This window comes from Ranitomeya variabilis, chromosome 1 (genome assembly GCF_051348905.1).
Source record: "Ranitomeya variabilis isolate aRanVar5 chromosome 1, aRanVar5.hap1, whole genome shotgun sequence".
NCBI classification, from domain to species: Eukaryota; Metazoa; Chordata; class Amphibia; order Anura; family Dendrobatidae; genus Ranitomeya; species Ranitomeya variabilis.
In genome coordinates, this window is record NC_135232.1 from 1,103,428,204 (window position 1) to 1,103,572,382 (window position 144,179).

Below are 144,179 nucleotides of genomic sequence, written 5' to 3' on the forward strand. Positions count from 1 at the left end.
GTCTTCTGGGTAATTTCACAATGCATCTCTGGGAACGGAAGCTGGTGGCAGGCGCGAACGCATCGTCGGACAACGAAAGGTGAGAATAGCAGGTTTTTTGTTTTTTGATTATTTTTAACGTTAGATCTTTTTACTATTGATGCTGCATAGGCAGCATCAATAGTAAAAAGTTGGGGACACACAGGGTTAATTGCAGCGTTAACGGAGTGCATTACCCGCGGCATAACGCGGTCCGTTAACGCTGGCATTAACCCTGTGTGAGCGGTGACTGGACGGGAGTATGGAGCGGGCGCTGGGCAATGTTTTTTTACTTACTGCCACCTGAAGTAGACGGCTACCTGCCGTTGAAACGCGTTGTGAATAAAGACTTTATAGTATCTATTTTTATCCCTGTGGCCTCTGTCATCAGAGCTCCCTCCACACCGCTTTATTTTATCTGACTTTACAAAAATAGAATTAGACTTACCGGAAATTCCGTTTCTAGGAACCCTCCAAGACAGCACCATAGGAGGATACTCCCCGCCCTAATAGGGACAGGAAACACAAAGAGGTCAAATAATCCCACCCCACTTCCTCTCTCCAGTGTTTTTATAAAGGACTACACAGTATGAATGCTTCAATATTTATTTACATCCCCAAATGAAACAACAAATAATAGTGAGGGATTACCCCTGCTATCGTGATGGTTTCCTAGAAATGGAATTACTAGTAAGTCTAATTCTATTTTCTCTAGTCACATTCCACGACTGCACCATAGGAAGAATGCCAAATAATCATTTTTAGGGGGGGGACAATGGCCTGGAGAGCCTTCCTTCCAAAGGCCAAATCGGTATTAGACATTAAATCAAGTCTATAATGTTTTAAAAAAGTATGGACCGAGGTGGCAGCTCTGCAGATGTGCTCGATGGAGGCGCTTGCCCTCTCAGCCCATGAGACTGACATAGATCTGGTGGACTGTGCAGCAAATGTCTCTGGAGGTACCATTCCTTGGTTTCCGTATGCTTCACAAATTGCCTTTTTAATCCAATTTGCAATCATGCTTTTTTGAAGCTTTCTTTCCTTTATGTTTCCCAAAAGTGCTGTATGAAGACATTCTGGCCCTTCCTCCGGAGTCTTGACCCTTGAAGGTAGTGAAGGACTGTTCTTCGTACATCTAGAGTACGGAACTACTTTTCTTTAGCTTTGGACGGGTTTTGACAAAAAGAAGGCAGTAACATTTCTTGGGACCTATGGAACTCCGAGGAGACCTTAGGCAAAAAAGATGGATCTAGGTGGAAAATAATTCTGTCCTCTAAAGTTCATAAATATGGTTCTCGGATTGAAAGGGCCTGTAGTTCACCTATCCCTCTCGCTGTTGTGATGGCCACCAGGAAAGCTGCTTTCCAAGACAAATTATCCAAGTTTATAATCTCTATAGGTTCAAACGGAGGTATTGTGAGGCCTTTGAGAACCATGTTCAGATCCCAGGCTGGGACCAAATTAGGAATTCTAGGTTGTAGACAAGAAGCTGCAATCATAAATCTTCTCACTCAGCGATGGTCAGCTAGGATCTGATCAAAGTACGAGCTGAGGGCTGCAACTCGGACTTTAAAAATGCTAGTCTTTAGTCCTTTCTCCAGCCTGCTTTGTAAAAAATCTAGGATTTGTACCATATTTGGATGTAACACATTCGGTGGGTTGGATCTGTACCAGGATATGAAGGTTTTCCATATTTTGTTGTAAATGGAATTAGTCACTGGCTTCCTTGCAGTGTTTTTTCCACCTTATCCGAGAGACCTCTAGTCTTTAGAATGATGGATTCAGAAGCCAGATCACAAGTTGGAAGGCTTGAGGATCTGCGTGACAAATTGGTCCCTGGTGGAGAAGGTTGCTGGTTGGTGGGAGAACCAGCGGGCTATCTACCTTTAAATTGTTCAAAGAGCCAAACCAGCTTCTTTTAGGCCAGGGGTGGGGAACCTCAGGCCCCAGGGCCATTTACGGCCCTCGATGACCTTTTATCAGGCTCCCGAGCAAATTCTCATGGACCGCATCCTTGGGCATTGAGGTGTATTTTGATTATGACCAGCTCATTAATTTCTTCTTGCTCTGTTAGCACACACACGCAGTGTTCACTACTGAACACTGAAGGGCACGCAATGAAAGATTATGTCCTGAAACCAGTGCCAGAGTCAGGATGTACTTTGTTGGCGGAGTTTGTACGGCCCCCGAAGGATGGTATAAATATCGAAATGGCCCTTGGCAGAAAAAAGATTCCCCACCCATTTTAGGCCAATGAGGTGCTACTAGAATAGTGATTGTCTTGTCCCTCCTGATTTTCTGCAACATCCTTGGCAGGAGAGGATTTGGAGGAAAAGCATATGCCAACTTGAAGTTACAATGGTGGGCTAAAGCATCCACGGCTATGCATGCATCGTTCGGGTCTAGAGAGAAGTATTTGCTTACTTTTGTATTCAGACGGGTAGCAAACAGGTCTACCTCCAGGAGACATCATTTTTCTGTTAACCCCTGAAAGACCACCACCTAGGCTCCATTCTCCTGGGTGTATCTTTTTCCTGCTGAGGAACTCTGCTTGCACTTTGGCAGACCCCTTTAGATGGAATGCAGACAGGGAGAACACGTGTCGTTCCGCCCAAGCAAAGATCCTGGTTGAAATTACCTTCAGGCTGTCGTGTCTTGTGCTCCATTAGTGTCGCAGATGCACCACTGTGGTCATATTATATTATAATATTATTAATATTATACATATGAATATATTTTTATATGAGTCCCTTTTACCAAGTCTACTGCCGCTTTTAGTGCTTGTTCTACTGCCTGTTATTCCCTGAAGTTGGAAGAATGAAGGCTGACATCTTGGGACCATATCCCCTGGAATGTGGCATGGGAGACCGTGGCTCCCCATCCTTTTCCACTGGCGTCTGTTGCGACGGTTCGGATTTTGATCCAAAGCCACTCCCATGACCAAATTCTTTGGTTTGAGCCACCAGCTGAGGGAGGCTTTTACTCAACCTGGTAGGTGAATAGTCTTACTCAAGGACCCCTGGGCACCGTCTGAGCAAGATAGAATGTGGGACTGCAAACATTTTGTGTGGGCCTGGACCCAAGCTACCGCTGGAATTCAGGAGGTCATGGACCCTAGAGCTGACATTGTGGACCTGAGAGATACTTTTCTTTGATCCTGCAAGGCTGTTATTTTGGACCATATCAGTATCTGTTTCTCTTTTGGCAGATGAGACATCTCGTCTTGCGAGTCCAACATTATTCCCAAGAAGATTCTCCTGGTGGATGCTACCAGGTTGGATTTTTGATAATTTATTAACCATTCTAAAGATGTTAGAAGATGCAGAACTTCCTGAATTTGGCACTCGAGGACAACTTCTGTTTGACCTATGTGGCGCTCCAGGGTCCTGGTCGTCACAGTAGCATTGCTTTCCTTACGGGTAGAGTGATGTTACGCTTGAAGGCAAGAAGGGATACCTGTAACTAGGTACCACAAACATGCAACACATTCATACTCCAGGCCACCAGGGGGAGCTTTTGATCCCACTTGCTAGGTGACTCCCCATATATATATAACTGGTAGTCTGTAGGGAAAGTGAGTCAGTTTTCCAGAGGGTTCCTGCCAGGAACGAGACAGGAGCCATCTGAGGGAGGCAAAGGTTTTACGGAGCTGTGCAGCCCTAGTGCAGCAGTTCCTGGAAAGAGACATTCAGAAAGCCGAATTGATTGCAGAGAACGTGCAGGAGAGCAAAGCACAGGAGTGGATATCAGAGGGAGACCAGCCCCGAGCAGGCTGCCTCCTTCTGAGGCGCAGGACCAGTAGCCAGAACACCGAGGATCATAAGGCACTCTATGACTTACATCAGAGACCGGCAGGACAGCTAAACTTTACGTTACCTGTCCGACCTAACACCCAAGAGACACGGTGGCACCCCTAAGAGGCTGGGGCATGCTAGAGTCCCTATAAACAGCCTCAAGCCACCAGTCATACGGGTTATGTCCTATCCTACCCAGAGGACAGAGAGAGAGACAACATCTGTGAGGACCTTATGTGAGCTTTTAGCAGTAGGGAACTACAATACTACAGCGCTAAAGGAAGGCTTTTGATTTCCACCTGGGTAAGGGGACTCCTAACTTGCCTTCAAGCCGGCCAGATCCTGCCTGCCCTGTGATCTGGTGCTCTGGACTGCGGATGCTGAAGTGTTCAGTAAACCAAGGCAAAGAGACTGCAAACCTGTGTCCTCCTTCTTTACTGCACTCCTCACCATCTTCCATCTACACACCGGGAGTCCTGGGGATATACTTCACCTGTGGGAAGTTATACCATCTAGCTGCCATAACATCACCCCAGAGGACCAGTTAAAGCAGCGTCAGTCCCCACTGACCGAATACCACAGGTGGCATCACGAACACAAACTTTATTCCCTTTAAAGACCTTTCCCCCCTTTTACATGGGTGTCCAGGGCCACGGACCGGGTCGCCACCGTGACATCCCCCTGTGAACCGCAGGACCCGGTACCGAGCACCCCGCTGCCCTGGCAGGGAGATCCACCTACGAGTAGCAGGTCGTCTAGGTAAGGCACGATACAGATATTTCTGTTCCGGATAGCCGCTATCACCTCTGCCATTATTTTGGTGTAGAAGAAATGCTGAACAGGAGGGTATTGAATTAATCTTTATGTGCCTGCCGTCTCAGATATCTTCGATACGTTGGGTGAATGGGGATGTGATAATAAGCATGCTGAAGGTCTATAGTCGCCATTACGAAGTCTTTGGCTACCATTGGAACGGTGCTTTCTAACGATTCCATCTTGAACCTCCTGTACTTTATGTGCATATTTAGAGGTTTTAAATTTATTATCATCCTGTGTGTTCCATTTGTTTTTTTATTAGGAACACGACCGAATAATGTCCTGTTCTGCACTGTTTTTGGAGCTGAGGATACCACCCTGCTGGAGAGTAATTTTTGGAGACGAGTCGTTAAGGCGCTTCATAATTCCTGAGATGGCAGGGAGGTTACTCTCAATATCTGTGGAGGATTGGAGGAGAACTCGATCTTTACCCTGGTTTGGACTGATTGTCTCACCCATTGATTGGAGGTAAGAAGATGCCACTGGGGAGGAACCCAGAGATGCGACCCCTAGTGATTCGACGTCATTGTCTATCTTGAAGTTATCTCTGGGAGAGTAAGATGTTTCTGCCTCTACCTCCCTTTGGATAGCTCCAGCGTTCGGTCTTCCCCTTTCCCCTTTATGAGGATGGCTGATTCTGAGGGGGACGAAAGGACCGCTTCTTGGTCACTTTGTGTTTAGGCAGTACTTTCTTTTGCCTTTTCCAATGATTTGTCCCGGGCTTGCCTGAATACATATTCCCCTTTGAAGGGGATAGAGCAAAGTTTGACCTTTGAAACAATGTCTCCGCTCCATAACTTCAGCCACACTGCTCTTCTGGCCGAATTCAACAATATCGAAGCTCTGGCTTCCATTTTTACCGGAAGCATCGGCCAGGAACCCTGTGGCTTTCTATAAGAGAGGTATAGTCCTCAATAGCTCTTCTCTTGAAGTACCCATGTTGATGTGTTCTTCCAGCTGATTTAGCCACCGGAACATTTACCTGGCAACACATGTAGATCCAACATTCGCATCCAACAAAGCCGCAGATGCTTACCATGATTTCTTTAGCAGGCTGTCTTGCGATCCATAGGGTCTTGTAATTGGGAGGAATCCTCAAAGGGCAAGGTTGTCTTTTTTGCTCCCTTTGCCACTTGAATATCCACTTTTGGTACCTCCGTTAAGTATCTGGATATGTTCTCCTCCAGTGGGAATCTTTCATTCAGCTTTGTAGGTGATACCAAGCACTTTTCTGGTAGTTCCCACTTATCCAGTATCAACTTTTGGATACTCTATCGGAAACAACTTTTTCTGAGATCTTAGACCCCCCAAACATTTCATTCTGAACAACTTCTTCCTTCCCCATATTCATAGTGGTTCTCACCACCATCAGAAGTTCTTCTGATGCAAAATAATATTTTTTATTCTTTCGGGACTGATCCTCTTTAACCTTTAACAATTTTGTCTGTGTTATCCTGACACAGGTGTTTCTTGCATGAAGAAGGTAACTTTTTAAGACAGATGGCAAACTTGTCTTTTCTTTTTGGAGCAGGATCCTTGTCTCCCTGAAAAGAGGAGAGAAGGGACCATAAGTATAACCCCTAAGGACATTCCTGCTCCAAAGATAAAGAGACACCAAGCCAGGCACTTACTGGGTTTGGGACAGCGCTGGGTTCTACAGATGCAGAGCAAGAAGAACGACCATCCTCCATCACAGCAAAGGTCCTACCTTGAGGTGTCTTCCATCTGGGCTCCTTATAAAGGGGGCCAAGATCTCAGTGTGTCATCCTGATGGGATGACCCTCCCCCTCTCCGTCTCTTTGGAAATTGCCCCCAGGTGCGGACTGTGTATCGGCATTATGACTCCAGCAAGCGCACGTATACGCACAAGTGCATCTTCTGGCTGTGCATTCCATCGTGGAACGCAACCGGAATTGACACCACCAGACCGCGACTTCGTGTCACATCACTTCCGTCACCGCCTGACACGTGCGAACGGAAGAGAGAGAAGGAGGAGAGCCGGGGAGATCTGAGAGGACCCCGGCTCCTGCCACCCTGCTTTGCCCGGAGGCGCAGGAAGGGCGGAAAAGGTCCCGAGTCCGGGGGAGACGGGAGTAGCTTCAGGAGGGGAAGGCCGGAGTGATCACCTCAGCTGCCCTGCTTGCACAGGTAATCTACGCTGCCCCTGTCACCGGCCATAGAGCACCGCAGGAGGACCTCCTCGTGCCCCATAGGGACAGGAAAAAACACTGGGGAGAGGAAGTGGGTTGGGGTTGTTTGACCTCTTCATGTTTCCTGTCCCTATATTAGGGTGAGGAGTATCCTGAGTATCCTTCTATGGTGCTGTCGTGGAGGGTGATTAGAGAAATATAGTGGTTTATTGACCCATCATGTCAGGGTGATGTTTCCTTCCAAGTGTGGAAGGCTTGAAAAAGTTTTACACTTGGTACGAAACATCTCCCTGTCATGATTGGTCAATAAACTACTATACTTTGGACTTTTGGAGTGCTGCCTTCATTTTTTTTTTATATATATTGAGGTTTGGTTTTGCCTGTTAGGCTTTGCACCCGCTTATAATCTTTTGCCTTGCTAGTGCTGCACCTACAAGTGCTTCTCACTAAATTAGGGACCGTTTTTTTCTTTGCAGGTGTTTTTTGTTAATTATTCTAATTTGCTGAGCTAGTGACTTTTGGGTTTTCATTGGCTGTAAGCCATAATCATCAACATTAACAGAAATAAACACTTGAAATACATCACTCTGTAATGACTCTAATATAGGAGTATCACTTTTTGTATTGAAGATTAACTTTTTGAAGACATTCTAATTTTGTAAGAAGCACTTGTATATCTCGCTATTTGTCAGTAATTGGAACAGCACCAATATGTTGTAGAACAAAAAGGGTGAAAAGTGAAAATCCAGTCACAAAATAGAAAATGAAAAAAAGACGCAGCACTCCGAACTAAGCAAATAGGCTATTAAAGGTCCCTTTTTTCTTTTTTGATTATTTTGGAGTGCTGCTTCTTTTTCATTTTTGTATCTATCTCATGAGCCTCTCCTGAGTGAGGCTCCAGTCCATGGTCCAGTCCTGTCCAGCCTGTTCTCCAGCTGCTAGCCAGTCCTTCAGGAAGAGGAGGGTCACATCTATCTCCCATGAGTGGTTCTCCTGGATGAGGTTGCTTCCTAGAGGTGTCCCCCTAGAGCAAGGCAGTGCCTTGAGTAGTGCCTGCCTGCCTGCTGCTGTCTCTCCCCAGCAGGCACCAGCCCTCTCCACCAGCAGAGCCCAGTGCCTGCTGTCTGCCTTCCATGTGCAGACCCTGCCTCTGCCCCCAGGATTGTTGCCTCCTCTGATTGCACATTTCCTCCTCATCTGCTGCTGCTGCTGTAGGTAACAATAGGGTCCTTGTGTCTTTCTAGCCAGACACCGCACTGCTGCATTTTATATGATCAGCTGCAGCAGCAGCAACAGCCAGAGCCTCATCATCCATCCATCCATCATCCCAGCGAGAGGAGGGCACTAGGGCTGCAGCATGGCAGCAGAGAGGAAGAGAAACTGGAATAAAGAAGATGACCTCCCTGTCTATCTGGCCAGACCCGGCACCACTGCCCAGACCCCAAGGGTGAAGTATGGGGGCATGTTTGCTTCTGTAGAAGGCGCCTATGAGAACAAGACTATAGATTTCGATGCCTACAGTGTGGGCAAGAAGGGGACCCGCACCCCGAGGAGCAGCAGCCGGGCGGACCTGGACGGGGACACTTTCAGCGAGACAGCCAGCGATGTGAGCGAGATCTCCGGCTCCGTCATCAGCTCCCCCGGAGAAAGGGACGAGCGGACCCCAGGCATTGAGATCAAGTACTCGGGTGGGAAGGAGCTGCTGCAGGGGCAGGACAATGGCAAGGTACAGTCTGCGGAGAGGGAGAGGCTGGGGGGCTGCACCAGCAGCAGTGGGGGCTGGGATGGGGACCTGCACATTGGCCTCGGGGTGCGGGGACAGTCGCTAAGGTTCATTGGCTGTTCTTGTTGAACCATTAACCCTTCTGCAATATTTTGCTTCTAAACCGAAGATACATTGTAAGCAGAACATTGTGCATTACTGTGCCCAAGAGCTAGCAATCCTGTCCCAGGGTCTGATGTGTTCTCAAGGTCATAATGAATTACTATGGAATTGTCCTTTTATTGTTACCTGTGATCATTGTGTTACATGTATGTACGTCCTATCTATCAATAATCTCTCTATTATCTATCCATCATCTATCTATCTATTATCTATCATCTATCTTTCATCTATCTATTATCTATCTATCTATCGTCTATCTATCTATTATCTATCTATCATCTATCTATCATCTATCTATTATCTATTATGTATCTATTATATATATATATATATTATCTATCTTTTATGTATCTATTATCTATCTATCATCTATATAATATGTATCTTTTATCTATCTATCATATCTATCTTGTATCTATTATCTATCCAGCTATCTATCTGTCTATCATCTACTGTATCTACTTTCTATTATCTATCTGTTATATCGATCTATCTATTATCTATCTATCTATCATCTATCTATTATCTATATATTATCTATATATTATGTATCTTTTATCTATCTATGTTATATCTATCTTGTATCTATTATCTATCCAGCTATCTGTCTATCATCTACTGTATCTACTCTCTATTATCTATCTGTTCTATCTATCTATCTATTATCTATCTATCTATCATCTACTGTATCTACTTTCTATTATCTATCTGTTATATCTATCTATTATCTATCTTTCTATATGATCATCTAAGACTCAGACATACATGCACAGGAATGGACTGCATTAATATGTTTTATAATTAGCTGCATGGTTCTGGTATTACCCAATATAACACCATATTTAATTCTAGGATCAGTGTGGCCCCATATTGCACATTGCCTATGAGAAGCAGGGCCTGGTGCAGGAAGGAAATATTGCGTTGACTGTACATGTTCCAGCATTGACGTTAGGTACTAATTGATAGTATGGATTGTATCCGTCAATATTTAAGCAGTGGTTGTGTCTTTATCCCTATATCACCATGTCATGGCGTTCTGGAAGAAGTAATGGTGTTCTCATACTTTGCTGTTGTGTAACAAAGAGAAGGGGTGCAGAATCTGGGAGGCCTCCAGACCTCGGCTCTCGGTGCTGCCTTCTGTCCCACCACATTCACTTTGCATTTTAATGTCCTTCAGCGTGCCAATGTAAGACCGGCTGACATTCATAGGAAAACCAGTCTGGGCTGGGAGGAGTGCAATGTTGTTCATGTTAACCACTTCCTACCTATTAAAAGTTTTGACCTTTTTATTAATTATTTTTAAAGCTTATTATTTTAGTGTTGTAGCCCAAGGGAAATATTTTGGCAGTGTCTGCCCTTAGACTAATCCATAGTGATTACGGTAATGACACGCAATGGCCGGTTCTTACCGCAACTGCAGTACTGGATCATTGAGGCTTGCAGGTAAAAACTGCACAACTGGGTGGTTTTCGGCAGAAATTATGATCTCCAATAGTTTTAGGTGCATTTAAGAGATCACTTTGAGCAGATATTGAGGATTCTTCCATCGACTACATAGCTTTCAAACAACTCAGTGTAGCTCTTAACTTTTTGTCCTTGGTGACAAAGAATTCTTCTTCTAAGGACAAATTATTGTTAGTTGTGGCCATCCTCCCTAAGTTGGCCCGTCATAGTGGTAAATAATCGGGGATAAAGTTGGTGAATCCAGTCCTATGGCCCCTTAGGAGCTCCTTAGTCATGTTTTCAAGGTTACTGGGATACATATCGCTTGATACATATTATTTTGGAGACCTATTTATTGCATTTAATATGTCAAAGTCCAGTAAGAGTGTAAATTTTCCCTTCCATGAACTTTGCTTTTAAGACATAGACGTGTTAGAAGTTGTCCATAATACCCAATACATTGAGACCCCATCTCTGTTACTAAGACAAAGCTGTTACACCTTTGCCCTCCGTTGGCTCGTTTGCCCTCCGTTGGCTCGTTTGCCCTCCGTTGGCTCATTTGCCCTCCATTGGCTCGTTTGCCCTCCATTGGCTTGTTTACTCTCCGTTGGCTCGTTTGCCCTCCTTTGGCTTATTTGCCCTACGTTGGATCGTTTACTCTCCTTTGGCTTGTTTGCCCTCTGTTGGCTCGTTTGCCCTCTGTTGGCTTGTTTGCCCTACCTTGGCTCGTTTACTCTCCATTGGCTCGTTTGCCCTACGTTGGCTCGTTTACTCTCCATTGGCTCGTTTACCCTCTGTTGGCTCGTTTGCCCTCTGTTGGCTTGTTTGCCCTCCGTTGGCTTTTTTGCCCTACGTTGGCTCATTTGCCCTACGTTGGCTTGTTTGCCCTCCGTTGGCTCGTTTGCCCTCCGTTGGCTCTTTTGCCCTCCGAAGGCTCGTTTGCCATACATTGGCCATGCTCTAAAAAGGAAAAGACCAACTAAGATAATAGACTACACATTGGTCAATCTTGAAGACCTATATGGGCCCATATGGCACTGCATTTTACAAAGGCTTGTCTTTCTGTGGAATGGTCGGTATCAATCCATAAAAATAGAAACTTTTTTTGTCTGGCATCTGTTATAAAAAAAAAATATATACTTCAATGATTTTTTCACAAGGGTGTCCGAGTAGGTTATTGTGATTTTTTAAATTATTGATTCACTTTGGTTGAGTATCCATAAGAAATGTTGCTGTCTGTAATTTTTGGCTAAACCTAAAAAGGAGGTTGGCAACGTTGATGGACTTCCGTCGAAGAGAACTTCTGGTATGTCTCATATATCAGCAGTTCTTCAAAACTTTATTTTTCATGTGATTGTACTTGTTGATGTTTTTGGTTGTTACTGTGATTCTGATTCTGAAGAAAATGACTATCTCTTTTCGACTCCAATGTTGTCTCAAAACCAAGATCTCAGGAATGTCAATGGATGAATGTGTGTATGCTTACATATACATTGCTCTGGCTAGTCTATATGTCAGCACCATCCATGCAATGCGGACTCTGAGATCTAGTCTTGAGGACCACATTGAGGTTTATGGTAGTTCTTTCTAGTGGTGAAACCGATAACGGCATTGACGCCACTAGTACTTTTAGTGCTGAAGCTGGTAATGGCTTTTTCTAAACTCACAAAGAACCTACTCAGAAAACCAGACACATTTCTTATCTCATGAATGGTTTTCTTGAGTGGATTATTGCTGAATGCCAGAGACCACAGCTGTGAATGTAGGATGTTCTCAGTCTCGGTAAGGACCATCTATGCAAAAACGATTGACTGTACTCCATTAACGAACAGTGGACAGTTCTCTCTATTACATCTATACTATGGACAAAAGTATTGGTAAGTCTCGAAATTACACGTATAGGAGCTTTAATACAACCTATTCTAAATCCATAGTCAGTAATATGGGGTTGGTCTGACCTTTTGCAGCTATAACAGTATCCAATCTTCTGAGAAGGCTTTCAACAAAGATTTTGGAAGTGCTTGTGGAAGTTTTTGACCATTCATCTAGAAGAGCATGTGTTGGGTCAGACGCTTATGTTGAGTGAGACAGCCAGGTTCACAGTCTCCATTCTAACTCATCCCAAAGGGGTTGGATGGAATGAGATCAGGGATTGTGCAGCCGGTCATGTTCTTCCACACCAAGTTTTCCCTACAATGTCTTTATGCACCTTGCTTTGTGCACTGGTGAACAGTTATGGGTAACAGGAAGGGGCTTTGCCCAAATTGTTCCCACAAAGTTGGAAACATACAGTTGTGCAAAATATCTTGTATGCTGAAACATTAAGATTTCCTTTCACTGGAACTAAGGGGCTGAGGCTGACTCCTGAAACACAAGCCTATAGCATTATCCCTCCTCTGTCAAACTTTACAGTTGGCACAATGCAATCAGTCGGGTAATGTTCTCCTTGCCTTCAACAAACCCAAACTTGTCCATTAGGCACTGGGTAGAAAAGCATCATCCATTACTCTTCACAACACGTTTCTAATGCTCCAAAGTCCAGCAGCGGTGTATTTTACACCACTTCATCCAGTGTTTGGCAATGTAGGGCTGCATTCAGCCGCATGGTCATGGAAACCCATGTCATGAAGTTCCTGGAAGGGCACAGTTTTGTGCTGATGCCAATACCATGGAAGTCTGGAGTCAGCAGAACGTTGGTGACTTTTATACCATTTGCTCCTCAGCACTCTGACACCGCTCTGTAACCTTACGTGGTCTCCACTTTGTGGTTGAGTTGGTATGGTTCAAAAACGCTTTGCTCGAGCGACTCGGAGGTCTTTTGAGTGCAAGTCTATGAAAGCCTCGTTCTGGCTCTCATGTGACCATCGTTACTACTGACTTCCAGGCAGTCTAAAGTTGCAGTCACAAGATATAGCCGTGGGACTGGAGCTGTGCCAATAATAGCTGAAAACAACAGCGGGTCAGGTTTTTGTCAGGGACCTCCACTTAGAGACACCACTCCATTGCTGAAAAAAAAGGCTTGAGTGGAGCGTTAATGCCATGGGCTTCATTTACCAAAGCTGTATAGCAGAAAAACTACATTTTTGTTGTTTGTAGCAACCAATCACAGCCCAGCTTACATCTTTTAAGATGCTGCAAAAATCAAACCACGAGAAATAATTTCAGAACCTTTTACACCTTTAATGTCACCCATAATTTGTACAATTCAATTGAAAAATGAACTGATGTCTATTTTTGGTGGAAAAAGAAAAGAACTAAAATAATGTGGTTGCATAAATATTAAATATGCACACCATTAAACTAATACTTTTTAGAAGAAACCATTGAATTTATGACAGCATCCAGTCTTTTTGGATAGGAGTTTACCAGCATGGCACATCTAGAATTAGCAATCTTTGCCCAATCTTTCTTCCAGTAGCACTCCAAATTTGTCAAATTCCGAGGGCACCTCCTATAAACAGCGCCCTCTTCAGGTCAACCTACAGATTTTCAGATGGACTAAGGGTACCGTCTCACTATACGATTTACCAACGATCACGACCTACGATACGACCTGGCCGTGATCGTTGGTAAGTCGTTGTATGGTCGCTGGGGAGCTGTCACACAGACCGCTCTCCAGCGACCAACGATGCCGAGGTTCGCTGGTAACCAGGGTAAACATCGGGTTACTAAGCGCAGGGCCGCGCTTAGTAACCCGATGTTTACCCTGGTTACCAGCGTAAAAGTAAAAAAAAAAAAAACGTACATACTCACCATCTGATGTCCGTCAGGTCCCTTGCCGTCCGCTTCCCGCTCTGACTGAGCGCCGCCGTACAGTGAGAGCACAGCACAGCAGTGACGTCACTGCTGTGATCTGCTCTCACTTTCCGGCCGGCAGACAGTCAGAGCGGGAAGCGGACGGCAAGGGACCTGACGGACATCAGATGGTGAGTATGTACTGTTTGTTTTTTTTTTACTTTTACGCTGGTAACCAGGGTAAACATCGGGTTACTAAGCGCAGCCCTGCGCTTGGTTACCCGATGTTTACCCTGGTTACAAGCGAACGCATCGCTGGATCGCTGTCACACACAACGATCCAGCGATGACAGCGGGAGATCCAGCGACGAAAGAAAGTTTCAAACGATCTGCTACGACGTACGATTCTCAGCAGGGTCCCTGATCGCTGCTGCGTGTCAGACACTGCGAGATCGTAACGATATCGCTAGAACGTCACGAATCGTGCCGTCGTAGTGATAAAAATGCCACTGTGTGACGGTACCCTTAGGTCCAGGGTCTGGCTGGGCCATTTCAAAACTCTAACCTTCTCGTGAAGATATTCTTTTGTTGATTTGGAGGTACAGTTGTGTGAAAAAGTGTTTGCCCCCTTCCTCATTTGCTATTCTTTTGCATGTTTGTCACACGTAAATGTTTCAGATCACCAAACAAATTTATATATTAAAAAAGATAACAGAAGTAAACACAATATGCAGTCTTCAAATGAAGGTTTTTATTAAGGGAAAAAGAAATCCAAAGCTACAAGGCCCTGTGTAAAAAAAAAAAGTGATTCCGACCTTAAAAAAAAAACATAAATTAACTGTAGTTAATTGGGAAACTAGGTTCAAATTCCCTAGCCGAACTCAGACCTGATTACTGCCTTACCTGTTCTTATTCAAGAAATCACTTACAAAGGACCAGCCTGACAAAGTGAAGTAGATCAAAAGGTGCTGAAAAGCTAGACGTCATGCTGTGATCCAAAGAAATTCTGGAACTAATGAGAAACACAGTAATTGAGATCTATCAGTGAGGAAAAAGTTATAAAGCCATTTGGCACTCCAGCGAACCACAGTGAGAGTCATTATCCACAAATGCTAAATAAGGGGAACAGTGGTGAACCTTCTCAGGAGTGTCCGGTCTACCAAAATTACCCCAGGAACGCAGCAATAACTCATCCATGAGGTCACAAAGGACCCCTCAACAACATTCAAAGAACTACAGGCCTCACTTTCCTCAGTTAAGGTTCATGACTTCACCATGAACAGGGCAAAAATGGCCTGCATGGCAGAGTTTCAAGACGAAAACCACTGCTGTGCAATAAGAACATAAAGGCTCATCTGAGTTTTGCCAGAAAACATGATGATCCCCAAGACATTTGAGAGAATACTCTGTGGACTGACAAGACAAAATTTAAACTTTTTGTAAGGTTTATGTCCCATTACATCTGGCGTAGAAGTAAAACAGTATTTCAGAAAAGGAACATCATACCAACAGTAAAATATGGTGGTGGTCTGGGGCTGTTTTGCTGCTTCTGGTCCTGGAAAGCTTGCTGTGGTAAATGGAACAATGAATTCTGCTGTCTACCAAAAAATCCAGAAGGAGAATGTCCATCCATCTGTTCATGACCTTAGGCTGAAGCGCACTTGGGTTATGCAGTAGGACAATGATCCAAAACACACCAGCAAGTCCACCTCTGAATGGTTTAAGAAAAGCAAAATTAAGACTTTAGAGTTCGAGAGTTAGAGAGCAGAGTTCGCATCTCGGCTTCAGAAAAATGGCCGCCGCAATCTCCATCTGCGCAGGCGTGGCAGCCCGCGGCCATTTTCCTGAAGCCCCGGGCAGCAGAGCGCTCCAACTGCGCACGCGCGGCCACAAGAAGATGGCCGCCCCCACCGATCACCAGGGATATAGCGCAGATCGCGCTCTTTTTCGTCACCTGCGCAGTCGCAAACCACTACGCCACCAACGGAAACCTAAGCAAGATCTGGAGGAAGAAACAGCTTTGTCACCACGCCCATCAGACCAGACCAGCATGATTGACAAGCGAAAACGGCGACTTTGGTAAGTAATTTCGGCAGCTTAGGTGGGGAATCAGGGTAGAAAAAAAACACTTTTGTAAAGCACAGCTCATGCCCTATGTAGCGGTATTTTTATCTCCGAGTGAAAATCCGGGGTGACAGGTTCCCTTTAAAATAGTGGTTCATGCTTGGAAACCCTCCATTGTGGCTCAATTACAACAATTCTGCAAATATGAGTGAGCCAAAATTCCTCCAGAGCATTGTAAACACTCATTGCCAGTTATCGTAAACACTTGATTGCAGTTGCTAAGGGTGGCACAACCAGTTATTAGGTTTAGGGGCAAAGACTTTTTCACACCAGGGACCTGTAGGTTTGGGTTTCTTTTTCCCTTAATAATAAAGACCTTCACTTAACCCCTTCACCCCGAAGCCTGTTTTCACCTTCCTGACCAGGCCAATTTTTTCAATTCTGACCACTTCCGCTTTTTGAGGTCATAACTCTGGAACGATTCAATAGATCCTACTGATTCTGAGTGTTTTTTTTAATGACAGTGCACTTCATGATAGTGGTAAAAACTTTTTGCTATGACATACTTTTATTTGTGAAAAAATCTGAAATTTTGTGAAAATGTTGAAAATTTTGCAATTTTAAAACTTTTCATTTTTATGCCCTTATATCGGAGAGTCATGTCACAAAATAGTTAATAAATAACATTTCCCACATGTCTGCCTTACATGAGCACAATTTTTGAAAACATTTTTTGTTAGGAAGTTATAAGGGTTAGAAGTTGACTAGTGATTTCTCATTTTAACAACAAAATTTACAAAACCATTTTTCTTTAGGGACCACATCAGATTTGAAGTCACTTTGAGCGGTCTATATGAATACCAAAAATACCATTCTAATAACTGCACCCCTCAAGGTGCTCAAAACCACATTCACAAAGTTTATTAACCCTTCAGGTGCTTCACATGAATTAATGGAATGTGGAAAGAAAAAATTAACATTTAACTTTTTTTCACAAAAAAAATTCATTTAGACCTATTTTATTTTTACTTTCTCAAGGGTAACAGGAGAAAATAGACAATATAATTTATTGTGCAATTTCTCCTGAGCATGCCAATACCCCATACAGTGGGGAAAAAAGTATTTGTTTCTACCAAACAGTTCTACTTTGGTTTCATCAGACCATATCACATTCTCCCAATACTCTTGATAATCCAAATGCTCTCTAGCAAACTTCAGACGGGCCCGGACATTTACTGGCTTAAGCAGGGGGACACGTCTGGCACTGCCAGATCTGAGTCCCTGGCGGTGTAGTGTGTTAGTGATGGTAGCCATTTTTACAGTGGTCTCTGCTCTACCGCTCTATGCAAGTCATTCACTGGGTCCCCCAGTGTGGTTCTGGGATTTTTGCTCATCGTTCTTGTGATCATTTTGACCCCACAGGGTGAGATCTTGCGTGGAGCTCCAGATCGAGGGAGATTATCAGTGGTCTTGTATGTCTTCCATTTTCTTATTATTGTTCCCACAGTTGATTGAGTTTGAGGGTTCTGTGCAGGATCTTAGTTGCTCCCAGCATTGTGCTTTTCTGGACAGAGAGCTCAGATGTTGCTCCTGAGATCTCTTTTAGCCATTTTCCCAACTTAGGGTCACTGCTCCAAGTGCTCCTATCGCCACTGTTGCGTTCACGTTCCACGTCTTCTCCAATTCTCCTTTGAGACCCTGGGATTTCTCCAGCTTTTCATATTCCTTCTTTCTGATATTGCTGTCACTTGGCACTGCCACATCTATTATCATTGCTGTCTTCTGATCCTTGTCTACTATCACAATGTCTGGTTGGTTAGCCAACACGTGCTTATCCGTCTGGATCTTGAAGTCCCACAGGATTTTTGCACTTTCATTCTGCACCACTTTTTCTGGGGTCTCCCACCTGGTCTTAGGGGGTCTTAGCCCATATTCTGTGCAGATGTTCCTGTATACAATTCCCGCTACTTGGTTGTGGCGTTCGGTGTACGCTGTTCCTGCTTGCATTTTGCATCCTGCCACTATGTGTCAAACTGTTTCTGAGGTTTCTTTGCATAGACTATGTGTACATGCATACATACATAATAAGAATAGATACTGAGAATTACACCATTTATACAGGACAGGAGAAGTATACACAGCTTCACAATATATACTACAATCTATTATATACACAGCTCCATATTACAATGGGGAAAAAAGTATTTAGTCAGCCACCAATTATGCAACCTAAAAAAATGAGAGGCCTGTAATTGACATCATACGTAGACCACAACAACAGTATGAGAGTCAACATGAGAAAACAAATCCAGAAAAACACCTTGTGTGGTTTGGCAAAATTTATTTTTCAAATTATGGTGGAAAATAAGTATTTGGTCACCTAAAAACATGCAAGATTCTGGCTCTCACAGACCTGTAACTTCTTCTTTAAGAGACTCCTCTGTCCTCCGCTCATTACCTGTAGTAATGGAACCTATTTAAACTTGTTATCAGTATAAAAGACACCTGTCCACAACCTCAAACAGTCACACTCTAAACTCCACTATGGTGAAGACCAAAGAGCTGTCGAAGGACACCAGACACAAAATTGTAGCCCTGCACCAGGCTGGGAAGATTGAATTGGCTGTAGCCAATGACAGGTCGACTTGGCCTTTTGTTTTGGATCATTGTCACGTTGGAACGACCAAGTACGTCCCATATGCAGCTTCCGGGCTGATGAGTGCAAATTTGCCACCAGTATTCGCTGATAGCGTGCTGCATTCATCTTTCCTTCAACTTTGACCAAGTTTCCTGTGTCTTTGTAGCTTACACATCCCCAAAACATCAGCGATCCACCTCCGTGCTTAACAGTAGGAATGATGTTCCTTTCTCTCCATCTCTAACGGTTTTGTTTGTGGCCAAAAAGTTACCTTGTTCCAGAAGTTTTGAGGTTTGTCTCTGTGCTGTTTTGCATATTGTAGGTGAGATACTTTGTGGCATTTGCACAGTAATGGCTTTCTTCTGTCAAGTCGCCATGCAGCCCATTTTTCTTCAAATGCCTCCTTTTTGTGCATCTTGAAACAGCCACACCGCTAGTTTTCAGAGAGTCCTGTATTTCAGCTGACGTAATTTGTGAGTTTTTCTTTGCATCCCAAACAATTTTCCTGTCAGTTGTGGATGACATTTTTGTTGGTCTACCTGACCATGGTTTTGTTTTTACAGAGCCCCTGATTTTCCATTTGTTAATCACAGTTTGAACGCTGCTGACTGGCATTATCAATTCCTTGGATATCTTTTTGTATCCCTTTCTTGTTTTATACAGTTCAACTACCTTTTCCCATAGATCCAATTCTTTTGCTTTCCCCATGACTCACAATCCAGAAACGTCAGTGGCTGGATTAAAGATGCAAGAGTCTGTCTGGATCCTAGAAACTCACTCAGCTTTTATGCACACACACTGATTACAAGCAAACAGATCACAGGTGAGTTGTTACCTTTAGTAGCCATTCAAACCCATTTGTATCAACTTCTGTGCATGTTATCAGGCCAAAATCACCAAGGTTATACACATGGGAAGAAGGAATCAATATCACTATTACACAGTGAACGGGAAACCACTGGGTAAATCTGACTTGGAGAAGGACTTGGGAATCCTAGTTATTGATAAACTTACCTGGAGCAGCCAGTGCCATTCAGCGGCTGCCAAGGCAAACAGGATCATGGGGTGTATTAAAAGAGGTCTGGATACACATGATCAGCATGATGAGAGCATTATACTGCCTCTGTACAAATCTCTGGTCAGACCGCAAATGGAGTACTGTGTACTGTTTTGGTCATCGGTGCTCAGGAAGCATATAATGGAACTAGAGCCGCACACAAATAAGTCTGTATCTGCTGCATATCTGCCAACAATGTCCACCACATTGTATTCTGTGACTGTCATAAGAGTCTCCAGTTCATTCATTTTGCTTGCTAGACATCTTGAATTTGCCAGCAGACATTTAATATTATTAGCACATTTGTTACTCCTACTCAGCTCCCAATTTTCCTTGCATATCCTAGCCCCCCTAAATCCTTATTTACCCCTACAGTCTCCCTCTCTCTGTGTACTCTATCCCCTTATTAGCACAACTACACCCTCTTCCCCCAGATCCCAGTTTAAAAGCTCCTCTATCCATCTTACCATTTTTTCCCCAAGCACAGCTGCACCCTCCCCATTTAGGTGCAGCCCGTCCTTACCGTAGAGCTTGTAGCCGACAGAGAAGTCGGCCCAGTTCTCCTTGAACCCAAACCCTTCCTTCCTGCACCAGTTTCTAAGCCACTTATTTATCCCCTTAAGTTCCCGCTGCCTATCCAGTGACACTCGTGGCACTGGCAGCATTTCTGAAAACACCTCCTTGGCTCCTTGGAGGTCCTGACCTTCACATTCTCTTATAGTTCCCTGTAATCAGTCTTCAGGACCTTCCACCTCCCTCTAACTTTGTCATTGGTACCGATATGTGCCATGACCTCTGGGTTTTCCCCATCCCCACCCAACAATCTGTCTATCTGATCCGCAATATGTTGAGCCCGAGCATCCGGCAGACAGCACACTGATCAGCATTCACGGTCTCGGGGGCAGATGACCCTGTCTGTCCACCTAATTATAAAGTCCCCTACCACTAACATCTGTCTGGCCTTTGCTGCACTCCTATTTCCCTCCATCCTACAGCAGTCGTTTTCCTAGTTTCTAGGAGCAACATCCTGCAGCGATTCAAGTCCTGGGCTTGCATTCCTAATATTATCCAAACAGGCATATTTACTAGGTTGTGCTAGATCAGGACTGGGCTCCCTGGCACTTTTCTCCCTACCCCTTCTTGTAACATTTACCCAGCTGCTTACTTAACTGTCCTGATCTTCCCCATGTCCACACTCCTCCATATCACTAGCACCAGCCAGTGCAAGCTCAGTGAGCTCTAAACTCCTCTCCAGGGTTGCAATGCTACTGAGTGTTGCAAGCCGCACATTTAGATCCATTACCTGGGCTTCCAAACATGTAACTTGCTTGCATCGAGTGCACATGTATTCACCCTCAAACTGCTGTTCAAGGCATGCAAACATCTCATGCCTGGTGGCATTGTCCATGGAGCACATATTCAATGGGGATAACCGTACAGATAAAAACAGAAAATAAAGAAAACAATTGAAGCTAGTAAGGAAAACGCCAAGCTATGCTCTTGTGTTAAACTATGAAATTGCTTTTAACTATGGACTTATCTGCAGCCACAGACTTAATGACAGCCCTCACTTCGCTCAGTGGCCCTAGCTTAGAGTCTGTGGAACTTGTAGTCCACTCAGCAGCACAGGTGTTTTCTCAGCAAATTGGAATACTTGATAACACCTGCTTGACAAAATGATATTAAAATCCGAAATGTTGGCGTAATGAAATGTATGTTCAGTAAATGCATTCAATACTTTGTCGGGGCTCTTTTTGCATCAATTACTGCAACAATGCAGCGTGGTATGGAGGCGATCAGCCTGTGCCACTGCTGAGGTGTTATGGAAGCAAAAGTTGCTTTGATAGCAGCCTTCAGTTCATCTGCATTGTTGGGTCTGGTGTCTCTCATCTTCCTCTTAAGATGGGGTTAAGGTCAGGCGAGCTTGCTGGCTAATCAAGCACAGTGATACTGTTGTTTGTAAACCAGGTATTGGTACTTTTGGCAGTGTGGACAGGTGCCAAGTCCTGCTGGAGAATGACATTTCCATCTCCAAAAAAATTGTCGGTAGAGGGAAGCATCAAGTGCTCTAAAATATCCTGGTAAACAGCTGCGCTGACTTTGATCTTGATAAAACTCAGTGGACCTACACCAGCAGATGAAATGGCTCCTCAAACCATCACTGATTGTGAAAACATCACACTAGACCTCCAGCAGCTTGGATTGTGGCCTCTCCACTCTTCCTCCAGACTCTGGGACCTTGATTTCCAAATGAAATGTAAAATTTACTTTCATCTGAAAACAACACCTTGGACCAGTGACAACAGTCCAGTTCTTCTCCTTGGCCCAGGTAAGACGCTTCTGGCATCTATTGGTCATGAGTGACCTGACACAAGGAATGCGACACTTGTAGCCGATGTCCTGGATACGTCTGTGTGTGGTGGCTCTTGAAGCAATGACTCCAGCAGCACTTTACTCCTTGTGAATCTTCCCCAAATTTTTCAATGGCCTTTTCTTAACAATCCTTTCAAGGCTGCGGTTATCCCGGTTGCTTGTGCACCTTTTTCTACCACACTTTTTCCTTCCTCTCAACTTTCCATTAATATGCTTAGATGCAGCACTCTGTGAACAGCCAGCTTCTTTAGCAATGACCTTTTGTGGTTTACCCTCCTTGTGGAGTGTGTCAATGACCGCCTTCTGGACATATGTCAACTCAGCAGTCTTCCCCATGATTGTGGAGCTACTGAAACAGGCTAAGGGACCTTTTTAAATGCTTAGGAAGCCTTTGCAGGTGTTTTTTGTTAATTATTCTAAATTACTGAGATAATGACTTTTGGGTTTTCATTGGCTGTAAGCCATAATCATCAACATTAACAGAAATAAACACTTGAGATAGATCACTCTGTTTTAATGACTCTATATAATATATTGTTTTTTTGTTCAGTTTTTTGTATTGAAAAACTGAAATAAATTAACTATTTCATGGTATTCTAATTTTGGGAATTTAAAAAAAAATATTTTTACACTTTTTAATAACTTTTTTTTGAAGGACCCCGCAGCCATCTTGCGGCTGGGGGTCACCATGGAGACCATCAGCACAACATGATCACATCGCGTTGTGCTGATGGGAGGAGACAGCGGCATTGGAGGGGTTAATCACTCACGATCGTTGGTAGCACTGATTGTGGGCGTTGCTGAAGAGTGTCAGCGCTCACATAGAGTTGACGCCTGCATCTGATCGCTGCAGCGTTCAGTGTGAGCCAGTGCAGTCGCGGCTCCATACATGTACTACGTTTTGTGAGACTGCACCTCCGGCAGCATGTCGGAATAAAGTTAAAAACTGCATTTTGAATTTATTTGTGTTATCTTTGTCTAATATTTCAATTTATTTAGTGATCTGAAGCATTTAAGTGTGACAAACATTCAAAAGAATAGGAAATCAGGTAGGGGGCAAACACTTTTTCACACAACTAAAAGGTAAAATTCCTCTTCATCTTTAACTTTTCAGCAAATGCCTGAAGGCTTTGATATAAAATTGACTGATATTTGTTACCATCTATCTTGACTAAAGCCTCAATCCCAGCCGCTGAAAAACAGCATCAAAATATCGCTGCCTCCACCATGCTTCATTGTGGGTACGGTGATCTTTTGGTGATGTGCAGTGTCGGCTTTGCGCCAAACATAACTTTTGAAATTTTGGCCAAAACGTTCAACCTTGATCTCATCAGACCCTAACATGTTTTCTCATATGGTTTTGGCAGACTTCATGTAGGTTTAGCAAAACAGTCGGACTTCGATGATTTTCTTTAAAAGAAAGTTTCTGTCTTGCCACCTTACCCCACAGGCCAGATATGTGAAGAATACTAGAAATTGCTGCCACATGCAGTATGGAGTCAGTACTTGGCAGAAATTCTTGCAGCCGTAGGCCTCTTGAGAGTTTCCTGCACCAATTTTCTTGTCTTTTCGTCAGTTTTTTCAGGGACGTCCAGTTCTATGCAATGTCACTGTTGTGCCAAATTTAACCATGGTATATCAAATGCCTTGGACATTTTTTTATACTGTTCTCCTTACTAAAAACTTATATTATCGGGATCCGCTGTTTGTTGTAAAATGCAATTTTATATGAAGTTGATCAGAATTAATGTATGGTGGCATGTAAAAGTTTGGGCACCCCTGGTTAAAATTCTCCGACAGGCCTAAAGTTAAAGATGACACATTTCCTTTGTATTTTAGGCAAAAAAACAACAAAACAAAAATTATATGTGTATATATATACTGTATATATATATATATATATATATATATATATATATATATATATATATATATATATTTATTTATTTATTTATATATATATATATATATATATATATATATATATATATATATATATATATATATATATATATATATATATATATATATATATATATATACACAGTTGTGCTCAAAAGAAGTTTACATACCCCGACATAATTTTTGTTTTCTTGGCCTTTTTTCAGAGTATATGAAGGACAACACCTAAACGTTTTCTCCACTCATGGTTAGTGGTTAGGTGAAGCCATTTATTGTCAAACTACTGTGTTTTCTTTTTTTAAATCATAATGACAACCCAAAACATCCAAATGACCCTGATCAAAAGTTCACATACCTCATTTCTTGATACCGTGTATTGCCCCCTCTAACATCAATGAAAGCTTGAAGTCTTTTGTGTCAGCTGTGGGTGAGGTTCTTTATTTTCTCAGATGGGTAAAGCTATCCACCCTTCTTGGCAAAAAGCCTCCAGTTCCTGTAAATTTCTAGGCTGTCTTGCATGAACTGTGTGCATGAGATCTCCTGAGGATGGCTCAATGATATTGAGGTCAGGAGACTGAGATGGCCACTCCAGAACCTTCACTTTGTTCTGCTGTAGCCAATGACAGGTCGACTTGGTCTTGTGTTTTGGATCGTTGTCATGTTGGAACCTATCACTAGGACCAAACGAGGCGATACTGACATAAGATATGGACTGGAATGTGCCGAAAAGTTCATCTTCTGTTGGAATTTTTATTTTTTTGCTCAGGCCCGGAGTGACGGCTGTGCTGCGTCTGATTAGGGGGGAAAGACCCGCCCCAGGGACGATTTCACGGTATGAGGGGGCACATTTTATAAGTATTTATTTCAGCGTGTGCAGGGAGCATAACTAAAAGAGCCACCTTGTCAGAATGCAGCATTAGTGCTGCACAAGGTGGCTCTTTTATTTGCAAACGCCTGAGGGGGGTGACAGGTTCCCTTTAACGACCAGAGGTATTTTTGGTTTGCATTTTCATCTTTTGCTTCTCTTCTTCCCAGAGCCATAACTTTTTTATTTTTTGGTTAAAATGGCCATGTGAGGGCTTATTTTTTTGCGGGACGAGATGTACTTTTTAGCAACACCATTGGTTTTACCATGTCGCGTACTAGAAAACGGGGGAAAAATCCAAGTGCTGTGAAATTGCAAAAAAAGTGCAATCTCACACTTGTTTTTTGTTTGGCTTTTTTACTAGGTTCACTAAATGCTAAAACTGACCTACCATTATCATTACTCAGGTCATTATGAGTTCACAGACACCAAACATGTCTAGGTTCTTTTTTATCTAAGTGGTTAAACAAAATGCCAAACTTTGTTAAAAATAAATAAATAAAAAAGTGTGCCATTTTCCGATACCCTTAGCGTCTCCATTTGTTGTGATCTCGGGTTGGGTGAGGGCTTGTTTTTTGTGCGCCGAGCTGACATTTTTAATGATACCATTTTGGTGCAGATACGATCTTTTGATCACCCGTTATTACATTTTAATGCAATGTCACAGTGACCAAAAGAACGTAATTCTGGCGTTGTGACTTTTTTTTTCTAGCTACGCCATTTAGCAATCAGCTTAATCCTTTTTTTAATGATAGATCGGGCGATTCGGAATGCGGCGATACCAAATATGTGTATGTTTGATTTTTTTTTTAAATTGTTTTATTTTGAATGGGGCGAAAGGGGGGTGATTTGAACATTTATATTTTGTTTATTTTTTTTAATACCGTATATACTCGAGTATAAGCCGACCCGAGTATAAGCCGACCCCCCCAATTTTGCCACAAAAAACTGGGAAAACTTATTGACTCGAGTATAAGCCTAGGGTGGAAAATGCAGCAGCTACCGGTGAATTTCAAAAATAAAAATAGATGCTCCATACCGTTCATTATGGCCCCATAGATGCTCCACATAAAGCTGTGCCATATATAATGCTCTGCACCGTTCATTATGGCCCCATAGCTGTGCCATATAGTGCTCTACACCGTTCATTATTGCCCCATAGCTGTGCCATATAGTGCTCTGCACCATTATTGCCCCATAGCTGTGCCATATAGTGCTCTGCACCATTATTGCCCCATAGCTGTGCCATATAGTGCTCTGCACCGTCCATTATTGCCCCATAGCTGTGCTGCTGCTGCAATAAAAATAATAAAACACATACTCACCTCTCTTGCTTGCAGCTCCTCAGCGTCCCGTCCCGGCATCTCTCCGCACTGACTGATCAGGCAGAGGGCGGCGCGCACACTATATGCGTCATCGCACCCTCTGACCTGCACAGTCAGTGCAGAGAGACGCCGGGAAGATGGCGCGGCGCCCGGCGTGTGGAACGAGGACAGGTGAATATGTCATACCTGCTCCCGGCGTCCCGCTCCTTCCCCCGGACAGCTGGTCTTCGGTGCCGCAGCCTCTTCCTCTGTCAGCGGTCACCGGCACCGCTGATTAGAGAAATGAATTATGCGGCTCCGCCCCTATGGGAGGTGGAGCAGCCTATTAATTTCTCTAATGAGCGGTCCCACGTGACCGCTGAACAGGGGAAGAGCTGCTGCACCCGGAGACCGTGGGACTGGCAGGGGGAGCGTCAGGATCGCCGGGACTAGGTAAGTATGCCTCAGCGCCCTCTCCCCCTCACCCGCCGACCGTGACTCGAGTATAAGCCGAGGGGGCACTTTCAGCCCAAAAATTTGGGCTGAAAATCTCGGCTTATACTCGAGTATATACGGTATATTTTTTAAAACATTTTTTTTTTACTTTTGGCACGCTTCAATAATCTCTATGGGAGACTAGAAGCTGCCATAACTAGTGATGGGTGAGCACTAAAATGCTCGGGTGCTCGTTGCTCGGGTCGGGCAAATTGGAATACTCGGGTACTCGACCCGAGCAACGAGCCCAATGTAAGTCTATGGGAAACCTGAGTATTTTTACCGTGATCCCTGTGGGGGTCTTTTTAAGGCCTAAAAATATTTTCAATACAAATGGATTAATTTTGAGAAAACTTATATGTGATCAGTATGCCTGAAAAGCAAGTATTTGGAGACCACAGATAGACCAGGCGTCTGACTGAGATAGCAGACTGTTTCAATATGTGGCCTGTATTTTTTTTTATTTTTTGAACCACAAAATACTGTATAGCCCAAGGGTAGCAGACAAAAAAGTGGTATGTATGCCTGAAAAGCAAGGATTTGGAAACCACAGATAGACCGGGCATCTGATGGAGATAACAGACTGATTCAATATGTAGCCTGTATTTTTTTTTTTTTTTTGAACCACAAAATACTGTATACACCAAGGGTAGCAGACCAAAATGTGGAATGTATGCCTGAAAAGCAAGGATTTCGACACCACAGATAGACCACGCGTCTGACTGAGATAACAGACTGTTTCAATATGTGGCCTGTATTTTTTAAAAATTTTGAACCACAAAATACTGTATAGACCAAAGGTAGCAGAGAAAAAAAACTGGAATGTATGCCTGAAAAGCAAGGATTTGGACACCACAGATAGACCAGGCATCGGACGGAAATAACAGACTTATCAAAATGTGGCCTTGAGTTTTTTTGGCCCACCAAAATTGTGTCAATAAGTAGTGATAAATATAAGAACTGTAGCTAAATATTTTTGGCCCAGCTACAGATTTTTTTGGTCAGCAAAATGGTGTCCAAAAATGTTGTAAGACACTCCAAAAAATACTATAGTACCGAAAAAAAAGGCCAGAATTTTCTGCGCACTCACAACTGATGCCTGGGACAAAAAATGTTTTTTTAAAATTGTTCCCTTTTGACGCTCTTGTATTGAAATGACCAGGCTCTGGACTGCAGTGTGACCAAGCAAATAAATGTAGAAAAAAGGGGGCTATGGATTGCTTTGTAATAAAATTAACAGGTATAAGGTGCAAAGAAAAAAAAAAACCTAGCCACGGATACCTGCAGCTACGCATATATAAAATACGCAGCAGCAGACAGTAATGGAGCCTTTTGATGTATGCAGTGAGATCTATATACTCACATTCAGTGCCTGCAGGCCTTGCACTGATGTGGATATGCGCACATAGACTCCCCTGCCTACCTAGCGCTGCAATCTATGTACCCCCGAATTAGCCCTAAAAACGACTGTTGGTTTATCAGGATTTGTGGATTGAACAATAGTAGACCCACACTAACTAATACAAGTAAGATTCTGACCCTATCTCAGCAGCACCTCTCCCTACACTAGCTGAGTCCGGAGCAGAATGCGGCGAGCAGGGCAGCGCCTGGTCTCTTATAGACCTGATGACGCTGCGGCCAGCCAATCACTGTAATATCACAACAAAGATGGCTGCGGTATTACAGTGCAAGGCAGACAATCCCTGCATGTTGATTGGCGCTCTAAAAAACGCCAAAATTAAAAGGAGAACCGAGCTACCGCCAAGTAATCCCTGAAATGCTCGGTGCTCGCCGAGTACACCAATCACAGTGATACTCGGGCGAGTACCGAGTAGTGGCGAGCACGTTCGCTCATCACTAGCCATAACTCGATTGGCTCAGCTACATATAGGTGATTATCAGATCGCCTATATGTAGCTGAATTACACACTTGCAATGAGCGCCGACCACTGGGCGGCGCTCACAGCAAGCCGGCAGTGACAACCATAGAGATCCAAGAGACCTCTGGTTGTCATGCCAACCCACCGGTGACCTGCGATGGTCACCGGTGGACGGATTTCCGGTGCGATTGCCGGAAGCACTTGTTAAATGTCGGTCATTTTGAGAGCAGCATTTCAAAAGAAACACAGCGACAAGAAAACGATAATAATTAAATAGGGGCGGGAGACGCTTCAGTGTAGAAATCTTCAGTCAGAAGGCTCCCGGTCCACAAAGCCGTGGATTAAATAGATGCCTGCTTCCCGCCTAAACTGGCAACAGCCAATCATTGTCCTGCTGCCAAAATCTGCCTGGGCATGTGACATACCAAAGAATCATCCAGAAGGATAGTACCAAAGTCTAAAATAACCTTTTAAAGGGGGTCGGGGGTGAAAAAGGAAAGTATAAATGGAATGTACCAAATACTAAAATTAATACCATTACATTTAATGAAGGCAAAATTATCCCAAGTGCCCCCTTTGATGATGCATTATGGGGGCTCATACTCTGTGTGACTGTAGACTTATGAATCCCCCTAGCACACGCACTGTGTTCTATAGATATTCGCCAGTTTCAGAGCCGGGACCGGCAGATATGTACTCTTTTATTTACATATTCTTTTTCAGGGCCCGTCTAGTGGGCGTGGCCTCACTTCATACACTTGTGTTGAGTAAGGCCGCGCCCCGACTAGAGACGCGGCTGCTCAGTGGGGCAAGTGTATGGTAGCAAGGCTGCGCCCACTGGCCAGGAGTATGTATAACTCATACATACCCTCCGATCCCGGCTCAGAAACCAGCGAATCCCCACAGTGCGTGCGCTGGGGGATTCATAAGTCTGCAGTTACACAAAGTGACTGCAGACCTATCGACTTGGACTAGAGAAGTCCGTTAATGTAGCTAGCCGAGGGCATAGGGACAAGTACTACTTTCAATTGTATGACCACTGCTCCGCTACTCTCGTCTTGGAGGCTGCAGGTTGAGTTAGGCCTGCGGCATACAGGACAGCTGCTTCACACACAGTGCATACAAATGGGTCAACACACTTTGCTACTACCAAACTGCAAAGAAAGGGGAGTCTGTGGTGATTTAGGGTTAAATCATTATAACTTTTTTGATGTAGACGGTGTATTTTTAGTTTTCCAGGAGGCACTCGGGGGCATTGTTACTATTTAGTGGACATTGGAGCCCATGTAGACAGTGTATCAGGGGGTCTCTCCCAGAATACAGCGGGTGAGGACAAAGAACACCATCAGTTTGTCAAGGAACTACTTTTTATTAAAAATGGAACCGGAGATACCCCAAAAATGCAAGAAAGATATAGTCATATTCCACACACACACACCTAGTCCGGGTCGGCTTGGACCCCGGCGCTGCACAACTGGTAGGCCCAGGATGTTCTGTGGTTCCGCCTGATGCGCTAACCAGGAGTTAACCAAGGGCAAAGGTGTAATTAGGTGGGTGCAAGAGGCGGCCCCTCCAGTGGTGCAGCGCAGAGATCCACAAATATAGCAATCCTCTAAGATCACAATTCTGTTAGGCTATATGAATACAAATTTCCTCCTAATGTGATGAGTATTTAGCTCTGGTTATACAGTTCTACTAGCAACCAATATTTCTAGCTCAGAATCTATGTTTAGCGTCAAACTCTCTCTAAGTCTGCATGCAAGCTCCCTTCGAGATCCCTTTAATGGGGCCTGATCTCAGGAGTTACATGGTGGTCAGTGATGAGATTGGCTGATTGTCGGTTCGGTCGTTTAGCTGGGAGGCTGAGGAGTGGATCTTGGACTTGTCACTTGGAGCGTGTTATTAGACTGATAGGTTAGCAGGAGGTCCTCCATGTTACAGCAGATGCCTTGGGGGGAATTCAACTCTGCATCCAACCATAGTCGTCCCCCCAAAGTAATTCTTTCTCTCTAACAGGAGTCACAGGAACAGGTAGACGTTTCTCCGGTGCTCTGGTCAGTTTCTGGAATACAACGAACTCTGAGCTCCATGGATGCCAATGGATAGTCCTACTCTAGTGAGCTCTCTGCGCCTCAAACTGAAAAACAACATGAGGTCGGCAATAGAGTGAGATTCAGGAGGCAACAGTGACCTATTGTGGCTGGAGTCTGATACTACTGCAATGTCTATTCATTACCATTCTCACACATGTGGGCATTATTACTTTTTGGGGGGCACTACTTGTTAATGGGGCCCTCAGGTATTATTGCTTGTCAAAGGAGTTCTCAAGTGGACATTGTTACCTTTTTTTAGGAAGTAGTATTAACTTTTAGCTGCTGCTCTGGAGGGCTATTATGTTTTTTAGGAGTTAGTACTTTTTAAGGAGGCACTCAGGGCATTATTACTGTTCCACTTAAGGGTAAAGCATAGAGGGCTCATCATTACTTGTTGAGGCGGGACTCCTGGCATTATTGCTTGCTAATGGAGAACGTTGGGAATTAGTAACTGTGTTGGATGCACTTAATTGGCACTATTACTTTCTTTCAAAATCAGTAGGTTATGATTATGTTTGAAAGAAATATAGCCGCCTTCCTCTGGCGTCTACTAAATGTTTGGGTAAAAGAGATGCATAGGACTTCTAAGACCTACCTAGTTGCCCATTTGGGGCCAAGATCTTCTGGTGGTGGCCCTGGGCGTAACACAGCTGTAGCTAGATAGCTGTACGCTGTAAGCAGGATAACACCGCAGTAGAGTTTCTCCTAGGTGGGCTACTTGTACTAGAACTAATAGGTAAATTTTTTGCAGCAAATCCAGGCAAAGGTGCAGAGAAATTGCAAGACAAATCAGCAATAAATAGAGCAGATTTTATTAGCTGATTTGACTATGGAAACAGATATATAAACCCCCCCACTATCCCTGCCTCCCCTGGCACTTCGGTTGCAGTGCTTCCTTGGTCACCCCTGGCGGTCTCTGTTATGGGGCTGCTACAGGCTGTGATTGGCTTCTGCTGTCACTGACTGGGTGGCAGGATAATGAGACCAGCATAGGACTAGACTAGTGCAAGCTTATTTTATGAATGTCTGTATCTGCTGATTTTGCTTTGGATCCATAGAAAATTCACAGCAAATTCTGCAAAAATTGGGTTTTGCAGAATTTGACTTTGCAAATCCACAACTGAAATTACTATACAGTGTATTTGTCAGTACATGCCAGGTCAATTTCTGCCACCTCCCTCCCCCCCCCAAAAAAAAAAATTAAGCAGTATATACTGTACATGTAATTTGTTTAAATCACATCCACATTGCATCTGCTATATTTCTATGTGAATTTTTCATCCTAAAGAAAAATTTACAACAATGGGGCATATTTGTCAAAATTGTCTAATTCTAATGCGCCACATAAACTCTATTCTTGGCTCCAGCAAAAAAAATAACACGCTGTATACTTTTTTGAACTCTGGAACCTATGGGTGACATTGAGAATTCTTGCAGATGCAGGGCTAATACACACTTTATGAGTAATCCAGTTTTACTAAGCATGTCACGGTTGAGTACCATATCTCCAAGGAAATCTTCACAGCAGTATTCCCTCCAAGGCAAATGTAAAAAGCAATCTAACCTCTAATTTGACTCAGCACTTACCCAAGCAGGCTAACACCACGGTATTGTCTCCTGGGCATGCTCAGCAGCGCTTTTCTATTATAGACAGGCTGACCCTGCACTTATTTCTCTGTTGTATTGGTTTATACAGCACTAATTTCTCCCATGCAAGCCGGACAGCAGTAGTGTCGTTCCTACGCAGGCCTGGTGAAAAAAGCACAGTTGGCCCTATCTTTAACCTTTTACATTAATGGCCTCTCTTTAGTATAGGTCATCTACGTCTGATCGGTGGTGGCAGGACTCGTGGCACCCCCGCCGATCAGCGTTTCCGGTTCTGGCGGAAGCCTGAAGTCCTCAGTTGTGGAGCTGCACGCTACTGCTCTGTCAAAAGTACAGTGGCCACGACCGGGTACTGTACATCTGACCCCTATTCAAATCAATAGATGGCGGATTTGTACTACCCGACCACGGCCACTATACCGTTGACAGAGGTGTGCTGTGCAGTTCCACAATGGAGCACTGCCATTGCTAATAACAGGTGATCTGCTTGGGGTGCCGGGTTAGACTCCTACCGATCAGATATTGATGTCCAATCCTAATAATGGGTAATGTAAAAGTCATGAACAACCCCTTTACCTTTTAGGCCAGGGACTCTCAACCCTTATATGCTTCTAAGCTGGTGAACGTTAGTCAGAAGAACCCTGCTGATGTTTGTTTTCCTATTGAAGATAACCCTTCTACATCTACCATAGTGTCAGCTATGAGTGACCACGAGCCTCCACACCAATGCTTGCCGGGTGGCATGTTCTTCCCTCGCTCTCACTCTCTCTCATAGTATACGACATGGACAGGTTTAAAGACAACTTTCCCTAATACTCGGTTGCAGGACCTCTGGCAACAGAGATGGACTTCAGACATTTTTCTATTCATCTTTGAGGTTCTTCGATAATATTCTTGAATATTTGGGGGGCTTCCTTTTTCCAAAGATAGATTTGCGCTTTTCAAAGATTTTACAATCAGGACTCATTGCTTCCTTTTCTTCCTTCCTAACCAATCTTGTGTACTTTGGGATGTCTGCTTCGGGTAAATATCCTGCTACGTGACTTGATTTTTTTTTTTATTGGATTGGTTCTGCAGTCTGCAGCATGTGGTATACTTTGATATTATAATTTCAGATGTTTCCAACTCAGCCTGGAATTCTTTGATGTTATACTTGGTTTCTTGGCCAAATTTTGGACTAATTTTCATAGGTTTGACTCTTCAATTTTCATCTCTCTACCAGCACCGTTGGGAAACCTACTGAATGAGAACTATGACTTGGAGCAATTCGGGTAAAATAATAGTCGAGCAGGCACCTTGTGGCTTAATTCCAAGTATGGCACTGATGATGGTGAACCCAACGGTGATGGGCCTCCAAAGATATAGTATTCTTCACCTATTCAGTGGATAATTGACAGGTTCTTCTGGCTGGAGTAACCCTCTAATGGTAATTTTAAATGAACAGATTGCTCCAGTGTTGCACCACCACTGGGAAGTTTGTTTTGAGGTTGAACAATGAAGTGAAGAAATATACAGTAAGTCTAGAACTCCTGAGATCAAACCTGCCTGACCAAAAGTGAGCAATACGGTAATCTTTCGCTAACTATTCATAAGCTAGAAATATGAGAAAAGCTATAGCGTCACTCTGCATCGTCGTCTTGTGCCCACATTTCTTTATTTCACTGCTATGCTTTTCCTTCTTTTTCAACATATTCGTAAAGAACTAATGTTATTATGAGAATGAATCCCAGTAGAAAGATAAAGATAGATTTCACATTTTTAATATCACTTACACTCCATCTGCTTAAACTAAGAAAGTGGTCATTAATGATTAATCCATTGTTCCGAAAGTGCCTGTTTGTTTAGAAATACAATAGCTGCTGTTGTCACTAAAGTCAATAATATAATATATGTCAATTTAATGTATTGTGCCAAAGTTACCATAATGATAGTAATGAGTGTAACTGTTATTTCAGGAGAACTTTAGCCCCTTCCACCTCCAACATCCATAGATGTTTATGAGCAGCAACTGTCATCTGTTTCAGTAACGTGAACACCTGTATTCACTGAAGATAGGTTATACCCATGAAGTGAGAGTGAAAGATCAATGCAGGAGGAGAAACATTCTGATTTCTTTGATAAGATATATTGCAAAGCAGCTTATATTCATGTGAACCACATTCTGTAATAATATCCCTCATCCTAGCCCCCTTCCTGGTATAATGTCCCCCATCCTGTGCCCCTTCCTGTTATAATGTCCTCAATCCCGGGCTTCTTCCTGGTATAATGTCCAACATCCTGGTATAATGTCTCCCATTATTTTCCCCTCCCAGTATAAAGTCCATCATCCTGGGCCCCTTCCTTGTTTAATGTCCCCTGTACTGGGCCCCTTACTATAAATATAAGCCGTGGCGTTGGCTTCAACAGGAGAATTAGCTTAACAGTGGTGGCAAACCTATGGCACAGATGCTAGAGGGGCATTCGGAACCCTCACTATGGGAATGCAGCCCCACTGCCTCTTGCGATGTCTGCACCAGCCCCACTGTCTCCTGTGATGTCCGTGCCAGCCCCGCTGTCTCCTGTGATGTCCTTGCCAATCCAACTACCTCTTGCGATGTCCACACCAGACCAACTGCAACATGCCCGCTGCCTTGGAGTCATCCTTGATTCCGAGCTTTCATTCACCCCCCACATCCGATCACTGGCTCGCTCTTCTTATCTGCATCTCAAAAACATTTCCAGAATTCGCCCTTTTCTTACTTTCGACTCTGCAAAAACTCTTACTGTCTCACTTATTCATTCTCGTCTGGACTATTGTAACTCTCTACTAATTGGCCTACCTTTTACCAGACTCTCCCCGCTCCAATCTGTCCTGAATGCTGCTGCCAGGATCATATTCCTCGCCAACCGTTACACCGATGCCTCTACCTTGTGCCAGTCATTACACTGGCTACCCATCCAATCCAGAATCCAGTACAAAACTACTACCCTCATCCACAAAGCACTCCATGGCTCAGCACCACCCTACATCTCCTCTCTGGTCTCAGTCTACCAACCTACCCGTGCCCTCCGCTCTGCTAATGACCTCAGGTTAGCATCCTCAATAATCAGAACCTCCCACTCCCGTCTCCAAGACTTTACACGTGCTGCGCCGATTCTTTGGAATGCACTACCTAGGTTAATACAATTAATCCCCAATCCCCACAGTTTTAAGCGTGCACTAAAAACTCATTTGTTCAGATTGGCCTACCGCCTCAACGCATTAACCTAATTATCCCTGTGTGGCCTATTAATAAAAAACAACAACATAATCACGTTCCTCCATCATGTTCTCATACACTTTATGCAGTTAATAGCCTCTGTGTCTGTACTGTTACATACTTAGGCAGTTAACTGGTTCATGCAGCTTTACATGAACACCCGAGCCTTACACTATGGCTGGTCCAAATAACTAAAGCAATTGTTACCATCCACCTCTTGTGTCTCCCCTTTTCCTCATAGATTGTAAGCTTGCGAGCAGCAGGGCCCTCATTCCTCCTGGTATCTGTTTTGAACTGTGATTTCTGTTATGCTGTAATGTCTGTTGTCTGTATAAGTCCCCTCTATAAGTTGTAAAGCGCTGCGGAATATGTTGGCGCTATATAAATAAAATTATTATTATTATTATTATTATTATTAACTGCCTCTTGCGATGTCCGCGCCAGCCCAACTTGCTCTTGCGATGTCCGCGCCAACCCAACTGCCTCTTGCAATGTCTGCACCAGCCCAATTGCCTCTTGTGATGTCTGCTCCAGCCCAACTGCCTCCTGCGATGTATGCACATCCCAACTGCCTCTTGATGTCCACAGCAAGCCAACTGTCTCTTGAGATGTCCGCACCAGCCCAACTGCCTCTTGCAATGTCTGCACCAGCCCAACTGCCTCTTGTGATGTCTGCTTCAGCCCAACTGCCTCCTGCGATGTTTGCACCAGCCCAACTGCCTCTTGCAATGTCCGCACTAGACCCGCTACTTTTTGTGATGTCTGCGCCAGCCCAACTGCTTCTTGCGATGTCCGCGCCAGCCCAATTGCCTCCTGCGATGTATGCACATCCCAACTGCCTCTTGATGTCCACAGCAAGCCAACTGTCTCTTGAGATGTCCGCACCAGCCCAACTGCTTCATGCGATGTTCGCGCCAGCCCAGCTGCCTCTTGCGATGTTCGCGCCATCCCAACTGCCTCTTGCGATGTCTGCACCAGCCCCGCTGTCCCCTGCGATGTCCGCGCCAGCCCCGCTGTCTCTTGACATTCCGTACATTATATTTTTTATGTTATATGTTGGGTGTACAACCTCAGTATAATGGATAGACTAAAGGATCAACCTGGCTACTAGGTTAATGGAGGAATGAACCAGTTTGTAGTAAGCTATGGATATCAAAGTGGACATGGATATCATTAGGAACAAGGCTCATTTTGACAGGTCATGCTACTGGACTTGATAATATCGCATAGAGCAGAAGACCCTGAGCTGGGGCATATATAGATTTGATTCAATAATTTATATAAACCACTGTTGAAATGTATCTTGGAAAAAGCATGAGAGCCCTAATGCATAGAAAAAACTTGTGTCCTACGGACCCACCCAACACACATTGAGAAAGCCTTAGTCCTGTTGACCCACTCATCTGGATAGAAAGACGCTGTGAATCCTGCTAACCCCTCCAAGATAGAGAGAACCTTTGAGTCCTATGATGCAGTCCACACACACAGACATGCTTACCCCCAGTGTCAGATTGGAGAACCTTGGGCCCACCAGAGAAAATCATTCTTGGGGCCCACTATGTAGCTTCATAGAAATAAATACGAGACCACCAATTGTGTGGTAAAACGCGCTAATATCAGAGTATACTATAAGGCAAAGAGCCGAAACGTGCGTTGGGGAGGACGCCATCCAGGAGCCAGGGATCTGCAGACACACTGTGACACACTGTGAGTGATTATCCACGTTGCTATTTATTTTTTCTCCTACATTTTGAGTATTCACTCCTTTGTACTTTAACACTCACTATATTGTTTTTACCCTGTGAATCATTAGTTGTTTTTTTATCGGTTGATTTTTGTACACATGATTGTTCCACAGAGTACACTTTTACTTTTATATTGATAGTTGTGTTCACCTTTTATTAGGGCACAGGGTACAGGGTAACAATCCCCTATATGATTACCTTTTTATGTATTTGTGCCTACACAATTGTAACTGTGATCCCTCTCTAGTCTATATGACTTCACAATTTTGTGCTCTATTCAGCTATATTCTTAGTATATTTCCTCCTGGGTACGCGTCCTTGTTTTTCTATGTATGTTCTTATACCATTTAAATTAAGGCATTGTGGCCTATAATTCGTATCTGCATTGGTTTTCCCCCTTTTTTAATGCTTTTAACTCAAATTTTACATTAATAAAGATTATATTATTTTGGACTTCTGGTCGGTTTTGTGGTGCTTTGTTTTGGTTTCTATTGATAATTTTCCGACTGTCCATCTTGTCTAGACTTGTCCGGCTTATCAGTAGTTATCATTACTTAAAAATTGAGTTTACATCTATTGACATGACTATTATTTCATTACTACTGTGAGCACTCCTTTGTTTTTATCTACTGATCATCTTAATTATGGAGCAATGGTTGGGGTAGCCCCCTCTTAGAATATGAAGTAGTCCCCTCATAGAATATAATGTAGCCCCCTCATAGAATATACAGTAGCCCTCTCATAGAATATAATGTAGCCCCCTCTTAGAATATATAGTAGCCCCCTCATAGAATATACAGTAGCCCTCTCATAGAATATAATGTAGCCTCCCTCATGGAATATAATGCAGACCCCCTCATAGAATATAATGTAGCCCCCTCTTAGAATATAAAGTAGCCCCCTCATAGAATATAATGTAGCCCCCTCATAGAATATACAGTAGCCCTCTCATAGAATATAATATAGTCTCCCTTATGGAATATAATGCAGACCCCCTCATAGAATATAATGAAGCCCCCCTCTTAGAATATAATGCAGCCCCCCTTATAGGGTATAATGCAGCCCCCCCACAGAATATAATGCAGCCCTCTCATAGGGTATAATGCAGCCCTCCTCATAGTATAATGCAGCCCCTCCACAGAATATAATGTAGCCCCCTCAGAGTATAATGCAGCCCCCGATAGAATATATTGTAGTCACCTCCCTTCATATAGTATAATGTTGCCCCCCAGAATATAATATAGCCCACTGAGAGAATAATGCAGCCCCCACACAGAATATAATGCAGCCCCCCGCAGAATATAATGTAGCCCATCATAAAGTATAATGCAGCCCCTCATATAGTATAACACAGCCCCCCTCGTATAGTATAATGCAGCCTCTCTCATAGGGTATAATGCAGCCCCCCTCATAGGGTATTATGCAGCCCCCCACCTTCATCATTGTTCTCCCCCTCCACCCCATCATTGTTCTCACCACCTTCATCATTGCCTTCTCACTCACCACCCCTATCATTGCCATTTCCACCACCTCCATTATTGCTTTCTCCCCCACTACCCCATCATTGCCCATTCCACAACTACCATCATTGTCCTTTCCACCACAGCCATCATTGCCTTCTCCCATACCACCCCATCATTGCCCTTTCCACCACCTCTATCACTGGTTTCTCCCCCACCACTCCCATTATTGCCCTCTCCATGATTGCCTCCCCCCACCACCATCATTGTCCTTTCCACCACAACCATCATTGCCTTCCCCCCAGCACCCTTTCATTGCCCATTCCACCACTCCATCATTGCCTCCTCCCTCACCACCCCATCGTCCTTTCCACCACCACCAACATTGCCTTCTCCCCCACCACCCCATCACTGCTCTCTCCATCACCCACATCATTGCCCCCTCCAATACACGCACACAGCACAACTGTCACACACACACAGCATCGCACCACTGACACACACACACAGCACCGCACCACTCTCACTCCCACACACACACATACACAGAGCTGCACCACTCTCACTCACACACACACACAGCACCGCACTACTCCTGCAGTCGCACATACACAGCAATGCACCGCTCACGCACGCACACCCACAGACACACAGCACCACTCACCTCTCCGCATGGTTCCCGCAGCCGCAGCACATCCCGGCAGCATGTTCGTTGCCGGCAGCTTTGTCGGTTGTAGCTAGAATGTATGGGCTCCTTCCAGGTCCTGACTTCAGCCCATACATTCTAGCTGTCTCCCGGAAATTACATCATGCCTGGAATCAGCCCATACATTCTAGCGTCTACCCTGCAGGCAGTGTTAGCCTCAGCCTGCTAACACTGCCCGCTATTAAAGTAAAATGAATATTTACTCCTCTCCATGCCCATAGGGGCGTGGGTAAGTGTGAATATTAATTTCTCCTTAGCAGCGCAGACAGGCTCCTGTCTCCAACTGCTGCTCCGTTGGCACCGGTGGGCCAGTCCGACCCTGCTCTCTCACACACAAAGAGCCTGTGAGTCCTGCTGATCTAGCCCAAACACATAGTGAGAACCTGTGAGTCCTGCTGATCCAGCCCACACACACAGCCTGTGAGTCCTGCTGATCCAGCCCTCACACATAGAGAGAACCTGTGAGTCCTGCTAACCACGCCTACACACAGAGCATGTGAGTCCTGCTGATGCCGACCACACACACAGAGAGCCTGCGAGTCCTGCTGACCATACTCATCTGGATAGAGACATCCCATGAGTCACCCAGTCCACACAAATAGAAAGAGCTTATGAATCCAGCTAACCACACCCATCTGCATAGAGAGCGCTTTGAGTCCCACTGATCCCGCCCACACACACACAGAGCATGGGAGTCATGATATCCCTGGGCAAATCTACACAGAGAGAGCCTTTAAGTCCTGCTGACCCTGCACACCCATTCCTTCTGTGTGAGTTTGTATACCTGTAGATCGGTCTAACTCCTGGCTGCATTTGATCAACTTTTTACATGAAAATACAGAAACTAATTAAAGTAAATTGTGAAATTTTTAGGACAGCGTTTGGGCCTAAATTTTAGCACAAATTGCAACATTTCATTGTTCTAGCAGCCTAAGCTTCATTTTTTTGTTTTACGCCATTTATCACATCATTTTTTAGTAGATGTGCTACAGCCTAAAAGTAACAAGAAAAGGAGGAGGCGTCTATAACCTTTTGGTCATACTAAATCCAAGACTCCGAGGCACTGGGGAAAATGGGGATAAAACATAACCTTTATTTCATCCTTAGAAATCACATGGTGAAGTACAATGGATGGAATAAAGGTTTGGTTTCATCTCCATTTTCCCTGGGGCCTCCAAATCTTGGATTTTCTATGGTCTGACCGAGTCAGCGCGGAGCCGCCGGTGGTGCATGATAAAGACTCTTGGACTTTTGGCCATACTAACAGCTTCTCTTTAATAAATATGGAGTGGCAGAATTGAGCCACCATATTACACCAATTTTTTCAAATTCCACCAGTGTTTTTTCCTATTTTTTTTTTATGTAATGTGACGTGTAATATGGCAGAGGAGCCTGTGCACACTGATGCAGTAATAACCTGCGTAGCGTGCAGCTCCCAGTAAATAGGCCACTGCAGATGGAGGGATAAGAGGCCAGCAGCAGTCACTGCCCCCTGTCATTGGCAGCTGCTTAGTGAGAGCTTCCTGGGCTGAGCTTAGAGAAGGTGCAGTGATGCCCTGCCGCCTCTAGGAGGAGCTGTGAGCGATCTCCAGGGCAGGCTCTGCCTTGCATCACTGCAGCTGATAAGAGGGGGCACATATAATATATTTATTTTTAAATAACTCTATTTTTTTCTGTACAGGGAACTTCCAGTAATTTTTATTTGTAACTTTTTCATTGCAAGATAAATCATGTCTTACCAGGGGAAGAAGAGCATTCCTCACATCACGGTAAGGAGCTGGTGGTGGTGGGGGGAGCGCAGATTTCAGCACCAGGCGCTGTCCCTTTGTTAGTGATGCTGCTGGCTGCATGCATGCATTGCTGATCAGTGCACAGGATGAATGGGGGGATAGTGATCAGGAAGGGGGGAGTCCTCTGCCTTTATTATGTGTTTTATATAGGTTACATTCTCTTCTTTCCCCAGCTGGGTCTGATTATAGGCACCCCCCACCCCAGATCCATAAATAATGTCTGTGCTCGGGGGGCTTGGGAGGATTTAGTAGCTTTGTGTTGTATTCTGGTGCAAATCTGTGATCACCGGGGTGGGAGCAGTGTCTGGGCTGTGCATGCAGAATTAGGGGGTATTGCCCTTTAAGAAGATATAGGTAGTAAGGGAATTATTATTCCTCTCCACGTTCTGCATGTGCCGGGCTGGATCTGAATATAGGGGGATTTGTACTATGCAGATGGCACAGATCTGACCCCGCGTATTCTGCGCTCAGTCTCGCAGACATAATAGCAGTGTTATAAAAATAGTCCCTGTGATTATAGAGACATAAGAGCCGGCGCCATGACAGACAACACCCCCACATGTACGCCTGGCACCAGCTCATGCAGAGCTATTGAGGTAGGGGATCAATGGTGGTGTGGACAATGGCTGCTCCGCCGTCCTGCTCTCCTGATGAATAGGCTGCCTGTCCCTTTAATACAAGTCACTGTGACTACCGGCGACATACAGGACACACCATCAGTCCTGGGCTATCACACAGCAGCGCAGACCTCAGGAAGGGGTCCAGACTGATGGCATCAGGGGCACCGGTGCGCGGGGTCCGATCACAAGTGGTAATGTCATTGCCATAAAGACTAAGAAATCACATTGTGGTGAGATCAGCTTCATGAATTACCTCACAAATGGAATCACATGGCACGCCCGAAGAATTGTGTGTAATTTAGCTCATTTATTTATTTTTAATTGGAGGGGAATCGGCGACAGCCAGTAATGTGTGTGAGAGATTGTAGGACAGGTTATACATCTATCTATCTATCTATCTATCTATCTATCTATCTATCTATCTATCTATTATCTATCTCTGTATCTCTGTATCTATCTATCTATCTATCCATCTATCCATCTATCTCTGTATCTATCTATCTATCTATCTATCTATCTATCTATCTATTATCTATCTATCTATCTATCTTCTATCTATCTATCTATCAATCATCTATCTATCTATCTATTATCTATCTATCTATCTATCTATCTATCTATTATCTATCTATCTATCAATCATCTATCATCTATCTATCTCTGTATCTATCTATTTTCTATCTATCTGTTCTCTATCTATCATCTATCTATCTGTCATCTATCTATTATCTATCTATCTCATCTATCTATCTATCTATCTCTCTATCTATATCTATTATCTATCTATATATCATCTATCTATTATCTATCTATCTATCCATTATCTATCTATCTTTCCATTATCTATCTATCCATTGTCTATCTATTATCTATCTATTGTCTATCTATCATCTAGGCTTGAGAAAGGTCCACATCCTGGACTGAAACATCGCACATGGGCCAATAAACCACATTTACTTTTTCTATTGGAGTGCTGCCTTCATTTTTCTGGATAATAGCATGAGGTTTGGTATATACCTGGAAGGATTTTTTGCACCCTTTGTTTTCTTTTGGTGCTGCTTTTTGTTTTCTTTTTCTTTATCATCTATCAATCTATTATCTATCTATTGTCTATCTATCTGTTATCTGTCTATCTATTATCTATATACAGTATATAATCGTCTAAGGTCCACTTCTGTCTGTTTGTCTGTCACGGAAATCCCGTGTCGCTGATTGATCGCGCCCAGCCGGCCACGACCAATCAGCGACAGGCACAGTCTGGCCGCGAATTGGCCCCTCCATACTCCCCTCCAGTCAGCGCCCACATAGCATTTTAGCAGTCCGTTAACACTGTCATTAATCCTGTTACCGGGCGCATCGCCAACGCATGCCATACTGGACATGCACTAGCGATGTGCCGTCATTCTGTGACAGACCCGGAAACGCTGCCTGCAGCATTTCCGGGTCCGTCGCCGCTTTTTGACAAGTGTGACCAACTTTTTACTATTGATGCTGCTTATGCAGCATCAATAGTAAAAACATATAATGTTAAAAATAATAAAAAATAAAAAAAATCATGATATTCTCACCTTCCGGCATCCCTGGCAGCTTTTCCCGCTCCTCGCAATGCTCCGGTCCCAGTAATGCTTTGCGGTATGACTCCAGATGACAGCGACAGGCGCAGTCACGGGCTGGCCGGTCACGACCAATCAGCGACATTGGCGCGGGATTTAAATCACGTTTCACTGACCAATCAGCGACATGCACAGTCCGGCCGCGAATTGGCGCGGGATTTAAACACTGCTTCATTGATTGGTCGCGCACTGTGTTTAAATCTCGCGCTAATGTCGCTGATTGGTCGTGGCCGGCCAGGCATGCAGTTGAAATCCTGCACCAAATTGGCAATTCTAGAATACCCGATGCGTTAGAATCGGGCCACCATATAGTCTATATATATCTATTATCTATCTATGTATCTATTATTTATCTTTCTATCTATCTATTATCTAGCTATTATCTATCTTTCTATCGTATACCTATCTATCTACTATCTATCTATTATCTATCTATTATCTATCTATTATCTATCTATTATCTATCTATCCATTATCTATCTATCTATTATCTATCTATTATCTATCTATCTATCTATCTATCTATCTATCTATCTATCTATCTATCTATCTATCTATCTATCTATCTATCTATCCATCTATCTATCTATCTATTATCTATCTACTATATTTCATCTATCTACTGTATATCTATCTGTCTCATATCTGTCTGTCTGTCTAATTTATAATTTATTTAATAAATCCATATCTACTGTACCTATAGGCTTTTATACCCTGTGGTTTAGCCTGGTGAGGTCCTGACCTGTAGGACCCCCTACAATGCTTAGGGTCTCCTTCCCAGCATACATTGCACATACCGCCCGGACACATAAGTTATGATTTTGCCCTTGTAGCTTATTCTGAAATACCATAAGAAGCTTATGAACACGAAGAAAATAATTCTATTTTTTGGAGGACATTAGCGATCAGCATTTCTTTTTATAGTGGAGCCTTAATGGGTTTTTTTTACAAGGCTTTAAAAGTATGTGTCCATTGTGACCTTCTGTGATAATTCTGACCCTAGGAATGGCATTTGCTCTGTTCTAGAGCCAGATAAATTTCTACCGTCCTCCGCCCTGGTGTCAGCCGGCCGTGTATCTCCGCTGTGTATTGATAGGGGCTTCCTGTCCTTGGGGTCAGTAAATGTGGACGGAGCAATCATTACACATTGATCCTTCTCATTGTAAATCTCTGACATAGGAAACATACCGTATGTGCTGGGTTTGGGATTTTTACATGGTTGCTGGAGTGCCGATGCCCAAGGCGTTGAGCCGTGGGGTGTGCACAGATTATAATAAATTATCACCTTCCTTATTCCAAGTCATCCACAATGAGGGCTGACAAGACATCAGCAGGAGGATCTGGTGTTACTTCTCCGACCATCCGGCTGTCAGATTGTGAGGCTGCATGCGCTGTCACGTGGCCAACATGGTCATCATGCCGCAGACACATTCCTGGCGCAGTCCATGCCCAAATGCCTCAAGTTTCAGTATCACTATCTTCTCTTTGTGACACGTTAGATTATTGCATACTGTATTTTTTTATTTAAAAGGGGTTGTCCAACATGTTCCAACAGGTTTTAAAAGTGGGCACAAAATAAGCATAACCCATTACCCACCTGTTGAATCTTATCATGGTCCCCGAACCGACACCATAAGTGTAAATTGGCCTATTACTGCATTTCAGCAAAGTCCCTGATGTCTCACTCAATGGTTTCTTTAATGTAATAAAAACTTTAAAAGTGCAGCTCATTTTATGCTAATTAGCTAGGACTAGTCCGGCGGGGTATCACTTGACATCCTTCCCTCCCATGCACGTCATTGCAGCACCTTGCATGCGCATGACATCTGTTCCTGAGCATATCTAATGATGCCGGGTGAATTCTGCACATGCCCAGAAAGCCGTAGTGACTTCCATTCATGCTGTGCACTGCATTCCAGCCCCGTGGGTGCGCAAAAAGTCCACTCTGAGTGTTCCTTCCTGATCCAGTCTAGTGATGCTGGGTTAGCTCTGTACTTGCTTTGGAAGGCTGTGCACCTTATTCCAGCACCGCCTCACTATGGCCTTATCGGCATGCGTAATGCACAGATGAAGCAGGGAGCGATCATCAACATTTTCTGCGCTTGCTCAGGATGGGACGTTCGGAGTGGCCGTCCTCTGCATGCTCAGGATGTGATATTCGGAGTGGTCGTCCTGCGCATGCTCAAGATGGGCTGCTCAGAGTGGTCATCCAGTGCATGCTCAAGATGGATTGCGTGGAGTGGCCGTCCTCTGCATACTCAGGATGGGCTGCTCGGAGTGGCCGTCCTCTGCATACTCAGGATGGGCTGCTCGGAGTGGCCGTCCTCTGCATACTCAGGATGGGCTGCTCGGAGTGGCCGTCCTCTGCATACTCAGGATGGGCTGCTCGGAGTGGCCGTCCTCTGCATACTCAGGATGGGCTGCTCGGAGTGGCCGTCCTCTGCATACTCAGGATGGGCTGCTCGGAGTGGCCGTCCTCTGCATACTCAGGATGGGCTGCTCGGAGTGGCCGTCCTCTGCATACTCAGGATGGGCTGCTCGGAGTGGCCGTCCTCTGCATGCTCAGGATGGGCAGTTCGTAGTAGTTGTCCTGTGCATGCTCAGGATGGGCTGCTCGGAGTGGCCGTCCTCTGCATACTCAGGATGGGCTGCTCGGAGTGGCCGTCCTCTGCATACTCAGGATGGGCTGCTCGGAGTGGCCGTCCTCTGCATACTCAGGATGGGCTGCTCGGAGTGGCCGTCCTCTGCATGCTCAGGATGGGCTGCTCGGAGTGGCCGTCCTCTGCATACTCAGGATGGGCTGCTCGGAGTGGCCGTCCTCTGCATACTCAGGATGGGCTGCTCGGAGTAGTCGTCCTGCTCATGTTCAAGATGGGCAGTTCGTAGTAGTTGTCCTGTGCATGCTCAGGATGGGCTGCTCGGAGTGGCCGTCCTCTGCATGCTCAGGATGGGCTGCTCGGAGTGGCCGTCCTCTGCATGCTCAGGATGGGCTGCTCGGAGTGGCCGTCCTCTGCATACTCAGGATGGGCTGCTCGGAGTGGCCGTCCTCTGCATGCTCAGGATGGGCTGCTCGGAGTGGTCGTCCTGCTCATGTTCAAGATGGGCAGTTCGTAGTAGTTGTCCTGTGCATGCTCAGGATGGGCTGTTCTGAGTGGTCATCGTGCGCAAGCTCAGGATGGACTGCTCGGAGTGGTCGTCCTGCGCATGCTCAGGATGGGCTGCTCGGAGTGGTCATCCTGTGCATGCTCAGGATGGGCTGTTCTGAGTGGTCGTCCTTCGCATGCTCAGGATGGGCTGCCCGGAGTGGTCGTCCTTTGCATGCTCAGGATGGGCTGCTCGGAGTGGTCGTCTTGGGCATGCTCAGGATGGAATGCTCATAGTGATCGTCCTGCGCATGCACGGTTATGAAATGTAGTGTACAGTAGCAATGGCTGTCAATCATGCCCAGAGTGACATGATTATCCGAAATGAGACCAAACTAGTTTGAGGGTAGCAGTGCCCGACCGGATTATTCCTGGCTAATTGTCATGAAATGAGTTACTCTTTTAAAATATTTTTTTTACAATAAAAAAAAACATTTTTTGTGGGACACCAAGGACTTTGTTCTAATGCAGTATGGGCAATTTAGCCCTCTGGTTGTGGTTTAGGAGCCTCGTGGGACCTGATAGATTCCATTTAATTCTCCCCGCCATTCTTATGCCACCTTCCTAGCAGTTCTGCCGGTCTATGTGAACTCTCCGGAAGTCATGTGTTCTAATTACTTCTGCCAATCACTGCCCTCATGGCTTATGGTCACATGACATGTAACCACTAAGGCAAGTGATTGACTGCAGAGGTCACATGTGCGTGAGTGGAACTTCCTCACTGCCAAACAGTTTACTAAATCCACTGGGTGAGAAAGTTATTGTAATGTATCCGCTGCTTTGTGCCTACACCTTCTTATAAAAAAAAATTTAGAGCCCCCCTTTAACAATTGTATGTTTTATCATATTGTTAGGGAGCTTTCACACATCACTTTTTTGCCATCAGTTACAATCTGTCGAATTTTGAAAAAAACGGATCCGTCGCAGATTGTGAAAAAGTGATGCGACGGATCAGTTTTTTCGCCGGATCCGACTAGCTGATCCAGCTAATTGTATCCTAAAAAAATCGGAGCATGCTCAGTTAAAAAAACGGATTCCGTCTCCGGATTCCGTCATTTGACGGATCCAACGCCATAGGCTTCCATTCCAGGATCCGCCGCTGTCCGTTTTTTTGACGGACACAAAAAACTTTACTATGTCCGTTTTCTCCGGCCGCCGGATAAACAATTTTCAATGGATCATGAATTCATGAAATCATGCAGATTTGCCATTTGGGTCTCTCTCTCTCTCTCGAACCAGGAAGTCAAAAAATCCATGCGCATTAAAGAAGACCTGATCCAGCTAAAAAACGGATCCGGCGCATCAGTTTTTCTGAATTTAGGTCGGATCCGTTTTTTAAACATTACCCGGATTTAGCCTGAGCATAAAAACCTGATGTGTGAAAGTAGCCTTATGATGCACGTGGGCTGTCATGTGGGCAATCCTTACTGTAACACTGTCTTCATGTCTACTTACACAAACGCGATATGCAATCAAATATAGAAAAGTCTAATTTCTAAAAGTGGCCTTCTGTGAGTGTTATATGTTACATGGTGGAGCTGAAAATCTGCCAGTGCAAATCTGTTATGGATTAAGGGGTGAAAGCAAAGCTCTGAACTGCTGTTCACCGAGCAAAGCAACGGCTCAAGCAACATGGCTGCCCCCATAGTCATCTATAGAGATTAGAATAAAAAAATCTACAGTCAGATAATATAAAGCAGATTAAAAGAAGGCTAACAATTCAGAATCTGACTTTAATTAGTGAAATTATGATGCACAGGCTGAAACTAGTGATGAGCAAACGTGCGCGGATAAGGCCTCTTTCACACTTCCGTCTTTCTGCTTACGTCGCAATCCGTTGATTTTTGAAAATGCAGGATCCTGCATTTTCCCATACACTTGAATTGTAGACGGATCGCGACGTATGGCCACACATAGCGTCCGTCGTGCACTGGATGCGTTGGATTTTGGCAGCCCGTCATCACAGAAAAACGTTCAAGGGAACGTTTTTCTGTACGTCGCTTCCAGTGTTTCAGACTGCGCATGCCCAGCAGGAAATATCGCTCTTACGATCTTTCCTGCTCGGCAACGCAGACGGAAGTGTGAAAGCAAACACTTCCCACTTCCTTCGGTACGTCGTGCCGACGCTTCGTGGCGGCCCCGTACCGACGGAAGTGTGAAAGAAGCCTAAGGTGTTATACAAAGATGCATGTGTTAATAGTGAGATCGGTGTGCTCGAATAATATGTTTGAGACCCCGCGGCTGGTTTACAGCTGCAAGACATGGAGGGATTTCCTGTTTGTTAGACAATCCCTGCATGTGTTCCGACTGTTGAACAGCCGTGAGGCATGTAGACATGGGGAGGCGAGCATAGTTTTCGAGCACTCCGAAGACACTCTATTAGCACATATTGTGCTCCGATAACACCTTATCCGACCACGTTCGTTCATCACAAACCCTTCAATTTACATGTGGAAGTTAAATGGAACCTATCACTAGATTCATGCTGCCCGAACCACAGGCAGCACAAATGAAAGCCTGGCAGCACAGTTGCAGACAGGTATGTCCTTCTCTGAAACGCTCCAGCGTGGATTGACAGGTCTCTCCCATATGTGTATGCTGTATAGCAAGAGACCTGGCAATCGGCTGGAGTGGTGCAGGGTCACACTGGACTACTCCGGTCTCTCCCTATAGTCTACTGCTTGGGACTTTTCAAAAATATACCTGGCTGCAATCTCCCAGCCAAGTACCGATTCATGCTGCTCGTGGTTCAGGCAGCACGGATGCAGTGACAGGTTCCCTTTAAGCTATGACTTAGATTCAATAATCGTTCCATCACTCACCTCATTTCCATTCATACATGTTAATAGTAATACGCTTATTTTGTTGCTGCTTGAATATGTAATTCATTGTGAATATAATAAATTCATAAACCCAATGTTGGAATATGAAGCTGATCTGCCATGTGGCTTCTAGTTAAAGCACATTGCATCTTCCTAAATCCCCCTTAGGCACAGTGTGTGCTCCAGCCTTTATAGATATACTGTAAATTCAGAGGATTTTCTATTGTATTTCCCCGCAGTAGGCTCAGATCTGTACAACAGTGTGATATACTTTTTTTTGTGGTGTCTCAATTTCGGCAATTACTCTTTTTCTTTCTATACAATAGGAAAATGGTTTCCTTCAGATAGAGGTAAAGGATACTCCATATTGTCTTTCCGGTGAATGAACTCCTTTGGGTATACTTGACCTATGCGTCACAAGCTATCCCTTATATACACATTAAAGATGGAGCTTAGACATGTTGTGTGAGTAGAGTTGGTGAGAATCGATACTCACTACTCGTTCCATCGCCCACCGCAATAATTTGTGGCCATAGGACGGGAGACTTGAGAACTGCCTACTAACTGACTGCATCCTCTGCTCTTTTTTTGATTAGCCGGCCTGGCATGATATCATTCACATGTGAAGTCATGCCAAGCCAGATAATCAAAAGGAGATTTGCGGAAGCCTTCAGGTTAGGAACAGTTCTCATGGCTCCCGTCCTATGGCCACAAATTACGGTCTTGACCAATGACCCAGGTTGTGCAAATCGATTCACACCTACTCAAGTATTGAGTCTTACCCACTTCCCTTTCATCTAGTCTGCAAAGTCCAAATTATTATATCGGCATGCCCTTATGACGGTTCTGTTCCCGTGCCGAAATGCGCATCACATATTTTCTTGGCATGATAAAATTATTTGGACTATACTCTGGACGTTCTTGATCAGCTGCGCCCACATCTCAGCGTTATCGTCCTGGGATCTGCTCTAATGACCTCCTAACATTCTCTCCACCGTACACTTACACAATAGTGTTCATTTTTACTGGACTCCTGTCTGACCATATTACCATTGTGTGGGAGTCCCTAAGTCAGTACATACAGACAGGTGGTTCTGTAGTCAAGCCAGGGTCATTCTTGGTCTGCTTATGTTACTCTGTCCTGTGAACAAATGTTTGCAGTTGACTTGAGAGACTATAGGTAATTTTCTTCCAACTTGTTCCTGGCTGTAGGTGGAATTGCGAACCCCAAGTTGTGATCTTGACCATAAAGATAAATCTTGGGCTGGCCAATATTGGTGGCCAAAAAGCCGATTACTTGTGTAACCCGGCCTAGTTGTTTTTAGGTGGCTTGAAGGGCTTGGTGGATCCTGACTAAGTAAATGTGGACTAATTCAAATGCAAGTCAACCAACAGAAGCCTCATTACCCTTACCAGCAATTGTGACCAAAGACTGTATTTGCCAGTTGAGATAAGTTGCATTTAGATAGGCCAACTGTGGCTGTTAAACGACCACCAATCAGTTACATGCAAACTGATCAGCTGTCGATAATGGGCTGTTTAGTCAGGTCGGCGCACAGAATGATGGTTAATGTGGTCATCCTTTGCTCATAGAACAATGTGTTTTCGCCAGGACATGTCCTGTTTACATATGGGTCGAGAACAATGTTTTTTTCAAAATGAATCTGTCAAGAATTTTGAGCTATGTCACCTATTAATATGGGCATACAGGTTATAGACTGCTGAAAAAAGTCCTACCTGTTTGCCTCATATCAGTTGCCCTGTTGTTGATAAATCCGCTTTTATCACTTTGTGTAACTGACCTTTTTTAGGCTATGAGGAGAATAGTGCCCGGAACATAACTCTGCGTCCATGCTTTATTATCAGGTGAATCGCCTCCCATAGCGTTACTGCGTGCTTATGACATCTGGTCGGGTGACGTCCACCCCTCTCTGAGCATTGGCTTCACGTTCCTACTGCACAGGTGTCGGCAAGTCACTAGTAGTAACACTCCCAGCGTTCTCCGGCATGCAGAAACACTGTGAGCTGATGTACCAGTAACTCGCCGACACCTGTGCAGTAGGAACGTGAAGCCAATGCTCATGCTCAGAGAAGGGCGGAATACTGAAGAGGAACATGGGCACTGGGACTACAGGGCTAAAACCCAACGTCACAAGCACACACAACGGGAATGAGTTCTTCCAGGAACAATAATTTATCAACCAGTGTAAATGTGCCCTTTCTGTAACCACCAAGCCTCTATGCCATCTACTGTAGCCACCAAGCCTCTATGCCATCTACTGTAGCCACCAAGCCTCTATGCCATCTACTGTAACCACCAAGCCTCTATGCCATGTACTGTAGCCACCAAACCTCTATGCCATCTACTGTAGCCACCAAGCCTCTATGCCATCTACTTTAGCCACCAAGCCTCTATGCCATCTACTTTAGCCACCAAGCCTCTATGCCATGTACTGTAGCCACCAAGCCTCTATGCCATCTACTGTAGCCACCAAGCCTCTATGCCATGTACTGTAGCCACCAAGCCTCTATGCCATCTACTTTAGCCACCAAGCCTCTATGCCATCTACTTTAGCCACCAAGCCTCTATGCCATGTACTGTAGCCACCAAGCCTCTATGCCATCTACTGTAGCCACCAAGCCTCTATGCCATCTACTGTAGCCACCAAGCCTCTATGCCATCTACTGTATCCACCAAGCCTCTATGCCATCTACTGTAGCCACCAAGCTTCTATGCCATGTACTGTAGCCACCAAACCTCTATGCCATCTACTGTAGCCACCAACTGAAGTGCCAGTGTTTGTCACCATTATGTTTTGTGCCCCATCCAGTTTAAGTGACTTTATGTCAAAACGGGGTCCATCTGTGTCATTGTCCCATGGATAATGTGGGCATATGGTTCAGAGGCCTAAAAATCATCCCACTTATAAGTTAGTTTTTGTAGAACTGATTGGTCCTGTTTCATTGAGATCATAATTGACATCAACACAACCTTTATTATTTTAAAAATATAAAGACCTAAGACAAACCTAAAAGAATATAGTAGAACTCTTCGTTATGGCCATTCAGAAGTTTAGTGACTGGGAAAAGATATTGTTGTAAATCAGCAAAATTATTAACTCACTTCTGTTGCCATGTTTGGAGTACAGCTCCTGTATAGACTTACGTATCCATGGTAACAGACTACAAATAAACCCTGTGTAGTCTGATAATGTAGTCATACTATCCCCGGATGTCCCTTACTAGCCAACCTAGGATCAGACTACAACTAGGATTTTTTTTTGAAACACAATGGTCTGCATAGGAACTCTACCCTCAACCCAATAGGACATTTTTTAATTAACACCTTTTGCAAAGTTGCTTAATTTTTCATTTTAAATGTATTTGGACATTAAAGAAAATTGTGTAGATACGATGTGATATGATGTAGGATTTCCACATGCGGACCAGTCAGACTGTGATACATTTAAAAGCATTTCCTTGGGGGATATTCGTTTTTCTTAAATACATGTTGTCACTCATTTTGCCAGTTAATTGATGGACTTTTTGCTAACTTTTTTTTCTTTTATTTAGAGAATGCTTTTAGAAACATTTATGGAACATTGTCCTAATTTTTCCAACTGGAATTGTAGACATGTAATTTTTCATCAATAACCCAAAATGACATTTCCTATGATGTAAAAGCAGATTACTTCTATGTGCCGTCTTGTTTTGTGCTGTTATTATTTTCCCTTTAAACGCATTGTAACCTATTAGTGATGAGCGAATATACTTGTTACTCGAGATTTCCCGAGCACGCTCAGGGGTCCTCCGAGTATTTTTAGTGCTTGGAGATTTAGTTTTTCTTGCCGCAGCTGAATGATTTACAGCTATTAGCCAGCTTGATTACATATGGGGATTCCCTAGCAACCAGGCAACCCCCACATGTACTTATGCTGGCTAACAGATGTAAATCATTCAGCTGCGGCAAGAAAAAATAAATCTCCGAGCACTAAAAAATACTCGGTCACTCGAGTGTGCTCAGGAAATCTCGAGTAACGAGTATATTCGCTCATCACTATTGCCTATTAACATGTTGCTTGCATTTTTTAATACAAGTTTGTGTGAACTGGATCAAATATTGCATTTTTGTGAAAATGTAGAGGATCAATTAGGACATAGAATCCAATAATATACACTATACTCATTAGCATAGGAAATGGGGACAAAATACATTATTTTTTTAAACCTCATTTTTGCAGAAAAATGTTACACAGGGCTCATTAGGAAGGGAGTTTACTCATAAATAAGTGAATGCTGCTGAATTGGAGGGCATGGGGAACCTGACAGGTTCCCTTTAAGTACCTCATCCTTGCCCCTTTTACTTAATAATGTGCCCAATCCTGGCCCCCTATGTCCCTTGACCCTTTTTGTGCCCCCTAAATACCTTGGCCCTATGATAGGGGGCACAGCCTTGGACAAGGGACCTAAGGAGCATGGCAAGGGGGTTTAGCCAGGAAACCCTAGCCAGTGCCAGTGGGGTCTAGCCAAGGGGCCTAGTCAGAGCCAAGGGTCCTATGTCCCTTGTCCCTGGCTGTGTCTCCTAGGTGCCTTTTCCTGGCCCCAGGATCATGCCACATCCACAGTGACATTAGAAAGAGAAAAAAAAGATCCTTCTTACCTGACTGCGCTCCATGCACCGCACGGCGTCCTCTTCTTAGATCCGGGGTGCTCATGTTACAATGTCTGCCGAGCTACCAGATGCCAGTGGCTGACGTGAGTTACCTGTTGCATGTGGGTCATGACAGTGACATCATGCCCCGGCAACGTCACTGTCATGTGCAGTCTGTGACAGGCACACTCATGTCAGCTGTCTGCCTCTGCTAGGTCAGCAGCCTTGTGACGGTGACATGGCAATACATTTCAACCCACATTCAGTTGACACAAATGGCCCCCCTCTGCTTCCTGATCGGGGGCCTGACAATTCTTCAGTGTCCCAGGGGGCCCGTCTATGAAGATACCCCTAGTCTCAAGTCTTTTTCAGCTTCTCACAGGTTTTCCTTCACTATTGCCCTGTATTTAGCTCCATCCATCTTCCCATCAACTCTGACCAACTACCCTGCCCCTGGTAAATAAAATCTTCCCCACAGCATGAAGCTGCTACCAACATGTTTGATGGTGGGGATGGTGTTACGAGGGTGATGTGCAGGGTTAGTTTTCTGCCACACATAGCTTTTTGCATATAGCCGAAAATATTCAACTTTGGTGTCATCTAACCCGAACACATTCTTCTATGTTCTAGCTGTGTCCCCTACATGGCTTCTTGCAAACTGCAACTGGGAATTCTTATAGCTTCCTTTTAAAAATGGCTTTCTTCTTGCCAGTCTTCCATAAAAAAAACAGATTTGTGAAGTATGCAACTGAGGGTTGGCTCACACTTGCGTATCACTAATCGGACCTATTCTCATCCAGGAGAGTGTGAAGATTCTTTTCTCACTTATCATCTGTGTGCCGTCTGTTTTTTTTTACTCCGCAATTAATTTTTTACAGAACAATTTACAATTTGATCTGCGCTGCCTCATTGAATAACATTGGTCCAAGTGCAATCTGATTTTTTTTTATCTCATTGCATTCGTCCTATTTGTACACAAGTGTGAGTGAAGCCTAATAGTTGTCCTGTGAACAGATTCTGTCACTTGAGCTATGGACCTCTTGGCTGCTTCTCTATTTAGTGCTCTCTTTGCTTGGGATGTCAGTTTAGATGGACAGTCATGTCTTTGTAGATTTGTCGTTGTGCCATACTCCTTCCATTTTTGGATGATGGATTGAACAGTGTTCCGTGAGATGTTCAAAGCTTGGCCTATTTTTGTATTACCTAACCCTGCTTTTCTCCTCCACAGCTTTATCCTTGACCTGTCTGGTGTGTTTCTTGGTTTTCATGATGCTGTTTGATCCCTAATTTTCTTAAACAAACATCTGAGACCTTCACAGAACAGCTGTAGTTATACTAAGCATAAATTACACATAGGAGGACTCAATTTCCCCTTGTATTCATCCTTAGACCTTTTACAGAGGTGGCGCTTTGCTCCAGGGTGGTCTCCAGGATAGTCCAATTACTATAGGATGCAGCAGGAAAGGGAGGACAATGGATAGAGCTGAAAGATGATCGGCCGTGATACCAGGGAGCAGATGAGAGATGGATTCAAATCTTAGACGACCCTTGACTTAGAATTACACTTTATGATCTGTTTTTTTCTTTCAGGAATATATAGAATGTCATATCAAGTATTTATCATTAAATATGTTTTTTTATATCACATGAGAATCTATTTAATATGAATCTTGTTCTTCTTTTATTCCAGAGTGACCGACTCCTCATCAAAGGAGGGAGAATCATTAATGATGACCAGTCCTTCTACGCCGATATTTACCTCGAAGATGGCCTTATTAAGTAAGTGTTACTGTAACGTCATGTCCACAGAATATTTCCACGGTTCACCTTTTGTAAGGTTAGGAAATGGCAGCAATTCTTCATAGGCTATTCACAAGTTTGAGAGATTCAGGCAATAGGGAAGAAAGTAAGAAAATTAAAGGGGATCTCCAGGACCAGGATAACATGGCTGCTGTCTCCCTAAATCGGTGCTACACGTGTCAGTCGGTTGTATCTGTCATCACAGCTGAGCCTCATTTAAGTTGTAATACCACTAACAACCAGGGATGGGTGTGGCACTGTTTTGGAAGAAAGAAACCATATTTTCAAGAATGAAAACATTGGGGAGGGCAGTAATTGCTATTCTTTATTTGGAAAGTCATTTGGCTTTTAAAGGTGAAAAATTTAGCTAAAATGATTGTATGAATCAATCTTTGCAATTCTCCACTGATCGTGTCTCATCACGGCTAATCACTGATCATAGCTGATTATAGATGTTTTCTGATCACTGCTGGTGATCACGGCTAATCACTGATGACGGCTGTTCTCTGATCACGGCTGTTCTCTGATCACGGCTGTTCTCTGATCATGGCTGTTCTCTGACCATGGCTGTTCTCTGATCACAGCTGTTCTATGCTCATGGCTGATTATAACTGTTCTCTGATCACTGCTGGTAATTACGGCTAATTACTGAACTGATCACGGCTGTTCTCTGATCGCGGCTGTTCTCTGATCGCGGCTGTTCTCTGATCGCGGCTGATTACAGCTGTTCTGACCACTGCTGGTGATCACGGCTAATTACTGAACTGATCACGGCTGGTGATCATGGCTGTTCTGTGATCGTGGCTGTTCTCTGATCACAGGTGATTACAGCTGTGATCGCTGCTGATCACTACTGATCTGATACCAGTTGTTCTTTGAAAAAAATATATAGTTGCGCTCTGAATTACCAAGAAATTAAAAAATTGGAATTACATTAGATAAACGCTACATTGTTTACATATGGAATATTGAAAAAATTGGAGATGCAATATTGCTATAGGAAAATTACGCTGAGTATTATGCGCTGAGTATCTTCTTTTTACTGTAATTTTCATATAGCAATATTGCATCTCCAATTTTTCCAACATTCCATATGTACTGTGATGTAGCGATGTCCTTGCTGTGCAGTGAATAGGCAGTGACCCATATAAAGTTCAAACAAAGTCTTGTTTATTTCACAGCATACTCACAAACCGGGAAAATAAGCAACAAGTCTTTCAGTATGCAGCCAGGAAAAAATAACGACAGTCCACAATCCGTTGCCGTGAACGTAATACACCACTGTGTACGCTGGGGTGTCAGGCTTTTCAGGCTCTGCCAGGCCCGTGTTGCGCCACACGGACAGAGCTCCTCATAAAGCTCCTGCTAGGTCTGACTCCCAGACCAACATTGACACACCCAACTCTCTTGCAGGGTTTTTTTTTCTTTCCTCCAGATTCTATGGTCATGGGCCACTATAAGATCTGGGCTGGAGGAAACGGACCGGCCCCACTGCCTTCCTGCAGTCCGTTTCAAAAATAAAAGCCCATACCGGGTTTTCCTGAATAATTTCTGGTTCAAATAACTTGATCCAGTTCACACTCACTTTTATTCTTCCCTGTGTCTCACAGGCAAACCTGCTGTGAGCACAGGGCACTCCAGCGGATCTAATATGCTTCTAAGCACATCCTGGGGGATACATAGCGACCCTCGCATATGACACCGGTCACTGCCTTACATACTCCCCCCTCAGTTCAGACTTGTGGGGTTGAACATTTGTCAGCATACATGGTGCCCGAGACAGGGCATCCGCATTTCCCTGTGATTTCCCAGCCCGATGTTCCACAGAGAAGCTGAAGTTTTGTAGGGACAAGAACCATCTGGTGACTCGGGCATTCCTCTCTTTTGCATTTCTCATCCAGACCAGGGGTGAATGGTCCGTTACCAACCGAAACTGACGGCCGAGCAAATAGTAGCGTAGGGACTCCAAGGCCCATTTAATCGCCAAGCACTCCTTCTCCACTACGCTATAATTTTTCTCTGCCGGGGTCAGTTTCCTGCTTAATTAGGTGACTGGATGCTCATCCCCATTCACCTCTTGCGACAGCACCGCTCCTAAGCCTACCTCTGAGGCATCGGTTTGCACAATAAAGGTTTTCTTGAAGTCGGGGCTGATGAGGACCGGCTGTCCACACAACGCTGACTTCAGAGACTGGAAAGCTTCCTCTGCTTGAGGATTCCACTTGACCATCACCGTTTTCTTCCCTTTTTAACAGGTCCGTTAGGGACGCCGATTTACCAGCAAAATTGGGTATAAATCGACGGTAATACCCAATGATGCCAAGGAATGCCCTCACTTGTTTGGAACTTAAGGGCTTGGGCCAGTTTTGAATGGCCTCAATTTTGTTCACTTGAGGTTTGATCACCCCTCGGCCGATCACGTATCCTAAGTACCGGGCTTCCGTGAGACCTATTGGGCTTTTCTTTGGGTTTGCTGTTAACCCTGCGGCTCTAAGAGATTCCAGCACTGCTTGTACCTGGGACAGATGGGTATCCCAGTCGGTACTAAAGATGACTATGTAATCCAAATAGGCCGACGCGTAATCTCTATGTGGTGCTAACACAATGTCCATCAGCCTCTGGAATGTGGCCGGAGCCCCATGTAACCCAAAAGGTAAGACAACGTATTGGAAGAGACCCTCTGGGGTTATAAAAGCAGTCTTTTCTTTCGCTGACTCTGTTAAGGGAACCTGCCAGTAACCTTTCGTGAGATCCAGCGTGGTGAAGTACTGTGCCTTCCCCAGTCTCTCAATTAGCTCGTCCACCCGTGGCATGGGATATAGGTCAAATTTTGACACTTCATTTAACTTCCTAAAGTCATTACAGAAGCGTAATGACCCATCAGGTTTTGGTATTAGTACAATGGGGCTAGCCCACTCACTTCAGGACTCCTCAATGACTCCCAACTGAAGCATTTGCTTTACCTCGGCCGCGATGGCTTGCCTTCGGGCTTCTGGCACTCGGTAGGGTTTCATTCGCACCTTTACCTGGGGCTCAGTGACAATGCCATGCTGAATCACTGAGGTTCGCCCCGGCAGCTCTGAGAATACATCCATATTCTGCTGTACCAAAGCTCGAGCCTCCCGCCGCTGCTGTTTTGTGAGGTCATCATTGATTTTTACCTCACACCCGGCTGTGTCCTTGGCGAGTGCCAGAGGGACCTCCGATTGTATGACCGTAGTTGCTTCTGTGACCAAACATTCTCGGTCCTTCCAGGCCTTTAGCAGGTTTACATGGTACAGCTGCTCGGGTTTTCTTTTCCCGGGTTGGTACACTTTGTAATTCACTTCCCCCACCTTCCCCCGTATCTCATAAGGCCCTTGCCACTTGGCCATGAGTTTACTCTCTGGGGTGGGCACTAGTACCAACACCCGGTCTCCTTCTTTAAAGGTCCTGACCGTGGCCCTTTTATTATATGTACGGCTCTGAGCGGCCTAGGCATCCAACAGATGCTCCTTTACTATGGGTTGCACGACCGCAATCTGATCCTTCATACTTGCCACATACTCGATTACACTTTTATGTGGAGTGGGCTCCTGTTCCCACGTCTCTTTGGCTACATCCAGCAGTCCCCTTGGGTGTCTGCCATACAATAGCTCAAATGGGGAGAACCCCGTGGACGCCTGCGGTACCTCGCGTATGGCGAACATTAAATATGGCAATAACATATCCCAATCTTTCCCATCCTTGGCGACCACCTTTTTGAGCATGGCCTTGAGGGTCTTATTAAACCTCTCGACCAACCCATCGGTTTGTGGATGGTACACTGACGTACGTAACTGTTTAATTTGGAGCAATTTACATAGCTCCTTAGTCACTTTAGACATAAAAGGGGTTCCCTGATCTGTAAGGATCTCCTTGGGAAGCCCCAGGCGACAAAACACGGCAAACAGTTCACGGGCTATGAGTTTAGCTGAAGTGTGCCGGAGCGGTATCGCCTCTGGATACCGGGTGGCGTAGTCTACGACTACTAATATGTGCTGGTGGCCCCGGGCAGATTTTACTATTGGTCCTACCAGATCCATCGCTATCCGCTCAAAAGGTACCTCTATGATGGGCAGAGGCACTAATGGGCTCCGGTAGTTCGTGGTGGGTGAGGTTAGTTGACACTCAGGACATGTGTCACAGTACTTTGTAACCTCAGCGTAGACACCAGGCCAAAAGAACCTCTGTAATATGCGCTCTAACGTCTTTTTGGCCCCCAAGTGCCCCCCCCAACATGTGAGTGTGAGCCATGTCGATCACCGCCCGACGATAGGGTTGGGGCACTACCAGTTGTTCCACCACCTCATCCCGGATTTTATCAACCCTGTACAGTAACTCCTGGTTGATCATCATCCGGGGAAACTCTTTTTCTGCACCAGGTTGTTGGGCCACCCCATTCACCTCGATTACTCTTTCCCTTGCCCGGGTCAGAGTGGGATCCTGGAGCTGGGCAGTCCCGAACTTACCAGGAGACACCTCCAGCTCAGGAATTGGTGGATTTTCCTCCACCTCTCCTGCCAATACCTCTAGGGGAAACCTATCGGGATTACACACTGTCCCTATGGTGGCGACCCCTACGGCAGGTATCCCTGACTCGGGATCTTCAGGTTCTGCACCTGGAACGCTTTTTACCCTGAGAGGGTTAACTCTGTTCTCCCAGAGGGACCAGAACAGGGGCAAGTCTCTACCGATCACAGTCCCATACGGAAGAGTCTTTACCATGCCCACCACATGTTTTATCTCTCCACATGGGGTGGAGAAAGTGACCTCCGCAGTCGGGTACTCTCGGAGGTCCCCATGTATGCACACTACCCCCACCTTCCGTCCATTAGGACTGTCCCCAGCAACCAGGGACCAGGGTCACCAAGCTCCCTGAGTCCAAGAGAGCATCCGTCCGGTACCCGTTCACGAGTACTCTACACAGCTGAGGTTCGGTGCCGGCAGGGTCTGTAGTGGCAATGCAGACTGGCTGGGCATACATAGACACCCGACGGGTATACCCGCAGTCCATGGGTTCTGTTGTTAGGGGGCAATTAGCAACCACATGTCCAGGTTCTTGGCATCGCCAACACGTAACGACTGTGGCACGGGGTAACCTTGAGGCCAGTTTAGGGGACACAGGTCTGTGGTCACTCTCTTTCCGAGACAACCCCTCAGCACGGACTCGGTCCGGTTTTGTCCCAGTGGAGGGTCGTGGATTTTTCTCAGACTCCTGAGCTGGTGTAGCCTTACGTGACAGCCGAAGCGGAGCAGTGTCCCGTATAAAGTCCTGGGTGGCCTTATACCGCTCTACAACCTGGTCTAGGGTGCCCAGGTCCCCTTGACCCACCCAACGCTGTATGGCTGCTGGCAGAGCCCTCACCAGTCGGTCGACCACCCTCTCCACTATCTGACCTGTGGTTAAAGTCTCAGGTTGGAGCCACCGTTTCACAAGTTGCAGTAAGTAAAAAATCTGAGACCGGGCAGGCTGGGCTTCCACAAAAGTGCAAGAAAACACCCGTTGAGCTCTCACATAAGTATTAACCCCCAGTCGGGCAAGGATCTCACCTTTTAGCTTGGCATAGTCCTGGGCATCCTCCCGACTGAGGTCAAAGTAGGCCTTTAGCGCATCACTCCTCAGGAACGGAGCCACAACTTCAGCCCACTGTGCTGCTGGCAGATTCTCCCGCTCTGCCGTGCGCTCATAGACGGTGAGGAAGGCTTCCACGTCATCTTCCGGACTCAATTTCCTCAGAGCGGAGCGGACCTTGTCTTGGGCATCGCGACGTTCCGGGGTCGGTGCTGGAGGTGCCTCACGCAGGGCTGTAATTTGCTGCAGCAACAGGTTGTTAGTTTGTTGCTGTTGTTGCTGTGTGAGGACCAGCTGCCTCAGAATCTCCTCCATTTTGTTTGTAGGCCTGAGTTGCAATGTAGCAGGCTTGATGACAGACATGCAAATGGTGTTGGGGTATGCCTTAATTCACACTGCTCCGCATTCTCCAACCAAATGTGATGTAGCGATGTCCTTGCTGTGCAGTGAATAGGCAGTGACCCATATAAAGTTCAAATAAAGTCTTGTTTATTTCACAGCATACTCACAAACCGGGAAAATAAGCAACAAGTCTTTCAGTATGCAGCCAGGAAAAAATAACGACAGTCCACAATCCGTTGCCGTGAACGTATTACACCACTGTGTACGCTGGGGTGTCAGGCTTTTTAGGCTTTGCCTGGCCCGTGTTGCACCACACGGACAGAGCTCCTCATAAGACTCCTGCTAGGTCTGACTCCCAGACCAACATTGACACACCCAGCTCTCTTGCAGGGTTTTTTTTTCTTTCCTCCAGATTCTATGGCCATGGGCCACTATAAGATCTGGGCTGGAGGAAACGGACCGGCCCCACTGCCTTCCTGCAGTCCGTTTCAAAAATAAAAGCCCATACCGGGTTTTCCTGAATAATTTCTGGGTCAAATAACTTGATCCAGTTCACACTCACTCTTATTCTTCCCTGTGTCTCACAGGCAAACCTGCTGTGAGCACAGGGCACTCCAGCGGATCTAATATGCTTCTAAGCACATCCTGGGGGATACATAGCGACCCTCGCATATGTCACTGGTCACTGCCTTACAGTACATAATGTAGCGTTTATGTATTTTTCAGTGGCAGTAATGCAATTCCAATTTTCAAAATTTCTTAGTATTTCTGAGTGCAGCCATATTTTTTTTTGCAATTATAGTCTTGGATGTCACCTGTACACACTTGGATGTGCTGGTCAGTTTTTCTGTTTCTACAAGTCGTTCTCTGATTATGGCTGATTACGGCTGATTACAACTATTTTCTGATCAAGTCTGTTCTCTGATCACTGCCGATCGCAACTGATCGCTGAACCTGGTTGATCTCTGATCACGGCCGATCATGGCTAATCACAGGTGATAACTATTCAATCACAGTTGATCACATCTGATCACTTCTAAAAAGTAGCAGAAAGTTCATCAGAGTCAGTTTCGGATATTATCTTTTTTTAATTATTGCTTCTGATTCCTGGAGGACTGAAAAGCTAAGTTGTCTTGTAGACTGGAGCAACCACTGCCCAAGTTCTCTTCATCCAAAAGAGGTTTCCTTATCTCTCCTTTGTTTTTGTTGAAAAGTTTTGTAACATTTTGATATATTTATGAATAAATTACCATAGTTTTCATTTTACGACCTCTGCTTGCGGTCAGTAAGACGCCTTGTATTTCTATCATCTAGACAAATTGGAGAGAACTTGATCGTTCCTGGTGGAGTGAAGACCATTGAAGCCAATGGACGGATGGTTATTCCTGGTGGCATCGACGTTAACACCTACCTACAGAAACCCTACTTGGGTATGACGACTCTCGATGATTTCTACCAAGGAACTAAGGCTGCAGTGGCAGGAGGGACCACCATGATCAGTAAGTAGATTAGGGCGGATTATTTTTTTGAATGGAAATCTCTTTTTAATGTAATTTATAATCTTAATGTGGAAAGTTACAGCTTAAAAATTGTGAGAAACCAAAGTGTCCAGTATGCATCTATGGTGAATAATAGTATTTGTGCATGATGCTCGCACCGTGCATTTTCTAATGGCACATGTTTGGTGTTTACTGAAATTTTTTTTTATAGTTTTTCTTATTATTAAGGGGAAAATGGAAAAGCCACCATTTCAGTCTTCAGGATTTCATTTTTACGGCATTTTCAAAGTGATGTAAGCCACGTGTTTACTTTATTATGGGCGTCTCTGAAATTACTGCAATACCAAATTTAAATTTTTTTGACACTTTTGCACAATATATATATATATATATATATTTATTTTATTATTATTTTTTTTTAACCAAAAATGAATCATTTGTTGCCATATTCTGGGAGTGAATTTTTATATTTTTTTGTTTCATCTCCAGTTGTCATCCTACTTGTATCTATGTTGCATCCATTTTTTTTCCACTGAAATATTTTCGTTCCCAAGCCAATAAGTAGATACCTGGAAGGTGTCGCGAAACACGGAAGCAAAGCCGAAACCTTCCGATTGACCTCTGCGTTTCACAGATCACCAAAGACTCCGGTGGCCCGCTGTGATCCGCGAACCTGGATCTGCTCTGCGTATTAGGCCTCGTTCACACATCCATCATTTCTTGTATCAGTAATATCCATGGCTTTCACGGATAGCACTCATACCTGTCTCTGGGGCCATTCACATGACCGTGATTTTTCGTAGGCCAAGCAGTGTGCGGAAAATTGCGGAGACATGTCCAACATTCGTGTCCGATAAAAATCGTCATTACAAATCTATGGGCCAGATACTCATGGATCATCAGAAAGGAGAAGGTGGAGAAACTTTTCTATTTTTGTCCACGTACAAGAAAAACTGATGACACACCGACCAAACTCTGATCAAAGTGTTATCAGAAAAATTGCACTGTCTTTCTCGTATGTGAAAAAAACAGACGTCTGAATGAGGCCTTGTTGATTCATGTTTTTCATAGATTTGTATATAGATCCATTATGCTTATGGTCTCTTCAGAGAGGAAGAGGATGAGAATGCTAGAGTTCTAATTTTCTTCCTCTTTGAAGACACAATTTGCCTATTTAATTTCCCAGGGATGCATGCATGGTCTATAAGTCTCCTCGCTCTGACATTCCCGGCTTGGCCAGTCACCACTGCTACATTGGAGCATAATGCAAGTCGGTGAGGTTGTATGGTCACCTGCCAGGAACCCCAAGTTGGAAAATGTCATACCTGGTTGAATGTTTGGCCACTTGCTTGTTGTGGCACTTTGCAGGTCACTTTGGTGTACTACCGCCTTTGACCTGTCGCAGATCACCGTGTAACCCCAACCTAATGGGTGTACTAAGATGGCAAATCTTTGGTTTATTCACCTAACAAGGGAATATTTGTAATGTCTTTGAAATGGATATTTGTTTGATAATCCAAAGTCCTGACATTTTGGAATAATATGGGATATTCTGTATTTACAAAAAGATTGCCTTATTAACTGAACTATTAGGTGTGTAAAGCTTTAGATCCCTTGGACAGGTAGTTGATTATCTGAATACTAGAAATATACACTGAAGGTTCTTACTAAACGACTGTCAGCAGAGACACATAGTATATTAGAATCTTTTAATATACAGTACAGACCAAAAGTTTGGACACACCTTCTCATTTAACCCTGCTGTTGTCTTCGGTCAAAAACGACCGATTTTGAACTTTAATATTTTTTAAAATATTCAAGATGCGGTTCTGAAACTTGTGGTTGATTGACTTTTCCTCATTTGAGGGGTTCTTATTATGCGTATTGTTAGATATATTTTTTTTATGTTTACTTTTTGCTCCACAATTTTTTATACACTTGTACTCTTCGGTCAAAAATGACCGATAGCCTTTTATAGTGATCTCCAGCCATTTTATGAGTAAAATAAAGGAGCTATAATCTCATTTTGGACTATATATTACATCTACTACTATTTATCAATTTATTTAGGTCCTTTTGGTCCATGCAGATTTACACATGCATTTATTGTTATTAGTTATAGTTTACAGTTGGATGAATCATTATTTTTGTATGTGCAAATGTGCAATATGCATAAATATTCCAATAAAGCCATGTTAAATGTTTTGACACAGAAAAAATAGAAAGTATGTTTTTCTTTCCATTTTTCATTTGTTTATAAACAACCAGGTTCACATACAATAGAATACTGCAAAAATTATTCAATTAAAACACTTAAATTAGCTAAAAATCAAGACTTTATTAGGTCCGGTCAAAAATGACCGGAAGATAACAAGTGTATAGTGGTAACCAGGAGAATAGCAGGGTTAAAGATTTTTCTGTATTTTCATGACTATGAAAATCGTACATTCACACTGAAGGCATCAAAACTATGAATTACCACATGTGGAATTATATACTTAACAAAAAAGTGTGAAACAACTGAAATTATGTCTTATATTCTAGGTTCTTCAAAGTAGCCACCTTTTGTTTTGATGACTGCTTTGCACACTCTTGGCATTCTCTTGATGAGCTTCAAGAGGTAGTCACCGGGAATGGTTTTCCAACAATCGTGAAGGAGTTCCCAGAGATGCTTAGCACTTGTTGGCCCTTTTGCCTTCACTCTGCGGTCCGGCTCACCCCAAACCATCTCGATTGGGTTCAGGTCTGGTGACTGTGGAGGCCAGGTCATCTGACGTAGCACCCCATTACTTTCCTTCTTGGTCAAATAGCCCTTACACAGCCTGGAGGTGAGTTTGGGGTCATTGTCCTGTTGAAAAATAAATGATGGTCCAACTAAACGCAAACCGGATGGAATAGCATGCCGCTGCAAGATGCTGTGGTAGCCATGCTGGTTCAGTATGCCTTCAATTTTGAATAAATCCCTAACAGTGTCACCAGCAAAGCACCCCCACACCATCACACCTCCTCCATGCTTCACGGTGGGAACCAGGCATGTAGAGTCCATCCGTTCACCTTTTCTGCATCGCACAAAGACACGGTGGTTGGAACCAAAGATCTCAAATTTGGACTCATCAGACCAAAGCACAGATTTCCACTGGTCTAATGTCCATTCCTTGTGTTCTTTAGCCCAAACAAGTCTCTTCTGCTTGTTGCCTGTCCTTAGCAGTGGTTTCCTAGCAGCTATTTTACCATGAAGGCCTGCTGCACAAAGTCTCCTCTTAACAGTTGTTGTAGAGATGTGTCTGCTGCTAGAACTCTGTGTGGCATTGACCTGGTCTCTAATCTGAGCTGCTGTTAACCTGCGATTTCTGAGGCTGGTGACTCGGATAAACTTATCCTCAGAAGCAGAGGTGACTCTTGGTCTTCCTTTCCTGGGGCAGTCCTCATGTGAGCCAGTTTCTTTGTAGCGTAGTTTTCCCAATTTTTCGGACTGACTGACCTTCCTTTCTTAAAGTAATGATGGCCACTCGTTTTTCTTTACTTAGCTGCTTTTTTCTTGCCATAATACAAATTCTAACAGTCTATTCAGTAGGACTATTAGCTGTGTATCCACCAGACTTCTGCACAACACAACTGATGGTCCCAACCCCATTTATAAGGCAAGAAATCCCACTTATTAAACCTGACAGGGCACACCTGTGAAGTGAAAACCATTCCCGGTGGCTACCTCTTGAAGCTCATCAAGAGAATGCCAAGAGTGTGCAAAGCAGTCATCAAAGCAAAAGTTGGCTACTTTGAAGAACCTAGAATATAAGACATAATTTCAATTGTTTCACACTTTTTTGTTAAGTATATAATTCCACATGTGTTAATTCATAGTTTTGATGACTTCAGTGTGAATGTACAATTTTCATTGTCATGAAAATACAGAAAAATCTTTAATTGAGAATGTGTGTCCAAACTTTTGGTCTGTACTGTACATATATTAAAGGGAATCTGTTTGTAAAATCTATTCTGTCAATATATTATCATACAGGTCATTGAAATGTAAATTCATCAACACCTTTATGTCATGTATCTGTTGCTGCATTCCTGAGTAATTTTTATTCATATGTTAATTAAGTGCTCTGGGAGTGATGGAGCACTTCTGAAACCTTTTCTTCCTGAGGTTGATTCCCTACCAAACCCCGGCCTTGATTGATCTCTCACTGTCAGGAGCCAGGCAGGGAAATCAGACAGTGAGCTATCATAGACGATATATTGTATCAATGTGTCACACTTGTGCCTCTTTCCTTTTAGTTGACCATGTGGTTCCAGACCCGGGATCAAATATTTTAGCTTCATTTGAAAAATGGCACGAGGTAGCGGATACCAAATCCTGCTGTGATTACTCCCTCCACGTGGACATCACCAGCTGGTATGATGGGATCCGAGAAGAGCTGGACATTCTGATGCAAGACAAAGGTATACAAGGACCTGTCACTACTTTCTGTTCACATCTACATAGTGGTTACATTCTACAATAGGTGCTACCTGTGCCCTATGATCCATTCACTTGCATACAACACTAATCTTCCTTTTAAACCAGATAGAATCCACGACAGAACCACCAATATAGATATAAACGCATGTCGTAAAGGAATCAGACGATTTGCTAATACGTATAGCGGTGTTCAGACTACAGTATCTCTTTGGCAGATATCAGGTGAAGGAATGATTGGGCATGTTGGATTTTCACATGCTCGATCCTTTTGTTCTGATTGTCAAATGCAGCCCTTGGTCGTTTTGAGGGGCGGCAGTAAGTATCCTTTAATGGGTTGTCCGGCCTTCGGCTACAAGTCTGCAGTCAATCTATGTGACTGCAGACTTGTGAAACTTCAAAACACACACACTACGCGATGTGAGGATTCGCTGGCGCAAAGGATAACCAGACACGTTACTTCAGGTAGTTGATTTGCAAATATGTGGTCACATGCCGAGTAGATGAGCACGGCCTCGCTCAATACAGGTGTATTGAATGTAGCTGGACAGTCTAGTTGAAATGTGGCTGAAAATATACAAATCCAGTGACATTATACATGGGAGCTCTGTATATAGTGTACAGGTAATACTGTGATCACTGGTGACATTATACACAGGAGCTCTGTATATAGTGTATAGTGTCAGTGTACAAGGTAACACACTGACTTACCAGTGATGTCACTATTTGAAGTCCTTTAGCTTCGCTTTTCTTCTTCATCTGGCACAGACTGCCATGACTTATTGCAACCAGGACTCATCTCTGCAGAAAATATCAATAGTTGATGAAAAAAGGCGACATAGTGCTGACCTACACAGTAACAGTTTGTGCTCCCCATGGAAAACAACATTCTAAAAAGAATGGTAAATTATATTACAGCAGCAATGTTCCCTATTTGGCCCTTACAGTAATTATGTCCGTCTACTTGCCACTATAAACTAATAATGTAAGTTCCTCATTTTGGCGTCCCTCAACCTGGCCCATTTAATTAATAATGTTCCCCATCTTGGGCCCCTATGTCCTTGGTGCTGGCCCTTATGTCCCTTGTGCTGACCCCTATGACCCTTGTGCTGGCCCCATGCCTCTGATCTTAGGTCCATGGTCCCATGTCCCTGGACCCACATCATGCCGCATCCACAGAATAAGAAAAAAAAGAAACTCTTCTTACTTGCTTGATCTCCCAGCGCCGCTCTCTCTCTTCAGATCCGGCACGGTCGTGTTAAAATGGTTGCTGACCTATTAGAGGCTGGCGGCAGACATCAGGCAGACGGCTTATGAAAATGACCTCAATGTGTGCAGTGATGTCAGCCGTCGGCTTCTCATAGGTTGGCGGCCATGTTAACTATTGCAGTGCAGACGCACAATCAATTGAAACCGTCCTGTTCGGGGGCCCACAAGAGAATCATCCAGTGTCCCGGGGCTGCAGTCCAACCCTTTGTGGCTCACAGATCCTCTGGGGTGTAGCTTTAGGCTGTCCTACATAATTAATCTGTGGTCCACGCCTCCTTACTAAAGACCATAAAAAGCAGCACTAAATAAAAAAGGCTCATATCTCTGCATATGTATGGCAGGTTAAAAAATCAAAAACTGAATACCTTGGGGGAACAGTGGGAATAAAATAACAGCAAGGACTGTTCTCTTTTGACTTGATGGCAAAACCTCTTTGGCACCAAAATGTCCATACTGCGTCTCTTCCAGCTCTGCTGCTCCCTGTTTACTGGACACGGTGACGGTGTACTCTTTTCCTCTCTTGTGTCTGCTGCCAAGGAGCTTTAAGGGTGTGTTCACACTGTAGCTTTTTATGTCTGACAAAAAATGTCCATTTTTTTAATCATTTTCTGAGCACATTTTCTTTTTATTAGTATTTTTATGCTTTTTTTTTTTTTACTGGCGTTTTCCAAAAGTATTTTTGAAATACCGCTCGCATTTTTTTGTGGTGGAAATACTACACAAACACGCAAAGGAAAACCTAATCCATGCGTCTTTTTCTGAGATTTTTTGTAGCCTTTCCATTGACTTGTAAAGCATTCAGTATCTTTACTTGTTACTTCTTTTAAACACTTAGTGTATGTTCTCATGATGAGTTTTTTTTTCTGCTCCGTATTTTCGAAAAAATGCAAGTACCTCTTTTACCTCGGCAACATCAAAAACTCATCATGGGAACCTAGCCTTAACGTCTTTGGAAAGTCTAAAGCATTTAAAAGAAGCTCAAAAGCCTGAACATGTGAACAGCGAGTCGTTTTTGCATAGAAATTAGATGCTTATTCTTTTGAGACATTTTTTTTTTGTCGTCGTTTTCCTTTATGGATGAAAAAAAATCTCTGGGGATAAAGACGCAGTGTAGTTTGGATACTACTGATATCTGCTGTACTTGATTTGCATGATATAAATCAGATTTAATAAATATTAACCTATATAATAATAATAATAAGAAGAAAAAAATTATCAATAAAGAAAAAAAAACGTAATGGTAACTTGGGTGATTTCAGGCCTGCTAGACTCTTCAGGGTTTCAGGCCTGTTAGACCCCTTAGGGTTTCAGGCCTGTTAGATCTCTGAGGGTTTAAGGCCTGTTAGATCTCTCAGGGCTTCAGGCCTGTTAGACCCCTCAGGGTTTCAGGCCTGTTAGACCTCTCAGGGTTTCAGGCCTTTTAGACCTCTCAGGGTTTCAGGTCTGTTAGACCCCTCAGGGTTTTAGGTCTGTTAGATCTCTCAGGGTTTCAGGCCTGTTAGACCTCTGAGGGTTTCAGGCCTGTTAGACCTCTGAGGGTTTCAGGCCTGTTAGACCTCTGAGGGTTTCAGGCCTGTTAGATCTCTCAGGGTTTCAGGCCTTTTAGACCTCTCAGGGTTTCAGGACTGTTAGACCTCTCAGGGTTTCAGCCCTGTTAGACCTCTGAGGGTTTCAGGCCTGTTAGACCTCTCATGGTTTCAGGCCTGTTAGACCTCTGAGGGTTTCAGGCCTGTTGACCTCTGAGGGTTTCAGGCCTGTTAGACCTCTCAGGGTTTCAGGCCTTTTAGACCTCTCAGGATTTCAGGCCTGTTAGACCTCTCAGGGTTTCAGGTCTGTTAGACCTCTCAGGGTTTCAGACCTGTTAGACCTCTGAGGGTTTTAGGCCTGTTAGACGCCTCAGTATTTCAGGCCTGTTAGACCGCTCACATGCATTGACTGGCACTGGAAAGCGAAGGCTGATTCCAGTACACGTGGGCCACCCCGCCACAGTACAACGCCGGTGTGAAATTTCCGCCTAGCTCTTGCATCAGACACTTCAATCAAAGCAATAGAATGCCAAGTTATGAGAAACTGACAATAATAATATTTTTAATTTCTATAGCGCCAACATATTCCGTCGCACTTTACATTTTAGACATATTGCTGACTGCAAGTCTACAGCACAGGACAATTTCGGCAGCACATTTTTCCGCAGCGTTAGAATGAGATTTAGTTACACTTGCCTTTATTTGTTTTTTTGGGAACTGACAAAAAATACATTTAAAAAAAGATCTGATGCATAACTGATACAATCGGAAGCAGAGAGACCCCGCCGATTACAGGGTCCGTCTGGGTTCTTCCGTTAAGTTCCCCTTATAGTACAGATGAAATAGTTGTGCATGATGCACAAAAATGGCCACAACGGAGCCCAAACGATAATCTCTCACCCCAGAGGTGAGAAAACAGAATTCCCAAATGTTCCACACTTCAATGCCGGGGACCTAATCTTACAATGGCAAATTCCTCTTGTAACCAGTTTGTCTTTACATAGTCATATTGGTTCCGCCATTTTTAGGAGACCTAACAGTGTTTCTTTATTTCCTCTTTACAGGTGTCAATTCATTCCAGGTGTACATGGCCTACAAAGACCTATACCAAATGTCAGATAGCCAGGTACCTGTGTGCTTCAGTTTTCTGACATTAGAACACAAATTCCGATTTTTCTACATAGAGCGCCGCTCTTCTCCATTGACTGCGTCTGGTATTGCCATTCAATTGGATAGACCTGAGTTGCAGTACCAGGCGCAGCCTGTGGATAACAGTGGAGCTGTTTCTGGAAAAACATTCCAACCTTTGTTTCCTAATCCCACAAAACCATTTTTTATGTTGTCTCTTTTGTGTTTTAATTAGTCAAAACCCTGAATTTATATATATATATTTTTCCTTATTTTCAGCTGTATGAAATCTTTACCTTCCTTAAGGGACACGGTGCTGTAATTATGGTGCATGCCGAAAATGGAGATTTAATAGCTCAGGTGAGTAAGAGTTTTTAGTAAACTGGTAAATATTATTTTAGTTTTCACGCAGAAAACCATCCATTTACATAGATCAGATTCGCATTGATAGATATCTGGTTCTATCATATACCGTACTATGTTTACTGGACCATCGCACTAAAATTAAATTTTTCCTTGCTATTTTAGGATGTTTTACTGTAGTTATTACTTTCCATTAAAGTCAATTAGGTATTTGAGTATCTGACTTCAGTTTTACTGCAGGTCGTAAATCAAGAAGCTTTCTTAATAACCTGGCGTGTAGCTTGCTGACATCTAGTGGCAAAAAAGTAAATTGCAACACTTTTTTTTTTTCATAGTTCATTTTTACATGACAAAAAATACTTAAAATGTATGTTTTTCACACACAGAAATTACTTTAAGTACTTCTGGACCAGCCATAGACTATAAATGTTCGGGCAATCTGCTTTCTGCTCTGCAATGATGCATAGTATAGCAGCTGTTTGGCATTGTGCAGCTGCAGGAGCGAGGAGCTGGCTGTCAAGCACAGCTGGACATCCCATAGAGAAGGCAGAGATGGTTTATTATCGCCTCGGCCTTTTCTATCTCTGTAAGCACAACATTGAACAAGCATTCGGTATACAGTATAGGAAGCGCTGACGGCGCTTCGTCCTCTGGGCCCAGCAGTCATGCGGTCACTGTGTGTATGGAGTGAGCAAGAGCTGCTGTGACCTTGGAGACCCAGACAGCTCTGCTGTGTCCTTGGAGAGCCAGTCCGCTCTGCTGTGGCCTTGGAGACCCAGTCAGCTCTGCTGTGTCCTTGGAGACCCAGCCAGCTCTGCTGTGTCCTTGGAGGCCCAGTCAGCTCTGCTGTGTCCTTGGAGACCCAGGCAGCTCTGCTGTGTCCTTGGAGACCCAGACAGCTCTGCTGTGTCCTTGGAGACCCAATCAGCTGTGCTGTGTCATTGGATACCCAGACAGCTCTGCTGTGTCCTTGGAGACCCAGTCTGCTCTGCTGTGTCCTTGGAGACCCAGTCTGCTCTGCTGTGTCCTTGGAGACCCAGTCAGCTCTGCTGTGTCCTTGGAGACCCAGTCAGCTCTGCTGTGTCCTTGGAAACCCAGTCAGCTCTGCTGTGTCCTTGGAGGCCCAGTCAGCTCTGCTGTGTCCTTGGAGACCCAGTCAGCTCTGCTGTGTCCTTGGAAACCCAGTCTGCTCTGCTGTGTCCTTGGAGACCCAGACAGCTCTGCTGTGTCCTTTGAGGCCCAGTCAGCTCTGCTGTGTCCTTGGAAACCCAGTCAGCTCTGCTGTGTCCTTGGAGACCCAGTCAGCTCTGCTGTGTCCTTGGAGGCCCAGTCAGCTCTGCTGTGTCCTTGGAGTCCCAAGCAGCTCTGCTGTGTCCTTGGAGGCCCAGTCACCTCTGCTGTGTCCTTGGAGGCACAGTCACCTCTGCTGTGTCCTTGGAGACCCAGTCACCTCTGCTGTGTCCTTGGAGACCCAGTCAGCTATGCTGTGTCCTTGGAGACCCAGTCAGCTCTGCTGTGTCCTTGGAGGCCCAGTCAGCTCTGCTGTGTCCTTGGAGGCCCAGTCAGCTCTGCTGTGTCCTTGGAGGCCCAGTCAGCTCTGCTGTGTCCTTGGAGGCCCAGTCAGCTCTGCTGTGTCCTTGGAGACCCAGTCAGCTCTGCTGTGTCCTTGGAGACCCAGTCAGCTCTGCTGTGTCCTTGGAGGCCCAGTCAGCTCTGCTGTGTCCTTGGAGGCCCAGTCAGCTCTGCTGTGTCCTTGGAGACCCAGTCAGCTCTGCTGTGTCCTTGGAGACCCAGTCAGCTCTGCTGTGTCCTTGGAGGCCCAGTCAGCTCTGCTGTGTCCTTGGAGACCCAGTCAGCTCTGCTGTGTCCTTGGAGGCCCAGTCACCTCTGCTGTGTCCTTGGAGGCACAGTCACCTCTGCTGTGTCCTTGGAGACCCAGTCACCTCTGCTGTGGCCTTGGAGACCCAGTCAGCTATGCTGTGTCCTTGGAGGCCCAGTCAGCTATGCTGTGTCCTTGGAGACCCAGTCAGCTCTGCTGTGTCCTTGGAGGCCCAGTCAGCTCTGCTGTGTCCTTTGAGGCCCAGTCAGCCATGCTGTGTCCTTGGAGACCCAGTCAGCTCTGCTGTGTCCTTGGAGACCCAGTCAGCTATGCTGTGTCCTTGGAAACCCAGTCTGCTCTGCTGTGTCCTTGGAGACCCAGACAGCTCTGCTGTGTCCTTGGAGGCCCAGTCAGCTCTGGTGTGTCCTTGGAGACCCAGTCAGCTCTGCTGTGTCCTTGGAGGCCCAGTCAGCTATGCTGTGTCCTTGGAGACCCAGTCAGCTCTGCTGTGTCCTTGGAGGCCCAGTCAGCTCTGCTGTGTCCTTGGAGGCCCAGTCAGCTCTGCTGTGCAGGCAGGAGGCAGAGTTTCCCATGTAACCTGGGGCTAATATACCATCAGGTTGAAGAAAAAATGAAACACAAATGAATAAATAAATTAAATAAAAATCAGGAAATAAAAAGCAGAGGCCAATCCAAGTAGCACCACCCCAGTAATCCTCCCCCCATGAATCTGATATAAAAATAATGGTTCCCGAAAGGGGAACACAACATTTAAAACATACTTCTTTAGTCTTTCCTCGCTGATGGCTGCAGCCTCATTTCCCTGAAGAAGCCAGTAATGGCGAAACATGTCGGGGAGGCAGCTGATTTACCTTTTAGATCAGCTAGTCCATGTTGGTGACATATGCCATAGATAGGTCCGCGGCCCCCAAGGCTAAAACATTGACATTAACAATTCAATGTCCGGTTACTGTTGATAGGCTCCATATGGGGAAGTATTGGATAATACTTACACCTATATAATAGCCATCAGACAGTTGTATTTGATACAGCAATTTCATTGTGAGAGGAGGAATTATATTCACCCCTAATGGCTATTACAGTAAGTTGGGACATCACTATCTAATATGGACTCTGTATTTTTCACCAAGCACAATCTCATTATTATTGTTATAGTTTAATAAACGTTATTTTTTAATCTTAGAATCTTTAGTTAGGGTCTCTTTCCATTCAACAACTTGTAAATTATAGTGTTAAACCCTGCACTATTGGTATTTTGAACAATTTTGGAGAGCTGCAGTACCAAACACAACCATTGGTCAGGGGTGGCACTCTTTCTGGAAGAAAGACATTTTTTCTTATTATATCCAACCCTTTAAACATAATTTAGCACATTTACTAATACGGCACTAAGTGTTACACCTGGCTGTACTGTGAGCGCTGCGTCCGCCATATTCCTCTATAGAGGTAGTGGTATATTGCAGTAAAAGCGATGGATTATACTGGTAGAAGATCTTATTCCAGACTCCATTGTTTGTAAAACTCAATATTGATAAATAAAAGATCTCCATTAATCACATGAATAAGGAACCTTTGGCCCCTGTTCACACACATTTGCATTCCTCAAAGTGATGTGCGATATTAAGGCAGATCATTAAATGGACAATTCAGGCAATCTTGTATTCTTCCAACATAATTTTTCATTTATTTTTTCTCCATTTTTATTAAACAGGAACAAAAGCGGATATTAGAAATGGGCATAACTGGACCGGAAGGACATGCTCTGAGCCGACCTGAGGAGGTACGTGCATTGTGTTTATTTCTGCTATTCAGTCATTTAACACCAGCTAAACTTTTTACATAAAAAAAAACAAACTAAATTTTCACTCTTGTTTTGGATTCATACTGTAGCTCTTAATTCCTTGACTAGGTAAAAATCTAAAAAAAAAAATAATAACATTCTAGCTACTGACAGTCACCACTAGAGGGTGCCTAAGAGGTTACCATATACTGTCTTATTATTGAGTTCAATGTATATTCTGTCTGCAGTAAGCGCCTAAGCTCCCTCTAGTGGCGACTGAAGGTAGACAGCATGTTACATGACAATGGCCTGAAAAGACCTCATAGACCAGCTTTTTTTTTTTCGTTAGTTTTCGCCTCTTTGACTTTCAACATGCATAACTCTTTATTTTCTTTCATGGTTGTTTAAAACACACACACACACACACACACACACACACACACACACACACACACTGCTTAGCATAAATGAGTGCATCCCCTTTGCAAAGTAAGTTTTCAATCAATATCTCACTGACCACAAGAAACAATTTTCGAGGTTCATAAAAGATTTTTTAACCTATAACTTGGTTAACTCGGCAAATCTCATCAGACATTACATGGGTGGACTCCACCACTGCTGCTGCCCTGTAGACTTTAGCAAAAGCCTGTATCCTGGCGAAACGCGCGTCGGGGTCAAATGCCCCAATCTTATTCTTGAGAGCAAAGAAAGATTAGGATTCGACTACAAGTCAATGAATGCCGCCATAGTGGCTTCTCCACAAGAATATGATGGTATATAATGTCTTTGACTGAATATAACAGTGGTTACTGACATATCTATTTGTTGGTTAGTCTAAATCCACCTAAGACACATATAGATGCCTTCTGTCGTTCCTTCACATGTCTACCCGAGTGCCCCTCCGGTCTCCTGGACCAGACTTGATGACTTTCCCTGAGGGTAGATCTGCTACATAAAGAAAAAGGGAATATTACTTCTGCCTGATGCTCGCTGGATCTTCTCCATTTTACGGTGAATCAGCTACATTTTGAGCAGTGAATTATTCAGGTTCGCCGCTCTCGGGAACGTCCTTGAAAGATCAAGCGACTGTATATAATGTAAAGTTACGATGTGGATGATAAAATTTTCATCGCGTTCCCTCTGGACATCCTGTTTTTTGCCATTTCAGTAATAAAAAGCTTTCCATCGCAGCTTCTGAAGAAAAATTATTGGTAAATAGAACGCAATATCGTGCATTTTTATTTTATTTTTGAATAATTCAAAACACTTTAAAGATAAAAAAAAACTTATCAATTCTGAGTTCGCATAGTAGTCATACAGCTGTATAGGTGCCTGCCCTGCAATTAAAATCATGAGACATGATTAATCTATCAGAGCTAAAAAAAAAAAATAATAATAATTGAGCAACAAATACTCTTAATATTTGCTGTTAATTGTGATGCACTTCTGTGGAGCATTTTTAACATATAAATACATTTTTATTACTGGTTTCCCATGTAAATGGGGCTGGTATATTATCCCCATTCACAGGGAAATTCAGCCTCCTTTCTGCTTAGCAGAGCTGACTGGGTTTCTTAGGACTCAACAGCTGCTACTCCGTCCCTACAGCCGGCAATCTGATCACTGATCCAGGGGAGGAAGAGCTGTTAGTGCTTACTATAATGTGCACTGTATATACAGTGCTTGTTCAACGCTGTGAATACAGCGATCAGGACAGTAAGGTTGGCAATAACCATCTCTGCTTTTCTTTCCGGGGAGTCAGGCTGTGTCTGACAGACAGCTTCCCACACCTTCATGATTTTGTTCAACTTTAGCAGCTTTGCTCTGCATTGTCATTTTGAAATGTCACTGTAGAGTAAAGTGAGAACTGCCTGAATGTTTAAATTATATAGGCAGTTAGGAACTGGTTAAAGAATAATGTAGAGATTTTTGTGTATGTGTCACGCTGCTGCTATGCAGGGAGATGCAAGCTCCACTAGATGGCAATAGAGTGGCGGGGGGACTGCACACTGCCAGAGCAGACCTGCAGCGCAGCAGTGAGGCTACCACCAGGTGGCAGCAGGATAGTCAAACAAGGCGGGTCAATATTTGTCAGTAGTGCAGTACCAAAGGAGTAAACAAACACAGAGTCAGAGACAAGCCAAAAAGGTCAATTCCGGTCAGGAGCGGAAATACCGAAGACAAGAGACAAAAGCAGGTCAGGGTCTAAGCTGAGTCAAGTACCTCGGGAAGGGGAAACAGTGTCGAGACGGGAAGAGGGGAGTAAACAGACGCAGGCACAGTCAGCAAAGGCAGCAGGACAAATCAAGGTTTAAGCAGGGTCAGCTACTCACGCCGTAGGCCGAAACTATAATATAATATATGACACCGCCTGCAGGATTCAGATAAATAGCAAACCTGAACCCAAAATGAGGCAGAGCAAAGTTAACCCCAGGCCAAGAAGGGGAGAACAGGACTCAAAACCCGGCCTGGATCCTGACAGTATGCCTTGAAAATACCTCTTTCAGTTGGTGCTCAATGTCTGAGTTGTCTGCCTTGTTAATTCTTTCTTCCCCTCTGTATAAATATATGTGTGGCCAGAACAAAGGACTGGCACATGACTTATTCCTTCCAAAGACCATATTAAGGACCAGGGAGCCCTCATTACGAGTGGAAGAAAGACAATTCCGACAGCTAAATAGGAAAAGGTTCTTTACAGTTAGATCAGTGAGAATGTCCTGTCTGTATACTCTTTTCCTCCCCTGCCCAGAAGCTGTGGTATGATCAGACCATGTTCCTGCACGGTCAGACACGGCCATTACACAGTACACAGCAGGGGCACATTTATAAGATTATCTCAGCACAGGAACATTTTATTTATACACAGCCAATTGTGGAAATTATTATTATTCCAAGATCTATGGATTTAAAATGTTGAATAAAATTAAATTTGTTCATAATAAAATCCCTTTAAGGATTTTTTTTTTCTTCCAGCTTGAAGCTGAAGCAGTATTCCGAGCCATTGCCATAGCAAGCCAAATCAACGCCCCTGTCTATATTACCAAAGTGATGAGCAAGAGCTCTGCTGATGTCATTGCACAGGCCAGGAAGAGAGGTAAGCTCTAACCAGTCATACTAGTCCTGCAGCCACGTCTACACATCGGTCACTAAATTGGTCACATCCTCTTTCTTTTTTATTTTTACAAAGATGGATACTTGTAATATATTGTGATATATGTAACTTTATAATTCTTAACTACAAATTGTTCAGTCTTGCCTTTCCTTCACATATTCTGAGATGGGCATCGTGAGACGACTTGCTTTAAAAAAAACGAAAACCTGATTTTGCTAGAGATCTCTGCTATATGTGTCTCTGTGTAGCCAGCCAGCGGTAGTAATGTGAATTGCTTCCTGTCAAGTGAATTAGGATTGTAAAGAATTTGAGTCCTTAAAGGGAATTTTTCAGCTTTTTTTGCTATTTAATCTGAAGACAGCATGAGGTAGAGGTTAAAACACAGATTTCAGTGACACCTCTTTTATCAAGATCCGAGGTTTTGTTTGGTTGCAATGATTGTTTTAGCGCCAGGGGTTTATCATTGCTGGGACACAGCAGCACCTGCATGCTAGTCCGACACGCCCCCTCCTGTGATGAGCACCTCCCTGTCTATAGACAGTATACTCACAAAGCCTGGTGTGGGCGGGGTTAGCTTTCTCAACTCTGCTTCATGCTAAATCTAAATACTCTGATTGTGTCAGATAGGCTGCACCCAGTAATCTATGTGATACATCGTTGGATTCAGATTCTTTTTGCCTACATTACGCTGCTCTCAGATGAGGTAGCAAAAACTTGCTGACGGAGTCTCTTTAAAAGGTTATTTCCCTATCATGAGAGGGTAGGAATAAGTTACCGATGGTCCAGAAACTGGGATCCCCAGCAATCCCAAAGATCAGGGTGTTAGAACCCAAGAAACTGGACCCTGCAAAGCCCTGTTTTAACTCAACTTCACTCCATTCATTGTCTATGGTACTACCGGAAATAGATGAGCGCTTTCTCCAACAGTCCAATAGACAATTAATAGTGTAGAATATGAGCAATCATGCACCAATCAAGAAGGGGCTACAGATCCAATTTCTTGGTTTTCAAAGCCCTAGTCTCGGGATCAGTGGCGGTCCCAGTAGTTGGACTCCAACGATCAGTAAGTTCATAGAATATGGGATAACTTGATTCTTTTAAGAAATTAGCGGTAAGGTAAGAGTGAACATGTCTGTGTATTGGATTGCTGGTGATTGAGTTCTTAATTTATTTATTTTTTACTTAAATTAAGGCGCATTGGTGTTTGGTGAGCCAATTACGGCGAGTTTAGGAACCGATGGAACCCATTACTGGAGCAAAAACTGGGCGAAAGCTGCAGCCTTTGTCACCGCCCCACCACTCAGTCCGGATCCCACCACAGCAGACTACCTGAACACTATGCTAGCATGGTAAGAATTGAAGGAAAGGAGTTAACCCCTACCCCACCTCCCAATAATGGGCCAAAAATGCCATTTCCACAAGCCCTTTATGGCTGACTCATTGCTGCATTGTATTGTATGATTGTCTATTATATGAAACTAGATGGTGGCCCGATTCTAACGCATCGGGTATTCTAGAATATGTATAGTAGTATATAGCACAGCCCACAAAGTATAAAGCACAGCCCACGCAGTATATAACACAGGGCTCATAGTATATTGCCCAGCCAGGTAGTATATAGCAGAGGCCACGTAGTATATACCAGAGGCCACGTAGTATATAGCAGAGCCCACGTAGTATATAGTAGAGCCCATGTAGTATATAGCAGAGCCCACATAGTATATAGCAGAGGCCACGTAGTATATAGCAGAGGCCACGTAGTATATAGCACAGCCCACATAGTATATAGCACAGCCCACGCAGTATATAACACAGGGCACATAGTATATTGCCCAGCCAGGTAGTATATAGCAGAGCCCACGTAGTATATAGCAGAGCCCACGTAGTATATAGCAGAGCCCACGTAGTATATAGCAGAGCCCACGTAGTATATAGCCGAGGCCACGTAGTATATAGCAGAGGCCACATAGTATATAGCAGAGCCCTTGTAGTATATAGCAGAGCCCACGTAGTATATAGCAGAGGCCACATAGTATATAGCAGAGCCCACGTAGTATATAGCAGAGCCCACATAGTATATAGCAGAGGCCACGTAGCATATAGCAGAGGCCACGTAGTATATAGCACAGCCCACATAGTATATAGCACAGCCCACGCTGTTATGACCCCAATGGCAGAGGGTCTCAGAGGTTATTACCAAGTCTGCACACACAAAAAACCAGCTCATAGGGCAGTGGTAACTAGGCTGACCGTATAACTGATCCTAGCACAACAAATAGCAGTAGCCGGGGAACGTACCTACGTTGGTTCTAGACGTCTTGCGCCAGCCGGAGAACTAACTAACCCTAAAGGGAAACAATAGACCTTTCTTGCCTCCAGAGAAAAGACCCCAAAAGTTGGACACAAGCCCCCAACAAATAATAACGGTGAGGTAAGAAGAAAAGACAAACGTAAGAATGAACTAGGTTTTAGCAAAGAGAGGCCCACTGACTAATAGCAGAATATAGGAAGATGACTTATACGGTCAGCAAAAACCCTATCAAAATTTCCACGCTGAATATTCAAGAACCCCCGAACCGTCTAACGGCACGGGGGGAGAATATCAGCCCCCTAGAGCTTCCAGCAATATCAGGAATCACATTTAGTACAAGCTGGACAAAAATAAGAGCAATGCAAATAACCAAAAAATAAGGAAGCAGGACTTAGCTTATTTTGCAAAGAACCAGGACCAGCAGACAGGAGCAAACAGAAAGGAACTGATTACAATGATGCCAGGCACCAGACTGAGAATCCAGGGAGTTTAAATAGCAACACCCCTGGACTAACGAACCAGGTGGGTACCAAGCTGGGGAAAGAAAATCAAAGTGTCATGTAGCTAGTGACCACAAGAGGGAGCCAAAAAGTTCAATTCACAACAGTACCCCCCCCCCCTTAAGGAGGGGTCACCGAACCCTCACCAAGACCACCAGGGCGATCAGGATGAGCAGCGTGAAAGGCACGAACCAAATCGGCCGCATGAACATCAGAGGCGACCACCCAGGAATTATCCTCCTGACCATAGCCCTTCCACTTGACCAGATACTGAAGCCTCCGTCTGGAGAGACGAGAATCCAAGATCTTCTCCACCACGTACTCCAACTCGCCCTCAACCAACACCGGAGCAGGAGGCTCAACAGAAGGAACCACCGGCACAACGTACCGCCGCAACAAAGACCTATGGAACACGTTGTGAATGGCAAACGACACCGGAAGATCCAAGCGAAAGGACACTGGATTAAGGATTTCCAAAATCTTATAAGGACCGATGAAGCGAGGCTTAAATTTAGGAGAGGAGACCTTCATAGGAACAAACCGAGAAGACAGCCACACCAAATCCCCAACGCGAAGTCGGGGACCCACACCGCGGCGGCGGTTGGCAAAACACTGAGCCTTCTCCTGTGACAATTTTAAGTTGTCCACCACATGATTCCAGATCTGCTGCAACCTATCCACCACAGAATCTACCCCAGGACAGTCAGAGGGCTCAACATGTCCCGAGGAAAAACGAGGATGAAAACCAGAGTTGCAGAAAAATGGCGAAACCAAAGTAGCGGAACTAGCCCGATTATTAAGGGCAAACTCAGCCAATGGCAAGAAGGTCACCCAATCATCCTGATCTGCAGAAACAAAACACCTCAAATAAGCCTCTAGAGTCTGATTTGTTCGCTCAGTTTGACCATTAGTCTGAGGATGAAAGGCAGATGAAAACGACAAATCAATGCCCATCTTAGCACAAAAGGATCGCCAGAACCTGGAAACAAACTGGGATCCTCTGTCAGACACGATATTCTCAGGAATGCCGTGCAAACGAACCACATTCTGAAAGAATAGAGGAACCAGATCGGAAGAGGAAGGCAGCTTAGGCAAAGACACCAAATGGACCATCTTGGAAAAACGATCACATACCACCCAGATGACAGACATGCCCTGAGACACCGGAAGATCTGAAATGAAATCCATGGAAATGTGTGTCCAAGGCCTCTTCGGGACAGGCAAGGGCAAGAGCAACCCGCTGGCACGAGAACAGCAAGGCTTAGCTCGAGCACAAGTCCCACAGGACTGCACAAACGACCGCACATCCCGTGACAAGGAAGGCCACCAAAAGGACCTAGCCACCAAATCTCTGGTGCCAAAAATCCCCGGATGCCCTGCCAACACCGAGCAATGAACCTCGGAAATGACTCTGCTGGTCCATTTATCAGGAACAAACAGTCTGTCAGGTGGACAAGAGTCAGGTCTACCAGCCTGAAATCTCTGCAACACACGTCGCAAATCCGGAGAAATGGCCGACAAGATAACTCCCTCTTTAAGAATACCAGCTGGCTCTGAGACTCCAGGAGAGTCAGTCACAAAGCTCCTAGAAAGAGCATCAGCCTTCACATTCTTTGAACCTGGTAGGTACGAGACCACAAAGTCAAAACGGGAGAAAAACAATGACCAACGGGCCTGTCTAGGATTCCGGCGTTTAGCAGACTCGAGATACATCAGATTTTTGTGATCAGTCAAGACCACCACACGATGCTTAGCACCCTCGAGCCAATGACGCCACTCCTCAAATGCCCACTTCATGGCCAACAACTCCCGATTGCCAACATCATAGTTCCGCTCAGCAGGCGAAAACTTCCTAGGAAAAAAGCACATGGTCTCATTATAGAGCAACCAGGGTCTCTCTGCGACAAAACGGCCCCTGCACCGATCTCAGAAGCATCCACTTCAACCTGAAAGGGAAGTGAGACATCAGGCTGACACAAAACAGGCGCCGAAGTAAACCGGCGCTTCAGCTCTTGGAAAGCTTCCACGGCTGCAGGAGTCCAGTTAGCAACATCAGAACCTTTCTTGGTCATATCCGTCAAAGGTTTAACAACGCTAGAAAAGTTAGCGATAAAACGACGGTAGAAGTTAGCAAAACCCAAGAACTTCTGAAGACTCTTAACTGACGTGGGTTGAGTCCAATCATGAATAGCTCGGACCTTGACTGGGTCCATCTCCACCGCAGAAGGGGAGAAAATAAAACCCAAAAAGGGAACCTTCTGCACTCCAAAGAGACACTTTGAGCCCTTGACAAACAAAGCATTCTCACGCAAAACCTGAAACACCATCCTGACCTGCTTTACATGGGAGTCCCAATCATCAGAAAAAACCAGAATATCATCCAGATAAACAATCATAAATTTATCCAGATACTTTCGGAAGATATCATGCATAAAGGACTGAAACACTGAAGGAGCATTAGAGAGCCCAAAAGGCATCACCAAGTACTCAAAATGACCTTCGGGCGTATTAAATGCAGTTTTCCATTCATCTCCCTGCTTAATGCGCACAAGGTTGTACGCACCACGAAGATCTATCTTGGTGAACAACTTGGCACCCTTAATCCGGGCAAACAAGTCCGACAACAGAGGCAAAGGATACTGAAATTTAACAGTGATTTTATTCAGAAGCCGATAGTCTATACAAGGTCTCAAAGATCCGTCCTTCTTGGCCACAAAAAAGAATCCCGCACCAAGAGGGGAAGAGGATGGACGAATATGCCCCTTCTCCAGAGACTCCTTGATATACGAACGCATTGCGGTATGCTCAGGTACAGACAGATTAAATAATCTTCCCTTAGGAAATTTACTACCTGGAATCAAATCTATAGCGCAGTCACAGTCCCTATGAGGAGGAAGAGCACTGGACCTGGACTCGCTGAATACATCCTGATAATCAGACAAATACTCAGGAACTTCCGAAGGAGTAGAGGAAGCAATAGACACCGGCGGGGAATCGCCATGAATTCCCTGACAGCCCCAACTTGACACAGACATTGCCTTCCAATCCAAAACTGGATTATGGGTCTGTAACCATGGTAGACCCAAAACGACCAAATCATGCATTTTATGCAGAACCAGAAAACGAATCACCTCCCGATGTTCAGGAGTCATACACATGGTTACCTGTGTCCAAAACTGCGGCTTATTTTCCGCCAATGGCGTAGCATCAATACCTCTAAGAGGGATAGGATTTACCAACGGCTCAAGAACAAAACCACAGCGTTTGGCAAATGAAAAATCCATAAGACTCAGGGCAGCACCTGAATCCACAAACGCCATAACAGGGTAGGAAGACAATGAGCAAATTAAAGTCACAGACAAAATAAATTTAGGTTGCAAATTACCAATGGCGACAGGACTAACCACCTTTGTTAAGCGTTTAGAGCATGCTGATATAACATGTGTAGGATCACCACAGTAAAAACACAACCCATTCTGACGTCTATGATTTTTCCGTTCATTTCTAGTCTGAATTCTACCACATTGCATTAAATCAGGTGTTTGTTCAGACAACACCACCAGAGGATTAGCGGCTTTGCGCTCCCGCAAACGCCGGTCAATTTGAATAGCCAGCGCCATGGAATCATTCAGACTTGTAGGAATGGAGAAACCCACCATCACATTCTTAATGGCTTCAGAAAGGCCATTTCTGAAATTTGCGGCCAGAGCACACTCATTCCACTGAGTAAGCACGGACCATTTCCGAAATTTTTGGCAATACACTTCAGCTTCATCCTGGCCCTGAGAGATAGCCAGCAAAGCTTTTTCTGCCTGAATTTCAAGATTGGGCTCCTCGTAAAGCAACCCGAGCGCCAGAAAAAACGCATCAATATTTGCCAATGCCAGATCTCCTGGCGCTAACGAGAAGGCCCAATCCTGAGGGTCGCCCCGCAAGAAAGAGATAACAATTTTTACTTGCTGAGCTGAGTCTCCAGACGAACGAGGTCTCAGAGATAGAAACAATTTACAATTATTCCTGAAATTCCTAAACTTAAATCGGTCTCCAGAGAACAGTTCAGGAATAAGTATTTTAGGTTCTGACATAGGACTACAAGTAACAAAATCTTGAATGCCCTGCACACGAGCAGCAAGCTGATCCACACTAGTAATCAAAGTCTGGACATTCATGTCTGCAGCAAGCTCAAGCCACTCAGAGATAAAGGGGAGGAAGAAAGGGAAAAAAAAAACAAAAAAAACTCAGAATTTCCTTTCTTATAATCCCACTTCTGCAATGCATTAAGTATTACTTTTGGCCTGGCATACTGTTATGACCCCAATGGCAGAGGGTCTCAGAGGTTATTACCAAGTCTGCACACACAAAAAACCAGCTCATAGGGCAGTGGTAACTAGGCTGACCGTATAACTGATCCTAGCACAACAAATAGCAGTAGCCGGGGAACGTACCTACGTTGGTTCTAGACGTCTTGCGCCAGCCGGAGAACTAACTAACCCTAAAGGGAAACAATAGACCTTTCTTGCCTCCAGAGAAAAGACCCCAAAAGTTGGACACAAGCCCCCAACAAATAATAACGGTGAGGTAAGAAGAAAAGACAAACGTAAGAATGAACTAGGTTTTAGCAAAGAGAGGCCCACTGACTAATAGCAGAATATAGGAAGATGACTTATACGGTCAGCAAAAACCCTATCAAAATTTCCACGCTGAATATTCAAGAACCCCCGAACCGTCTAACGGCACGGGGGGAGAATATCAGCCCCCTAGAGCTTCCAGCAATATCAGGAATCACATTTAGTACAAGCTGGACAAAAATAAGAGCAATGCAAATAACCAAAAAATAAGGAAGCAGGACTTAGCTTATTTTGCAAAGAACCAGGACCAGCAGACAGGAGCAAACAGAAAGGAACTGATTACAATGATGCCAGGCACCAGACTGAGAATCCAGGGAGTTTAAATAGCAACACCCCTGGAGTAACGAACCAGGTGGGTACCAAGCTGGGGAAAGAAAATCAAAGTGTCATGTCGCTAGTGACCACAAGAGGGAGCCAAAAAGTTCAATTCACAACACCACGCAGTATATAACACAGGGCATATAGTATATTGCCCAGCCAGGTAGTATATAGCACAGCCTACGCAGTATATAACACAGGGCACATAGTATATTGCCCAGCCAGGTAGTATATAGCAGAGCCCACGTAGTATATAGCAGAGCCCACGTAGTATATAGCAGAGCCCACGTAGTATATAGCAGAGGCCTTGTAGTATATAGCAGAGCCCACGTAGTATATAGCCGAGGCCACGTAGTATATAGCAGAGGCCACATAGTATATAGTAGAGCCCACATAGTATATAGCAGAGGCCTTGTAGTATATAGCAGAGCCCACGTAGTATATAGCAGAGCCCACGTAGTATATAGCAGAGCCCACATAGTATATAGCAGAGGCCACGTAGCATATAGCAGAGGCCACGTAGTATATAGCACAGCCCACATAGTATATAGCACAGCCCACGCAGTATATAACACAGGGCACATAGTATATTGCCCAGCCAGGTAGTATATAGCAGAGCCCACGTAGTATATAGCAGAGCCCACGTAGTATATAGCAGAGCCCACATAGTATATAGCAGAGGCCTTGTAGTATATAGCAGAGCCCACGTAGTATATAGCCGAGGCCACGTAGTATATAGCAGAGGCCACATAGTATATAGCAGAGCCCTTGTAGTATATAGCAGAGCCCACGTAGTATATAGCCGAGGCCACGTAGTATATAGCAGAGGCCACATAGTATATAGCAGAGCCCACGTAGTATATAGCAGAGCCCACGTAGTATATAGCAGAGCCCACATAGTATATAGCAGAGGCCACGTAGCATATAGCAGAGGCCACGTAGTATATAGCACAGCCCACATAGTATATAGCACAGCCCACGCAGTATATAACACAGGGCATATAGTATATTGCCCAGCCAGGTAGTATATAGCAGAGCCCACGTAGTATATAGCAGAGCCCACGTAGTATATAGTAGAGCCCACGTAGTATATAGTAGAGCCCACGTAGTATATAACACAGAGACGTATGTAACACAGCCCAAGTAGTATGGCAGCTTTCTGGAGACCGTCCCCGGCCCGTCCGTCCATGAGAGGAGCAGATGGACGGCCGGTGGTGAGAGCGGCGGAGGCGCCATCTCCGGCAGTGCAGGAGCAGCACACGGCCCGTGCCTAACAATAACAGGACACGTGTGTAGATGACGGAGAGGCCGAGGGCCCGGCCGGGAGTGTGGCTCACACGGGGCGCCCTGCAGGACTCCACAGTGCCGGCACATGGGCTGGCTCCGAAGAGCTGTTCACTAGCGGGGTGATAGTCCGCCCTTCCTGTAGTCCGGCACGGAGGCCGTTGCTGGCGGAGGACATCGTGGCTGCTCCCGGGAGTGTGTGGAGCCCCGGGCACAAGTCAGATGATGGCGGCCGCTGTGATCTCCCCGTTGTATTTCCATGTCCCGCATCGTGAGCGCTCGCTGCTTCCTCCCCATTATAATCTCGTGCACCATGTGCGGGTCATGTGCCAGCAGTGAAGTAGGGAGGGACTAATCGGACTGTGCCCGTTGCTGATTGGTCGTGGCAGCCATGACAGGCAGCTGGCACGACCAATCAGCGACGCGGGATTTCCGTGACGGAAGTTGCCGACAGAAAGACGGAAGTACCCCTTAGACAATTATATATATAGATGAATAATCAGTGAGCAGGAACATGGAACTCCGAACTCCGTGGCAAACAGAATCATGAAAAAACAAATCTCTATACTCACCTTAGTAATTCCCTGGTGCTCCTGTGGCTGCGCTTATCTGGTCACCCCTCCAGGCTCTTATCTGGGGCTGCAGCCATGATATGTTGTCAGTCTGTGATTGGCTGCAGGGGTCATCACTAAAGTAGTGAAATTTTGATAAGGATCTTTTCGAGGTTTAGCATTCCTGGTGCCTCATACCTGATCATAGTAAGTAGTAAAGTATCTGTGTGGCTTCCAGCAGAAAGCTAGCCATGTTTAGTAAGGACAATAGCCCCCTCTTGTGGTCAGGAGAGGAAAACAACAAACACATTGATCTTATAGAGAAGCTCATAATTATAGGAATACTCTTTTTTTAATCTCAATTCAACCAAGAGATTGAGATGAAAGAAGAGAAAAAAAATATTCAATCTTATGAAGATGATAAATAACCCTAAAATAAAAATCATTCGTGCCCACTAGTGGTAATTAAACTGAGTCATTGTTCAAGGTTTTTTAATTATGCTCTTATGTATAATTTATGACCTCCTGATTCTTCCCAAACATAGGATATTGGGGAAAACAAGGATTAGGCATAATGAACTTCAACACCCAAATCCTTTTAGGGGTGGACATTACATTTAAAGGGGATGTCCACTGTTACTTAAAGAGTGACCGGTATTTTAATTCCATAAATCAATAGTACACATAAAAATAAGTGTGTAATATATCTTATAAGATAAATCTGCTGCTTTCTCCTCCTGGACTGCATTCTCAAAATTCTCAATTCACAAGTGAAAATCTGTATTCAGTGAAGACCGATTATCACGTGACAGAGATAGATGATCTAAAACTTCTTCATAGAACCTTATGAGCACCAACCGTCATCCCCTGTCTCCGTAATGTGAAAATCTGTCTTCACTGAGAATAAATGATCAGTCCAGGAGGAGAAAGAAGTGGATTTTTTCAAATAAGATATATTACAAAGTTTCTTATTTTCTTGTGTGCGATTATTTCAGAAAAAATAATGGTTATGTTTTAAATAAATGTAGTTGGAGTGAAAAATCATTTTTGCAGTTGGGCTTCATTAAAAATGTTGCATTCTATACAGTGGGTACGGAAAGTATTCAGACCCCTTTCAATTTTTCATTTTTTGTTCCATTGCAGCCATTTGGTAAACTCCAAAAAGTTCATTTTTTCTCATTAATGTACACTCTGCACCCCATCTTTACTGAAAAAAAACCCAGAAATGTAGAATTTTTTTGCAAATTTATTAAAAAAGAAAAACTGAAATATCACATGGTCATAAGTCTTCAGCCCCTTTGCTCAGTATTGAGTAGAAGCCCCTTTTGAGCTAGTGCAGCCATGAGTCTTCTTGGGAATGATGCAACAAGTTTTTCACACCTGGATTTGGGGATCCTCTGCCATTCTTCCTTGCAGATCCTCTCCAGTTCCATCAGGTTGGATGGTGAACGTTGGTGGACAGCCATTTTCAGGTCTCTTCAAAGATGCTCAATTGGGTTTAGGTCAGGGCTCTGGCTGGGCCAGTCAAGAATGGTCACATAGTTGTTCTGAAGCCACTCCTTTGTTATTTTAGCTGTGTGCTTAAGGTCATTGTCTTGTTGGAAGGTGAACCTTCGGCCAAGTCTGAGGTCCAGAGCACTCTGGAAGAGGTTTTCATCCACGATATCTCTGTACTTGGCAGCATTCATGTTTCCTTCAATGACAACCAGTTGTCCTTTCCCTGCAGTTGAAAAACACCCCCATAGCACAATGCTGCCACCACCATGTTTTACTGTTGGGATTGTATTGGGCAGGTGCTGAGCAGTGCCTGGTTTTCTCCATACATACCGCTTAGAATTATCACCAAAAAGGTCTATCTTCATCTCATCAGACCAGAGAATCTTATTTCTCATAGTCTGGGAGTCTTTCATGTGTTTTTTAGCAAACTCTATGCAGGCTTTCATATGTCTTCCATTGAGGAGGGGCTTCCATTGGGCCACTCTGCCATAAAGACCTGACTGGTGGAAGGCTGCAGTGATAGTCAACTTTGTGGAACTTTCTCCCATCTTCCTACTGCATCTCTGGAGCTCAGCCACAGTGATCTTGGGGTTCTTCTTCACCTCTCTCACCGAGGCTCTTCTCCCACGATTGCTCAGTTTGGCTGGATGGCCAGGTCTAGGAAGACTTCTAGTGGTCCCAGACTTCTTCCATTTAAGGATTATGGAGGCCACTGTGCTCTTAGGAACCTTGAGTACTGCAGAAATTCTATTGTAACCTTGGCCAGATCTGTGCCTTGCCACAATTCTGTCTCTGAGCTCCTTGGCCAGTTCCTTTGACCTCATGATTCTCATTTGGTCTGACATGCACTGTGAGCTGTGAGGTCTTATATAGACAGGTGTGCGCCTTTCCAAATCAAGTCCTATCAGTTTAATTAAACACAGCTGGACTCCAATGAAGGAGTAGAACCATCTCAAGGAGGATCACAAGGAAATGGACAGCATGTGACTTAAATATGAGGGTCTGAGCAAAGGGTCTGAATACCTATGACCATGTGATATTTCTGTTTTTCTTTTTTAATAAATTTGCAAAAATTTCTACATATCTGTTTCTTTTCGGTCAAGATGGGGTGCAGAGTGTACATTAATGTGAAAAAAAAAATTTAATTTGCCAAATGGCTGCAATGAAACAAAGAGTGAAAAATTTAAAGGGGTCTGAATACTTTCCGTACCCACTGTAGTCGCTGTGTTGCAATGTTTTTTGCTGGTTGTGAAATGAGTTAACTGATAATCTGTCAGTCAGCTCAGAGAAATTTGTAACTCTGTTACCTGTTGTTTTTTTTTTTGTCAGCTCCTTTCAGACAATTTATGACCACAGATCACATCCAAGTTGATGGTGCAGGGCAACAAAAGAGGTTGTAAAAGCCGAAAGGTGCAACATTTGTAATAAACCCCAATTTCGAAAATTATTTTTAGCCACAAATGCATACATTTAAGTAAAAAAAAAAAGCAGATATGCAGTAAAAAATATCTATATAGTAATATATTTATTACATTTGATATAATACAGTGCAAGCAAAGAGTTGTGATTTAAAGTGTCACTATCGTTCTATTAATCTGTTGACATTTGATCGTTACATAAGTCACCTATAGGCACTAATCCATAAGTGTTACCGCTATACACAGACAGCAAGATAGAACATCAACTAAACCCTTCACTTATCCAAGGCATAGTTTGGAAAAAATAAAACCACTTTTATATGGTCAAATGAAAAGCCATTACACTTGGGAGGCCCAATTAATAAATAAGGGGGAAAATTAAAATCTTAATTTAAAAAATAGCCAAAATATATATACACTTCAGACACAGCTATAATTTAATAATCCAAATCTCTGTATGGGCAGTAATTACCAGCACTGTGCAAAATAAGATAAAAAGAGCATGATAATGGATGCACGTTTCGCCTTTACAAAGGCTTTATCTGCGGCCATCTCTGTATTGTATATACATTTTGTCTTATTATTAAAGTTATGAGTTTCATCATCCCTATATTCACTGCCTGTGCAATTGATTACATGGCCTTACTGGTTGTATAGGAGCAGTATGCCCTCGTGTGGCCATATCTATGTTCATTGATAAAGATTTAGGCATCCCAAGTTTCTCCTGTTATTTATGTGACTGTTTTTGTCTTGTCTTTTATATTTATATGAACTTTTTTATGTCTATTTTTTTTTTTCCAATTTGAATGAATACATTTGGTTTTATTTTTTCATACCTATGCCTTGCATGGGTGTTTTGTTGGTGTTCTATGTGATAGTTACATGTCTGAAAATGTTATTGCTGGGGTTTTGGTTGCTGGGGCCATTACCAATCACAAAATAGAAGATGCAAAAGTGTTAAGCTGAGCACTATCCCCTTTCTCAGCTTATCTGATATGCTCAGAGCAGAGTGTTGCATAGATCTATAGGATATCCATAGTCCTAAACCACTATATAAATATAGATGTAAGGAATACAGAACGATGTAAGCTCTCACCTATCGGACCACCCTTGTATGTTAATGCAGTAGAACACCATTATTCATGCTTTTCCCATGGGTGTACCTGGCAAAGAGGGTGTGGGGGTGCTGAAATCACTGTATAAACTAATTAGAGTGCAGTATACTTACTTTTGCCTCTGTAGTGTCACTGATCAACTATCTGTTACATACAGTCATGGCTGAAAGTGTTGGCACCCTTGAAATTGTTCCAGAAATTGAACAACACAAAAAAACCAGAAGAAAAGACAAATCGGACATAATTTCTCACAAAACTCCAAAAATGGGCAGGATAACATTGTTGGCACCTTTCCAAAATTGTGGGTAAACAACATTGTTTCAAGCATGTGATGCTCATTCAAACTCACCTGTGGCAAGTAACAGCTGTGGGCAATATGAAAATCACACCTAAAACTAGATAAAAAATGTAGAAATTGACTAAAATTTTGCATTGTTTGTGTGTGCCACACTAAGCATGGAGAACAAAAAAGAGAAGAAGAGAACTGTCTGAGGACTTGAGAACCAAAAATATCAACAATTTCAAGGTTACAAGTCCATCTCCAAAGATCTTGATGTTCCTTTGTCCATGGTGTGTAACATAAGAAGATTGCAACCCATGGCACTGTAGCGAATCTCTCTGGACGTGAACGGCAGAGAACAATTGATGAAATGTAAGAACGCAGGATAGTCCGGATGGTGGATAAGTAGCAACAATCAAGTTCCAAATAAATCCAAGCTGTCCTGCAGGTTCAGGGTGCATTAGTGTCAGAGCGAACTATCTGTCGACATTTGAATTAAATTAAATGCTATGGCAGGAGACCGAGGAAGACCCCACTGCTGACACAGAAACATTAAAAAGCTAGCCTGTAGTTTCCCAAAATGTACGTGAGTAAGCCAAAATACTTCTGGGAAAGTGTCTTGTGGACAGATGAGACCAAGACAGAGCTTTTTTTATAAAGCACATCATTCTACTGTTTACTGAAAACGGAATGAGGTCTACAAAGAAAATAACACAGTACCTACAGTCACATATGGTGGAGGTTCAAACATATTTTGGGTTTCTTTTGCTGGCTCTGGCACTGTGTGCAAGGCATCATGAAATCTGAAGATTACCAAAGGATTTTGGTTCACAATGTAGTGCCCAATGTCAGAAAGCTGGGTTTGTGTCCTAGGTCGCGGGTTTTCCAGCTGGACAATAACCCCAAACATATTTCATGAAGCACCCAGAAATGGATGGAAAAAAACGCTGGAGAGTTCTGAAGTGGCCAGCACTGAGTCTGGGTCTAAGTAACATTGAACGCCCATGGGGAGATCTTAAAATTGCTATTGGGAGGAGGCGTCTTCAGGTATCAGAGACATGGAGCAGTTTGCAAAAGAAGAGTGGTCCAAAATTCCAGTTTAGAGGTGTAAGAAGCTTATTGATGCTTATAGGAAGCGATTGATTACAGTTATTTACTTCAAGGGTGTGCAGCCAAATATTAAAGGGATATTCCCATCCCCAAGATCCTATCCCAATATGTAGTAGGTATTATGATATTAGCAAATGCCTCCAATTAGGCATTGCAGGACCTTAGGTAACCATGGTTACGACCACTCCATATAGTGACAGCTAGTTGCTAGTGATCATAGCCATGGATACCTAAGGTCCTACAATGCCTGCACATGAGGAAAGAGACATAGCGAATCAGAAGAACTATACTACATTTCTAATTGGAGGTATTTGCTAATATTATTATTATTACATCTACTACACATTGGGATAGGATCTTGGGGATGGGATTATTTGCCCTTTTTTCTCTATTTTGTTTGTGTTTTTCCAGTACACAGAAAGGAAATAAACGTGTACAACAAAATGTATGTAATTGCAATAATGTTCTGGGACAAATACAAGGGTGCCAACACTTTCGGCCATAACTGTAGTGACGTGCCCAGGGCCGGACTGGGACTAAAATTCAGCCCTGGCATTTGAAGTTACACAGGCCCACTTGTCACATGGTGACTGTATAATATCTTTGTACACTTGTAGGCAGGGCCGGTTTTAGGCAAAGTGGGGCCCTAGGCAAAGTTTAAAATGGGTCCCCAAATGCTAACATATTGCACATCACACAGAAGCCTTTCTGTTGTATTTACGTGCGCTGAGTTCAGGCCGCTAAACGAGTTTGATCGACAATACTGAAGTTGTTCAACGCTTGTTTCCCGGCCTCTTTCCACCAGCTGAGGAATAATGATGAGACAGAACGATCACTAATAGATCACCATACAGTATCATGTTTTCAGCAGCACATCTACAGTTTACACTGGCAATGTGCTGCTGACAACAAGGCTTTTTGTTCCAGCAAAAACAATCCGAATATGCAGCATTTTACTTGTTTAGTAAAATACACCCCATAGTCCTCCATATATTATAATGTGCTCCATAGTCCTCCATATAGTATAATACACTCCCTATAGTCCTCCATATATTAAAATACACTGCTCAGTCCTCCACATAGTATAATACACTCCTCATAGTCCTCCATATAGCATAATACAATCCTCATAGTCCTCCATATAGCATAATACAATCCTCATAGTGCTCCATATAGTATAATGCACCGCCACAGTCATCCATGTAGTACAATTCACTTCCCATAGTATAATGCACCCCATAGTTCTTCATATAGTATAACGTATTCCCCATAGTCCTCGATACAGTATAATGCAGCCACCCCAGAGTATAATGCAGCCACCCCAGAGTATAATGCAGCCACCCCAGAGTATAATGCAGCCACCCCAGAGTATAATGCAGCCACCCTACAGAGTATAATGCAGCCACCCCAGAGTATGTAACCCCCATAGAATATAATACAGCCCACCTCCCCATAATATATAATGTAGCCCCCCATAGAATATAATGCAGCCCCCCATAGTATATAACGCAGCCTCCCCCATAGAATATAATATACCCCCACAATAGTATATAACACAGCCACATAGTACATAACATGGCCTCCCCCATAGAATATAATATACTCCCCATAGTATATAGCAAAGCCCGCATATTATATAGCACAAACCGCATAGTATACAGCACAGCCTGCATACTATAGCACAGCTCGCGTAGTAGATAACACAGCCCACACAGCAGTATTCAGCACAGACCACACAGTAGTATACAGCACAGACCACACAGTAGTATACAGCACAGCCCACGTAGAAGTATACAGCACAGTCCACACAGTAGTATACAGCACAGCCCACAGAGTAATATATACAGCACAGCCCACAGAGTACTATATACAGCACAGCCCACAGAGTACTATATACAGCACAGCCCACAGAGTACTATATACAGCACAGCCCACAGAGTACTATATACAGCACAGCCCACAGAGAACTATATACAGCACACAGTAGTATACAGCACAGAGCACAGCCCACAGAGAACTATATACAGCCCACAGCAGTATACAGCACAGAGCACAGCCCACAGAGAACTATATACAGCCCACAGCAGTATACAGCACAGAGCACAGCCCACAGAGAACTATATATAGCACAGAGCACACAGTAGTATACAGCACAGAGCACAGCCCACAGAGAGCTATATACAGCCCACAGCAGTATACAGCACAGAGCACAGCCCACAGAGAACTATATACAGCCCACAGTAGTATACAGCACAGAGCACAGCCCACAGAGAGCTATATACAGCCCACAGTAGTATACAGCACAGAGCACAGCCCACAGAGAACTATATACAGCCCACAGCAGTATACAGCACAGAGCACAGCCCACAGAGAACTATATACAGCCCACAGTAGTATACAGCACAGAGCACAGCCCACAGAGAGCTATATACAGCCCACAGCAGTATACAGCACAGAGCACAGCCCACAGAGAACTATATACAGCCCACAGCAGTATACAGCACAGAGCACAGCCCACAGAGAACTATATACAGCCCACAGTAGTATACAGCACAGAGCACAGCCCACAGAGAGCTATATACAGCCCACAGCAGTATACAGCACAGAGCACAGCCCACAGAACTATATACAGCCCACAGTAGTATACAGCACAGAGCACAGCCCACAGAGAACTATATACAGCCCACAGCAGTATACAGCACAGCCCACAGAGAACTATATACAGCCCACAGCAGTATACAGCACAGAGCACAGCCCACAGAGAACTATATACAGCCCACAGTAGTATACAGCACAGAGCACAGCCCACAGAGAACTATATATAGCACAGAGCACACAGTAGTATACAGCACAGAGCACAGCCCACAGAGAGCTATATACAGCCCACAGTAGTATACAGCACAGAGCACAGCCCACAGAGAGCTATATACAGCCCACAGCAGTATACAGCACAGAGCACAGCCCACAGAGTACTATATACAGCCCACAGTAGTATACAGCACAGAGCACAGCCCACAGAGAACTATATATAGCACAGAGCACACAGTAGTATACAGCACAGAGCACAGCCCACAGAGAGCTATATACAGCCCACAGTAGTATACAGCACAGAGCACAGCCCACAGAGAACTATATACAGCCCACAGCAGTATACAGCACAGAGCACAGCCCACAGAGAACTATATACAGCCCACAGCAGTATACAGCACAGAGCACAGCCCAGAGAACTATATATAGCACACAGTAGTATACAGCACAGAGCACAGCCCACAGAGTACTATATATAGCACAGAGCACACAGTAGTATACAGCACAGAGCACAGCCCAGAGAGCTATATACAGCCCACAGCAGTATACAGCACAGAGCACAGCCCACAGAGAACTATATACAGCCCACAGTAGTATACAGCACAGCGCACAGCCCACAGAGAGCTATATACAGCCCACAGTAGTATACAGCACAGAGCACAGCCCACAGAGAACTATATACAGCCCACAGCAGTATACAGCACAGAGCACAGCCCACAGAGAACTATATACAGCCCACAGCAGTATACAGCACAGAGCACAGCCCACAGAGAACTATATATAGCACAGAGCACACAGTATACAGCACAGAGCACAGCCCACAGAGTACTATATACAGCCCACAGTAGTATACAGCACAGAGCACAGCCCACAGAGAACTATATACAGCCCACAGCAGTATACAGCACAGAGCACAGCCCACAGAGAACTATATACAGCCCACAGCAGTATACAGCAGAGCACAGCCCACAGAGAACTATATATAGCACAGAGCACACAGTAGTATACAGCACAGAGCACAGCCCACAGAGAGCTATATACAGCCCACAGCAGTATACAGCACAGAGCACAGCCCACAGAACTATATACAGCCCACAGTAGTATACAGCACAGAGCACAGCCCACAGAGAACTATATACAGCCCACAGCAGTATACAGCACAGAGCACAGCCCACAGAGAACTATATACAGCCCACAGCAGTATACAGCACAGAGCACAGCCCACAGAGAACTATATACAGCCCACAGCAGTATACAGCACAGAGCACAGCCCACAGAGAACTATATACAGCCCACAGCAGTATACAGCACAGAGCACAGCCCACAGAGAACTATATATAGCACAGAGCACACAGTAGTATACAGCACAGAGCACAGCCCACAGAGAGCTATATACAGCCCACAGCAGTATACAGCACAGAGCACAGCCCACAGAGAGCTATATACAGCCCACAGCAGTATACAGCACAGAGCACAGCCCACAGAGAACTATATACAGCCCACAGTAGTATACAGCACAGAGTACAGCCCACAGAGAGCTATATACAACCCACAGTAGTATACAGCACAGAGCACAGCCCACAGAGAACTATATACAGCCCACAGCAGTATACAGCACAGAGCACAGCCCACAGAGTACTATATACAGCCCACAGCAGTATACAGCACAGAGCACAGCCCACAGAGAACTATATACAGCCCACATCTCTTCTCTTCCTCCCCTCACCTCCTCCGAGAATGGCCCCACAGTCCAGAAAAAAAAAAAACTCTCCTCACCTCTCCTCGTGCCCAGCGTTGCTTCCTGGTTCCTGCTCCTGTCTCAGCAGCTGCAGTCTGCCCGGGACACAGCAGGTGCGCGATGATATGACATCATCGCGCACCCGCAGTGTCAGAGGCAGAGCGGGGAATGATGGGAGAGGAGCGTCTGTAGACGCTCTCTCCTCCATCATTGCATTCAACTGTACCGGCGTCTATACGCCGGTATAGTTGAATGCGACGGCGGGGGCGGCGGATTGAGCGGCCCACCACTGGCACCGGCCCTTCTGGCATTTGCCAGAAGTGCCCTATGGCCAGTCCGGCCCTGGACGTGCCCACAGGGCAGTGGGGTACTCGGTACCAGGTCTGGTCGCAAAGGGGGGATGTCACGGTGGCTGCGGTCCGTGGCCCAGGGCATCAACGTTAAAGGGGGTTAAATGTTCAAAGTTTATCGTGACGCCACCTGTGGAGTTCGGTCAATAGGGGGACTGATGCTGCATTAGAGGGGTCCCCTGGGGGATGTTGCGGCAGCCCAGATGTTACACTTCCCACAGGTGAAGCGGGGTCCCCAGGGGTCCTATGGTGTGTGGCGTAGATGGTATAGCCGGTGAATAAATGAGGAGACAAGTGATAAGTTTTTACCTGGTTTACTTGTGGGTGACAGGCAACAGTCCAGGGTACCAGGCACAGATGATGGTGGTCCGGCCGACTCAGAGGCAAATTAGAGTTCTCTTTTCCCAGTAGAGGTCCATGAGCCTTTCTTACTTGCGCCTCTCTAAGTGAGGTCCCTGCTGCTTTAAGCTTCCTACAATGGCCTCCAGTTTCCCCCTGTCCTGGGACAGGTACCTGCACGACAGGACTCTCAGATGCCCCAGGCTCCTCCAGTGCTGCTGCGTCTCAGGCATGATGCGGGAAGGTGACGTGTTGTGTTATGCCCTTCAGTTCTGCTCCGTGTCCTAGAGTCCACGAAAGCCTCGGGCTCCCGGATTCTGTGCTTTAGCTCCGAGGGTGCCCTGCCACAGTTCCCCTCTGAGCTCTGTCTCCTGTGCTCCTTCCCTTATGGATGCTCCACATGCAACCCAACAGGTTACTCCTTCCCAGAGGCTGCAGCTCCTTCTTGGCTGCCAGGCCTCTCACATCTGCTCCAGACATCCTTCTCCTTCTCTGTTTCCCTCCAACTGATCTAACTCCTCCTCCAGATCAGGAAACATAAAGCCTAGGGAAGCTCCCCTGAACCTGGGTCTTGAGCTCCCCCTCCTGGCCTGGATTCAGAATGTGTTGCATATGTGTGCCTCACCTGGTGAAGAGAATTCCTTTGCCTCTGGGTATGATATTACCTTCCCCGAGGAAAAGCAACATTACTGCAGCAACCGGTAACCTGGGGTGCTGCACTCCTCCCCCCCGTTAACACCAGTACTCCTGGACTGGGAAAACAGCATTACAGGTTAAAGACAATTTTTGGAAATGCATTTCAACAAGTGAAACAGGTTAAACTTTAGCATCCCTTTATGGGAGGTACGGTTCTAGAACGTTACATAACATAACAATAAAATAATTCTTTATTACAAGTGCACACAGGTTAAAGTGCAAACTTATGACATCAACAAGGCGCATTGACCAATCCTGGTCTTCTTCTGCGCCAGGTAGTTTTGCTCCAGTCCTGAAAAGCAAAACAGGTACACATATATACTGTACAGTTGTGCTTTGAGTCTGTAAAGAAACCATGTAAACAATGCAAACAAGGTCTTACCCATGCTGGCACGTGGGCAGAACCAGGGTGCACCTTGACAGGTGCCAACTATTTATAAAATCAGTTTCCAGGGAAACATCTTGTCCATAAATACTGCAACAGAAAAGGCATCAAAACAACATATTTAAAACAATTACTTCACGCAGGTGAATGTCCTTTATTTCCGCTGTTTCCAGGGCAGGTCCTGGTATGCACAGCTTCATGACTGGGGAAGTCTATTAACACAGGGGTCAGCAGGTGACTCCTTAGAAGAATGTTCAAGTTCACAGTTTGTGTAGCCTGAGTCTGCGTTTCTGTTCCACTTTCAGTGGCTACACGGGTATGATCAGGATGTCCATGGCACCGTTTTACATGAAGGGCGTAGTATCCCCTTTCTCCATGGTGCTGGGTATAAGTGACTCTGTCACCAGGGTACAAGTCACGGTCAGGGTGTCCTCTTAACAGGTGTGATTCCACATCCCTGCGATTTACAAACAGTTCTCTTTGGCCAATTTGCTCGCTTATAAATCCCCAACCTCTGTCCAAGTTAAATGATTCTACAATTCCAGTTCTAGTGGGCCCTCTACTGGCAGGTTTAATTAAACGGGATTGAGCTTTAGCTGTTAAGTTCTTTTGCTCCATGGCCTCCCATTTATTTTGGCGTTGTCTCTGTTCCGCTGCTAATTTACAAATCTGCTGTTTACAAAAGTCTTCTGAGTCAGTCAATTGTACATTATTAGCCACTGATAGGGCCTCCAATGGGAATCCCATAATATCTGTGCCGGGGTGTTTCCAGTGTAATGTCTCTTTAGGTCTACATACCTTCAGGGGTGATGCTACAGGGGTCATTGGCTCAGTCAAGGTGTCACATGCATCAGTTATGCAGTCCCAAGTCATGGCAGTAGTTACTTGTTTGAGCACTAAGGTTGGTGGGGGTGCTAGTGGTCCCACTAAAGTGTCTTCAGCTACCAGAGCAGTGAACATACCTGTCTCACCGGTGCCAGGATCCTGTTTTGCCTCCTCCACTGGGGTCTGGATGTCTGGTTGTCGCTGTGCTTGGTCCGTGGGTTGCAGGGCCAGGTGCTGCGGCGTGGTTGTCTCCGTTGTCAGCGTCTCGCTTGTCGGCGTTTCGCTTTCTGGCTGGGCCTCACTTTCCAGCTCCGACGGGGCGGCAATAGCGAGGTCCAGGTTCTCCGTTAGCGGTGCAGGCTCGCGTTCCGGCAGGGTCTTACTTTCCGACTCTGTCGGGACTGTAGGAGCGGGCTCTGGATCTCCTGTCGGCGGCGTCTTCTCCTCCATCAGCGCCTCGCTCTCCGGCTTCACCGAGGTCAATGGTGAAGGCTCTGCCGGGGCTGGGGACGCGGCTGGTAAGTGTTGGCGTGGTGGCTGGGCGGTCTTCATTCTCCGGACCAGAGAATCTTTCCAGGCGGCCACCGCTGTCATCTGGGTTTTCATCAGTTGCTGGGCCAGCTCCTCCATCTCTGCGGCGAGGAGCTCCGGGTCCAGAGTAGGTTGCAGGTCCGAGGTTTCTTGCCGCTGCGGACCAGGGACTTCTTTCAGGGTTTCTCTTAGTTCTGGCAGCGCTTCATCGCTGTTTACCAAGGTCTTGACCAGTTTGCATGCAGCCATCCTGCTGCCGTGCTGTTCCACGTGCTTCCTTTTTCTGTGTCTCACGCACATTCCCGCCAGCTCCCTCTGGGGGCGGACCCGTCTTGTGACGGACATCTTTGTTTAGCATTAGAGTCTCTGAAGGGGGTGGATCCAGCTTTTGCGCCGGTGCTTGAACTCCACCCATAGCAACACATCTCTTCCTGTTCTCTGCCCTCCTCGTGGTACAGCAATGGCGACCATATTTCAATATCACACAGTACAACACAGTTCACTGCAATCCATGGCGCACAGTACCCTGCGATGCCAGGGCACGAAATCCTGTTCGTGACGCCAAAAGTTGATGCGCCCACAGGGCAGTGGGGTACTCGGTACTGGGTCCGGTCGCAAAGGGGGGATGTCACGATTGCTGCGACCCGGTCCGTGGCCCTGGGCATCAGCGTTAAAGGGGGTTAAATGTTCAAAGTTTATCGTGACGCCACCTGTGGAGTTCGGTCAATAGGGGGACTGATGCTGCATTAGAGGGGTCCCCTGGGGGATGTTGCAGCAGCCCAGATGTTACACTTCCCACAGGTGAAGCGGGGTCCCCAGGGGTCCTGTGGTGTGTGGCGTAGATGGTAAGGCCGGTGAATAAAGGAGAGGAGACAAATGATAAGTCTTTAAAAAACACAAAAATTGAGCTTAACTTGAGTTGGTACACATGCAGAGGTTAAACGCATGTTCACATTGGCCACAAAACATTAAAACCTACAAGAGAAAAAAGTAAGCAAAAACCCTGATGTAACTAACTAAAAAAGCAAAAGTGCATTTAAATAACACAGAGTTTTTAGTAATACTGTTTTTTGATTAAAAAATAGCACAAAAGCCATCCCACCGCGTCAAGGTAACTCTGATAGGGACAGTCCTACACTGTCTAATATTAAAACCTTACCATGTGTCAATGTTGACCTCAGTGTGAATAAGGACAGACAAAAGGATTGGGCCCAACCAGTGAAACACCAGACTGGGGAAGCCTTATATATAGTCTGTAGCTCAGAAACAGGAAGGTGACAGGCCACAGTCCAGGGTACCAGGCATGGATGATGGTGGTCTGGCCGACTCAGAGGCAAATTAGAATTCTCTTTTCCCAGTAGAGGTCCATGAGCCTTTCCTACTTGCGCCTTTCTATGTGAGGTCCCTGCTGCTTTAAGCTTCCTACAAGGTCCTTTAATTTCCCCTGGTCGTGGGACAGGTACCAGCATGACGGGCAGCTTGAGCCTTTTTACAGGGACTCTCAGATGCCCCAGGCTCCTCCAGTGCTGCTGCGTCTCAGGCATGATGCGGGCAGGTGACGTGTAGTGTTATACCCTCCGGTTCTGCTACGTGTCCTAGAGTTCACGAAAGCCTCGGGCTCCCGATTCCTGGATTCTGCTCTTTAGCTCCGAGGGTGCCCTGCCAGTTCCCCTCTGAGCTCTGTCTCCTGTGCTCCTTCCCTTCCGGCTGCTCTACATGCAACCCAACAGGTTACTCCTTCCCAGGGGCTGCAGCTCCTTCTTGGCTGCCAGGCCTCTCATGTCTGCTCCAGACGTCCTTCTCCTTCTCTGTTTCCCTCCAACTAATCTAACTCCTCCAGATCAGGAAACAAAGCCTAGGGAAGCTCCCCTGAATCCGGGTCCTGCGCTCCCCCTCCTGGCCTGGATTCAGAATGTGTTGCATGTGTGTGCCTTACCTGGTGAAGAGAACTCCTTTGCCTCTGAGCATGACATTACCTTCCAGAAGGAAAAGCAACATCACTGCAGCAACCGGTAACCTGGGGTGCTGCAGTAGCAATTTATGCCTTATAGGGAAGCTATCATCAGAATATTATTTTGTGTTTTAATCAGGTTTTTGTGCTAAATTGTATTTTCTATTTTTTTTTCATATAACAATCTGTATGAAAAATAAAAAAAGAAAAATCTTACCATTTTCACCCTGGCCCACTGGGGCTTTTTCAGACTTTTGCTTTCAGGAAACACAATGGTCATTGAAGCATCATCTAATGAGCATGTATGAAGGTCTTTGTGAAGGGTGAGGGAAAAAGTTCTGAAGTCTATGCGCTTTTACTGTAAAAAATCTGAAATGTGAATGTTCTTTGTATTATTGACACCATGTCCGCATTCGGTATCGGTTCATTTCCTTTTGTCTCCTATCGCTCCATTTTTCTGTTTTGATGCATACACTTATAGTTCACAAGATTCTGACTACTTGAATCCACTACTTTACCTCCCCCTAGTGGTGGCTGCTGGTACTAATGTTTTTTTTTACTTATCCATTTATCCTTTTCACATTTTTCTGGTCAGATTTTTATTTCATATTCTTATGAGAAATTTTCTATATTGTGATTTTTTTTTACATTTGCATACATTGACCTAACATGAAAAGCTTTTTTCCAGCGGAGATCTGCAGGTGACTGGAAGTGGACACTGTTCCTACAGCACTGCCCAGAAAGCCATAGGAAAAGATAACTTCACTCTTATTCCTGAGGGGGTGAATGGAATTGAAGAAAGGATGACGATTGTTTGGGACAAGGCTGTGGTGAGAATCTACTGAAGATACTTTTGTAGTACATATTTAGGGCTGTGTGCAGTACATGTCACTGCATATGGGTCCCCTGGAAGGAGAATGGCCCAGGTTGGCACCCTTCCCTCGGCTATTGGGTGGGAACTGCTGCTGGGCTCCTGTCTCCACGGATCCTGTTATGATCTGGTGACCTTGGAGCCGCATGAAACTTTCTCTGGAGTGGGTGGAAACTATACTGACTGCAGATCCTGAACTAACACCGCAACTAGAAGTAGCTGTGGGGTGTGCCTAACAAACCCTAGACACCTCGACACAGCCGGAGGACTAAATACCCCTATAGATGGAAATAGGAATACTATCTTGCCTCAGAGCAGACCCCCAAAGGATAGGCAGCCCCCCACGAATATTGACTGTGAGTAGGAGAAGAAAAGACACACGCAGGCAGAAAACAAGATTTAGCAAAAGAGGCCACTCTAGCTAAATAGGAAAGGATAGGACAGAATACTAGGCGGTCAGTATTAAAACCCTTCACAAAATATCCACAGCAGATAATACAAAAACTTCCACAATCTAACTAAAGACGTGGAGTGAATATCTGCAACCCCAGAGAATCCAACACAGACTGAGAAAATACTGACTCAATCTAAGCTGGACAAGAAAACACAAAAGAATAGCACTGAATTATGAAGCACACAGCATGTGTGCCAAAGAAACAAAACCAGACACTTATTTTTGCTGATTTGGCAGAAAGACAGGAGGAACCAGGCAGAGGTCCAACACCTCCCAACAACAATTGACAACTGGCAAGGACTAATGAATCCTGCATGCCTAAATACCCCAGTCAGAACTGCAATCAGCAGATACACCTGACCAGGACTGCAACTCAGGGACAACTGCATTACCACCTACAACCACCGGAGGGAGCCCAAAAGCCGAATTCACAACAGGATCCCCTCAATGTTAGCAAACAGGATTTTTGGTGAATTAACCATAGAAAAGGAGAAGAGATGAAATCTGCCTATTTCATGTGGTTATGTTCATGATGATTTCAACTATTATCAGAAGGAGACCCCATTTCAATCTTGACATAGTGCCCCCTTTCCTACACTGTATGGACTAAAGGAGGATTTACACAACACGATTATTCGGAAAGAGATTTCCATGTAAAAAAAATAAATAATATTTCTCGGCAGCACATTGTCCTTTGTAAACAGATGTGCTGCCGAGAACAATGACATTATAATGTGCACTGGAGGATATATTACTGCTCTAGTATTGATCGTTCTATGCACATGGAAGCATGGTCATTTGCATTCTTTTTCATATATTAATGTCATATGTTAAGTGAAAAGAAGAAACTTTGTAATATATCTTATCCCGCTGCAGTAACAGACATCCCGCTGCAGTAACAGACATCCTGCTGCAGTAACAGACATCCCGCTGCAGTAACAGATATCCCGCTGCAGTAACAGACATGCCGCAGCAGTAACAGACATCCCGCAGCAGTAACAGACATCCCGCTGCAGTAACAGACATCCCGCTGCAGTAACAGATATCCCGCAGCAGTAACAGACATCCCGCTGCAGTAACAGACATCCTGCTGCAGTAACAGACATCCCGCTGCAGTAACAGATATCCCGCTGCAGTAACAGACATGCCGCTGCAGTAACAGACATCCCGCAGCAGTAACAGACATCCCGCTGCAGTAACAGACATCCCGCTGCAGTAACAGATATCCCGCAGCAGTAACAGACATCCCGCAGCAGTAACAGACATCCCGCTGCAGTAACAGACATCCCGCTGCAGTAACAGATATCCCGCTGCAGTAACAGACATGCCGCTGCGGTAACAGACATGCCGCTGCGGTAAGACATCCTGCTGCAGTAACAGACATCCTGCTGCAGTAACAGACATCCCGCTGCAGTAACAGATATCCCGCTGCAGTAACAGACATGCCGCAGCAGTAACAGACATGCCGCAGCAGTAACAGACATGCCGCAGCAGTAACAGACATCCCGCTGCAGTATCCGACATCCCGCTGCAGTATCCGACATTCCGCTGCAGTAACAGACATCACGCAGCAGTAACAGACATCACGCAGCAGTAACAGACATCCCGCTGCAGTAACAGACATCCCGCTGCAGTAACAGACATCATGCAGCAGTAACAGACATCCCGCTGCGGTAACAGACATGCCGCTGCGGTAACAGACATCCTGCTGCGGTAACAGACATCCTGCTGCAGTAACAGACATCCTGCTGCAGTAACAGACATCCCGCTGCAGTAACAGACATCCCGCTGCAGTAACAGACATGCCGCTGCAGTAACAGACATGCCGCAGCAGTAACAGACATGCCGCAGCAGAAACAGACATCCCGCTGCAGTATCCGACATCCCGCTGCAGTAACAGACATCACGCAGCAGTAACAGACATCCCGCTGCAGTAACAGACATCCTGCTGCAGTAACAGACATCATGCAGCAGTAACAGACATCCTGCTGCAGTAACAGACATCATGCAGCAGTAACAGACATCCCGCTGCAGTAACAGACATCCCGCTGCAGTAACAGACATCCTTCTGCAGTATCAGTATACACTGGGCACAAGAGACCGGATGTTATGCTCTGAGGATGAGGGGCCGTATGTTATATATCCGGGGCGATGCATCTGGTGTTATACACCATTGATGAGAGACCGGATGTTATACATTGGGGAGTGAGATGTTATACATGGGAGGGGTGGTGGTGGCGAGGGGCCAGATGTTAAACTCCGATGATGAGGGGCCGGATGTTATACACCGGTGATGAGTGGCAAGATGTTATACATTGGGGGTGGGGGGGGGTTGAGGGGCAAGATGTTATACACTGGGGGCAATAAGTCTAAAAGAGAAACCTGAATTCAGTGGTTAGGACACGTGTCCCAGTACTTTTCTATGTATGTGCGCCACTGGCTGTACACCAGTAAGGCACATCTGAGGATATCGCGGCTCCTTACATGGTGCTAGTTTTTCTTGGTTATATTGATGTAATGAACCTTAAGTAACGACATTACTACTTTTTGTCACAGGCCAACGGTAAAATGGACGAGAACCAGTTTGTTGCAGTCACAAGTACAAATGCTGCTAAAATATTCAACCTCTATCCAAGGAAAGGGAGGATCGCAGTCGGCTCCGATGCTGATGTGGTTATATGGGATCCAGACAAGATGAAAACGATTTCGGCAAAAAGTCACAAATCTGTAAGTCTAAGGTCATGTGGTGGAGACTACAGAGGGTGGTGTCCTACCAGACCCTGGGCCTTATGGAGGTCCAATGTCTTCTCTGTTGTAGAAATGGAGCCCTCAATGTAATATGTAATAATGATCATAGTTGACCCTGATGGGATGAATACTATACCTTTTATTTTCACCGACAGGCGGTAGAATACAACATCTTCGAAGGAATGGAGTGCCACGGGGCCCCGCTCATTGTCATCAGCCAGGGAAAGATTGTTTTTGAAGATGGGAACCTACATGTCAACCAAGGAATGGGACGGTTTATTCCCCGAAAACCGTTCCCAGAATATATTTATCAGCGCGTCAAGACAAGGAACAAGGTATGTCCACCATATTCATCATGGCTCCTTGGCTCTGAATCTGAACCGTTATCTAGGAGGACGGTATTCATTTATAGAGTAGATGTGATCGTTTTTGCACCAAACTTCTGCTGTTTTCAGTCCCCAGACCCAGGACCACAATTCACACCAGAGTGATAACACAAGAGCATCGGTCTTCCCTTCTGATATGGAACTCCACCTATGGGGGTTTTTTTAAACGTAAATACATGGATTTGGGTCTAAAAATAAATTTTTAAATTAGATTTCATTAAATATTTTGCACCGTTTTGCTTTTACAGGCTCTTTGTTCTCACACCCGACCATTCAACTTTGATGTGGTCTGTGGTCATAATTCAGCTGAAAGGAGCACAGGATAAAAACACATAAAAAAAGTTACAAACGCTCCCGTTGGACCATTAGAATGGGCTCACTGACAGATTCTCAGTTAACTCATTCTCCGAACAGTGATAGACAGCACAGCGATGTAGGCTGTAGACAGAAAATGATGCAAAATGTATAATAATGAAACCTAATTATATTAAGGATTTTTTTTTAAAAATGTAATGAAGAAAAAAAAATGCCCAAAGGTGTACAACCCCTTTAATAGTCATTAATTTCTTTTATTTACTATATGTAATTAGAAGTTTGCATTGAATTCTGTATGATGATACTGATCTAGGCCTGGTATGGCGCACCTACTTGGCACCAAGAACATATATTTGCAGTGGTTTGGATTGTGTAGCGTTTTTATTTATGCAGCTGTATGGCAGTATTATTTATCATCGTACTTCCATACAATACTGAACCAGATGCGAGATGTCGTTTATTAATTATGAAATGTATTAATTAGCTGATATGTTATAGGTGAGCGGATTGCAAGCCGTGTCCCGCGGGATGTATGATGGACCAGTGTATGAAGTCCCAGCCAATCCAAAGTATATAACCCCAGCCCCTTCAGCTAAATCATCCCCCTCCAAACCCCAGCCTCCTCCAATCAGGAATCTTCATCAATCAAACTTCAGTTTATCAGGTAAAATGATTCACAAAATTATGGATTTGTGTTTTGTTTTGTTTTTTTGTAACTATTATTATATTTAGGGAATGCAATAAAATTAACCCCTTCTTGCCCCATCACGTGCTATTCCGCCATGCAGCTGAACCCGCTCCATTCAGGGCAGATCTGATGGAGCTAGCCCCGATCACTGCTTTCTAAGTGCCACCAACAATCCATGGCAGCAGCATTTAAACAGTGCAATTCCTATTACCACATCCCCCTCACCCAGGACTTCATACAAGATCGTCATTTTCACTATGTACTGCAATATAGAGGTATTTAATTACATAGACATCAAATAATCAGAGGTTTCAGTCCACGAGGAGAAGTAAAAAATAGTGATAGGTAAACAAAAAAAGTTGTTAAGAAAAAACACTGCATAAATTCAAATCCTCCATTCTTTTTCCTCCCCATCCAACAATAAAATAATAAAATGATAAAATAAGCATATTTGGGATTGCCATGTCTGTAATGGTTTGATTTATGAAAGTGCAAAATTATTTAACCCATCATTTTTTTTTCTTTATGGCAAAGTTGTTTTTTTTTTTATCACCGCACATCCCTAAAAAAATGGAATAATTAATGAGAGATAAAAATGTGTTATGAAGCCCAAATGGGTGAAGTAAAAAATATTAGTTACTTGCAAAAAAACCCTAAGCTTATTGATGTTGGAAATTAGGGATACAAACCAAATCTTTGTTGTTTTTTTAACAAAGTTCAGAAATTTTTTTATGCCACAAAAAAAATTGAAAAAAAAAAAATAATACAAGATTTTGTATCACCGGTAATGATACTAAGGCTGGAATCACACCAGTGTATGGCATCTGATGTGAGAGCAAAGGATGCGATATGCCAATGACCCTCGGCTCCTGCTCTGCTGCGAGCGGGAGCCGATTCTCAGTGCTCTGTGCTCCGATCCTCTCACATGACTGAGTCGCAGCACAGGTGCAGAGAAGACGGAGAAAGTAATTTCTCCTTCTCCTCCATGGCCTGACTCACCGTATATCGGACTGCACTCGGGTGACATCCAAGTGCAGTGCGATGTTTCACTCACACCCATAGACTTCTATGACTGGCAGTGAGCTGAGTCTCGCTGCCAGTCGCAGCATGCTGCCATTCTTCTCATGCAGATTCGACATGAGAAAATAATCGCTGATCTGAGCTGCCCCATAGAGTAACACTGGTCCGAGTGCTAGGTGATGTTTTCTCGCATAGCACTCGGCCGTGTTATACGGTAGTGTGACTCCAGACTTACCTGTAGGATTATGCTGCCCGGGCATTTTTTTACTGCTGTAAAAATAAAATCCAAAAATAACATTAATGTAATTGTGGATTTTTGACCATTTAACCTCACTTGGAATTTTCCCATGCGCATGTTGAAAGAAAAAAAAAGTTATTCCTCTTGAAAGAAGGGAAGGGAAAAACAAAAGCGCAAAAATGAAAATGGCCTGCTTCATTAAAGGGTTGGCTACATCCCTTTTCCAGACATTTTTAACTGCTCCAAAACTAACAAAAAAAAAAATACTGCAAGCGTGCTATAACCCTTACCTAAAAAACGAAACAAAAACAATATTGGTTACATAGCCTTTAAATCAGACATAGAAATGATGATTAGGCTAGTTGTTACTCTCCACAAGGAGAGACGTTACCCCTTAAATCATTTCCATCTGTCATTTTTGTTTTGGTGGTTACTAGTCATGAGCGAGTGGACTCGTTGCTCCGGTTTTCTCGAGCACGCTCGGGTGGTCTCTGAGTATTTGTGACTGCTCGGAGATTTCGTTTTCCTTGCCGCCGCTGGATGATTTGTGGCTGCTAGACAGCTTGATTACATGTGGGAATTCTTAAGCAACCAGGCATCCCCCACATGTACTCAGGCTACCTAGTAGCTGTAAATCATGCAGCTGCATCAACAAAAACTAAATCTCCGAGCAGTCACAAATACTCAGCAGAGCCCACCCGAGCGTGCTCGGGAAAACCCAAGCAACAAGTACACTCACTCATCACTAGTGATTACCCCATAACATAAGTGAGCAATACCATTTTTGATTTTTTTTTCCTTTTCTCCTCTCATAGGGTCACCCTACTGTGCGCTTTTTTCCTTCTTCATCACTTTCTGAATTGTTTATAAAGTGCAATGTTTGCTGCCAGTGTTACTCACTGTTCACACTAGCCATGCTATTCGTTCAAAAATGGAAGCCATGATTCTAGTGTGGACAAATCCATACCAGAGTCCTCTTATTGGAAGAGACAGGGGATTAGTAATGTGATAGCAAAATGGTTAATATCCTCCCAGAACAATATTATAGGAATATTTGTCTTAGGCTGTGTGCACACGATGCGGATTTTTCGCGTTTTTTTTTTCACGTTTTTCCGCTATAAAAACGCATTAACAACGCATACATTATGCATCCCATCATTTAGAATTTTTGTGCACATGATGCATTTTTTTCCGTGGAAAAAACGCATCGCGGTAAAAAGCGCAGCATGTTCATTAATTTTGCGGATTTTTCGCGTTTTTCCCGCTATTTAATGCATTGGGAAGCTCCGGAAAAAAAACGCGCAAAAAAACGCATGCGGATTTCTTGCAGAAAATGTCCGGTTTTGCTCAGGAAATTTCTGCAAGAAATCCTGAATGTGTGCACATAGCCTTAGAGTTTGTTCACATGTGAAGAATTTGACGTGCGTTTCAGTGTGGGCTGTGTGCCAAAATGTGTTTCACATCTACTGCCATATACACTCACTGGCCACTTTATTAGGTACACCTGTCCAACTTCTTGTTAACACTTAATTTCTAATCAGCCAATCACATGGCGGCAACTCAGTGCATTTAGGCATGTAGACATGGTCAGGACAATCTCCTGCAGTTCAAACCGAGCATCAGTATGGGGAAGAAAGGTGATTTGAGTGCCTTTGAACGTGGCATGGTTGTTGGTGCCAGAAGGGCTGGTCTGAGTATTTCAGAAACTGCTGATCTACTGGGATTTTCACGCACAACCATCTCTAGGGTTTACAGAGAATGGTCCGAAAAAGAAAAAAAATCCAGTGAGCGGCAGTTCTGTGGGCGGAAATGCCTTGTTGATGCCAGAGGTCAGAGGAGAATGGGCAGACTGGTTCGAGCTGATAGAAAGGCAACAGTGACTCAAATCGCCACCCGTTACAACCAAGGTAGGCCTAAGAGCATCTCTGAACGCACAGTGCGTCGAACTTTGAGGCAGATGGGCTACAGCAGCAGAAGACCACACCGGGTACCACTCCTTTCAGCTAAGAACAGGAAACTGAGGCTACAATTTGTACAAGCTCATCGAAATTGGACAGTAGAAGATTGGAAAAACGTTGCTTGGTCTGATGAGTCTCGATTTCTGCTGCGACATTCGGATGGTAGGGTCAGAATTTGGCGTAAACAACATGAAAGCATGGATCCATCCTGCCTTGTATGGAGCATCTTTGGGATGTGCAGCCGACAAATCTGCGGCAACTGTGTGATGCCATCATGTCAATATGGACCAAAATCTCTGAGGAATGCTTCCAGCACCTTGTTGAATCTATGCCACGAAGAATTGAGGCAGTTCTGAAGGCAAAAGGGGGTCCAACCCGTTACTAGCATGGTGTACCTAATAAAGTGGCCGGTGAGTGTAGTTCCCATGTCACATCCCGAAAAGCAGCAGTCTTGCCATATTGACTTAACGTGTGGGGGTCTGTCCTAATGTAGATCATCGATGCTGCAAATCCACAGCACATCAGAGGATCAGTCGCAAAAAAAGATCACCTCATAATGCAATTTTTCTTTCATGCTCAATACAGCTGAGAAAAAACGCTGAATAACATTGGTCCAAGTGCAATCTGATTTTTTTATAGGATTGCACTCATCCGATTTATACACTAGTGTAAGCGATCCCTTATAGGGTTATCCAAGAATTGTTTTAAAGTAAATAATACACCTTGACATAAATTTTTTGTTGAAATACGTTTTATCTAGCAAAGAGAAACTCCTTATCTAGTGCACTCTGTCAGAAATGTAAAGAAGGCAATTGCCATTCATTATGTGTGAACACGTAAGACACGCCTGTCGTGGGACGGGCTGCGTGAAGAACATCTGCTTGAGACAAAGGACAGGTCAGAGCCGTGTCCTATCAGGTATTGTGAACTAGCATTCCTCCGTTCAGTCAACCTGACAGGACACTGAGCGGTGATGGACTACAGGAGAAGAAACACATTTCTTTAGCTGACTGAGATTAAACATTCATCTCAGTCAGCCTGACTGTTTTAGTGCAGTTTAGGGAGTACAGTACCTGTATTTTTCTGACTATAAGATGCACTGGACCATAAGACGCACCGAGGTTTAGAGTTAAATTGAAGCAAAAATTGTGGTCATGATGCACTGTAATAGGGAAAGGGGGGTTTGCTGCTGACACTGTTGTAAGGTTAATGTCCCCCAATTCTGTACTAATATCCCTAACCTATATATATATATGATCCCCATCCTGTTATATAGTGTATGTCTCAATCCAAGTATAAATGGCCACCATCCCCATCCTAGTATGCATGGCCACCATCCCCATCCTGGTATACATGGCCACCATCCTCATCCTGGTATACATGACCACCATCCCCATCCTTGTATACATGGCTAACATCCCCATCCTGGTATACATGGTCCCTCCCATCCTGGTATACATGTCCCTCCCATCCTGGTATACATGTCCCTCCCATCCTGGTATACATGGTCCTTCCCATCCTGGTATACATGTTCCTCCCATCCTGGTATACATGGTCCTTCCCATCCTGGTATACATATCCCTCCCATCCTGGTATACATGGTCCTTCCCATCCTGGTATACATGTCCCTCCCATCCTGGTATACATGGTCCCTCCCATCCTGGTACACATGTCCCTCCCATCCTGGTATACATGGTCCCTCCCATCCTGGTATACATATCCCTCCCATCCTGGTATACATGGTCCTTCCCATCCTGGTATACATGTCCCTCCCATCCTGGTATACATGGTCCTTCCCATCCTGGTATACATGGTCCTTCCCATCCTGGTATACATGTCCCTCCCATCCTGGTATACATGGTCCTTCCCATCCTTGTATACATATCCCTCCCATCCTGGTATACATGGTCCCTCCCATCCTGGTACACATGTCCCTCCCATCCTGGTATACATGGTCCCTCCTATCCTGGTATACATTCCCCCCCATCATGGTGCACACATAAAGAAAAAATATATATTTTACTCACCTTCCTTCTACCTCGCAGCGCTGCATCTTGTGCTGATGTCAGCAGCTGAATTCAGTGTGTAAACAGCGCATGATGTCACTGCCATGCGCCCCCACATGCCGAGGTCAGCTGCCGGAATATTCACTGCTCCCCATGCCCGGTACTATGGGCATGGGGAGCAGTGAATATTCATTCTCTTTAATAGCAGGCACATGTGATCACCTGACCGCTGGGAGATTCTGCTAATATTGTGCCCACTATTTAAGAAGATGAATATTCACTGCTCTTCACTCCCAAAGTCCCTCCCACCTCTCGGCGTTGGCTTGAGTGCATAGAGGTGGGCCGGATTATGGGCATGGAGAACAGTGAATATTCATTTTCTTCAGCGGGCATATGTGTTAGCTGCAGCAGCCAGCTCATGCCTCCTGTGACTTGCTGGTCAGCGGCTGCTGCTTCCCCCCCTCCATCCACAGCCACAGTCTATAAGGTACATCAGGACTATATTTTGGATGAAAAAATTGCGTCATATAGTCTGAAAAATACGGTCCGTCTGTCTCCAAATGCTTTCCGTGCAGCCCATACTAGGACTGGCTGTACACTGCTAGATAGAAGTTGCCATCTTGACAGTGCATTAACGAAAGCATACTTTTTCTGCTAAATGAAAATGTTTTTTAGAAAAAATGTTGCATATTTAAAACTGTATTTGTTTTATCATATTTCTCAGAGCATATTAAACTGGCCACATCAAGAATAATGGCTGCAGAGCTGGAAAAAAACATCTTTTTTATTTTTTTATTTCTCTTCTTCATTTGCGGAGATGCTAACTTGTAAAGTTTAGGTTTTAATTTATTATTGTAAGCACAACTGTTATGAGAGATTCTTATCCGCAGCAGTGTGCTTCCTTTCCTTTATGACTTTGACCAATCATAAACAGGATGTGTCATGCAGGAGAAAAAAATGAACACACCGACAAATGGTTAGAAGAACTTGCCTCTTCCTGTAGAGATGTAATGATAGACAGTCCTGCTCTCAGCCTTGTTCTCCGCAACTACTGGGTAGTATAGAGCAGAACTTTGTGTCATTACAAACACTTCCATATTGCCTCTCATGGCAGTCAGTGTGGGGGGAGACGGAGAACAGCTGAGTCTTCTTACAGTGTTGTCAGCTCAGCTATATTCCCCCTCTCTCAACACTGACTGCTGTAGCTGAAAACTACAAGAAGTGTTTGTAATCATACTCAGCTTTGCTCTATAGTACATAATAGCTGCACAGGGCAGGGCTGTCTATCATTAAGTCTCACAAGAGAAAGCATGTTCATCTGACCTTCTGGAGGCGTGTTCTTTTTCCCCCAACATGACACCTCCTGCTTATGATTGCTCAGCCTCATGCAGAGAACAAAGTACACGCCCCTGAGACAAATATTTGGTAACGTCCAGTTGGGATCATCCTAAATTACAACCTAAAGTACTATCTATAGTGTCACCCTTGAGCAAAAAAACATCCCTGATACATGCTCACATGCTGCTTCCTTCTGCACTGTGCAAAGTCAGAAAATTATGACTTTCCCTGAAATATTTAATTGCCAAACACCCAATTGTTGTGGATTCCCATGTGGATTAAAAAAAAAATCCCCCAAAATTTGGATTCGTCATTATCCAAATTTTTCATGATTCTATATCAGCAAATTCTAGCAAAATGGAGCCATCCACCATTTTCCTAGTTTCTGAGTATTTTGAAGGGGTAAATAGAAATCTCATACTGTCCTATCCTCTCCCTACTTTTGCACCTTTCGAGAAGTCCTCCGATCGGTTGCTCTGTCTTCTACATTCTCTCTTCTTCCCCTTCCTCGCCTCTGGAACAACCATTCTTCACTAGGACCTACGCTATCACATGACATCAATATTTGTCGCTTACAACTTGAAAGCATGTGACCTAGTGAAGAAAGGGAGAGCTAGAGTCTTAGAAAGTGAAGAAGATAGATGATAGAGGAGCTGATCAGCGGAACGATGGAGAGTTGAGCGGTATTGAGAGGGCCGAGGTAAGGTAAGTTTTTTTTGTTTTTTTTTTTAAAACTCTTTCCTAGCTTATTTGAATCACTTCAAATTTATTCTATCAGAGTTTGCTTTTTTTGGCCAATTTTGCACTGGAGCGAGAGTAACGTTTTTTTACCTTACTACTGTTTTTTTTTATTTTTTGATTAGTCAACCTACTGCTATGTCGTCGTAGCAGTATAACGCACATGAGGTGTTGCGCCAGGCTGACTGATCCGAAGAAGAGCCACAAGATGCTGTCCAGTAAGAGGCGGCTCTTCTGCTCCAATGCTGTGGCCACAGACCACTGTTGTCTCTGATGGAATAAAAACATGCAAATACTGTAGATTTGTACCAACCCTACTATATACTGTATGTAATAATAAAAAATATGTCTTTATTATTCCTTTGAACACACCAGGTGCACAGATTGACGATAGTAACCCTCGTCGCACAGGACACCGCATCGTTGCCCCACCAGGAGGTCGCTCAAATATCACAAGCCTAGGCTGATAATATTCGGAATGGAGAAAATTGATCCTCACCAGAACGTTATTCAATTCTATATCAGTGTTATTGAGCCCACAATGTTTTTGCTACTAATGAAAAATAATAATAAAATGTAAAAAAGTGGTGTGTTTTGTATAGAAAAAAGATGGTCATAGTGTGGTGAAGTGCTCGGAAATGACTCACCTCACCTTAACTTAAAGCATGGAAGACACCCATCACTGTATTAGACTAGAGACATCGGCTTTTGTCTTGTAGCTATCTGGTTGTTACTTTCCACCATTTAGTTGTATGTTGTGCATGGTTTTGCATTATTTATTTTGAAGCTGTAGCCTGTGAGTTTAATACATGCCAACCGTCATCTAGACACAATGCCAAGAACGACTTTGCCACCGATAACTTAAGAAATGTGAACAATTTTATGTATGCGGTAGATAACTTTATGTATCATGTTTAACTTATTTTTTAGTCTTTTTATTGTAACTATAACACAGCAGGAGATATCATCCATGTAAAAAAAAAAAACACTGACTAACTGTACAGTTCTGTATGTTTAACCACTGGGAATATTCGCACATACAGCTTTGTTTAAGCCATGCAACACAATGACCCCGTTTTGCATGGGATTTTGATACTGTCAGTCTAATGTAGCTGCCTAATTTTTACAGTTTTGTACAAAGGTTTTTTTTTCTGTTTGTATTTCACATTGCATTTTTACTTAACAGTTGCGTATGATGTTCTAGATGTGATTCTATTACAGAATTCGAAGCTTATGAAATAAATAATGAGGAACATTGCAAATGGATCATACTTTCCAGTTGTCTTTTTGGTAGAAGAGTCGGAAACCGTTGCAGAGCTGAGTTAGTCATGCAATGTAGCTTAAGATATATATAATACCAACACAAGAACCTCATCATTCATCATCCCGGCAGAAGGGGTACAGAGCTAAATATGGACAAAAATAAGATATGAAATACTTTTTTTTTACTTGTAGAGGTCTTTTTTCTACATATTACTGATCACAAGCCTTTCAGAAGATGATATAAAATTTGGTAAGTAATGGCTCTCATTGTCCTCACTCGTGTCCTCCTCATCCTCAGTGACCAGATGTTTGTTTACATCAGAGTGATCTACAAGATATAGGTAATGAAGTGTTATTAGAGATTCTTAGTATAACATAGTCGTCATTTGTCACTAATATTAATGGGAACCGATTGTCACATATTAAGGAAGACGAGACAAACAACCTCTTGGTCTACATGATGTTTCCTACTTACTGATAAATAAATTGGTGTCCGCATCTGACACAAGCTGAGGAATCTACTCCGGCTTCTGACTTAGAAGGTGATCAAAATCTAACTGAGGAACGGATGACCCTTGATCTCAAATGATCCTCCTGGAAAACGAAAAGCAGAAGTGATGCGAACATTGTCAGAGACTGCTCCATATCTAAACATTTTACTTTAATCTGAACTAATGACATAACTGAGCCGACATGAAGGAAATAGATCTAGAAATAGGCAAGCAGACAGGGAAGTGCTGATCCTCATGGACGTGAGCAATAAATATGTCCTCAGTGTAATAAATGAATATTAATACTATTATATCTGTTACCTGTCCCAAGTCTATGTGCCGGATTTCTTCTAAGCAGCTCAGTGATGAGCTCCTGAGCATGGGGGGGAGAAGCGTGATCACAATCCCAAATTATGTCTCCTGTTATGTATAAAATTACAGAAAATAAAAACTCTGTATTGGACTGTAAGATAAAGGAAAATAACTAAACCAATGTAACCAGTCAAGGCAATGATCAGATTATACTACTTACCAATTAGGCCAGTTCTATAAAGCTCAGTTAGGGAATTTCCATCAAATGGTACAAATCCCACCGGAAATTCATGCAGGATGATCCCCATTGACCACCAGTCAACAGGTCTTCCATAGCCTTCTTTAAGGAAGACCTCTGGGGCCATGTAAAATGGGGTGCCACAGAGCTATAAACCAATAGAAGATTGAGAAGAGAATCGATGAAATGATTATTATGACAAGTTCTGTCCATAAAAACACAATGACAGAAGATAAAATATCAGCGGAAATGTTCTCTAGAAATGAAGAACGTAGGGAAGAGATAATAGTATGATGAGATTTAACAAACAAGCTAAGTTCCTAAAAGTGATGCTGACCTCACTGTCCTGGAACTCTTTGGAGATGTTCACCACTGATTCCTTGTGGGTGTTGGGTTTTGGAATCATGAGACCAACTTTTGAAACTCCAAAATCGGTGACTTTGATGTGTTCAGCAGTTGTAATCAGGAGTCCATGATAGAGAAGATGGTTTTAGCCTCACAGACTGATAATAAGTGATAATTCCCCCCCCCCCCTTTTGTGCCAAGGAACACATAAGAGACCCCTGGTGCTTAAGACGGTCCTACAGTCTCCACCTATAGAAGAAAGGAAATATGACTGGTGAGGGGTTTATACAGGAGATCACCATGATGTATAATGAAAAGTTAGCGGTGGCATTGGAGCAGGAGACAGTATATGTAGATATGATGTATAGTGCACAGAATATTAGTCTGGTCAGGGTCAAATGTTGTCCATATAACTAATAACATAAAGTGATGTCACATCTCGTCTACAGCAGGAGACACTGATGTACTCAGTGCAGACATACAGGGATATTATACAGATCAATGACTTTCCGGGTATCTTGGTAATACATAACTTATAATAAACGCTCTGTAAGGATGTATCATCTACGGGGACAATTTAATGATATGAGCAGAGATAAGATGTCAGCAGACATGGGGTGAATATAATACAATGTACGTGTCCTACCTCCTACATACTCCATGTCCATACACAGGTGAGATCTAGTAGGGAAGGAGCAGAGCATGGAGACCACGAAGGGACAGTCTGCGAATATTAGATTGTTCCTCTCCAGAGAGGCCCCTTCCATCTTTTCTCTAATATTCAGGTTCCTCTTGGCCATTTTCTTCATAGCATAGATCTGTCGTCAGTCTTTATGGTGTACTAAATAGACGGCCCTGGAGATAAGTGAGTCGCCTACCAGGGCCGTGGGGTACTCGGTACCGGGTCCGGTACTCACAGGGGGATGTCACGGTGGTGGCGACCTGGTCTGTGGCCCTGGGCACCCATATTAAAGGGAACGTCCTTAATGGGGTTTTGAATAAAGTTTGTGTTCATGACGCCACTTGTGGTATCAGTGGGGACCGACGCTGCTTAAAGGGGTCCTCTGAGGTGATGTGATGGCAGCTAGGATGGTATAACTTCCCACAGGTGAAGTAGGTCTCTAGGGCTCCCGGAATGTAGATGAAGATGGTGAGTGGTGCAGTAAAGAACGGAGGACACATGTTTACAATCTCTACCTGGTTTACTGGAGACTTCAGGTATCCACAGTCCAGGGCACCAGATCACAGGTACAGGCAGGGTCCGGCCGGCTTGGAAGTGAATTAAGATTACCCTTTACAGGTGGAGATGAAAGCCTTCCTCATAGCTCGGTGGTTTTGTAATCCCTTACTGCCTGTGGCTTCCATCAAGGTCCTCACAGTTCCTCTCTGTCCTCCATAAAGGTGGGACACAAACCTGTATGACAGGTGGCTCGAGCCTTTTTATAGTGTCTCTATCACGACCAGGGCTCTATGCACCACTGTGCCTCCTGGGTATTAGGGCGGACAGGTAACTTATAGTTCAGCTGTCCTGACGGTTTCTGGTGTGCCTCCTAGAGTCTGACACAACCTCGGTCTTCTGGCTACCGGTATCTGCGCTCTGTCAGGGAGGTAGCCCAGTCGCAGCTGTCCTCCCCAAATGTCACTCTCCTGTGCTTTGCTCTCCTTCACGCTCACTAAATGCTGTTCTTTCCTTCTGAATATCACTATCCAGGAATTGCAGCACCTCTGGCTGCACGGCCCCTCACATGTCTTTCTGCCTCAGACTGCTCCAGTCTGCTGTCTCGAACGAATTAACTAGCTTTCCCTACAGACCAGAATGTATATATAGAGGAGCCACCCATAAGCAGGATCAGAGCTCCCCCTTCTGGTCTGGAGTGTGAACATGTTGTGTGCTTTGTGATTACCCGATAAAAGGAATCCTTCATTGCTTCCAAGCGTGACATCACTCTCCCCATGAGGAAAGCAATGCCACTGTGACAACCAGGACCCCGGGGTGTCACAGAAGGAGAATTCATGCAATGCCACTGTGACAACCAGGACCCTGGGGTGTCACAGAAGGAGAATTCATGGTTTATAATGAACCCTTATTAACAGTCCGTCTATAGAAGTCATTATATGATCTTCTGTACTAATATTTAATACTATAAGTCCGGCCATCATTAGAAATCCACATCTAGAAATTCATGAAGTAAAACTACATAGATGATGGGAGGTCTGCACAATGCCCCGTCTATCCTCACCAGGTCACATTACAAATGAAAGAATTTACCGAAATTCATCTCAGACAGATTCACTATAACTGATCAGTAGATACTATTCAGTCCAAATAAAAATTGTTCTAAATTGAAAGTTCTCCAGTTACCAAAAGAAGATGTTTGTTATGCTCCCCCCTTACCGCAAGACATAATAAATGGAGGAAACTGAAGAAACTAAAAAATAATGATACACATTGTACGCACCCCTCCTAGGCCCTCACTTGTCCATCACTGCAGTCCTCCGTCGTCTGTGCTGGTCTTTGGTTATTATGGCACCCCCTTCTGGTGCTGTAGCCAGTGATTTGACTCCTATGGTTATGATGGAGGGTGGGGGTGCAGATGTCATTGATGTTAATATCGGGTCACTCCTCATGACCGTGTGCAGCCAATCACTCTTATCAGCTCCATAATGGAGCCCCAAAGACAACAAAGACTGACATAAAGGACTAGGAGGCTCTGAAGGAGGAGGCAGCGTAAAGACAGATGAGGGCCCAGGACAGACAAGTGTAATGTGTTATATCATATTATATCACTTCAACATCCCCATTGACACCCACCAGTCAGCAGCCTCCAAACTCCTGTCCCTTATTTCATCTTTTGGATTTACTCAGTGATCCTCCTCAGCCACTCACACAGACGGACATACATTAGACGTGTTCTTCACCCGTTTCTGCTCCCTATCTAACTTCACAAGCTCCCCTTGCCCTCTATGTGACCACCATCTACTCACTTTCTCATCACTGTCCTCCACACCTGTCAGCCATGTCCAGCAACATGCGCACTCCGGCAGGAACCTCGCACATCTAGACACTCGTACACTCTGACTCTATTCGGCCACTGTCCTTTATTGCTTCACTCCATGACACAGACACATCCACTAGTTTCTACAATGCCACTCTTGCATCAGCCATCGACTCGGTCGCTCCTGTCATGCATAGCAGAGTGCGACGAATCAATAGACAACCCTGGCACAATAAAATCACTTAAAAACTTCAGCAAGTATCCAGAATTGCAGAACGGCGTTGGACGAAAACGCATTCGCAAGATAATTTCACTGCACTCAAACAAGCAACACTCGCATCCAAATCTGATCTCACCTCTGCTAAACAGGCCTACTTTACATCCTTCTTATCTTCCTTATCTCAAAACCCCAAACAGTTGTTTAACACTTTTAACTCCCCCCTCCACTGTCCCCTCCGACTTCCCTAGTCTCTGCCGAGGACTTTGCCATGCACTTCAAAAATAAGATAGACCAAACAAAGCAAGTCTTTGTTGTCCGACCACCACAACCCCTTTGTATGCCAGACCAATGCCCTAACCCCATAACTTCCCTCTCCAAAATCACTGAAGGACAGCTTGCTCATCTATCCAAATCACACCTCACCACTTGCGCACTTGACCCCATCCCACCTCCTCCCCAAACTCACCACTACACTAATCCCATCCCTAACCTATCTCTTCAATCTATCACTAACTTCTGGTACCTTCCCCTCTGCTTTCAAACATACCACAATCACACCTATCCTCAAAAAGCCATCCCTTGACCCGAGCGCTATGTCCAGCTATTGCCCCATATCTTAGCTCCCATTTGCTTCCAAACTCCTTGAGCAGCATGTCCATGCTGAACTTTCCTCTCACTTTGCACCTAACTCACTCTTTGACAACCTACAATCTGTCTTCCGTCCCCACCATTCCACTAAGACTGCCCTGACCAAACTTACAAACGACTTACAGCCAAAGCTAACAGACAATTCTCTATACTCCTCCTTCTAGACCTGTCCTCTGCCTTCGACACAGTTGACCACTGCCTCCTACTACAGATCCTCTCTCCCTTTGGTGTCAAAGACCTTGCCCTATCCTGGATCTCCTCATACCTTACCAACCGCATATTTAGCGTTACCTACTCCCATAATACCTCTTCATCTCACCCCCTCTCCGTTGGAGTCCCTCAAGGCTCTGTCCTAGGACCCCTTCTCTTCTCAATCTATACCCTTGGCCTGGGACAACTCATAAAGTCCTATGGCTTCCAGTACCATCTATATACTGATGACACTCAGATCTACCTCTCTGGCCTTCGCTTTCTCAAACTCAATGTGGACAAATCTGAACTAATTATCTTTCTTCCATCTCGCATACCCTCCCTACCTGATCTATCTATCACAATAAATTAATTCACACTTTCTCCTGTTCCGGTAATCCGTTGCCTCGGAGTAACCCTTGACTCTGCCCTGTCCTTCAAACCACACATCCAATCTCTCTCCACCTCCTGTCGCCTCCAGCTCAAACGTATTTCCAGAATCTGTCCTTTCCTCAACCCTTACTCTACCAAAATGCTTGTGCATGCCCTCATTATCTCCCACCTTGACTACTGCAACATCCTCCTCTGTGCCCTACCTGCTAACACTCTCGCACCCCTCCAGTCCGTCCTTAACTCTGCTGCCCAACTAATTAATCTCTCTCATCGCTACACTCCTGCTTCCCCTCTTTGCAAATCCCTTCACTGGCTCCCAATTTCCCAGCATATCCAGTTTAAACGTTTAAACTACTAACACAGACCTACAAAGCCATCCATAACCTTTCTCCTCCATATATTTCCGAACTAATCTCTCAATATCTTTCCTCACGTAATCTCCGTTCCTCCCAAGACCTCCTTCTCTCCTCCACACTTATTCGCTCCTCACCCAATCGCCTCCAAGACTTCTCCTGAATATCCCCCATCCTCTGGAATTCTGTGCCCCAAAACGTCCGGTTATCCACCACACTTGGATTCTTCAAACGGAACCTGAAAACCCATCACTTCAAAAAAGCTTACAGCCTGTAATGACCACATGGCCACCTCACCATTGGAGCTAATGCAACCCCCGACCTACTGTCTCCTTCCCCATAATCCTGTAGAATGTAAGGGTCCTCTTCCCTCTGTATCAGTCTGCCATTGTTAGTTTTGTTTACTGTAAGTGATATTTGTATTTTGATGTAACCCGATCTAATGTACAGCACCATGGGATCAATGTGCTATATAAATTAATAATAATAATAATAATAATAATAATAATCTCTTTCCTTAACATTTTGATTTGTTACAGATCAGTTCGCTCAGCTGTATATAACGGAGCTGAATAGTGACAATTAGATGTGGACAGTGGTGTGGACTCGTATCATGTTCCTATGATAACACTGAATGGCAGAGCACAGAGGCTGAAGCATCGTCATAGGGAACCCTGAGAAATGGGGATTATGCCAACAGAAATCTCACCCAAAATGTCCGTTGCTGATCAGTTTGGATGTTTCATAGTCATGCATATGTGGCTTTCTTGCTGGGATCAATGATTCCATCAAGTTCTATAAAAGAAGAAGAAATGATATTAGTTACATAGTTACATAGATATTAAGGTTGAAGGAAGACTGTAAGTCCATCTAGTTCAACCCATAGCCTAACCTAACATGCCCTAACATGTTGATCCAGGAGAAGGCAAAAAAACCCCATGTGGCAAAGAGTAACTCCACCATGGGGAAAAAAATTCCTTCCCGACTCCACATACGGCAATCAGACTAGTTCCCTGGATCAACGCCCTATCAAGGAATCTAGTGTATATACCCTGTAATATTATACTTTTCCAGAAAGGCATCCAGTCCCCTCTTAAATTTAAGTAACGAATCACTCATTACAACATCATACGGCAGAGAGTTCCATAGTCTCACTGCTCTTACAGTAAAGAATCCGCGTCTGTTATTATGCTTAAACCTTCTTTCCTCCAGACGTAGAGGATGCCCCCTTGTCCCTGTCTCAGGTCTATGATTAAAAAGATCATCAGAAAGGTCTTTGTACTGTCCCCTCATATATTTATACATTAAAATAAGATCACCCCTTAGTCTTCGTTTTTCCAAACTAAATAGCCCCAAGTGTAATAACCTATCTTGGTATTGCAGACCCCCCAGTCCTCTAATAACCCTGGTCGCTCTTCTCTGCACCCGCTCCAGTTCAGCTATGTCTTTCTTATACACCGGAGACCAGAACTGTGCACAGTATTCTAAGTGTGGTCGAACTAGTGACTTGTATAGAGGTAAAATTATGTTCTCCTCATGAGCATCTATGCATCTTTTAATACATCCCATTATTTTATTTGCCTTTGTAGCAGCTGCCTGACACTGGCCACTGAATATGAGTTTGTCATCCACCCATACACCCAGGTCTTTTTCATTGACAGTTTTGCCCAGAGTTTTAGAATTAAGCACATAGTTATACATCTCATTACTTCTACCCAAGTGCATGACCTTACATTTATCCCCATTAAAGCTCATTTGCCATTTATCAGCCCAAGCTTCTAGTTTACATAAATCATCCTGTAATATAAAATTGTCCTCCCCTGTATTGCTTACCCTGCAGAGTTTAGTGTCATCTGCAAATATTGAAATTCTACTCTGAATGCCCCCTTCAAGGTCATTAATAAATATGTTAAAAAGAAGAGGGCCCAATACTGACCCCTGTGGTACCCCACTGCTAACTGTGACCCAGTCCGAGTGTGCTCCATTAATAACCACCCTTTGTTTCCTATCCCTGAGCCAGCTCTCAACCCACTTACACATATTTTCCCCTATCCCCATTACTCTCATTTTATGTAACAACCTTTTGTGTGGCACCGTATCAAAAGCTTTGGAAAAGTCCATATACACTACGTCCACTGGGTTCCCTTGGTCCAGTCCGGAACTTACCTCTTCATAGAAGCTGATCAAATTAGTCTGACATGAACGGTCCCTAGTAAACCCGTGCTGATACTGGGTCATGAGGTTATTCCTCTTCAGATACTTCAGTATAGCATCCCTTAGAATGCCCTCCAGGATTTTACCCACAGTAGAGGTTAAGCTTACTGGCCTATAATTTCCGAGTTCAGTTTTTGTCCCCTTTTTGAATATTGGCACCACATTTGCTATACGCCAGTCCTGTGGTACAGACCCTGTTATTATGGAGTCTTTAAAGATTAAAAATAATGGTCTATCAATGACTGTACTTAGTTCCTGCAGTACTCGGGGGTGTATCCCATCCGGGTCCGGAGATTTGTCAATTTTAGTGATTGTTAGACGCCGCCGTACTTCCTGCTGGGTTAAGCAGGTGACATTTAATGGGAAATTTTTATCACTAGTCATATTGGCTGCCATGGGATTTTCTTTTGTAAATACTGATGAAAAAAAGTCATTTAGCATATTGGCTTTTTCCTCATCCTCATCCACCATTTCACCCAGACTATTTTTAAGGGGGCCAACACTGTCATTTTTTAGTTTCTTACTATTTATATAGTTAAAGAATATTTTGGGATTATTTTTACTCTCTCTGGCAATGGGTCTCTCTGTCTCAATCTTTGCTGCCTTGATTTGCTTTTTACAGAATTTATTTAATTTTCTGTATTTATTTAATGCCTCCTCACTACCTACTTCCTTTAATTCTCTAAATGCTTTCTTTTTGTCCCTTATTGCGCCCCTTACAGCTCTATTTAGCCATATTGGTTTCCTCCTATTTCTAGTATGTTTATTCCCATACGGTATATACTGTGCACAGGTCCTATCCAGGATGCTAATAAATGTCTCCCATTTTCTTTGTGTATTTTTGTGTCTCAGGATATCATCCCAGTTAATTGCACCAAGATCCTCTCTCATCCGTTGGAAATGTGCCCTCCTGAAGTTTAGTGTCCTTGTCACCCCCCTACTACCCATCTTATTAAAGGTTACATGAAAACTTATTATTTTGTGATCACTATTCCCCAAGTGACCCCCAACCCTTATATTTGATATGCGGTCTGGCCTGTTGGTTAATATTAGGTCTAGCAGTGCCCCCCTCCTTGTTGGGTCCTGAACCAGTTGTGAAAGGTAATTGTCTCTCATAGTTGTCAAAAACCGATTACCTTTACTGGAACTGCAGGTTTCTGTTCCCCAATCTATTTCAGGGTAGTTGAAGTCCCCCATAATAATGACTTCTCCTTGAGTCGCAGCTTCATCTATTTGCTTTACGAGGATATTCTCCATTGCTTCCATTAGTTTTGGAGATTTATAACAAACCCCTATCAGTAATTTATTATTTTTTCCCCCTCCCCTTATCTCCACCCACAGGGACTCTACATTTTCATTAAATTCACCTATATTATCACGCAGGATGAGTTTTAAGGAAGATTTTACATATAGACACACCCCTCCCCCTCGCTTATCTGTACGGTCATTTCTGAACAGGCTATAGCCCTGCTAGTTAACAGCCCAGTCATGGCTCTCATCCAGCCACGTCTCAGATATCCCCACCATGTCATAATTATGCTCCAACAACTTTAGTTCTAATTCGTCCATTTTGTTGGCGAGGCTTCTGGCATTAGTATACATGCACTTGATGTTACTCTCTGTACCTCTATTCTTTCTTAAATTATTAACTGTTCTAACCCCACCCCCCATGCCACCGCCACCCCCAACTTCCATATTTGTGCCCAGGTCTCTATCTGCACTATCTTCCCCTCCTATAAAATGAATACCCTCTCCCCCAGTCCCTAGTTTAAACACTCCTCCAACCTTCTAACCATTTTCTCCCCCAGCACAGCTGCACCTTCCCCATTGAGGTGCAGCCCGTCCCTAGCGTAGAGCCTGTAGCCCACTGAGAAGTCGGCCCAGTTCTGCAGGAACCCAAACCCCTCCTTCCTACACCAATTCTTGAGCCACTTATTAACCTCCCTAATCTCCCGTTGCCTCTCTGGCGTGGCACGTGGTACAGGCAGTATTTCGGAAAATACCATGTTGGAGGTATTAGGAAATAGAAGCCGCAGGAAAAAAGCTCCAGATACAGAAACTTCTCCGATATTATGTCCCAGCTGATGTGCACTGATCTGCTGTAGGGACGATACAAGCCGGACGCTCCGCAGACACGCATGTAATATATGGGGGTCCTCCCATGTTATATGGGGATAATACTGGACGTGTCATTCACACCGCATGCTCAGTGATACACAGACATCTCTCTCTATGATACTCACACCAGCAGATTCTTGGGTCTCCGGGATCTCGCAGATCACACTGTCAGGATCCGCCAGCGAAGTTATTTCTAAAATAGTGATAAAATGATGAAGAAATAAAATGTATTAGGCAGTATTAATCCTACATATATAATACAGCAATATAAGGGAGAATTGACAAGACGTCTGTAAATGGAATTAATGGGCGTTATATGGGGATTCTACATATGAGGACGTACGGTGCATCCATAGACAACAGTAGTGCAGTTACCCATGGAGAGGTCGGGGTCAGAGGGTCCAACCTGAACCTAATGCTACCGTTAAGTTCCCTTAACTTAGCTGAACATGCCGATAAAGTTAAGCTCTGCGGTAGAGGCTGCACACACGATATCCCTACACTACCACTCTCCGTTCTGTAGACAGCAGGTCACTTTATGCCAGTGGTCTTCAGAACAGCTGGATAATGCAGTGGCCGAGGCGACGGCACTCGCAGGACGTCAGAATCACGGAGCGGAGATATCAATGCGCCACATCGGCATTCTGAAGCCCAGTGTCTGCAACGTCGAGCTTACGGTGCGTTCATCTGCCCAGTGGTCTCATCAGTATACTGGATTAGATGGTTTTTATTTTAATTAAAACTTTTTGGTGTGACTGTGGGGGCATAATGCAATTTGAGGGACCTTCATACGTTCATGTGGAGAGACCCTCATACATTGTAGGGGCCACTATGGTGGGCCCATAAAGTGTGAATTTTATTGCACAGTATGGGGGCTACCGTGAGGGCCATCATACAGTATAGAGGCTAATGCAGGCGCAATCATACAGTATGGGGGCTAATGTGGGGGCCATCATACAGTATGGGGGCTAATGTGGGGGTCATCATACAGTTATGGGGCCTAATGTAAGGGCCATCATACAGTATGGGGGCTAATGTGGGGGCCATCATACAGTATGGAGGCTAATGTGGGGGGAATCAATCAGTATGGGGGATAATATGGGGAAATCATACAGTTTGGGGGAAATCATGCAGTATGGGGGCTAATGTGAGGGCCATCATACAATATGCAGGCTTATGTAGGGGCATACTGTACAGTATGGAGGATAATGGGGTCATCATACAGTAAGGGGGCTAATGTGGAGACTATCATACAGTATGGGGTTAATGTGAGGGTCTTCATACATTGTTGGTGCTCCCAAAGTGTGGGGTCTACTAAAGGGGTCATTATGAAGTGTTAGAACTACTAAGTTGGCCTCATAAAGTGTATTGACCATTATATAGTGTGGGAGCTAAAATTAGGGCCATTATACAGTGAGAGGACTACTGTGAGGGTCATTATTCTGTGTTTTGGGGAGGTATTGTTGACATCATGCTATGTATAACGGAGTTTTCAGCTCATCATACTGTGTATAGGGGAGTTGTGGGGGAATTATACTCCGTATAGGGGACCAATGGGAATTATATTCTGCATAGGGGAGCTTTATGCCCATCATACCATGCATAGGGGAACTGCAGGGGCATTATACTGTATATACAGTATGGGAGCTGTGGACCTATCATACTGTGTATAGGGGAACTGTGGGGGAATTATTCTGTGTATAGGGCACCTGTGATCCCATCATATAGTGTATAGGGGAGCTGTAGGGGTATTATACTGTGTATATGGGAGCTGTGGGCCCATCATACCATATATAGGAGAACTGTGAGGGCATTATACTTTGTATAGGTGAGCTGTGGGCCCATCATACTGTGTACAGTGGAGCTGTACATGGGGGGACTCTAGGTAAATTATTAATTAATAAATGGGCACTTAAGTATTATTATTATAGGGGCACGCAGATTACTACATTTGTCATGATCCAGGTCAGGTTTTGGTCTTGTCTCTCCTTTCCCGATCTGATCATGTCAGGTGTTAACCTTCAATGCCTCGTTCCTGTGTCCGGTCTGCTATATCTCTGTGCTGCAACCTGTGTGCAGTGCCAGTTATATTGCTTGCCTTCAGCGTGCTAGCTGTCTCTGGTGAGTTACTGATCCGTCCTGCTGTGTTCATCTTACCCGACCCGTGTCTGTGGACCTTTCACCTACCCGTCCCTGCTCCTTATTGCCCTGTGTATTTGGAATCCCAAATAAATAAACTCAACATGTGCACAAAAATTGCAGAATGCATTAAAAATGATGGGATGCTTATGTATGCATTTTTTAAGCGTTTATTCCGAAAAAAACACCAAAAAAACACGAAAAATCCTGAACGTGTGCATAGCCTCATACAGCGAAGTCAGCGAGCCGAGTCGATACTAGAGGGTAATGCAGTACAAAAGGGAAAATCACAGCGCAGAGTCGGACGAGAGCAAAAAGTAGTACCGGTCAGTAGCAGAAATACCAGGAGGGACAAAATCAGGTCAGAGCCAAGCTAAAGTCAAATATTTGAAATAAAGTTAAACAAAACAAACAACAATATTCCATACCTTCCGTCGATCAGTCTTGTCCCACGCTGTAAATCCATCTGAAGGGGTTAAATCATTTTACACCCAGAAGCTCTTGTAATGCAGCTGTGCTCCTGTCTGTAAAACTAATCTGATCGACGGAAGGTATGGAATATTGTTGTTTGTTTTTTTAACTTTATTTCAGGTGACAAGGGTGTTCAGGTGGATTGAGAGTATAATAAAATATTAAAACACCATGTGTCTTTATTTCATTAAAATACTTTTTAACAATGTGTGTGTGTGTGTTTTATTAACCATTTACTAGTATTGGATTAATAATGGATAGGTGTCTTATTGACATCTCTCCATTATTAACCAGGCTTAATGTCACCTTACAATAGCAAGGTGACATTAACCCTTCATTACCCCATATCCCACCGCTACACGGGAGTGGGAAGAGAGTGGCTAAGTGCCAGAATAGGCGCATCTTCCAGATGTGCCTTTTCTGGGGTGGCTGGGGGCAGATGTTTTTAGCCAGGGGGGCCAATAACCATGGACCCTCTCCTGGCTATTAATATCTGCCCTCAGTCACTGGCTTTCCCATTCTGGCGGAGAAAATTGCGCGGGAGCCCACACCAATTTTTTCCGGGATTTAACCCTTTAATTTAATAGCTAGGGCTTCAAAATTTTACACACAGACACTTCTTACATTAGTAAAGAGGAATATGTAATAAAAGAAGGGATATGAGATGGTTTACTGTATGTAAACCATGTCTCGTATCATGTCGGGTTTGTGAAGGAGACAGCAAAAGCCGGCAATTGAATTACCGTCTTTTATGCTATCTAGTGCTGAATTAAATATAAATATATATATATATATATATATATATATATGTGTGTGTGTCTCACTGACATATATACCTATTCTATGAGTACACATTTATTCTACCTATTCTGTCAGTGTGATTTTACTGTACACCGCACTGAATTGCCGGCTTTTCTATAGAACACCGGTGCGTATTTCTCGCAAGTCACACGCATGGTCCGTGTGTAATCCATGATTTTCTCGCCCCCATAGACTTTCATTGGCGGATTTTTTGCGCAATATGCTGACAAACGCAGCATGCTGCGATTTTCTACGCCCGTACAATACCATATATTACAGATGCGTAATATACGGCTGATAGGAGCTGGGCCATAGAGATTCATTGGGCCGTGTGTAATGCATATTTTACGAACGTATTTTCTGCGCTCTTATGTCCGTAAAACTCGCTAGTGTGACGCCGGCCTCACTCTGCATTAACCCTCAGTATTACAGCGTGACACATTTTCTCTTGTTACCCTTGTGAAAATGCAAAATTTGGGGCTAAAAGAACATTTTTGTGGGAAAAATTGTATTTTAAGAATGGTGTCACTTTTGGTAATTTTCTTTCATATAGGTCCCTCAAAATCACACTTAATATGTGATGTAGTCCCTTAAAATAAAGTTTTTGTAAATTGTGTTGTCAAAATAAGAAATTGCTGGTCAGCTTTTAAGTCTTCTAACTTCCAAAAAAAAAAAAATTGTTTAAAAAATGGTGCTGATGTAAAGTAGACATGTTGGAAATGTTAGTTATTAATTATTTTGTGTAACTTAACTCTGATTTAAGGGCATAAAATTTTAAAGTTTGTAAATTGTTAAAATTGTCAAAATTTTTGCCAAATTTCCGATTTTTTCACAAATAAACGTAAGTCATATCCAGCAAATTTTACTCTGTCACGAAGTACATTGTGTCACGAAATAATAATCTCAGAATCAGTGGGTTCCTTTGAAGTGTTCCAGAGTTACTACGACATAAAGTGACACTGGTCAGAATTGTAAAAATTGGTCTGGTCATGAACGTGAAAACAGACTCGGGGCTGAAGGTGTTAGGACATGCGCGCACGTTGAGTATTTACTTACAGAAATTTCTGCAAGGTTTCTGCATCTCTTGTATTTTTGGTGCGTTTCTGCAGTGGTTTTGTATGAATTTTTGCATGCGTTCTTGCACAGCAATGAAGGCTTTTTGAGCTAAATAAATACACTGCTCAAAAAAATAAAGGGAACACTTAAAGGGAATCTGTCACCCCATTTTTTGCCTATAAGCTGCGGCCACCGCCATCAGGGGCTTATCTACAGCATTCTGTAATGCTGTAGATAAGCCCCCGATGTAACCTGAAAGAAAAACAAGTTAGGCCTCTTTCACACTAGCATCGTGCACTGCACGTCGCTATGTGTCGTTTTGTAGAAAATTGCTTGCAGGATGTGTTTTTTCTCCATAGACTTTCATTAGCGACGCAGTGCGACGCATTGCCACACGTCGCAACCGTCATGCAACGGATGCGTCGTGCTGCGTCGGACCGTCGGCACAAAAAAAGTTACATGTAACTTTTTTTGTGCGTTGTGACCGTCTTTTCCAACCGCGCATGCGCGGCCAGAACTCCGCCCCCGCCTCCCCGCACATCACAATGGGGCAGCGGATGCGTTGTAAAACTGCATCCGCTGCCACCGTTGTGCGGCGCTTTCACAGTTTGCGTCAGTGCACCGCAACGTTGCATTGCGACATGCAGTGAACGATGCTAGTGTGAAAGTAGCCTTAGATTATACTCACCCAGGGATGGTCCCGTTGCGATCCGGTCCGATGGGCATCCTCTTCCTTGCTTCCTGTCTCGGCTCTTGTGCAGGTGTACTTTATCTGCCCTGTTGAGGGCAGAGCAAAGTATTGCAGTGCGCAGGCGCCGGGAAAGGTCAGAGAGGCCTGACACTTGCCCGCTGCAGTACTTTACGATTGCCATTTGTCACAGAACACCAGGATTGGCAAATTCGCCACTGGCGCCCTGTGCTCTTCACAGATGAAAGCAGGTTCACACTGAGCACATGTGACAGATGTGAGACGTGAGAGTCTGGAGATGCCGTGGAGAGCGATCTGCTGCCTGCAACATCCTTCAGCATGACTGGTTTGGCAGTGGGTCAGTAATGGTGTGGAGTGGCATTTCTTTGGAGGTCCATACAGCCCTCCATGTGCTCGCCAGAGGTGGCCTGACTGCCATTAGGTACTGAGATGAGATCCTCAGACCCCTTGTGAGACTATATGCTGGTGCGGTTGGCCCTGGGTTCCTCCTAATGCAGGACAATGCCAGACCTCATGTGGCTGGAGTGTGCCAGCAGTTCTTGTAAGATGATGGACTGGCCCACCCACTCCCCAGACCTGAATCCGATTGAACACATCTGGGACATCATGTCTCGCACCATCCACCATTTTACGTTGCACCTACAGACTGTCCAGGAGTTGGTGGATGCTTTAGACCAGGTCTGGGTGGAGATCCCTCAGGAGACCATTCGCCGCCTCATCAGGAGCATACCCAGGCATTGTAGGGAGATCATACAGGCACGTGGAGGCCACACACACTACTGAGCATAATTTTCTTGTCTTGAGGCATTTCCACTGAAGTTGGATCAGCCTGTAACTTCTATTTGCACTTTGATTTTGAGCATCATTCCAACTCCAGACCTCCATGGGATATTAGTTGTGATATACGTTGATCATTTTTAGGTTTTATTGTTATGAACACATTCCACTATGTAATGAATAAAGATTTACAACTGGAATATTTCATTCAGTGATTTCTAGGATGTGGGATTTTAGTGTTCCCTTTATTTTTTTGAGCAGTGTATATTTAAAAAGAAGGTTTTGTGATATAATTTCTTGGTTCAACACCTTCTTTTTCATTCTGATGCAGTAGCAGCAGGGTAATGGGCTTAGGGCTTGGTGTCAACAGCCGTCATTGACACCAAGCTCTAGGTTTAGTAATTAAAAGGTGACAGCCCGACCTCCTCATTACTAAGCTGGCATGTAAACACACAAAAACATACATTGTAAGCAGCCTATGTAGGAGCGTTAACAGTATGAACCTGTGTAGGCTGTAACCAAACAGCAACTATTAATTTTTACAAAAAAATGAAAAAAGAAAAATTGTGTGGGTTCCCGCACAATTTTCAGAACCAGCCTCCTGAAATTCCCACAAAGTTTCTTTGAAAAGCTTTTGTTGTCCTGGAGTCAAGGTCTGGCAGTCCACCCCCATCAGATTCATGATCGCCCGGCCATTCCACTCCACTGTTGGAGCCTGCCTTTATTGGATATCTATGGCATCAGTTCAGGCCGACCTCCTATCTGGCTCTAACGTGAAGTCTCTCCTAGGTAAAACTTTCCCATCAGACACAGACTTCAGCCAGCAGGGTACCTCCGGGAATGGTTAACTCGCTGTCCAGAACGTTAATACAATGTACGGGCACACACCCGTCCTTCACAGTGGCGAGGGCCCTGGCTACCAGTGGTTAATTCAACACCCCCTCCTGAGTGACGGGCACGATCAGAACCTCCATTCCACTCAGTCGGCACCCTGCTCCTACCAGCAACATCAACATCTCTTCCTGCCATGGTGGGATCTCACCGGGGTCTTAGGTGGCACCCTCACTCCTCCGACGGACTGGCCACACATGGTGCTCTTTTGCAGGCTGCAGCTCCTCACCATCTGCTGCAGAATCTTCTGAGTTGGCCGGTTGCCAATATTTAGGCCCTTCTCTGGCATAGACATGGTGGTCTCGATCCCTGAGCACATTCATGACCAGTGTCACATTCAATCGTCTCCGGGACGGATGGTCTACGAGCAGGATCCCCTTCTTGCCAAGGTCCTGCTTGAACAGCCGGACTTACATCCAGACTATTTCTTTTACATCCATCTCACGGTTATTGGCAGCCATTAGCCTGATGACGCTTCCATCTTCTGGTTCCATCATGTGCCCAAAATGCCTTTCGAAGAACTCCAGGGGTTTGATGGTGCATTCCGGCCCTGTGTCAACTACAGCAGCATAACTTCTGACTTACTCAGCTTTCATAACAGGACTGCTGGCATATAAGTCATGTTCATCTCGCACGGGGCTTGGCTTTCGGTGGATTTCGCAGGATGCCCGATTACTGCGGTGACTGGAAGTTTAACGCTGGCTCAACCTCCATTTGTACAGAGCAGTCCCTAGCGATATGTCCGTGTCGTTGACAGCGCCAGCATTGGGGCCCCCAGTGGGATCCTGATCCTGATGTGACGTGACCCATGGGATTTCTCATCCTAGTTGGTCTTGCCATATGGATTTGGGAACGCAGTACCGCTGTCCTTATCTGAGCTACCACTAACCTCCCGTATTTGTTCGTGCATTCCTGTCCTCAGAGTCTGAGCCTCCCTCAGTGCTGCTGCCTCCTCTGATCTGTTCCGACCCTCTGTAACTTGTGCACTGCTCACTGATTTCTTGATCACAAGATCTGGCTCCTCTTCAAGTTCGAGGCCAGCTAGGTAAATGTCATCAAACGTCAGAGCGGAGTTACCTTGAGTCATCTCTTGGAGTTTGTCCTGTAAGGACTTATTAGCCATCCCAGCAATGAACTGGTCTCACAAGGAGCCGATCCAGCTCTTGAAAGGTGCCCAATCCTGCTGGGTCGCGTCTCTGGATCTACTGTACAGCTTCCTGAAGGGCGTTCCCGTACCGCATCAGTGTTTTCCAGTCAAGCTGCGGCCGGTTATAGAATTCGCTCCTCAGCTGCAGAGGGTGAAATCCTCAGGGAAAATCCACTTTCTATGGATCTTAGATCTCATCTCACCCATTTGTCGTAAATTCTGACAAAGTTTTAAAATCACTTTTTTTTTTTTTACAGCATTTTAGGAAAGTTATTGCAATAAACCACATTAGGAAAGCATCATGTGAACACAGCCAGTGCAGAACATACCCTAAAATAAATATAGACCCTAGAGCAAATCCCAAACCCAGCACATTGGAATAATGAGGACCCCCAGGGGAAGATAAGGACAGAACTTTGGGGCAGTCACCTCACTAAATAAGGCTTTTTTTTAAGAGAAGTTTCTCAAAAATCTGGACCTCTCAATTCGGGAGTAATTGGAATATTATGTCTGTACATCAAAATGGGGAAAACAGGAACTCAAAGATCATCAAATAAAAAGCTAATAAATTGCTAACAAGGAAAAAAATATTTCTTTGCCAAAAGTACTAATCTGTGTAAGTATCTTACTACCCAGTCAATGTAGCAGTTCCTAAGGCTTCCACTAGAGGGCACTACAGACCGTTATAGAGAAGTCTTGTCTCTAATGTCTTGGACAAAAGAACCCAAAATAAAGAGACCTGAGAAGTCTGGAAAGCGGCTATTTCTTACCATCCCTTCAGTCAGCCATTAAAAGTATCAACCACTCAGGACTCCCAAATTTTTATATTTTTCTATTTTCTGGCTATTACGGTGCAAACATATATTTTTCCCATAATTTACCTAATAAATCTGCCTTTTACCTACTTTTCCCATTCCTGTTTCATAAAGACACATACGCTGTGTGATAATAGAATAAGTAGCCCACAGCAACCTCTTTTATTAATATAATTTATACACAAACACAATCATGGTCGAAAGTTTTGGCACCCTTGAAATTGTTCCAGAAAATTAAGTATTTCACCAGAAAATTATTGAAATTACACGTTGATTTCCTTTATGTGTATTGGAACAGAACAAAACAAAAAATACACAGAAAAAAAAGGGAAAATTGGGCGTAATTTCACAAAAAAACACAAAAATGGTCCAGACAAAATTGTTGGTACCCTCAGCTTAACCCCTTCACCACCTTAGGTTTTTCTGTTTTTGTTTTTCTGCTTTTTGCTCCCCAAAGAAGAACCATAACTTTTTTAATTTTTCTGTAAATATGGCCGTGTGAGGGCTTGTTTTTTGCAGGACGAGTTGTACTTTCTAACGACACCATTGGTTTTACCATATCGTGTACTGGTAAATGGGAACAAAATTCCAAGTGCAGTGAAATTGCAAAAAAAAGTGAAATCCCACAATAGTTTTTTTTCCCCTGCCATTATGATTCTCCAAGTCATTATGAGTATTAAAAAAAATGGCACCATTTTCCACACTGAGCTGACATTTTGGGGATAGAGAAGATGTTTTGATCGCCCGTTATTGCAATGTTGCGGAGACCACAAAACTTAATTTTGGAATTTTGATTTTTTTTTTCTCGTTGCACGATTTAGTCCAGGTTCACATTAGCATTTCTATGCCAAGGCATGCTTACACCTGCGCATCATCCTGCGCATGACGCAAATAAAAATGCTGCGTGTGCATGCATTTAAATGCGTTTTGGCGTGCGTTTGTGTTTTTTATGCGCATGGTGGAGGCAGTGACATAATTTTCTGGACACGCGCAGTATAAAGTACGCATGCGTAGCAAACACAAGTCCTTGTGTACCAATGCGTTCCCATAGACAGTAATGCGTTTTTTTACGCACTCATCCGTATGCGCATGCCTGCACATATTTGACGGATTTTTGATACCTCCAAAAATGCAACATGTTGCATCCGCCGCACACCGCGAAATGATGTATGCGTACGCAAACGCATGTCCATGCATACACCATGTTAAATATATGTACACATGATGCATGCGGATCTATGCGGATCAAACGCTGCGCACAAAGATGCAAATGTGAAACCAGCATTAACGAGGCAATATTAAATATGTGTATTTTTTTTTTATTATTATTTTATTCTTAACTAGATGGCAGCCCGATTCTAAAGAATCGGGAGTCTAGAATCCATATATACTTTATTTATTCAAATGTAAGAATAATACAATTAATAAATAATAGTAAGAAAGAACAAAAAATGGCTGCACTCACCAGCTCTTGACAATTCTTGACAGTACGGCACATTTCTGATTGGTCGCTCGCAGCAGGCGGCAACCAATCAGAAAAGTGCCGCGCACCACGAAGGCATATATCTTTGTCCACCCTGAGCGGGTGTAGGACGCTGGTGACGTCACTTATCTCCGGACATTATCTCCGGACAAAGCCACGGAAGTTGGCACAAATTGCCGGAAGTAGTATTCTAGGCAATTATATATTAGATTTTAATGTTATCAGTGTTTACCTTTGAACGTTTATATTGTATTGTCCTGTCACCAGCCATGTGTACGATTATCGGCCGAAAGCCTCTCTGGAACCAATAATCACCCCATGTAAAGGTATCTTTATAAGTTAAAGATTCAGAATACTATGACTTTTATCATATCCTGAACAGTCAAGTTTTTTATGAACCGTTAAGGTTTTCTGGTTGAAGTAAAAAAAACTCTGAGTGTTTACAGTTTGAAACCATAAAATGTTGAAAAATTATGTCATTCTTGAGTATATCACTCAATGGTGCTCATAAACGTGTCAAATTTGATCTATAATATACTTTAATATACGTTACTTTAATCTTTAATATACTTAAGAACAGGGCCCCAGACATCACACAGGGGGTCTGAAACACCGCACAGTGGTCCAAAATATCGCTGTGCTCTGCCTGGGGCCCCATATGCTGCCTGGGGCCCCTGTGCTCTGCCTGGGACCACTGTGCTCTGCCTGGGGCCCCATATGCTGCCTGGGGCCCCTGTGCTCTGCCTGGGGCCCCATATGCTGCCTGGGGCCAATGTGCTCTGCCTGGGGCCCCATATGCTGCCTGGGGCCCCTGTGCTCTGCCTGGGGCCCCATATGCTGCCTGGGGCCCCTGTGCTCTGCCTGGGGCCCCATGTTCTGCCTGGGGCCCCTGTGCTCTGCCTGGGGCCCCATATGCTGCCTGGGGCCCCTGTGCTCTGCCTGGGGCCCCATATGCTGCCTGGGGCCCCTGTGCTCTGCCTGGGGCCCCTGTGCTCTGCCTGGGGCCCCATATGCTGCCTGGGGCCCCTGTGCTCTGCCTGGGGCCCCTGTGCTCTGCCTGGGGCCACTGTGCTCTGCCTGGGGCCACTGTGCTCTGCCTGGGGCCCCATATGCTGCCTGGGGCCCCTGTGCTCTGCCTGGGGCCCCATATGCTGCCTGGGGCCCCTGTGCTCTGCCTGGGGCCACTGTGCTCTGCCTGGGGCCCCATAGGCTGCCTGGGGCCCCTGTGCTCTGCCTGGGACCACTGTGCTCTGCCTGGGGCCCCATATGCTGCCTGGGGCCCCTGTGCTCTGCCTGGGGCCCCTGTGCTCTGCCTGGGGCCCCATGTTCTGCCTGGGGCCCCTGTGCTCTGCCTGGGGCCACTGTGCTCTGCCTGGGGCCCCATGTTCTGCCTGGGGCCACTGTGCTCTGCCTGGGGCCCCATAAGCTGCCTGGGGCCCCTGTGCTCTGCCTGGGACCACTGTGCTCTGCCTGGGGCCCCATATGCTGCCTGGGGCCCCTGTGCTCTGCCTGGGGCCACTGTGCTCTGCCTGGGGCCCCATATGCTGCCTGGGGCCACTGTGCTCTGCCTGGGGCCCCATATGCTGCCTGGGGCCCCTGTGCTCTGCCTGGGGCCCCATATGCTGCCTGGGGCCCCTGTGCTCTGCCTGGGGCCCCTGTGCTCTGCCTGGGGCCCCATGTTCTGCCTGGGGCCCCTGTGCTCTGCCTGGGGCCACTGTGCTCTGCCTGGGGCCCCATATGCTGCCTGGGGCCCCTGTGCTCTGCCTGGGGCCCCATATGCTGCCTGGGGCCCCTGTGCTCTGCCTGGGACCACTGTGCTCTGCCTGGGGCCCCATATGCTGCCTGGGGCCCCTGTGCTCTGCCTGGGGCCACTGTGCTCTGCCTGGGGCCCCATATGCTGCCTGGGGCCCCTGTGCTCTGCCTGGGGCCACTGTGCTCTGCCTGGGGCCCCATGTTCTGCCTGGGGCCCCTGTGCTCTGCCTGGGGCCCCATATGCTGCCTGGGGCCCCTGTGCTCTGCCTGGGGCCCCATGTTCTGCCTGGGGCCCCTGTGCTCTGCCTGGGGCCACTGTGCTCTGCCTGGGGCCCCATATGCTGCCTGGGGCCCCTGTGCTCTGCCTGGGGCCCCATATGCTGCCTGGGGCCCCTGTGCTCTGCCTGGGGCCCCTGTGCTCTGCCTGGGGCCCCATATGCTGCCTGGGGCCCCTGTGCTCTGCCTGGGGCCCCATGTTCTGCCTGGGGCCACTGTGCTCTGCCTGGGGCCCCATATGCTGCCTGGGGCCCCTGTGCTCTGCCTGGGGCCCCATATGCTGCCTGGGGCCCCTGTGCTCTGCCTGGGGCCACTGTGCTCTGCCTGGGGCCCCATAGGCTGCCTGGGGCCCCTGTGCTCTGCCTGGGACCACTGTGCTCTGCCTGGGGCCCCATATGCTGCCTGGGGCCCCTGTGCTCTGCCTGGGGCCACTGTGCTCTGCCTGGGGCCCCATATGCTGCCTGGGGCCCCTGTGCTCTGCCTGGGTGTAGGACACTGGTGACGTCACTTATCTCCGGACATTATCTCCGGACATTAGCTCCGGACATTAGCTCCGGACAAAGCCACGGAAGTTGGCACAAATTGCAGGAAGTAGTATTCTAGGCAATTATATATTAGATGGGGCTAAAGGGGGGTGATTTGAACTTTTGCATTTTTTTTTTTTTACTTTTTACTGGCTGCAATAGTCTCCATTAGAGCCCTGCTATATGTAGCAAAAATACTCACTTGCTATGAGCAAATGGGCAGAGCTAGTGACGCGCTTCTGGCGTAGTGAAGTTAAATGCTGCTGTCAGAGCTTGACAGTGACATTAAACATGTTAGCAGCTGCGATCTATGGCTTGGATCGCGATTCCTCCTGCAGCTGTTAGAGGCACATGTCAGCTTATGAAATCACCTGACGTGTCGGCAAAGGAGCGGGCTCAGCGCCAGAGCCCACATCAAACACGTACCTATGCGTCATAGGTCGCAAAGGGGTTAATAAATGCAATCAATCACTTCCTATAATCATCAACAAGCTTCTTACACCTCTTCAATGGAATTTCGGGCCACTCTTCTTTTGCAAACTGCTATGGGTATGTCATATTTGAACTCTCCCTTCTTCCAATAGCAACTGTTCAGTGGGATTTAGATCTGGACTCATTGCTGATAACTTCAGAATTCTCCAGGGCTTTGTTTGTGTCTTGCTGGAAGAACCATGACCTAGGATGCAAAGCCAGCTTTCTTACACTGGGCACTACATTGCCACCCAAAATTCATAGGTAATGTTCAGATTTCACGATGCCTTGCACACAGTCAAGGCACCCAGTGACAGAGGCCGCAAAACAACCCCATAACACCTTTGAACCTCCACCATACATCTTTGAACCTCCACCATATTTGACTTTAGGTAGTGTGTTTTGTTTGTAGGAATCTTTCCGTTTTCGGTAAACCGCAGAATGATGTTTTACCACAAAGCTCTATCTTGGTCTCATCTGTCCATAAGACACTTTCCCAGAAGAATTTTGGCGTATGTATATTTTGACAAACTGCATTTTAGTTATTAAACATCTCTGTGTCAGCAGTAGGGTCCCCCTGGGTCTCCTGCCATTGCATTTCATTTCATTCAAATGTTGGTGGATAGTTTGTGTTTACACTGGTGCACCTTGAGCCTGCAGGACAGGTTGAATTTCTTTGCAACTTGATTGGGGCTGCTTATCCACCATCCAGACTATCCTGCGTTGCAACCTTTCATCAATTTTTCTCTGTCGTCCACGTCCAGGGAGATTAGCTACAGTGCCATGGGTTGTAAACTTCTTGATTATGTTGTGCACCATGGACAAAGGAACATCAAGATCTCTGGAGATGATGAACTTGTAACCTTGAGATTGTTGATATTTTCCAACAATTTTGGTTCTCAAGTCCTCAGACATTTCTCTTCTCCTCTTTCTGTTCTCCATGCTTAGTGTGGCACATACAGATACAGAATGCAAAGAGTGAGTCAGCTTTTCCCCTTTTTATCTGATTTTTGGTGTAATTTTTAGTGATGAGCGAATATACTCGTTACCCAAGATTTCTCGAGCACGCTCGGGGGTCCTCCGAGTATTTTTTAGGGCTCGGAGATTTAGTTTTTCTTGCCGCAGCTGAATGATTTACATCTGTTAGCCAGCATCGGTACATGTGGGAATTCCCTAGCAACTAGGCAACCCCCACATGTACTTATGCTGCCTAACAGATGTAAATCATTCAGCTGCGGCAAGAAAAACTAAATCTCCGAGCGCTAAAAAATACTCGGAGGACCCCCAAACATGCTTGAGAAATCTTGAGTAACGAATATATTCGCTCATCACTAGTAATTTTCATATTGTCCACACTTGTTACTTGCCATAGGTGAGTCTGAACGAGCATCATATGCTTGAAACCTACTTTCTTAGCCACATTTTTATAAAGGTGCTAACAATTTTGCCCATTCCTTTCTGGGGGGGGGGGGGTGTTTGTGAAATGATGTCCAATTTGCCTTTTTTCCTCTGTTTTTTTTGTGTTGTACCAATATACACAAAGGGAATATACATGTGTATAAGAAAACATGTGTAATTGCAAAAATTTTCTGGGAGAAATACTTCATTTTCTTGAACAATTTCAAGGGTGCCAACACTTTTGGCCATAACTGTAGGTCCTGCTCTTCCCATGTCTATTTTGAGGCCTGCTGCGAGGCGAAATACTAGCGTTGGGTCGATCACGATTGGGTTCTCCTTGTTGCGGAGTGTTGACTTTTACTCCTTTTTGATCAAAATAGTATTAAGTACTCTGTTATTTACATGTACTACCACTATTTATTTACTGCACGGTTTCTATTCATTGTTTTTATCATAGGCTTTGTTTGTTAATGGCCACAGTGTGAATGTGCACCAACAACATTGTAGTTCTATCAACATGCGTGATGGCGCATTTTTTTTCACTTTTGCTACACTAATAAAATAGTACCAAAAAAAAAACGAAAAAAGTAATAAAAAAAAAGTAAAAATGTTTTATGTCTAATGATCCATATTTGCCTTACCCTGGGAGCAAGAAACATGCCCATATGAAATGTGATTTTTTGAAAAGAACACAGATGGTGAGGGGGTAATGAACCTCACCAGAACACAAATTAAAAAAGGAGCCAATTCTGTAAATCTAACATACCAAGGAGGGCGAATTCATCATTCAATTTTAGTTTTTTAGGGGTGATTTTCCCTTTTCCATTTGCATATTTCTTTTCCCTAACTCAGTGTTTGTTTTCAATCTCTCTGCCACTTTTCCTTCTTGTTCACATGGTTAACCAATTCCACATATTTCTGCGCAATTCTACAACTTTTTAGAAAGTCGGACATTTTTGGTGCAAATGTAGTTCACTACCGCCTTGGTGTATTTTTTCTAGTTTTTTTTTACAAGACTAAAATTACAACATTTTAAAGGATCGTATGACTTAATTCTGAAAAGGCGCTAAAGAAACAAAACAAAAAAAGCATATCTGAATTTGTGCAAAAGTTGCTCATACATCGTGCTGCAAGATGAATGTTGGACAATATTCGGCAGGACAAAAAAGAAAGGTGAGAAAAAAAAAATAACGACTTAAAAAGTGTGAAATAATAAGTCGGGGTCTAAGTATTGGATACATTATCTACTGTATAGACATAGTAAAAAAAAAAAAAGTAGGCACCTGAGAAATATCAGACAGGTATATACAGTAGATTTTTTATTAAAATAATAAAATAAATATATTATACAAGCGATAAATATGGAAAACATCAATCTTCTATTTTATAAGTGCCATGATTAAAGAGAAAGTCCCCAAATACACATTTATAAACCCCATTAATATAGGATCTTTCAGCCTTCTCTTATTGAAGCCTCTTATGTCTGTTCTGGGAAGCGGCTGATAAGCCTTCCTCAGGTCTATTACTGCCATGTTGGTTGTCAAAAAAAGGTTCAAAATTCTATAGTGATGTCTTTATTAGCAGCCCCAGTTCCATTTTTCAAAGATTCATAACTCAAAATCTTACTCTTTTGCTTCCTCCCCTGCCCAGGAGCTGTGGTATGATCAGATCATG

At 44.5% G+C, this 144,179-nt stretch overlaps 2 protein-coding genes across 3 annotated transcripts in view; one reads left to right on the plus strand and one right to left on the minus strand.

Moving 5' to 3' along the window:
* The first annotated feature begins 7,751 nt into the window (after nucleotides 1–7,751).
* CRMP1 (collapsin response mediator protein 1) lies at nucleotides 7,752–117,281 on the plus strand. Of its 2 annotated transcripts, none has more exons than XM_077280128.1 (14): nucleotides 7,752–8,504; nucleotides 55,597–55,685; nucleotides 62,956–63,140; nucleotides 67,422–67,586; nucleotides 71,462–71,523; nucleotides 71,805–71,885; nucleotides 75,440–75,508; nucleotides 78,482–78,602; nucleotides 79,813–79,969; nucleotides 103,944–104,085; nucleotides 107,137–107,307; nucleotides 107,484–107,663; nucleotides 108,528–108,693; nucleotides 116,391–117,281. In XM_077280128.1, exons 1-14 carry the CDS (start codon nucleotides 8,136–8,138, stop codon nucleotides 116,480–116,482), a joined length of 2,049 nt encoding a protein of 682 aa, XP_077136243.1. In that variant the 5' UTR covers nucleotides 7,752–8,135; the 3' UTR covers nucleotides 116,483–117,281. The 2 variants fall into 2 exon arrangements, with proteins under 2 accessions (XP_077136243.1, XP_077136244.1); XM_077280129.1 differs by lacking the exon at nucleotides 7,752–8,504 and adding an exon at nucleotides 40,847–41,036.
* Nucleotides 117,282–143,811: 26,530 nt separating this feature from the next.
* The window catches only part of EVC (EvC ciliary complex subunit 1), a 122,757-nt gene continuing 122,389 nt past the window's right edge, over nucleotides 143,812–144,179 (minus strand). The window contains exon 20 of the mRNA XM_077280124.1: nucleotides 143,812–144,179. This exon is cut by the window's right edge and continues 351 nt beyond it. The gene's annotated coding sequence lies outside the window, so the exon portion shown is untranslated.

What these genes read in the sequence shown, in the direction of transcription:
- CRMP1 (XM_077280128.1), top strand. Translation starts at nt 8,136, where the DNA reads ATGGCAGCAGAGAGGAAGAGAAACTGGAATAAAGAAGATGACCTCCCT. An exon ending in CTCTGAGCCGACCTGAGGAG is followed by an intron (nt 75,509 to 78,481) that starts GTACGTGCATTG and finishes TTTTTCTTCCAG; the next exon opens with CTTGAAGCTGAAGCAGTATT. An exon ending in GCGTCAAGACAAGGAACAAG is followed by an intron (nt 107,664 to 108,527) that starts GTATGTCCACCA and finishes GATATGTTATAG; the next exon opens with GTGAGCGGATTGCAAGCCGT.